This window comes from Cupressus sempervirens, chromosome 1 (assembly GCF_028749045.1).
Source record: "Cupressus sempervirens isolate cs-2001-9-10 chromosome 1, ASM2874904v1, whole genome shotgun sequence".
NCBI classification, from domain to species: domain Eukaryota; kingdom Viridiplantae; phylum Streptophyta; class Pinopsida; order Cupressales; family Cupressaceae; genus Cupressus; species Cupressus sempervirens.
The window spans coordinates 555,232,864-555,377,042 of NC_143118.1; the positions used below are offsets into that span (position 1 = coordinate 555,232,864).

Here is a 144,179-nt window from a genome sequence, read left to right on the forward strand (position 1 = left end):
TCTGCTTTCTTTTTGGAAGATCTTCTTATGAATACAATAGTGGATGTCTTGGTAGGTTTGGTAATGATTACCTTACCCTTCTTCTTCAATGGCTCCTCTTCCTCTGATTCTTCTTCCTTTGATTCTTCATCCTCATCTTTGCCCTCAGTCAATAGGAGAGTGGAACTTGTTTCCAACTTGGTAATCCTCTTCTTTCCCTTGCTAACTGCCTAAGGGAGCCTAATCTCTAGTTCTATCCTAGCCTTAGCCTCATCATATGTGCCAAAGTAAGCAACCTTGGGATCCATTGGCTCATTTATTAGTGCCTCAATTATGTCCTTTATTTCATCAATGTTGACCTCATATCCTAGAGGTTTTACCCATGCAATTCGAGGCCTAACTTATTGAATGTACACCTTGTTACTATCCACCATAAAACAAACATCATCTTTATAGTCCTCAACTAGTTTCTTGGGGATTAAGAATCTGTTATTCATTTTCTCCTTGAATGCATCAAAATAATTGTCCATGATACTAGTATAATTTTCTCCCATTTCAGAAATGTATTCATTTATCTGATAAAGTACTCACACATCTTTCCTCCAAACAATAGTACCTTTTGATGGAAATAATTTCTGAACATAGAAGAATAAACAAGTCAAAAGTGAGCCAAACTTACATGGATTTTTCTTTGAGGTCCTTGTGCTCTCCATGTTTTTGTTGAACTGATTCAACAGTAACTCAACAAGGTCAAGAGAAAGGTCATTCTTGACTACCTTGTAAGCCAAGTCAAAGACACACTGTTCAATTTGCTTAAACTATAGATTTTGTGTGTAATGACATGACTATTGAATAGTGACACTACTTAGGTTCATCCCCCTTCCATCCCACTCAGCTAGGGTTTTCTTCTCTAGTTCAACTCGACCTAGGGTTTTAGTCGTTTAAGCTTTTGCCAACATGGGGAGACCGATGATCCTATGGATCATCTTCTTTGTGATAAAAATTGGTTGCTCTAGTCACAATTGACTGCTATGCACATGACTAAGGATAAACCTAACCCATGTCACTTGGAAATCTCATGGCATGTGAGGAATATGAGTTAAACCTTTAGCCTCAAGATGTTGATGCTCAAGTTTCAACACACCATCAATGCATAACTCCTTTAAACATTCATCCATTTCTAGTGTGCCAATATCCTAAATTGCACATTTGAAATCAGAATGGATATCATTAATCAACAGTACCTTAGGAGGGATTTGAGACTGTGCTCCACTCAGATCTAGGGTTTTCACAACGATAGGTGTTAACGTGAAATCTGGTGCTTTCCATTCTACACCATGACCCAACATGTTTGAACGTTGTTTTTCTTTGATGTTGGTAGCTATCATCTTCACTCGATCGAGTTTGATAGAATTCAAAAACTTTTGGTAATAATTCACTCAAATCACTTGAATACTCTTGAAGATTGTTCCATGCAAATAGCTCTTGAAAATTCATGGTAAAAATGACTTCAATTTCATTCCTCTTATAAAAATTTTACCATAAATGCCTGGTACAAATGTTAACTCAAATTGATAGACTGTCATCCACTTTACTTGCATTAAATACTCGATGGAGTCTTCTATGACTCAGTAACCACATAAGACTTAGTTACTCCCCACCTCACTCAATAGAGTCTGTAACCTAACCTCACTCAGTAAGGAAGGTAACTCAGTAGTAATAGGTACTTCTTACTTGGTGATCCTTTGCATCTTGAATACTAATATAGATCTTTTTTCTTGTCAACTAGAACTAAAATTAGATGTCTTCTTTAGTTGCCTAGTTCCAGTTCTCCTCTGAGAAATCAAGTGGAAATGGTGGAGTCATCCAATTCTTGAGTGACTTGATCATCATTGCTCAAACTTGCATTCTCGATAGACTTTAGAACCCATTGTTGTCTCATTTTCTTTTTGATGTTATCAGCTTTTGCTTTCTTTTCATCTTCAATTCTTCCAGTATTCATACAGTTCTTGGCAAGATGACCAATATCTATACAAATGAAACATCTTTTGGTAGTATCTCTTTTCCTCATGTGATGCTTTACACAATTCATTCCAATGTGTCCAAATTCTCCATAGTAATGACATCTACACCAAGTCTTATAGTCCCAGCCAAATATAGCTTTTATACTTTGTACTGCTAGATTTGATATCTTGGTTTTGAATTCTAATGACTTGTGCCCATGCTTCTTATATTTGTGACATTTGCCTTCATTTTCTCTATGACCATGTTGATTACAATTGTAGCATTTCCATTGAATTTTTCTTTCCCATTTCTCTAACATTTGTTTGATATATGACCTACCTTACCATAGTGACTACAAGTAGGTTTATTCTTTTGAGCTCCTTGCTTGGATGTTTCACCTTCTTCTATATATCCAATTCCTGCTTTCCCTTTTTCTCTGAAGTGACTTTGCTCATTCAACTGATTTATGTCTGCTTGGGATTTCATCATCCTTTCATTGGTTTTTCTTTCAATATTTAGATCATTCTGCAATCTTTCATTCTCTGATCTTAGATTCATGATTTCTTCATTTACATTGGTGAGCTGATCAATGAAGTTTGCTTGTTGAAGGGATAGGTGTTGAATTTAATTGGTTATTCCTTCTATATCTTCTCTTATCTTTTTTTTATCTTACATGACTTCACACAATCTTATTGACTAAATTTCTTACTCTCTTCTTAGTTTTCTTACTTCTTCTTGAAGAGTATTATTCTCTTCCAATAGTTCGTTGATTGCTTCATTGGCTTCATCTAAGTTTCTTGAATGGATGTCTTCATTCTTTCTTAAATGTAGAGTGAATCATTCATTAGGATTTCAAGATCTTTTCTTCTTTTCAGGGATTGAGAGAGTTATTTTTCTTTCTTTCTTGAGTTGTCCAATAGCCAGTTCCAAATCTAGCTTCTCATTTTCAATAACCTTGTCAAATCTAAATACCTCCATTGCCTTTGATCTTTTCTCAAGCTATTAAACTTTTCACTGAGAACCACAATCCTCTGATACCAATTGTTGGAAATATTATGACAGGCTAGGTTACTGAGAGGGGAGGGGTGAATCAATAACCATTAAAACTTTTATCCTTGGTTAGCAATTAATCCTTATGTATATTCTGATATAATTGCATGCACGAGGAACTAAAAAAACATGAAAGCATACACAACAATTTAACATAAGATTTGGTGACCCAGAAACCTTCCAAATAGAAAGTAAAACGATGATATCCACAAGCTTTAGTACTGCAGTATAAGTTTGCCCTGTTAAGGCTTACAATGATCACTTCTAATGATCTACCCTATTAGGAGCAATAAGGACTACTAGGTCCACCTTACAAAATGATTTACAAACATACAATGAAGCCTGCACTTGGTAAAGAGATTTACATAGGACTATTAGATCTACCTTGTTAAAGGATTTAACCAATCCACCTGTTAGGATGCAGTAGTAGCTGATCTCTAATTTACAACTTGGTTTGTTGAATGAGACTCCTTTGAGTATACAAATCACCTTACTGTGATAGGTATATCTTTGTTGCTCCTTATACTATTGTAGCCTTTGTAATTCGCTCTTTTACTCTTCTCTGATGATTACACTACTTCTCTATGATGATTTTTATGTGACACAATACATTACATATATATCAATCCAATTACATAATTACATTGTCAGCCACAATACAAGTTTTCACAAATATTACAAAGTCGACTAAAGTGTAGAAACTCAGGTCCTGAAGACTGACTCAGTGAGGTTCTAATACTCAACATCCAATGTCAATGCTCAACATCATCATGCACTTGATAGACATATAATTTCAATCCATACTGATCACTTCCAAGTAGTCTTGAACTTAGTCTGCATTGGTGACTCAATGAATACTACGAAACTTAGCATATAAATAGAATCACTTAATCCACACTTCATAGCTCAGTTAATTCTATCACTTTGAGCTTGGTATAAATTGAGTCTCTTGGTTAACACTAGACTCACATTACATCAACTACAAACTTGGTAAGCATTGCACAACTCAGTTTGCATTGGTAAACTCAACATATACTGAGATGCTCGATTTACATTTTTTATCATCAACTCTATAGTAATTGCTCAATGCAAACTGAAATCTGTCCAAATGACTTGGTAGCAATTGTAGAACTTGATAACAACTAAAATGCTTGGTTAACACTATTAACTGTACAATGTGCTTGGTATAAGCTTACAATCTCAATAAGTTTATGTCACTAATAACAAACATGACTAGAATTGGTTATTGCTATTAGTATATCCAAGATATTAGAGCCTTGGGGGGTGTTGAATCAATAAACCAACTTCAAACACAAATCACAACTTATCAAACTGATTATCCAAAAACCAAACTCGTCACCTATTCTTTCATCCATACATCCATTCATGTTAACTTATGAAACTTAATCATAAAGAAAATCAAAGAAGCATCCACACAAGTAACATAATAACACAAATAATTTTATCATGTAAATCCTTGGTCAAAGGGAAACACCATGAAAGGAATCAATACTCACAAGTATTTTGCACTAATCTATAATGTTCCTAGTTAAGACCTTAGCCTTATTAGGAGACTAAAATAATCTTTAGTTAAATAAACTCTATTAGGAGTCACCTGGTCAAGAGATTTATCTCTAGGACTGTTAGGAGCTTTACCCTATTAGGATTAACCTGGTCAACAGATTTACCTCTAGGCCTATTAGGAGCTTTACACTATTAGGAATAACCTTATGAAATAATTTTATATCCAAATAATAAGCCACTTGGTTAAAGGAATTAATTTCAGATCCTATTAAAGATCCTAATCACCCTATTAAAAGTGACTTTGTTAGAGCATTTGAACTTGTCAACCTATAAGGATTAATAAAGTAGAATGATCTAGAAATAACATTTCACAATTTTTTTAAAAATCCTCTATAGTTCACTATCTACATCTTCTAATAGCTAATTAGCTACCAGCCTCATCACACAACCCTTGTGGATCACAACTCTTCACCTATACTTACAAAACAATGTTCTACCATATACATATATTTTTCATCATTAGGTAACCCTAACCCTAATTTTTTTCCTATGGAAATCTAATAACATTTGACCAAAATTTATTACATAACCTAATCCATCATTATCTATTACCACATGATGGACATCTTCCATTATGCATAAATCTAACATCACACATATGTCATTTTCACCTTTTCCAATGAACAAAAATAGTTCCAACAAATTCCATCACAATATTTAATGTATAGCCAATTATTCAAATCTCTTTTCTTCCACATCATTTCCATATCATCATATATCTAACTAGCTTGAAATATCAACCAAAAATATCCTATATATTACCAGTCAACATCAAACTTACATATTCAACATGTTCTTCATTTTTCTTCCTAAACTCTAGTCAATCGATCCAAATTATGCCTTCCTATGAACCAAATTGAACATAACTTTGAAATTGATCCAAAACCTAGTAAACTTTATAAATCCTAAATTTCATCACTTGAACCAACATAGATTTGTTAAACCAATCAAATCATTCACCAACTATTATAAATTGAATAACCAAATAAGAAATTTTCACTTTAATAATTCTTAACTCACTCAATATTGATGTGCAATAAGTAAAATAAAAAATCAACATATCAATTATGCACAATTACTCATCATACAAACCAACTCCACACTTGATTTGTCATCTTCACAGTTAAAGATTAACTTCCTAATAAATAATTCAACACAAACAATCAAGTTGTCATCAATGATAACATAATAAATGACTTAATCATCATCAAACATATTCTTCAAGTCGTCATCAAACTCTTCTATTAAATCTTGAAGACATCTACATAAGTTATGCAACAATTACAGTGTTGAAATCTTTAAGGTATTGGAGGAAAGACCAATGCAAGATCCTATTCAAACACCTATTTAGATTGATGAACCTAGAGTGAAGATTAAAGGAAGATGTTATAAATGCAACAAGTATGGACACATGAATAAAAATTACAAAGGTAACATTTATACTAATCCTTATATTGGTTATTGTTTTAATTGTTGGATTTATGGGTATAATTCACAAGAATATAAATCTAAATCAAAGCAGAGGACAAATGTGAGATCTAATCCTAGATATAATGCTAGAAGACACATTGGAAATAATAATGTCATACCATTTTGAGTTAAATGTTATAAGTGCAACAACTTTGGACATATTGAAAGATATTTCAAGTTGCAAGTAAATCAAGGTGGACCAAGGTCTAGAAGTTTAGTTGTTACATGTTATAAATGCAATAATCTAGGGAGTACAACTAGATACTATATATTTAATCATTTTTCCAACAACAGAACACCCAATATCATAATGAACAATTTTGATAAAATAATAACTAAAGGATCTAACAAGAAAGAGTATAAGAACATAAATGATACTTTTGTAAAAAAAGAAATGATTGGAATGAGAAGATATGGAAAGAGAAGAATCAAAATAGTTCATTTGGTAAGGAGGAATCTATCCTCTTAATACCAAGCACTAAACCGTCTACATTGTCTTGAGTTGGTCAAGTATGGCCTTGGGGTGGGCACTTGCAGTAAAATATATTGCCTCTAAATTAAAAAATTTAGGACATACAAGCATATAATAAGGAGAATCAAGGTTGGGAGACATGATATCTTTGATTGCAGACCTTGATGAGTTTATTTGATACATCACTGTGGATTTTCATAGTTATTGTCTTTGTAACAACTTTTTTAGAATGTGACCTAATGCATTAATAGTAGGAGAAATTTGGGTTAATTTAATGGATAAATTGGACTCAGTATTCAAAATTTGAGTATTTGGAGATCAAGCATATTGTAAAGAGTGTGATTGAAGTGTTTAAGCAAGTGTTTTCCAAATATTTCAAGAAAATCTATTTTGATGACAAAAGGTATTTAATATTGTCTTACAAGCTTTTTTTGGGGTCAATTTTAGTTGGTTAAGGATGGATTCATTATAGATTTTTCATGTTAAGGAAAGAGACATATATCATGTCAAGAAATACCCTTTCAAATTCATGGAGGATGATGTGATGGGTGCATTTTCCAAAACCCCAACAAAGTGTTACATGTGGAGGATATAAAATTATTTCCATTGTAATAATGAGACAATTGACAATACAAATATTTGGACTGATCTAAAGGATGTGTTGAATGAGGATACAACTTTCAAGACTAAATTTAACCATCGGGAAACCCTAAATATAGTGCATATTATAGATTCTCAAGAATTTGATGAGCTATAATAGTGTTAAGTCATATTCATGATCAATATTTATGGATGGGAAATCAACCAATTACAATTATTAAATATCTTATTCACTTAGAGATTTGATATGATAATGCAAGCATAATAGCCATGATAAAAAATACTACTAAGAAGGAAGTTGAGAAGAACACTAGTTCCAAGTAGAACAAGCGATCCATGACCCTCAAAGACATTAGGAAGAAGGATGTTAGACTAATTTCCAAGATAATGGGATACAAAATGCACTATAGTAGAAAACATAATTTAATTTTAGCTAGAATTATTCATAAAACATACAATATGGTCATATAACATGAGAACTTTAATGTTTGTAAAACCATTATATAAATTATTGACGATGTTAAAAGAATCAAACATGACAAGTCACATGTATTTAGATTTGGATGGAAAGAAGATATACCTACTACACTCCAAATTACACAATATTACATAATGCAAGATAATAACCAAATAAATAGTTATTTATTATGTTGTTTAAGGAATTTTAGAGGGAGATGAAATAGAGAGATATAATTACAAAGAAAATAGTAGATAAATATGATGAGACTATGTGTTACATGGTTGAAATGGATTGCACATGCATGGAAATGGTAGAGCCTAGAGTGTAATGGATCCCACAAATGGGATTTGAGGTAGACCCCTTATTGTTTATAAACATGTTGAAGCCATCATTGCATCAAAAAAAAGACCCACACACTGAGTGATGGGGAAAATATGAGAAGAAATATGATAAAGTAAGGTAAGAACACATGAGAGGTTCAACGAAAAGAAAGATAGAGACAATTATCAATAAAAAAAAAATTAAAAAGGAAGGAATCATAAAATACCCAATGACATCACTAAGGAAGGAGAAAAAAGTAGTAAAGAAAGATAACATAGAAGCCTCTACACTTGCAAGGATAGTAGAGGAATAAGGTTGAAGAGAAATCACTAGAGGTTTCAGATTCACCATTGGGAGTGGTCCATGTGTTTGAGGTTTCCCCTACACCTCAAAAAACCACCAAAAGATCTAAAAGGATAAAAATACTAGGGAAGATCGAGAAAGTGAAGAAAGAGGAAAATCCTTTTGGTACACCATCAATAAGGCCTTCTAGGACTCCAAAACCCAAGGTTAAGGCTAAGGGACCTTGTCCTAAGAAGACAAATGTGATTGAGTTTACACTTAGGAAGCAAACATAGATAAAATCATAGACATAATAAAAGAAAGGTGAGAATAAAAGAAAATGGAAACTTGACATGAAGAAGATTATTGAGAGATTAGAGAAAGAAGGATTGATAAGTCGATTAAAAAAATACTATGATGGGTATGATTCTAATGACCAAAATATTTGAGAGGATTCAATGTTCACTTAGCTATTGAACTTCAAGAGTAACCTCATTAAGCTTTAGAGTAGTATACCTAATGATATCTTTGAGATGCATGACATACGAAGAAAAGGAAAATTAGAATAAGATCAAATAATAAGGGAAAAAAATTACATGATCTATTTTCTTTGATTACATAAGACAAAATGTATAGAATAGTAAATAAGGATAAATATAAGATGATTAAAATGACAATCATTAAGTTGATGGTAGGAAGGTCTAAAGAGATTGGAGAAGAAACTAAGAGAGTGATCTCTCAAGTTTTGATGAATATTGAATACAAGGGTGTACTTGTTAGAAATGGTGGGGGGGGGTTGAATCAGTATTCTACAAACTTTAGCCCAAAACTTGACATTATTAATTGTATATGAAAGCAAACTAATTATACTGAATAGTAAAGATAACCATGCAATAAGAGAACTCATAATATAGTATTTTTTTAATTAGGGAAACCCTGGCCAATGGAAAACCTCAATGGGAATAGTACCCACAAAATTATCCACTAATCAAAGGTATCGATTCAAAGATATTAACCTTGTTAAGAGTCTATTACATGCATAGTATCTCGGTCCTTGTTAGAGGACTTAGGCGTTGTTAGAAGCCTCAACCCTATTAGGATTTGTTACATACAAATATACAATGTATGCAAGGATATATGCAAGGAAAGCACACTGTCCTAACATGCAATATACAATGAAGTTCTTCAAAACAAGAGATAATTACAAAACCTCTTTACAATGCTAATATCTTTAATATCTAATCTTTGCCTCTGTTGCTCATCACAAAACTTGAAATTCTTTGATTATACATCAGAATTTTCATCACATAAAGTTTGAATAGTCTTCATTAGAAGCACACTTAACTTCACATTACAAATTCTCCTTTATACCTTTGTAATTCACAAAATGCTATCCAGTCAACCTTCCAAGATTTCACACACTTAACAAAATATATTATTAACTATTGCCTCTTAGGGTTAACATCTAGGATATCATCCCTAATTAGTCAAGTAATTATTTTGTAAATAAAATAATTCCTTAACTTACAATAAACCATTTTCTATTATACTCTATTATGTATGTATACTACCACAACTAGTAAAACTATTACATCTTCTTTCATACTAACTTGCACACTTGAACACATCATCCTAACATCTTGTTCTATTTGTACCTAATTGTGCACATGCCAATAATGCTTCTATCAACTATGCACATCAAAATTGTATCTGCTCTACCAAATAAACTAACTAATACTTAGACAATTTTCTAAGTACGAATGCTTTAACTTCATATTCAAAGTTTTCCTTCTTCATACTGAAGATGTGTTTCCATAGATAACAACATTCAATATCTACCTTAGCCAAATTTCCAATAGTACCAAAACCTTCACCTCAAGAAAAAGGTATTACCATGAAAGAACAAACAATAACACCTTTTTAGTATAGTAAAGGTGATTCTAATAATCTAAATCAGTTCTTTAGCACTGTCCAACAACCATATATCTTCATTTTTGGAGTTCCAATTACTCTAGATGCATCTGAGGAAGAATAAGATAAGAATGCCTTCATGATGCAGGAGCATCTTGGGTGTAAGAGCAATCTTGCATCACCCAAAAATATTTTCTTTTCAGTCTTTTCTATTTTAATAAGGAGTAGTAGACAGGGAGGTTACTATTTACAGGAACTTGCTATTTTTAGTAAGTTTGTCATACAAACTTAGAATGTTCTCATTTTCTACAAGAAGGTTCATTTTAAAGTTATAAGGCTACCATAAAAATATCATTGCTCGAGCTTAAGTATCAAAGAAGTTATTGCATATTTTTGGTGGAAAAATTTGCAAAAAATCTTCAGGCTCACTGTTGGAGGCCTTAGAGTGCCCAGATGAGGTCCAAAAACTCGATAGAAGGGCATTTGTGCTAATTTGAAACTGTAGATCAGGAGCTAGCATTTCCAAAAAGTGGTTATAATAGTCAATCAGAGCAACGGTTTGAGAGTTATGGCCTTCCAAAGTTGGGCTGCCCAAAATATCTAAAATAATTGTCAGAGATGTATCTAGCTAACTCTATATGTTTTGTTAAGGTCTGTCGGCCCTATGTATTAAGCTTCAATGTCTAGAACCTTCCCAGGTGGCATAAAATTGCCTATTTAAGAAAGGCTCAAACATTATCTAGAATAGCTTTGGGTGATAGTTCGTAGCTTGTCTTGCAAATTATTGTAATGAAGGCACCCATGTGGGTTAGCATATTGTACTTGTGAATTTTGTAATTCTGCATTTGTGGTGCAAATAAGAAGTCCACATTTTATTCTTACATTTATTGTTGTTTCTTTATTTCTATTATGATTTTATGGTCTTAAGGGGAGCACCCTTCATCAAGTGGTATCAGAGCTAAAGTTCTTGAGTGTGTAGACAGATCATCGATTGTGAGGCAATCCACACCAGGACTATGGTTTGGACTAAGCATGTAGACAAATCACCATTTGTGAGGTAGTTTGCACTAGGGTTTTAGCGAAAGCATGAACATGCCTCCACAAAGATAGCATGGTAGAAGAGTTGTAGGTGTTACACCTAAGAGTTTTCGAGCCCTTTAAAGACAAATGCGAGCATTGGAAGAACAAATACGTAGAGGAATGAATCTTCTTATAAGAGATGAAAGTGAGGATGAGGGTGAAGTAGAAGAAAATTTTGAAGCAGAGGCAATTCTAACCCCAGAGGAAGAGAGGCTTTTTAGGGCCATCTCCAAGATTAGAAAAAGACCTAATTTTGAGGTTCCCACATTTTTGGGAAATCTTAACCCAAAGGAGCTAATCGATTGGATCAATGAACTGGAGGAGTACTTTGAGTATGAAGATATTGAGGATCCTGATAGGGTCAAGTTTGTTAAGGTGAAACTAAAGGGACATGCAAAGATCTAGTGGCAAGAGGTTCAGCTAGAGCAAAGTAAAAAGGGAAAGGAAAAAATCACTAGATGGGATCGGATGATAGCTAAATTTAAGTGACAATTCATTCTCATGGATTATGAGCTTGATCTATTGAATAAGATGCAAGGGTTGAAGCAAGCAAGAAAATCTATTCAAGAGTATACTGAAGAGTTCTATCGAGTTCTCTTTAGAATCGGTCATGCAAAAGTTGGTAAGGAGAAAGTCGCTCATTATCTTAATGGGTTAAGGCCAAGCATTCAGGATGAGCAAAGTCTAGTTCAAATGAATAGTATTGAGGAGGCATATCATTTTTCCCTAAAAGTTAAAGAGAAACTGAGCAAGAAGTTTGACAACAAAACTATCAAGGGTACATTGATTCAAATTTGGGCATGGGAGCATATCATTGTAATACAACCCATTTCTATTAGGTTCAACTATCCTAGGAAAACTTACACAAACTTATATGCATTTATCCACTCTCAACCTAAGATGGGACTTATAGAGAACTAAAGATATGTACTAGACATTTTGGATCCATTGATATGGAGGCCATACTTGGAGTGTGAGGCATGAGATGATGAGATGAAATTGGGTTACTACTTTGAGAGAAGATGATTGATCAGGAGGAATTCCCATATTCTAGCAGAAGGTTAGTTGGTCATGTTCTATGACAGTTTGGATGTATCTAGGTGATACCCCAAGAAGTTATAGAGTTTGCATGTGCTCCCTAGGAGGGAAAGGATTAAGGGTATATGACATCATATGATATCTTAAGATAGGAGTTCCTATAAATGTAATTCTAGACATAGACTATGAGGAGGAATATTATGGATCTAGGCATGATTGATGAGTACAAGAGATATCTACATGACCATCCAATTCAGAGGAGCTCTTCTCTAAATGAACCACCACCACTAGATTTGAGTAACATGAGAGGATAGAGTAGGAGATAGCATGGTGGAGGTGACTAAGTACTAGCTCTAAATGGGGAGGTGTAAATGATATGGTGATTATGGTGATAGAGGAGGAGATGGGAGAGGAAAGAAGAGAGAAAGGACCAAAGGAGGCATGAATAGTCCTAATGTACAAAGACAAACTCCTCTTCCACAGAGAGAAAGAGAAGTAGTGAGATCAATACCTTCTTAGGGAAAATGTCATAAAGAGAGGGAGAGGATGTAAGGATGGAAAGGGATGAGTCAAAGAGGCTGACCCATGATGCAAATATGTTTGAAATACCTTAAGACATGGATAGTGGAGGGGGTGATCCCTATATTCAACAACATGACCAGGAGGACAAGTTTAACATTTAGAGTATACTGGCTAAGTTTGTGACCACATAGATTCAAGTGGATATAGTACCATAGTTAGAGTGGAGGATTGCAAGTCTTGAGCAATAAATTGTAGAGGTAATCAAAGAGAGACACTACAATCAAGAGAATAGGAGAGTTTGAGGTCCTATTAGAGGATTTGGAGAGTACACAAATAGTCATTTGGATTAAGGTTAACCTAATAGCCATTTGTAAATCCTTTAACAGAGTGACATTCCAATTGAATGGTCTAAAGTCCTCTAACAAGGCTCACTCCTAACAGTGTGATTGAAATCCTTTAATAGGGTCACATTTAATAGTCTGTATTGTAACCTTTAACAGGGTTGGCCTTTCACAAGGCATCACTTCAGAAGAGTGAAAAAGGGTAGCATGTTACTAGTGGTTTTTTCCAAATTGGGTTTCCACATAAATCATTGTATCAAATGTGTTGCTAAATCTAATGTGTTTCATATTTACATTTCTACAAATTGATTTGACAGTAACCTACAAGTTTTAAGTGATTGCATAATCTTATGGATGCATGCATGATGATAAATGTTTTATGGGTTCACTAAGCTGTGAAAAGTTTTATTTATACATCTGGACCTTGGATAACTGATTCACCCCCTACCAATTATTCTAAAGTAATACAACAAAGGGAACTAATATGACTCAAGGAGAGTCAATGTCACCTTTGATGGAGGAGGAGTCACCTGCAATAGAAACTAGAAATGTTGAACAACTAATAAATGTCCCACTATTCACACATGATGAAATACAAACTACTGAATTAAGAGTCAAGTCATCTATGGATATGACTCAACAACATACTAATGAGACCATCAGGGTTTTCATTGTTACTATTGAATCATCTCTAGAGGAAGACAAAGGTGAGAAGGAGAATTCACCTAAACTAGTACAAGTACTAGATGAAAAGCACCTAGAGGAAAAGCCTCCAGAGTTGGAGCAAGAACATGAGTCACCATAGAAGGGAGGTGAGAAACTCGTAGAAGAAGAAGAGAAACAAGCAAAAGAAGGTGGTATTGTAGTTATGGCAACATCATCAAGATCAAGAGTTTCTAAGAGCAAGACACATGGATGAATAGGAAGAAAGAGATAACCAAATATGTAAAGAATAATAGATGGTGAATACACAAGAAAGAAAAGATGGAAAATTAGATATATGTTGACATCTTCATTATATTCATCATCATCTTCAAGCTTACAAGATGAAGGAGAGTTCTATGAGAAAGATGCATGCATAGCTGAAGAGAAACAAACACTAGATGTCATCATAGTAGAAAAGAAGTCAATGATCAAGGATATGGATCAAGATGAAATAAATGAATATAGATAGCAATTAAAGAGACAAGGAAAGCTTAAGAAGCAACAAAGAGAAAGAATATTGGTAATAACCAGAGATATTATTATGACATTAGTCATAGATGCATCATATGATCCTAATACAAATCTCATCAACCAACTCACTTCCTTGGTTGATGATAAATAAGGCAATGTTGAAGACATAGTGAAGAAAAACATGGATGTTAGGATGACAAAAAAACTAACAAATCTGGTAGAACTCAAGAAGGCCACTCTACAAGAGGTTTAGGAAAAAATAATAGAAACACCATAAGCCTCTACATCGGTCATGTTAAAGACATCTTATCCAAGTGCACTCTCACATGACTTAGAGAAAAACTTACAACAAGCTCAATAAGAGCTTCAAGCACTAAACAGTACCTACAACATACTCACTAGTTCAGCAACTAGCTATCTATCTAAGACTCAATGGACATCACAACTAATTCATCAGATCAAGACAAATCAAGAGAAAAGAGAAATTAGATTTAAGGAAGTGCAATGCCTATTGTCACCTATGACAGGCATCATACAAGCACATATTATTGATGCAGATACACTAATCACCAAAGCACCAATCAACTCTTGAATAAATTTAAAATGATATTGGTAGATATATAGAGAGAGATAATGTCACTCACTACCTTGAAGGCATCTTGGGATTCCCATCTTGCTAGCACTGAGGGTCAATACAAAGATGTATTTGATAGCCTGTAGAATCCTTTGTCATTGATGAAAAAAGGGGGAGACATTTATTGAAAAGAAAAAGGGGGTGACATGTAAAGAAGGGGAGATGACTTGAACTAAACTACATGAAGAGATGTGAAGGAGAGATAAAATGAGATAAAATGAATGCAAAAAGGCAAGAGATAAGAAAAGGAAGAGAAAAAGGAACGAATATAGTTGAACAGATAGATAAGACAATATGTAAACAAGGAAGTGTAGTGTGTTAGAATATATAGTCCACTAATAAAACTAAGAGGTGGGGGGGGGAGTGAATCAGTTATCCAACTATTATCACAATTATGAACCTTAAATAAACTTAACCATATGATTAATATAAATTGAAACCACAACAAGATACTCATACACAATAACACTACATATGTTAATTAAGGAAACCCTAGATCAAAAGGAAATAGGGATGGTACCTAGAAGATAATGTACTAATATAAATATTCCTTGTTAGAGGATGGACCCTGTTAGGATTCTATGAATACATTAAGTACATATGAATCCCTATTAGGAGACTTCTAATCCCTATTAGGAAATTCCAACCTTGTTAGGAGTTGTGCCAACCATGTTAGGAGTTGTGGAAGATAGTTGGACCCATTGCCCAAACAAACAAGGACAAGATCAATGAACCCACTATCCAAATGATCTTTGTATTTTTCTCTATCCTATCAACCAAACTTCTACTTCTTATGATCTTGTAACCAGATCACAAATCTTGCACCCAATAATCCCTTAGATCACTTACACACATTCAATAAGCACTCTACTTCTTTTTGTACTTTGCACTTCTTGCAACAATGGATACACTTTACAAACAAGGAAATAATCTTTCCTTTATACCATATCTTCATAATAATTCCTTGAGTCAGCCTTGAGGCTTTCCTAATTAATTATAATAAGATAATTAATTAATTACAATTACAATAGCACTATCAACTCACAGTCTATACAAAACTTCACACATGCAATACTAGGGCTTGCGCACTCATTGACATCATTAGGTGACTGTCCTTTGTCACTAACTAACACACATCTTCTCACTACATCTCAAATTTAATCTAGCTAAAAAACATTAGGAACTGCTTTCCCAATACGGTGTCTCTAAACTACTCTCTATAAATCAGGTACATCTTCCCTACGTCTTTGATTTAGACTCTATACACTTAACCACATCATCAGGACACTGATCCAAACATGTTCATAACCATGGATTACCAAACAATAAAACCATTATTTGTACCATTAAGATCTATGTCTACTACTCAGCCATTCTTTACAAAAAACATGCGAAGTTGACATCAATGACAAACACAATCATGAATGCAACATGTCAATACTCTCCAATGCTTAGGATACTCCCCAAATGTAGTATCATTAGCATTCATGCTAACAATCTCTCACTTTGGCATTGATGGCAACATAGATGAAAAAATCATCTAAGTTCCAAGAATACCAAACCATGTTCTGTTGTTGTTGCTGAGCAACATCAATTGTCCACATGCTAAAAAAGAATCTCAACACAACAAGTGCATATTCTTGGTTCTTATACATCAATTGTTTACTTCACACTAAATAATTCACAATACATTAGGTGCATATTCTTGTTGGAATTCTTTAGAATAATTGAGAGGCGGGGGGTGAATTAGTTATCCAAGGTCTAGATGTACTATTAAAACTTTTCACATCTTAGTGAACCTATAAAACATTTATCATCATGCATGCATCCATAAGATTATGCAACGACTTAAAACTTGTAAGTTACTGTCAAATCAATTTGCAGAAATGTAAACATTAAACATAACAAATTCAATCAACACATTTGACACAATGATTTATGTGGAAACCCAATTTGGGAAAAACCACCAATAACATGCTACTCTTTTTCACTCTTCTGAAGTGATGCCTTGTGAAAGGCCACCCCTATCAAAGGTTACAATGCACATTGTTAAATGTGACCTGGTTAAAGGATTTACCCTAAACTGATACAAATATTAGAGAGTGACAGTAAGGCTTGATCTAATAGCAACTTACAACTCCATTTGTAGATTTCAAATCTTTATTCCAATTCTCAATTCTACTTGGCTTTCACACACTTCATCTTGGATAGCTTGTTCACCCTTCAAGCATCCATACCCTTAAGCCTTCTTGCTTAACATGCCAATGTAAACTCTTCACTTAGGTCACCAAATGAAGCAACACCCTAGACTCTTTGTCTTCCTTAGGTTCTTGCACATGACAACCTTTGCTTTTGACTAGCCATCCCTATAAATAGAGAATCAAGATTTTTTTTTGTTCATTCTCTATCGGTCAATTTAGGGTTTGGAAAAATTAGGTAAGATTCAATGAATCTACCCCTTATTTCATTTCATCCATTTCTAGAAACTTCTCCTTCAATCCTCTTTGAATTTGCCTCAAAATAGTTTACCATGGATTTTGTGCCACCAGCTCATCAATCTTATCTTCCACATGGTTCACACAATCCAAGAAAACAAACTTGTTAGCTCAAATCTATTGAATTCACAATCTTTCAAATAATGCTAACACTCGGCATTAACTTGCTTTTGATGCTCGACACAAACTGTGTTGCTCGACATCCTCTTTAAAATCACTTGGCACGAACTAAAGTTTATTGGTGCTCGACATCAACTAAACTTTGCTTGGCATCAACTATTTTACTTGGCACACACTAAAATAGATTTTCACTCAACTCCAACTAATTTTTTGCTCGGCTTGCACTAACTTTTCTTGGCACTTATTGTCCACTTGGTCAAGCTTTGTAGACAAAATTTTTTATACTTGTTCTTCTGAACTTGCTTAGTGTAACAAACCTTTGCAACCTTAAGTAGATTATCAATGCATTATGTTATCATTGTCTTAGTTGATTCTTTTACTTCTTTTCATATCACAACTTGACCTTTCCTCTAGGTGTTGTTATTACATCTTTTGATCAAATCCTCTTCATCACTCAGATGAGTGATAGTACATGAATCATGTAAGAAGTTGGCTTACCAGCAAATAGCAAGTTTGACATTAGTGATAAAATAATAGTTGAAACACATTTATCATACTTGTATCAATCTATTTTCAATAATCTCTCTTTTCAACTATCTCCCTCTTTAGCATCGATGGCAAACCAAACTGACTAGGTTAAAATAGTAAGACCAAAAATAATTCCTTGTATTGAAACCTTTCCCTCTATCAACAATTTTCATCTTCTAAATATGCTACAAAACTCTATTGTGTCATTCTTATGACTCCCTCTGAATTACTTCTTATATCTCCCTCTACATTATCTTCCTCTTACTAGGTAGATGAAATTAGCATTATCATTTTTAGTAGTTCAAAATTTCTCCCTCATACTGTGTGTTAGGATTTCTCTCTCTTTGTTCCTTTTCCTATATATATCACCCTTTTTAGTTGTATATCTCCCATTGTTTGTATGTCTCCCTCTTTAACAATAATGCCAAAGACTTTGTCATCTTAATATGCAAATATGAACTTCTCCAGTTTCTCCCTTTGTCACCTTTCTTGTGACTAATTTGTAGTTCTAGCTCATTGATTACTTTAGGCAGCTCCTAGAGTAAGATCCACTGCATCAATTTGTAACATATGTCAATCAGCTTGTTTGATGCAGGGCACTCCTTTTGTTACTTAGATAGCCTTTGATAGGGGTATCACCCCTAGTTTACCTCTTAGATACTCATGAGCATCCTTAGGTAATGCCTTTGTCAAGATATCAACAATTTGTTCTTTTGTGTTAACATATTCCATCTTCACCTCTTTATCTTGAACTAATTCTCTCAAGTAACGATACTTGATTGCAATGTACTTAGTCGTGTGTGCATTACATGATTTTTTAATATATTTATAACACTTGTATTATCACAATAAAGTATCACTAGTTCAGTAATTTCTTCAGTAGTTGTTTGATCCTTATAATGTTTGTACAATTTACAACAACAACAACATATTTAGCTTCAGCAGCAGATTGTGAGGTGTGGTTTTGTTTCTTGCTAGTTCATGTAACCAACCTCTTGGCTAAGAAAAATGCTTCTCTACTAGTGCTCTTTCTGTCATCAATGTTTCTAGCCCAATCAACATTAGTATAGGCTCTTAATTCAAATTTCTCATTTTTCTTATACTATAGACCATATTCCTCTGTTCCTTTTAGATATCTCATTATTCCCCTTACAACCATCAAAATGATTCTCCCTAGGATTAACAGAGAAACTTGCAACTATCTTTATAGATAAAGCAATATTAGGTCTACTATGTACTATATATTGCAATTTTCCAATCATAGACCTGTATAATGTTTGATTCAATCAGTTGAATCATCATTTTTTGACAACTTATGTCCTGTCACCATAAGTGTACTTACTAATTTGGAATCCTCCAATCCAAATGTTTTCGGTATCTCCTTGACATACTTTGACTAAGTGATGTATATAACATGTTTCATTTGGTGTACTTGTAAACTTGCAAAGAACTTTATCTCTCCAAATGTAGACACCTCAAATTCCTTCTTCATTTCATTTGTAAAGGTCTTACATAAAATATCTTGTCCTCCAAATATGATATCATCAACAAAAATTTTAGATAAAAAAATACCTTTGCCTTTCTTTATCTTCATGTACAGATCATTGTTGTCATTAGTCCTTTCAAATGCAATCTTCACAAGATAGTTATGAAGTCTCTCATACCATGCTCTTGGTGCTTGCTTCAAACTGTATAAAGCTTTGTGTAATCTATATACCATGTTTTTATTGTTAACATCAACAAATCCTTCTAGTTGTTCTATATAAACTTCTTCCTCTAGTATACCATTCAGAAATGCAGATTTAACATCCATTTAATAAACTTGTAAACCTTTATATGCAGAATAAGCAAGTAGGGTTCTTACTTCTTCCAATCTAGCAACACGAGAAAATGTTTCTCCATAGCCAATTCCTTCTTCTTATGTATATCCTTTACAAACTAATCTTTCCTTGTTCCTTGTGACTTCACCATTTTCATCTAACTTGTTTCTATATACCCACTTGGTGCCAATCACATTTTTGTCTTCTAGTCTAGGAACTAGAGTCTATATTTTGTTTTTCTCAATTTGTTCAATCTCTTCTTCTATGGCTTTTCTCTAGTCCACATCTTTTAAGGCATATTTCACTATTTTGGGTTCCTTCATGCTCAACAAACATGTATCATTTCTTAATTTGTTCCTTGTCATTGGTCTAACATCTTTATCTCCAATGATTTGTGTAGTAGGACGATGTCTCTTAACATATTTAGACAATCTTGGTTTAGCTCTGGTTTCTTCATTTTTCTTTCAACTACTGAATCACCATGTACATCTCTATTAGGTATTTCAGCATTTCTTTCATGTACACTAATCTCAAAATAATAATGTGCCTCAACTTCATTTTGTAACTTGGAACCTAAATGTAGCTCGATTCTTGAATGCAACTTGACATTCATAATATGTGACTCGATAGTCACTAAAACTTGTTTTTGGTTTGTAGCTTGATTAGCAACATCTTCTTTAGCAGGCATACCTTCATAAAAATATACAAATGATTTGTATTCTTCTAGTTCTTTCATAGGTTCAAGCTCGTATACTTCTGTATATTCATCAAATTTTACATTTGCACTTTCCACAACTTTGTTAGTGTTATAATTTAAACATGTATAAGCTTTACTTCTTGTGGAATAACTAAGGAATATACCTTCTTCACTTTTTGCATATAGTTTACCATTCCTAAAATCTTTGAGAATATAGCATTTGCTTCCAAATACCTTAAAATATTTTACATTGGGTGTGTATCCATATCACAGTTCAAAAGGTGTTGAATGAGTACCTTTCTTGTCTTGTACATAGTTCAAGATATAGACATATATACTTACAGCTTCTCTCCAGTATTTCAAAGAAACATTTTTCTCCATCATGAGTGTCCTAGCATAGTCCATTATAGACATGTTCCTCCTTTCAACAATTCTATTTTGTGGAGGGGTTCTAGGAGCAGACGTTTGTCTTTTGATTCCTCTATCATTACAGAACATCTCAAACTCATTTGATGAAAATTCTCCTCCTTTGCTAGATTTCAAACACTTCATATTCCTCTTTTCAGCAATTCTATTTTGTGGAGGGGTTCTAGGAGTAGACATTTGTCTTTGATTCCTCTGTCATTACAGAACATCTCAAACTCATTTGATGTAAATTCTCCTCCTCTGCTAGATCTCAAATGTTTCATAATTCTCCTCCTCTGCTAGATCTCAAACATTTCATAAATTCTCCTCCTCATTTGTTTCTTTTTCAACTCTTTCTAAGTACCACTTAAACATTTGGAAAGCATCAGATTTCTATTTTAGAAACATAATTGTCATCATTCTAGAATAATCATCAACAAGCAACATAATATACTTGTATCCTTTGTAGCTTTGCACTTCAATTGGTCCACACAAGTCAATATGAACAATATCTAGTATTCCTTTAGAGGTATGAGTTTTACTCGTAAAACTTGACTTTGTCATCTTGCCTAACTGACATTGTTTGCACATTATATTGTCAGGCTTCTTCAACTTAGGAAAACCTCTAACTCTTCTCATGTTATTGATACTAACCAAGTTATCAAAATGAACATGACATAACCTCCTGTGCCATAGCCACACATGATCAAATTCTACAACTAAACAAGTAGCATCCTTTATATCAAGATAGAATAGATTACTCCTAGTTTGATCACCCTTTCCAATCAGTTTTCCATGAGTACCATATATCTTAGCAATCTTGTTTTCAAAATGAACATTACATCTTGAATTATTTAGTTGTGACACACTCAATAGATTATAGTTAAGTCCTTCATCATAGTAAGCAATTGTCACATAAAATCTTTTTTGTGAGTTTGATAGAACCTTTTCCTTTTATCAAACATGGTGCATCATTACCAAATCTTACATTATTTCCATCATAACAATTTAAGGTAATGAACTTACTTTTATCTCTAGTCATGTGATGTAAGCATCCACTGTCAATGATCCATCTCTCATTCTTGTTTGCAAAAGACACAAGTGCAGTTGCCTCATCTTCATCAAATTCATCCTTCATTGCAACATACACCACTTCATCATCATGTTCATTAGATTCATCTCTTATTTCCTCTTCAGCAATGTATCAAGACTTCTTGTCTTTGTCTTTGTAATCCTTGTTATCTTCATCTCTTCTACTTTTGTGCTTGTCACCACCTCTATAGTTCTTCTTCTCTGGACATCTAGTAGCAATATGACCAACCTCATTGCAATTGAAATAAATGATAGGTAATTTACCTTTAAACTTGCCTTTACCTCTGTAAATCTTCTTACCAATAGTGCTTCAAGTTGATCTACATCCTCCTCATCTGTATCACTATCATTGGACACACATTTTATCTTTTTCTTCTTCTTCTCATCAGGTTCCTTTAATGACAGCTTAGCTTTGAAAGAAAATTCAATATTTTTAGGTTTGTAGTTATCAAAGTTAGATAGCTCAAAAGCAGTGAGCCTACTTACCAAACCTTCAAGAGTTAGATCATTCCCTTGGACACATCTTAGTTCTTGTATTGGAAAAACTCTAATAACATAGATGGGTACCAGTGTTCTTAAAACTTTTCTTAGTACAGTATCATCATCAATTTTACTAGTAGCTCCCCTTATAGCATTAACAACATCTTTTATCCTAGAGTAGTATTGAGCAATATTCTCACCTTCTTGCATTCTCATATCATCAAACTTACCTCTGAGACTTTTAGCTTGGGCTCTTAAAACATTATTGTCTCCTCCATAGATAGTGTGTAGAGCATCCCACATTTTCTTTACACTACAAAGACTTTTGATATCATCAAATTCAACATAGCTTAGGGTAGAGGCAATCTCCAACATTGCTTGGTTGTGTTCTTTCTTCTTTTTCAGATCCTCAACAATTAGGGCTCTAGTAGGATCAACATGCTTAGTAGTCATTGTAGACTATGCATGATCTCCAAGTCCTCCAAGGTGTAGTTTCATTAGACTTTTCCACATAGGAAAGTCATCTCTATTAAGCTTGGGTACTTCTATTTTTGACATCTTGATCTTTGTGCTTCTAGTAACTTCAAACTAGTCCTCTTAAGCAAATGGATCTGATACTAATTGTTAGAATTATTTAGAATAATTGAGAGGGGAGAGGGTGAATTAGTTATCCAAGGTCCAAATGTACAATTAAAACTTTTCATAACTTAGTGAACTCATAAAACATTTATCATCATGCATGCATCCATACGATTATGCAATGACTTAAAATTTGTAGGTTACTGTCAAATCAATTTGCAGAAATGTAAACATGAAACATAATAGGTTCAATCAACACATTTGACACAATGATTTACCTGGGAACTAAATTTGGAAAAAACCACCAGTAACATACTACTCTTTTTCACTCTTCTAAAGTGATGCTCTGTGAAAGGCCAACCCTATTAAAGGTTACAATGCACATTGTTAAATGTGACCCGATTAAAGGATTTCAATCACCCTATTAGGAGTGAACCTTGTTAGGGGACTTTAGACTATTCACTTGGAATGTCACCCAATTAAAGGATTTACAAATGACTATTAGGTCAACTTAATCCAAAGGATTTACCCTATACTGGTACAATTATTAGAGAGTAACGATAAGGCTTGATCTGATAACAACTTACAACTCCATTTGCAAATTTTAGATGTTTATTTTAGTCCTCCATTCTGCTTGGCTTTTACACACTTCAGCTCTGATAGCTGGTTCACCCTTCAAGAATCCATACCTTAAGCCTTCTTACTTAACACACCAATGCAAACTCTTCACTTAGGTCACTGAATGAAGCAATACCCTAGACTCTTTGTTTTCCTTAGGTTCTCGCACATGACAACCTTTGCTTTTGACCAACCATTCCTGTAAATAGAGAGTTAAGATATTTTTTCATTCATTCTCTATCGTCTAATTTAGGGTTTGGACATATTAGGTAAGATTCAATGAATCTACCCCTTATTTCATTTCATCCCTTTCTAGAAACTTCTCCTTCAATCCTCTTTGAATTTGCCTCAAAATGGTGTACCATGGATTCTATACCACCAACTCATCAATCTTATCTTCCACATGGTACACACAATACAAGAAAATAAACTTGTCACCTTAGATCTATCAAATTCACAATCTTTCAAATAATGCTGACACTTAGCACTAACTTGCTTCTGATGCTCAACATCCTCTCTAAAATCACTTGACACAAACTAAAGTTTACTGGTGCTCAACATCAACTAAAATTTACTCGGCATCAACTATTTTACTTGGCATACACTAAAATAAACATTTACTCAACTCCAACTAATTTTCCGCTCGGCTTGCACTAACTTTGGTCGACACCTATTATCCACTCGGTTAAGCTTTGTAGACAAACTTTGTTATACTTGTTCTTCTGAACTTTCTTAGTGTAACAAACCTTTGCAACCTTAAGTAGATTATCAAAACATTATGTTGTCACTATCTTAGCTTATTCTTGTACTCCTTTTCATATCATTACTCAACCTTTCCTCTAGGTGCTAGTGTTAAATTGTTTGATCAAATCCTCATCATCAATCAAATCAGTGATAGTACATGAATCATGTAAGCAGTTGTCTTACTAGAAAATAGCAAGTTTGACATCAATGAAAAAATAATGATTGAAACATATTTATCATACTTGTATCAATATGTTTTCAATAATCTCTCTTTTCAACAACTCTTGCTTCCTTTCATGAATCTTTCTATATCTCTCTAAAGAGATATCTCTCCTTCATTGCTTAGGAGTTCTTCTCCCCCATAACTTAGGAGAAATTTTTATTGCCATATTATCCCCCATTGACATCAATGTCAAAGTTCTCAATCTCAATTTTATACCAATTGTTAAATATTGATTGCTAATATGTTCCACCAAGTCTTCAACCAGCTCAAGTGTCCAAAGAAATTGTTCAATACCAAATACCAAGAGTCCTCAATGACTCAAATCATCACAGATACTCCCCCATATGGGAAGCATCGGCATTTAGTTTATGATAACAATAGTGCTCTATACCACTAGATTGATACACTCTCTGCATCATCTACTCAAAAGTAGGCAAGGGCATAACCCCAAGCATACCCATCAAGCACTCAAATGTATCTTTAGAAAAAGGATTTGTAAAGATATCTCCAATCTTATCTTTAGTACTCACATACTCCAATCTAATCTCCCTTTATGATGCTTTCTCTCTCAACACCTAATACTTAATAGATATACGCTTAGTCTTAGAATGCAATACAAGATTCATAAAAAAACTCACTATACTTGTGTTATCAAAGTAAATGATAATAGGTTCTTCAAACTCAATTCTGATATCCTTTAGCATCTGTTTCATCCACATAACTTGATTACAGCTATTTTTTGTTGCAACATACTCTCCCTCAATAGTACTCTGTGAAATACAACCTTGCATCTTGCTTAACCAAGAAACCAATCTTCCTCCAAGAAAGAATGGTCCACGACTGGTGCTCTTTCTATCATCCATATTGTCTACCCAGTCTGCATTAGTATATGCACATGGAGTGAAATCACTTGATTTATCATACCAAATTCCATAGTCAGATGTTCCTTTCAGATATCTAAATATTCTCTTCACTGCTGCAAAATAATATTCCTTAAGATTAGCTTGAAATCTAGCTACAATCCCAACTATATTTGATATATCCGATCTGGTGTGAGTCAGATACTACAAACCTCCAATCATGGATCTATACTTCTTCTTCTCTACTGCAGGTGTCATATCTTTGTTAGATAACTTGTGACCAGTTATCATAGGTGTACCAATAGGTTTACAAATTTCCAATCCAAACCTTTTCAAAAAATCATTCAAGTACTGAGCTTGTGAAATAAAAATACCATCACTATTCTATACAATCTACAATCCTAGGAAAAACTTCATTTCTCCTATCATGCTCACTTCAAACTCATTCTTCATCTCTTCATCAAACTTATCACTTGCTTCATCATTACCTCCAAAAATGATGTCATCAAAAAATATTACAATAATTAGCAAACCATTTTCAACTTCTTTCAAATACAAGTTATTGTCTGCCATACCTTTAGCAAATCCACGCTTTGCCAAATAACTATCCAACCGTGCATACTAGGTTCTAGGTGCTTGCTTCAGGCCATATAGAGCTTTCTTTAGTCTACATACCATATCTTTTTCTTCTGATAAAGGAAAACCTTCAGGCTACTCAATATATACCTCTTATTCAAGTTCTCCATTCAGAAAGGTTGATTTAACATCCATCTGATAAACCTTGAACTTCTTATTTTCTCCATAAGCCAAGAAAATTCTTATTGCTTCCATTCTAGTTACAGGTGCATGTGTTTACTCATAGTCTATGCCTTCTTGTTGTGAATATCCCTTACATACAAGTCTAGCCTTGTTCCTCACAACTTCTCCTTGCTCATTCATCTTGTTTCTAAATACCCATTTGGTTCCTATCACATTCTTGTCTTTAGGTCTAGGAACTAACTCCCATGTATCATTCTTCACAATATGATCTAATTATTCCTTCATTGCTTGAATCTAATGATCATTTTTATATGCTTCATCTGTGCTCTTAGGTTCAACTTGAGATATCAAACATATCTCCTCATTTACTATGTTCCTTGTCATCACACCTTTGTCTTTGTTTCCAATTATCTTCTTAGGAGGGTGATTCTTTGTTAGATTCCTGCTAGAGGTAGGAGTTGACATCTTAACTCTTATCCCTTCTCTTGGTTTAGATCTATGCTCTCCTCTTTGCTCAATAGCTAGCACATCATTATGTAAATCATTATTAGTCTCAAAGAAAACTTCAACATTCTGTCTAAAAATTTTAAAATTATCTTCTTCATCTGACTTATAATCTACCATATTTTCTTGAGTTCCAAACTTTGCCTCAATTCTTACATTTGCATATTCAACTATTGTCTTAGTTCTATAGTTGAAACATCTGTGTGCCTTTCTTTTCAATGAATAACCAAGGAACATACCTTCATCGCTTTTGGATCAAACTTACCAATGTCATCATCTCTCTTAATGTAACATCTTCTCCCAAATATTTTGAAATACTTAACTGATGGTGAATGAACAAACAATAGTTCATAAGGTGTCTTGTTCATACCTTTCTGATATGTACTTTGTTAAGAGTGTATACTATTGTATTGATTACTTCTCTCCAAAATTTCTTAGAAATATCATTCTCAAACAACATCACTCTTGCTGCTTTTGCTACTAACTTATTTCTTCTTTCAGCAATCCCATTTTGCTTAGGTATTCTAGGTGAAGATAAGTACCTTTTGATTCCATTCCCTTCACAAAATGTGTTAAACTCTCTAGAGGTGAATACTCCTCCTCTATCAGATCTCAAACACTTTATCTGAATAATAGATTCATTCTCAACTCTATTCTTAACTATCTTAAACTTCTCTAAAGCTTCAAATTTCTCTTTAAGAAATGCTACCCACATCACTCTAGTGCAATCCTCAACAAAAATCATAAAATACCTTTCACCATAGAATCATCTTGTTTTATAGGGACCACTCAAATGTGTGTGAATGATCTCTAGCTTCTCTATGGTAGTGAACTTCTTGCTAGGAAAAGATACTTTCTTCTACTTAGCCAAAATACATTCCTTACACACAACATTAGTAGGCTTTGTAATCTTAGGCAAGTCTCTAACTGCAAAAGAGCTACTAACCTTCACAATATTATCAAAGTTTATGTGACATAATCTTCTATGCCACAACCAACTGTTATCCACTTTAGCTACCAAACATGTCATTTCAGTAGGACTCAACTAAAAAAAACATTACCTCTGGATCTAGTGCCAGTCCCAATTAGCTTACCATCTTTGTCTTTGATAATGCAAGTCTTCTCAGTGAATTGTAACTAATAATCCTTGTCCACCAACTATCCAACACTCAACAAGTTATGCTTCAATCCATCAACAAAATAAGCATCATCAGTTTTAATTTTACCATCAAGAGTAATGGATCCAATTCATGTTATATGATAGGTTGCATTGTTACCAACTCTAACAATACCTCCATCACGATTCTTGAACTTAACAAACTTATTCATATCACTAGTCATGTGATGTGGACAACCACTATCAATTATCTAATTAGATATCTTTTCCACTTGGGAAATTAGAGTTCTTTCTTCTTTATTTTCTCTATCAAGATCATCTTCCTTGATAGCCAAAAATCCCAATTCATCATCACTTTCACTTTGACCTTTCTCATCAAATTCTTCATCTTCATTTGCATACAAACAATTTATATCTCTATCTCTTCTAGGTTTAAAGTTTCCCTTATACCTTTTCTCTCTATTAGGATATTTAGATGAATAATGACCAAATTCATCACAAGTCCAACATTTAAAGATTTTATTACCATCTTTTTCTCTTCTTACAACAAGGGCTGTTCCTTTCTCAATATTCTTGTCTTCATTAGATCTATCGCTGCCAAGAAAATATCCACGTGTGCTTGCACTCCTTGTCACATTAGGTGAAATGTTCAAGGCACTGAAATTTATTTTGACTCTTGTTAGATCTCCAGATTGTCTCAGATCTACTTCTATAGATTCCAATCTTCCAAGCAACATTTCCTTTGTGAAATCCTTAGTGCAGGACATTGCTAGCCGAATCATCTTAGCTACTTTCTTGAATGGTGGTGTCAAAATTTTCAAGATCTTCCATATAACTTCATCATATTCCTTGGTTCCACCACAAGATTGAATTCCTACAACAATTTTTGATATTCTGCCAATATAACTTCTTATAGATTCATCTTCCATCATTTTAGCATCTTGAAATGCACATCTCCAATTCTGTAATCTCATTATCTTTGCATGATCATCACCTCCAAAAGTAGATTCTAATGCTTTCCAAATTTCATAAGATGTTTCAAGTGACTTTACTTGACTGTATTCATTCTGTGGAAGAGATGTTAGTAGAGTTGCTCTTGCTCTCATGTACACAATGGATCTCTTTCAACTTCATTGTATCCTTCTAGCTTTTCTTCTTCAATGATTATTTTCTTAATCTTTGTCAAGATCCAATATTTTAGACTCATGCACAACAGATGAGTGTTCATCTTCTCCTTCCAACTATCATAATTGGCCCCATCAAATTTAGGACTATCCTTTCTAAAAATATTTTCCATTGATCTCCCAAAGTTGTTAAGCTTATCCTTCAAGGACCTGATGCTCTAATACCAATTGTTAGAATATATAGTTCACTGATATAACTGAGAGGGGGGGGGTGAATTAGTTATCCAACTATTATCACAATTATCAACCTTAAAGAAACTTAATCATATGAGTAATATAAACCAAAACCACATAAAGATACTCATATTTAATAGCACTAAATATGTTAACTAAGGAAACCCTTGATCAAAGGGAAAACCTCAGTGGAGATGGTACCCACAAGATGATGTACTAACATAAATATTCCTTGTTAGAGGATGGACCCTATTTGCAGTTTTGGAGTCTATGATTACATTCAGTACATATGAGTCCCTGTTAGGAGACATTGCATTCCTATTAGGAGATTCCAAACCTTTTAGGAGTTGTGCCAACCCTCTTTAGAGTTGTGGAAGATAGCTGGACACACTTCCCAAATAACTTCAAGGGAAAGATCAATGAACCCACTATCCAAATGATCTATGTATTGTTCCTTGCAAAATAATATAATTGTACTATATTTCTCCTTCCTCTTTCTTTCTCCTATCAACCAAACATCTACTTCTTCTGATCTTGTAACTAGATCACAAATCTCATATCCAATAATCCCTTGGATCACTTACACACATTCAATAAGTACTCTGCTTCTTTTTGTACTTCACACTTCTTGCAACAATGGATACACTTTACAAACAAGGAAAGTATTTCTTTTATACCATATGTTCATAATAATTCCTTGAGTTGGCCTTGAGTCTTTCCCAATTAATTATAATAAGATAATTAATTTATTATAATTACTATAGCACTGTCGACCCACAGTCTATACAAAAATTCACATGTGCGATACTAGGGCTTGTGTACTCTCTTACATCAGCTCACTGCCCTCTATTACTGACTAACCGCACATCTTCTCCCTACATCTCAGATGTAGTCTAGCAAACAAATATCAAGAACTGCTTTTCTAATACTCTATCTTTGGACCACTCTTAGTAAATTAGGTACATCTTCCGTATGTCTTTGACTCGGACTCTATGCACTAAGTTACATCATCAGGACACTGATCCAAACATGTCTGTAACTACACATTACCAGACAATCAAACCATTGTGCATACCATTAAGATCTCTGTCTACTACTCAACCAGTCTTTACAAAACCATGCTATGTTGACATCACTGAAAAACACAGACATGAATGCAACATGTCAATACTTTCTAATGCTTAGAATACTCCCCAGATGTAGTATCATTAGCATTCATGCTAACACAATGTTAGGGGGAGATCCAACACACAAAGTCTAAGTCCACTTACTGACGCAATAGTCTTGACTAGTATAGGTGAAAGGAAACTAATAGAGTATTGGAAGAAATAAAAGATAGTTTTACCATTAATGACAAAGGGGGAGATTTTTTATCCCAGAAGTTCGATTGGCATGAAGATTGTGAAATATGAAGGATGTTGTCATTGATTAATAACATGACGAAGGAAGAATATGTCTCAAGGTATTATGGTCACTAGTAGAAAAGAAAACTAGTATGCACATATATAATACACCACCACCAATAGACAAGAACAAAAGGTAGTTGATCCAAATCATCGATAAAGTGAGTCACCATAGATGTGACAAGAAAGAGAAATGGTCATATTGGATGTGACAAAAGCAAGAGAAAAATGATAGAAGTAGGCAAGGAAGAAGGCTATATATTAGTAATAGATGGACACGCAATAATACTAGTCTAGACCCTAGGAGTAGGGGTTACAAGCTTCTTGTGAGTAGACCAAAATACAATTCAATTTTTGAATTTGAAATTGAGCAAGATAATTTTGTCATAGGTATCTATGCCCTGACATTGTAGACTGAATATAAGCACGCAAAATACAAAAGAAATTTGTTGTTGCTAGAGTGTGAAGTACAGAAGAGTAAAATGAGAAAAAAAGAGAGGAGAGTTGCTCAAAGTGCAAGATAGCGAGAGACGAATTTGTAGAGAAAGAGGATATAGTGAGAAGCCGATTAGAACAACCAAGGGAAAAGGTGAAACTAAACAAATCACCAAGTTAGCGAGGATATTGGTGCATCTTTGAGGATACATAATAGAGATCTATAAGGCAAGCTAGTGCCATATTTTAGATCTTCTACATTAGATTTATTTCTTTCCATTGCATCTATTTGTAAGCCTTTAATAGGGAAAGCTTCATTTGAAAGCTTTTGTAAAAGTCCTCTAACAAGTTGTCTATCAAAAGGAGACTTGTAAATCTAGTAACCAAGTAGCTCTTACAGGCTTGAGTAACCCTAATAGGTTACATACATTCCTAACAAGATGCATTTTCAGAAGAAACACTAGTAGCTCCTAATTAGGCAACCCTTTACATGCATTATAAGGGTAATCGATTATATTATCCCCACTGTGGTTTTCATCGTCAAATCGAGGGTTTCTATGTATAAATCATTGTGTCATCTTGATGAATACTTCTATGTGTGAATTTACTTTCTTCTACTTCATTGCATTTATATTGGTATTAGTTGTTAAGGGATTTGTATTCAATTTATACGTGGTGGTTAAGGGAATAACTAATTTTAGAGTTGGTACTGATCACCCCCCTCTCAGTACTAGTTAGAACCAACATAATGTACATATTTGAAATGTTACTAAAATAATGGATCTAAAATGCTTAATGTAAATGGAACATAACAAAATGATTGTTGGAACAATTGATTAATTGTGTATTGTCTTTGATGTTACAAAAAATGTCATATCATTACTAGTTAGTGCATGCCAAGCTCACTTAGGCATTAAAGATGGTTTTTTGTGTCTATTGAATCATCCAAAGTTTGCCTAGTTCAGAAGGTAGTGTCTACTGAGTTCACTTGGGCATCAAAGGAAAGTCTGTGGAAGATGAGTGTTAACCGAGCTCACTCAGTTAATGAAGGAAATGTTGGGTGGAACTAGTGTTAACTGAGCTCACTCGGTTACAAAGGAACTTAGAAAGTATGCAGTGTTAACCATGTTCACTTGGTTAATACAGAAAAATCATTTCTGAGTTAGTGTCTACTGAGCAAGGTCAGCTAACAAAGAATTTTCTTGTTTTGGCATATTGTGTTTAATTGATTTATTTGTTGGTTCTAATCGAATGAGAAGATGAATATTAATTATTCTAAGTTGTATTTTAGCTGACTTGATAATATGAAAGATATAAATATAAAGTCAAGTTGAAGATTAGAAGTGTGAATGCATGAAAGACATTTGAAGATCTAATGATGCTAAGAGGCAGCGAATTAGAAAGATAAGCAGAATATCCTCATGGAGCCAAAAATATATATTTGATCACAAAGGATCAAGTATAAGCCAGAATTGAGATCTGTAATCACCAATTTAGTTGCATCCAAATCAGGTCATATCATTGTTACTCTCTAACCATTGTAGCAGTAATCTAAGTCTCTTAATAGAGTTGGCTTAACAACTATTTGTAAATCCTCTAACAAGGTGGTGTTTCTATGGAAGTGTCTAAAGACCTCTAACAAGGCCACTCCTAATAGAGTGATTAAATCCTCTAATAAGGTCACACTTAATAATGTGTTTTGTAACCTTTAACAGGGTTGGCTCCTAACAAGGCTCACTTCAAAAGAGCAAAAATTAGTAACTAGTTGCAATTGGTGGTTTTTCCAAATTGGGTTTCCATGTTAAATCTTGGTGTCAAATGTGTTCATGTTATTTTCCTTATGTGTTTTCCACTAAGTTAAAGTAATAAATAATCATAGATAACATCTTAAGATTTTCATGTTAAGTGTTTGCCAAGCATTCTCAATATTTACCGAGTTACAACATTTTAGTATTTGTCAAGCATCAACAAAATTAAACTTTCATAGAATTACGTCATGGCAAGGACTTATGAGATTACATCTAGCAACTATTAGTGATTTAGGTTGTATGTATCTTGATATTGAATACAAGACTCCTTCTAGAACATTATCAATTGAAGATATTGTTGAAAAGAAGAATCATAACATCATGATGATTGATATTGCATCTGCTCTTAGTTATGTTGAATTTGATGAAGTAAAAGACTACAAAGCAACTTATGCAATGTGGACCAAACTGAAAGACATCTATGGAGGAGATGACAATGCAAGAAGAGCCAAAGCAAAAAGTCTCAGAAGTCAATTTGATCAGATGAAAATGAGAAAAGATGAGAACATTGAAAAATATGTGGAAAGAATCAAAGCAAGTGTGAATGCAATCAAAACATATGGAGGAGAAATTGATGACAAAATAGTTGTAAGCAAGGTACTCAGAACCCTTCTTCCTATTTATGCAATTAGAGTGTCAATTATTCAAGAGATGAGATGTGATCCAAATAGCAACATAACTTTGGATGTTTTGGTTGGAAGATTGACAACTTTTGAGTTGGATAACTATGACAACTATGTTCCTAGTTCCGGAGTTATTGAGTTTGCATTTGAAGCCAAACTCTCACTCAAGAAAGAGTAAGAAATCAAAGGCCAATCAATCAAGAAGTGAAGGAGAAATAGGAGGAAGTTTTGATGGTGATCTTGAAATTGTTGAAGCCCTATTTGCAAAGAAATATTTCGAAAGGCAGAGGAAAATACAAAGGTAAGATTCCTCTAATCTACTTTTCTTGTGAAGAAGTTGGTTACATTGCTACTAGGTGCCCAATCAGAGACAACAAGGATGAAAAGAAAAGTAATAAGTACAAAGGCAAGAAGGAATTCAAAAACTACAAGGACTATAAGAACTACAAGGACAAATGTAAGAAATCTTGTTTTATGGCTAAAGAATCTGATAGCAGTGAAGATGAAATGGTATATATTATTGTAAAAGATGAATATGATGATGGAGATAAGATCACACTTACCTCTCCTGTTAGCAAAAATGATACATGGATTATTGACAGTGGCTACTCACATCATATGACTGGAGACAAAACACAGTTTGAGCACATGGAATATTATGATGGTGGTTGTGTAAGATTTAGAAACAATGAACCTTGTTGCATAAAAGGAAAAGAATGTATTTCTTTAACCAATGAACTTATATGTGATAATGCTTATTGGGTTGAAGGACTAAAGCATAATCTACTGAGTGTGGCACAATTGAATAACATTGGATTCAAGGTAGAATTTATGAATGGGAAGCCCAAACTACTGGATGAAAAATGAAATCTGCTTGGATTTGGCAAATAAACAAAAAGTAATCTATTTTATGTTGATCTTAGTGAAAGTTTATGTTTTATTGCTCAAGTAGAAGAAAGTTGGTTATGGCACAAAATATTATGTCATGTAAACTTTGATAATCTGATTAAGATAAGAAAACATAAAAGAGTAAGAGATATTCCTAGCTTTAAGAAACCTAATATGGGTATATGCAAAATTTGCCAAATTGGTAAGATGGGAAAGACTAGCGTCAAAAGCAAGAACTATCATTATGAAGAAGCCTTAGAGCTTGTGCATACAAACTTATGTGGACCTATTGGAATAGAAAGTTATAGTGGAGAAATTTTTTTCATTCTTTTTGTTGATGATTATTCTAGAATGATGATTGTAATGTATCTAAAAGAAAAATCATAATTTTTTCAAAAAATTCAAGTGGTATTTGGCAAGAGTAGAAAAAGAAATTGAAATGTTTAAGATCAGATAGAGGTGGTGAATTCATCTCCAATGAATTTTGTATTGAAAAATGAATTAAAAGATAAGTACAACCCCTAGTACACCAGAGCAGAATGATATAGTTGAAAGAAGGAATAGATCCATTATGGATTGTGCAAGAACATTGATGATAGAAAAGAATGTTGCAATCAAATACTGGAAGGAAGGTATTAGCATTGTAGTTCATACCTTGAATAGAGTACAACTGGAGAAAGACTTAAATCAAACTCCTTATTAACTATGGTATAGCTACAAACCTAATGTAAGTTACCTGAAAGTATTTGGTAGCAAATGTTATATCTTGAAAGAATCTAGCAAAGGAAAATTTGATGTCAAAAGTGATGAAGGCATATTCCTAGGATATTCCTATAGAACTAAAGCATACAAGTGTTTGAACCCATAAAATCATAAAAAGTGCACATGTGAGGATTGATGAGTTTGCAGAAAGGAGTGAATAAGAAAGTAACAAAGAGCTTGAGGATTATAGAAGATTTGTTTACTTTGAACCTGATATCCTACCAAATTTATCTGAAAGAAAGGAGGTTTCACCTCCCGAGTCCCCAAAATCTCCAACAGCTACCGAGTTGTAGACAGTGCAACTCGAGTCATAGTCTAAAGGACCCGAGTCACAGTCAGAAGCTACTGAGCTAGAGCAAACTGAGTCTAATGGACTCTAGTCACAAATAATTTGACCCGAGCTTAATACTAAAATTCATGATGAAATCAGTGAAATTCATTCCAAATCCAAAGAACCTATGTTAGCAAGATATGTCAAAAGGCATCATGCACCTAATTAGATCATTGGAGACAAATCAGATGGGACAATGACAAGAAGCAAATTAAAAGGTACATGTTTACTTGTTGAATTTGAACCTAGAAATGTTAAAGATGCTTTGGAGAATGAAAGTTGGTTTGAAGTAATGAATGAAGAAATAGAACAGATAGAGAAGAACAAAACTTGGACTCTTGTTCCTAGACCCAAGGATAAAAATGTAATTGGCACAAACTGAGTGTTCAGAAATTAAGCTAAATGAAGATGGAAAAGTTTCCAAAAACAAAGCAAGGTTGGTATGTAAAGGCTATTCTCAAGAAGAAGATATTGATTATGGTGAAAATTTTTCTCTTGATGCAAGATTAGAAGGTGTTAGAACTTTACTAGCATATGCAGCTCACAAAGGATTTAAAGTTTATCAAATGGATGTAATATCTGCATTCTTGAATGAAATTCTTGACGAGGAAGTCTACATTGAACAACCTAAAGGTTTTGTAGATCCTAGCAAAAAGGACATGGTCTGTAAATTATACAAGGCATTATATGGACTCAAGCAAGCTCCCAAAGCTTGGTATGAAAGACTTCATAACTACTTAATACAGATTGGCTTTTAAAGAACAAATGATAACAATAGTTCGTATATCAAAGAAGGACCAGATAAGAAGATTGTATTGGTAGAAATATTTGTTGATGATACTTTATTCACATGAATGATGACTTGTGCAAAGCATTTTCAGAAGAAATGAGTAGAGAATTTGAGATGTCTATGTTTGGTGAGATAAAATTATTTGTTGGATTATAGATTCAATAGAAGAAAGATGGTATCTACATTACTCAATCTAAATATACCAAGGAGATATCAAAGAAATTTGGAGTAGAAGATTCAAGACCAGTTGGAACCCTTATGTCTACTAGACATAAGCTTTTAGAAAATGATGATTCCAAAGAGGTAGATCAGACCACATACATATCAATGATTGGAAAATTGCAGTATGTAGTACACACAAGGTCTAATATTGCATTAGCAGTCGGTATGGTGGCAAAATTCTCAACAAATCCCAAATAAAATCACATAATGGAAGTCAAAAGAATCATGAGATATCTGAAAGGTACTAAAGAATATGGTTTATGGTACAAAATAGGAGGCAATTTGGACTTAAAAGCATTCACAGATTTTAATTGGGTAGGAAGTATTGATTACAGAAAAAGCACTAGTGGTGGAGCATTCTTTCTTGGTAAAAGACTAGTGTCTTGGACACTCAGTCCATAGCAAAGGCATAATATGTGGCAACAACAGTTAATTGTTCTAATATTATTTGGTTCAAACAACTATTAACAGGTATGAAGATAGAAATAAATGATCTAGTAGTCATATATTCTGATAACACCGGTACAATCAATATATCAAAGAATCTAGTGATGCATACCAAAACAAAGCACATTGCCATAAAATATCATTTCTTAAGGGAATTGGTGCAAGATAAAGAAGTCAGATTGGAATATGTAAATACTAAATAACAAATTGTAGACATATTCACCAAGCCATTACCTAAGGATGCATTTATGTATTTAAGAGGTAAGCTAGGGGTCATTCCCCTATCTAAAGCTCTCTAAATGAAGTTTAGTGATGCATCAACCAGAGCATTATTGAAGATCAATAAGTTGGTGCAATATTGACAAAGGCATATTGCAAATGAATTAGTACTTGAGGTACATTGATATTAACTGATTATTGTCTTTGGCATGAGATGCCAAAGAGGGAGAAGTTTGTCGTCATATCTCATAGAATTTTTTGTGGAGTTTTTTGTTGTCATATCTCATAGAAAGAGTTGTCAAATAGGGAGAATGTACTTGGCAGAAGTTATAGCATAAAGAAGCTTTCTAACAGAGGGAGAAATTGAAGGCAGAAAGAGTTCACACAAACAAAGGGAGTTCTCATGGATGAGAATCAGAATGAAACTAATGATATGTTCCTTACTTTATTCTTGCTTAAAAAATTTCATTGTGTTATGACATGTTGTGTTGCTATCAATGCCAAAGAGGGGGATTGTTGGAATAATTGATTAACTGTCTATTGTCTTTGATGTTACACAAAATGTCATATCATTACTAGTAAGTGCATGCTAGGCTCACTCAGGCATTGAAGATAGTTTTCTATGTCTACCAAACTATCTAGAGTTTGCCTAGTTCAGAAGGCAGTGTCTATTGAGTTCACTCGAGCATCAAAGGAAGTCTGCAGAAGATGAGTGTTAACCAAGCTCACTCGGTTACCAAAGGAACTTAATAAGTATGCAGTGTTAACCAAGTTCACTGGGTTAACATAGGGAAATTATTTCTAAGTTAGTGTCTATCGAGTAGGGTCAACTAACAAAGGATTTTCTTGTTTTGGCATATTGTGTTTAATTGATTTATCTGTTGGTTCTATCCGGCCGAGAAGATGAATATTAATTATTCTAAGTTGTATTTTAGCCGACTTGATAATATGAAAGATATAAATATAAAGTCAAGTTGAGGATTAGAAGTGTGAATGCATGGAAGACATTTGAAGATCTAATGATGCTAAGGGATAGTGAATCATAAGGAGAAGAAAAATATCCTTGTGGAGTCAAAAAGATATATTCAATCAAGAAGGATCAAGTATAAGCTAGAATTGAGATTTGTAATCAGCAACTCAATTGCATCCAAATTAGGTCATATCATTATTACTCTCTAACCATTGTAGCAGTGATCTAAATCTCTTAATAGAGTTGGCTTAACAACTATTTGTAAATCCTCTAACAAGGTGCATTTCTATGGAAGTGTCTAAAGACCTCTAACAAGGCCACTCTTAACAGGGTGATTAAATCCTCTAATAGGGTCACACCTAACAGTGTTTTTTGTAACCTTCAATAGGGTTGACTCCTAATAGGGCTCACTTTAGAAGAGTGAAAATCAGTAACTAGTTGCAATTGGTGGTTTTTCCCAAATTGGGTTTCCACGTTAAATCTTGGTGTCAAATGTGTTCATGCTATTTTTCTTATGTTTTTGTCACTCAGTTAAAGTAATAAATAATCACAGATAACATCTTAAGATTTTCATGTTAAGTGTTTGTCGAGCATTCTCAATATTTATCGAGTTACATCATTTTAGTATTTGTCGAGCATCAACAGAATTAAACTTTCACAGAGTTGTGTTGTATTGACATCTAAGGGATCTGAGATTTATTTTTGTGGTAACTAATTCACCCCTCCCCTCTTAGTTACTCCTCTTATATTTCCAACAATGATGACATGTATAAATGATAATAATGTGACTATGAGTAATGGTAATAATAAACTAATAAGCATACTTAAACATGAGATTACTAGATGAAATTCAATTATTTTTATTTATGTCTAAATTTTTTAATCATAGTAATAACAAAATGTTTCATCCTAAAATACCTAGAGAAAGAATTACCAAATATAAAAGAATGAACCCATAATCTTTAAAATCAGCTTCAAATGCAAATGATTTTAACACATAAATGTCAAAGGCAAACTAACAGGTAAAATGCAACTATAAATGTAACATTGGAATGTATCATATCCATTGATGCAAAAGCATCTTGAATTGTGAACACATGATTATTTTTATCATCAACGAGCTCTTTATTGTTATAAGAAAATACACGATCATGGTATAACTAAACTAGGATGATCTGAGTACTTCTTGTAGAAGATAAAATGTATTGTTAATTAACATTAATAAAGCTAAACATTCAACAACAAAAAACTAACATTAACACTTATATTAGATTAAAATAAAATATAAAAAATGGAAATGAAACCAAAGTAAACACTCCAAAAGACTTCTTGATGTTGAGATGTATTCCAAAGATGGGATGTGTGCTCAAAGTGATTCTCAAGCTTCAAATGATTCAAGAGGATGCACTTGTTTCAAGGATGGAAGATGCGTGCTTTTTTAAACTATGGAGTTGTGGAGAGAGTTTGGCATTATGAGGGTATGATTGACGATTATCTCTCTCAAAATAGCATGGCAACAATAGAATAAAAAGTTGGTGGAAATGGACAATCAAGATGCCAAATTGAGAGATTATTATGAGTGGCAAAAATGCAAGGGAATGAGAGTGCATGGATCATGCTTGCTCAAATGTATAGCCTTGTGACAAATGTCACAACATATGTGAGATGATTAGGGTTTTGGAGGGAATGTGACTATTTTGGGCAATGTGAAGGGGACAAAGGCGTAAGAGGGAGTTAGAGTGTGTAAGAGGAATGTGAAGGATGTGTAAGGGTATTTAAGATTGACATTAATACATGTGGTTATGGATATAAGAGGATGTGATGAGAGTTAACTTAGGTTTAGGTTAGGATTTCTTAACCTTCATGCTTAAGGTTGTGCAAATAATTAGGGTGAGATTAGGCTTGGATTAGGAAGTGATTAGGAGGCAAGTGTGGATGTTAGGAAAATGCAAGTGGGCCACTTAACCAACTAGGTTTAATTAGTTAATCAAGTATGCTTAGTATGTGTGAATGGGTTGGGTTGAGTCTGAGCTAAGGGGTTAGGATTGGGTTAAGAGTTAGGTTAGGGTTGAGGATTGATTAAGTGGTATTATTTAATCAAAAGGGGAAATTAGAGTTAAATACAATAGGTATTGTGCAATTATTTAATTTAATAGAAGAAGAGGAATTTAATAATAATCAAACTATTGGCTATCATTTTATTTATTAATTAGACTATAGTCAGTTAATTAAATTAATTAACTAGAGGATAACATAAATTAACTAAATATTAAATACTTAACTAATAATGCCTTTATAAGATGACTAAATAAGATTACTTAATTATATAATCATATATAGATATTTATAAATATAATTGAAGACAACAAGGAATATGCGATAACAAACATAGATTAGTCTTTATTCAATTGGAAATTAAAGTACATTGAGTTATCAACATGCCTTCACACATCCCAAGAAAAACATGTCTAATTACTTAGAAAATATTTGGTCAAGTACCTTGAATCCTTCAACTATCTTCTTTGACACTACCATTACTGGTGCTTTAAGAGATCAATTACAATTCAATATATAGGTCATATGACATAGAGGTTGACCCAAAAAGAGTTACATTCTCCAAAAACATTAAACATATTACCACAAATAGGACATATCCTAAGTCATATAGAGCTCATTATAGAAATCATGTAAGAGTTGGTGATCTAAGATTTAGGTTTTCACGCAAGCTACAAATATAGACGTGTGCACCATGAATCATCGCATATCAATATTTTTTGTCACAAGATCATATTCCATGAAAAGGTCAAGAAACTAGCAAGAACACAATAACTTAATAAAAATTGCCATAATTTGAGAAATAATTGACCACATAAGATATGATTATGAGAAATGATCCATATCTAGGCCCTAAATAAGTCACTAATTGTACAAGATGTAATAAAAATAACTGATGGGCCATTTGACTAATTACTCAATTGACAAACTGAAAAACTAGAATAAACTAAAACAAGAATGTTTATGGTTGATGTAAGATTTATAATTACCCAAGATGCTCCTATATCAGACCTATTTAGCTTCCATTGGATTAAATCTAATTCAAAAACTCTTTCCTCCCCATTTTTTAACAAAGCAAAATTCACTTTGGCTTGATTGAGTTCCATTTCAAATTCATCTCCCCATCTTCCACTATATTGAGTTAGGAAAAACAAATTGTTATATTTGTCTTCAATATAGTAGATATTTTTGACAGTCCTAAAACCTTTAGTAACCCTTTTACCAAATTTTCTTCTTTTTGATAATACAACCATCACTTTTGAACATAACTTCATAAAATTTCTTGCAGATTTGACTAACACTTAATAAATTATGTTTTAAACCTTCAACATAGTAAGCATGTTTTTTCTATGTTTACTATCATTTGAAATGGTTCTAATACCTTTGATTTGTGCACTTCTCTTGCAAATTTGATCTCTCCTTCATCATATATTCAAACTTGATGAATCTTCTCTTATCTCTTGACATATGATTTGAACATCCATAACCTATAATCCATGCTCCTATAATAACTGTAGCATGCAATGCAATCTCCTATATATCTTGTGTAATTGCTACAAAAAAGGATTCCTTAGTTGGTTCATTACAAATCCTCTTCATTCTAAAGAACAATATTATTCCATGGGACAAAATCTCTTTTTACCTTTACCTTTAAAATTAATTTTCTAAACTTAAAATCACCTCTCTTTTGATTGCCTTTTCTATCTCCATCTTTCAATTCACTAAGATGTTCCACATACTTGCAATCAATGGCAAAATTTCTATGCTTCAATTATTAAGAACTTGAGAGGCAACTTATCTTTATATTGATTGATACCTCACTCCAATATTCTTGAAAGATATGCTTTAGCATCCTCTAACAACTTTTATGTCTTTGAATCAACATCTTTAGTACCTCTAAATGCAATCCCTCTTTTCTCTTTCAACTTCTACAATATGAAATGTAGAATGTAACCCAATAATTTGATCAATAAGATACTAACTTGTATAATTTATATCCCTTATTGAACAACCCATTAGTATGAAATCATTTGATAGGGTTAATAAGATATTGTTTATGACATCTATGTCTTCTAAATGTCTATTGACATCTTTGATTCTACCAAGAATATCTTAAGTTGACGTTATCAAAATTTAACTTTCTTGAATTAATTAAGAGGATCTCTATTACAAATAAGCATATTAGTCTCAACTTTAGATATTCTAACTTCATGTGCTTCACAAAGAAAGATTAAGCTTATTCATAAGATAGTTTACATTATTTTCTTTAATCTCAATAAGAATGACTATGTCCTTAGCAAACTAGACACATGACAATTCATCTCTCTTGCCTAATAAAACACTTTTTAACTTGAATTAAAAAATAAATCTCTAAGATATAAAATTGATTCAAATGGCTAACTATACATTTAATATTTAATATAAATAAAAAATAAATAAATTTGTATATAACACACTTTATAAAAAATATAATTATATTGATTGAAACAAAATTTCTCTACAAAATAATACAAAAGTTTGGAAAACCAGTGAGAACATTGTATAAAATATTCCAAGAAAAGCCTAAATGTGTATTCCCGTTACGACCAAAACAGTACAGGGGCTTCCTGAAATTCTGTTTGGGAAATTAGTAAGGCTGAACAAGCTCAACGGAGAGTGCGTTGTTATGAAATTTGGAATGAATTAATTGAGACGAACATATGGGTTAAAGTTCCATAACTAATACAGAGCGTTATTCGTTCCCAAAAACAAAATGCAGTTAGTGAGGACGAGGGGGAATTTAAAGCAATCGCTATTCAACGGAGGGAGATTTTATATGAATAACCACCAAAGTAATCATACATTATTTGTTTGAATTTCAATCTAAAATGCTGTTCTTTTCTTACAGCTTCAAGTCTCGATCGCAGTTCTTTATTGTTTTTATATATTGCGTTTGTAGGTTACACTGGTATTTCAAGCACCTGTTCAGCTAGTCGAGGATTTTCTGTATATAATGTTAAATTTGCGACACCAACTAGAGCATCGGCTCCCTTTGTGTTGCAACCTCGCGTGGTGATTTATGATGGAGTTTGCCATCTTTGCAACAGAGGTAACACAACTTTCCTGCTAAACCCATCTTGATTCGTTTGCTCTCCTTGTTCACATTATAAATTGTACGCATTAGTTCAACAAATAGTTAAATAAAAAACTTGAGAAAAACATTTTAAGTTTTATAGCCTGCCTTCTCTGTGATTTCAATTGCGCCGTGGAAATATAAAATTATCAACAAATAACATCTTTTGATATTGTCAAAAGTACGAGGACGACAACAAATGAAAAAGATTGTTTATGGTCATGGCCAATTTGATATTTATTTTTTTCCCTTTGGTATCTGATTTTTGGTTTTGGGTTGGGAGGAAAAAGAGGGTGTTAGGATATAATGCTATGTTGTCCAAGTGTTAAGCTAATATGATATAGAAGGGAAATGGGATGTGAAGGTGGAGGTTTGTGTACAGTTAAAGCTTCTAACGCCTGGTGGATTGCATTTTGGATGGAGCACATAGGACTGCAGTGGGTGATTAAAGTAGACAAGTACAAGAAGATACGGTTCTGTGCTGTTCAATCCAAGGCTGCAGAGCCATACTTGATAGCTTGCGGACTGGATCAGAAAGATGTCTTGCGGCGATTTTTGTTTGTAGAGGGACCTGGTTTATGCCATCAGGCATCAACAGGTATGTGCACTGGCTAAACATCCCCATCATTGTTTTATTGGTTCCAATTAAGGGCAGTGCACTGTTGTTTCATTTATTCACCTACATAGATGTGTCTTTCCCCTATATTAGAGATTATGAGAAACGAAATAACATGCGAAAATTCAAAAAGGTCCATTCGAAGGATTGCTTGCATTAGGTCCAGTACATCCAAGGGTTCATGTAGAGAAAGACAAGGTTAGGGATGCTATAATATCAATGCTTGCATTAGGTCCAGTACTACAATGTAAGTACACAATTCATGAAAGATGTTCCAGTGCTCAGACAAGCTCTATTCATATAGATATTGGACTATGATTTCAATTTATGGTTTCGTAAGCATATTATAAGTTATTTCACTTCTTAGTATTTCAGTCTTTTGGTTTTCTGTAATGATTTGTAATACTAACGAATCAAAATGGAAGAAACTTGTTGATGCGAGTTTTGTATCACTTACAGAACATATTAGTAATTGAACATCTGATACGGAGTAACAAACATACAATTCCTCTCTTGAAAAGCTATTGCTCAGGGGATATGAGAATAACTCCAATGTTCCTTACTCTTGTGGATACTCGCTTAGTTTTATTGATGTGATTCGCTGGTAATCATGTAGGTGACCTTACGCTATTTATTTGAGGATGACTTTTACTTTGGTGGGATGATGGAGATGATGATGAGTTTGTGAAATATGCAAGTGGCAGATAATGTTGATGGTGGTGATGATGTAGGAAGTGTTTGCCAATGATGATGTTGATGGAAAAGCGATGGTGGTGGAGGTTGAATGGGTGTGTTCTGTTACTTGACTTCTCTAACTTCCTTCTCTAAGCTTCGACTATCCAACTACTCACTATTCTACTCCTACTCCTACAAATGGAAGGTTAGCAAATGGACGGGGACCGAACCTAATGAGAGCTGACCAGTGGCCTCACTTCCACAGGTGCAATGATTCAAAGGAATAATAAACTAGTTTACCACACAACGCTTCCCAACCAGCCACTAGGATGCTAGTGGTCTAGTATTGATCCCTATCAAACATCTACTAATGCTACCATGCAACTATCCATCTACTTTAATTTCACTTAAACAATTTGAAATGAAATTTACTTCAACAACTTGAAAGGAAATCTAACTATGTGGAAGTAGAAAACATGCAATAACACCCAATGTTCTTAATCACCATGCAAGCCACAACAATGAAAAAGAGAGCAATTTTGGTATTATCTTCACAACAATCTCTCCAACACTTTACAAATGAGAGCAAATGGCCTTTTATAGGGGCCAAAAATACAATGCACGGTGGAGATCAAAACAAGATCAACGATCCAGATTGGATCCTCAAAACCTTAATTAGGGTTGCCACCCCATTGGCCAATGAGAAGTTGCCACCTCGTCAATAGACAAATGAAAAAGTGCAAAAAGTGGCAACCAATGAGAAGGCACCAAAATGGTGGCCAATCATAAATAGACACTTGTTCTATTCTAGAAGAAAGAGAAATTTGCCACTTGGGCTTACATCAAATGATCTTCTAATATAACTCTTCCCTTTTCTTTCATTTTCTTAGTTAAGGCAATGAACTTAGCTAGCCTTTCATTAACTTCTTCCATAGGAGGACAAGGTGTGTGCTTTGTCCTGAGTTCCGTTGACTTCACCATGCTGCTCGCTGCTTGTATTATCTTTTCGTGATCCTTCTCATATTACTTTCCAAATCCAATAAAAGCACTGGGAGAGGAAAGGGTGCCCAAATGCTTTTTCTTGATAGCAACCTTTCCTAACTCATCCAACTTCGATCCAAAATTTGTCTCGTTGACATCCTCTCTCTGATGTCCTCAAAATCAAGTGCCACCCCAACGTCGCTCATCATGGTTGAAATAGAATTGTCAACACTTGGGCTATGCCGTTCAATCTCATTATGTATTTCATTAAGTGATCTAAATGTGGTAGTCAATGCTACAAACCAAGATTCAACTATACTCAACCCTCTCTCATCAACCAACCTGGCCCTCTGCAAATATGCCTCTGGTAGCCCAATGAATGCCTGTAGCCTAGGAATAGCCAAATCTTTGATGGGAAGGAAATCTTTCCACTCCTCTTCAAATAATTTGAATCTGTCTCGAACAACCACTAATGACTGGAATGTTGAGATGATGGTAAGAAATTTCGCCCATCTTGGATTGTATCATGGATCCAATCCCTGACTTCATGTAGCTGAGCTGATATCTCTTCTGAATTGCTCCCGCTATCTTGAGGAAGGGCTGCCTGGTGCAACTGTTGGATGGGCTGGCAATCTCTCCAATATTTGTTCTCGGCCTCCAACTTTACTATTCTTTCATTTGCCTTCCTCAACCTTTCTCTAATTGATGCTATACCTTCCTGGACCTCCTCATACTCCATATCATTAGTATTCCTTCCCAAGTTATGTTCCACTATCTCATATTCCTAGGTCACAATCTCATCTTCTGCTTTGTTGACTGTTGGAATAGCAATCTGAACCTTTTGGTGACCATCACTGTTGCTCCTGATTACCCTTGCCACCATTTTTGCCATTTGTTTTTGGTTCTCGCTATCACCCTTTTCCATTAACCCTTGGATGTCCTCAACTATATGGGCAGTTACCACCTCGCCTCTTGGCATAAGCATTTGCCTTAACCATTTTGGTGCAGTGCATCTCCCCAACTCTGGATTCGGTTTGACTAACAAAGCATCACCAACGGCCTCGGGTGCATGGCTTGTTGCCTCAATGTCGATTGGCCCATCTTCTTCTCTACTAGTTTCTGCCATATCATTTCCTTGTTGGTTCTCTGAGAGAGGGGAGTACTCGGTGCTCTCACTATAGCCACTTGATTCTGAATCAAAGCTCACCTCCACTGCGGCCCCTTTATCACTTGAATTGACCTCTTGGCTTCTAGCCTCAATTATACTCTCTCTTGGCTTCTAGCCTCCAAAACTTTCTTCTTGCCATTTCTAACCATTTCCTGTTACTGGCTACTTCCTTCATTCCTTTGTCCGACTGATTCTGCTTTTCTTTCCTTTGGCATCATCATCTCATAGGTAAGGGGAATCCTTTGCCTTTGTAGCTTCCTTAGTCTTTCATTATACCACGACTTAGTATGTAAATCTACTACCCTTGTAACTGCCTCCAAGGAAGGATCTTGATGGTCATCCCAATCCACTGGATTCAATTTTGTTCCTTCTACTGTATCATAGTCTTCTCTAAGCACATTTCCATCATCCTCTAGTTGATTCGGAATATCAAGACCTCTCCATTTGATAGCTCTCATCATGTTCACCGACAGCCTTGAGAAAGCTAGCTTTCTCACATGAAAGTCATCTTTGGCATTGGCCCAAAAGTCTTCTATGGTGGGAACATACTTGAATTCATTTCCATGAGATACCTTGATAAAACCATTAGGATGAAATCTTTGCCTTGCTTTGTACCATCCTAGATGATACCATTCCAATTCCTTCTCCGCAGCTTCAAAGGAGGCCCAATTTGGGCAACTATCATTGCCAATTATGATTGAGAATGTAATGCCTGTTTTCCCTTCATTTCTCATCATTCTATCATAGTGCTCAAGTTGCCTAGCCAATTCCATTAAAACTACCTTGTCGGGTGGGTATCTTGGAAGCTTCTTGGGACAAACTATACTTCTTGCCACTCTAATGTATGTAAATTGAGGAAATTGGATGAACCAACTTCCATACTTCTTAATTCTTGCTTCTGCTTTCGGTGAAAGTCTCTTAGCAGGTGTCCCTTGTAATACCCTTACTGTCTTCATGGCGAAGACATCACAAAATATTTTGTAATCCTTGTTGTTATGCAAATGGAGCTGCAGATAGCATTCATGTATCAAATATTGCCCCGGCCCACTACCAACTTCTTCTAAGGCTTTTAGTCTCGGACTCTTGTACAATCTAGCAATTAGGTAGAACAGATAGGAGCCCATGTAGAATTGCCTTTGGTTTTGTATGGTTCTGAGTTGCAATTCTAAGTTCTTGCCTATGATCTTAGCCAAATCAAATCTTCTTTTCCCCTTTTCAATCTCATCAATGAAGAAGTACATCCAGTTTTCAAATTGCATCCCTTGAGCTAGGCCCATGATCCGGGTGAGAAGAACAACGAGATTACCATATTCTAGTTTGAAATTTGCCATTGTGAACCTTGATGATCTGCTAACACCTTTCTTTCCTTCGTGAATCCAATTCTTCTTTAGATGTGTGAAATAGGCCTCTTGGTTATCTTGAAATGATTTGGTTGCTTGATCCGTCATCACAACCGTCATGCCTTTGTACTAAGGAATGTTGAATGTTTCTTCAATTGCTTGTTTGCCGATGTTGGCCAACACTCTTTTCCCTTCATCAAAAATGATGGATTTATTGTTTAGATCAAATCTGAATGCACATTCCATAATCAATTCCGGACACGGCAATGTAGGAGGGAAAGCTGCCGCATGTAAAATTCCACTTTTGTATATCCTCTTTGCCAAGGGGGATTGTCCTTACTTTAGTCTTTCCTTCATCCGTATCATGTCTACTGTACCAATATTGGTGTCAGTTATTCTCTTCATTTTCGAGAAGAAGGGTGTTTTGGGCATCATATCCTCTTTGCCTTTCTTAGTGTTTGTCCGCTTGGATTCTTACTTGCACTAACATCATCCATAATCGTCGCCCTATAACGGGATGGTAGAGTGGTGGACCAGAAGGCAAGTAGAACCAAGGGAAGAAATCCTTAGACTAGAACGAAAGAAGGATGTCAGCTGAAGGACTGCTTGCAACTCTAAATGATGAAAATTCACCTTAACCAATAATCGTACGACGACTTTTCGGAATTAGGACTAGACCTCAAGAACTTCAAATCCTTTGCAAATCAGAAATTTAAACATCTAAAGCTATCCACCACTTGTCCACAAAGCAAAAATCAGACTTTCTCATGTATCCTTTCTCCCAACAAAAATCGCCTAAGTCTGATTTTTTAAAGTGCAGTCCTAAATGGAGAAAATCAGGCCTTCACATAAATTGCCCATGGCACACAAATCAGATCTGCCCTAGCAGAAATCGCCAAACAATGGAGGAAATCTGCCCTTTGCAAAGTCTTCTAACAATGAGAATTCTGTCCCAAGAGAAAAATCTCCAAGGAGTGGAGGAAATCTGCCTTGAAACTAAATTGTCAAACACCTAAAATCTGCTCCTCAATGAAATTTGCCAAAGCAATGGAGAGGAAAAATGAAAAGTGAGGAAGGAGTGGGAGAAAGGCCTTCTCTTATACCCAACTTCTCACTCCCTCTAAGTCAGCTGACGTGGTCTTGGAGGAGAGAAAAATAAAAATAAAATCCAAGTCAAGGCCCACAATTAAATACTTAGCTTAAATTTAATTTTGCCTAAAGGAAAATTGCACTTTTAAATTGCCACTTAGCTCCAAATTGCAAAAAGAAATTAAATGGTGCCTTGGAGATGTTAAATATTTCCATTTAATGAAGATTTAATAATTAATACGTCATTAAAATTGGATTTTGGCCAACCAAAAGCCATTTTTCAATATTAAATTACCAACTTCTTTAAAGGCAAAAGTTTTCAAGGCAATTTTAATCTATTAAAGCCAAATTTTTGCAATTCTCTCCAAATCGATTTTGCTATGCCATTTAAATTTTTTTGATAAAAAATAAAATTGCCTCTAGAGTCAAAAATCGATTTTTGGAATTTAGCCCCATTTTTACAAAATTAAAATTTTCACCAAAGCAAAATTTGAGATTTTCCAAAACTCAAGTCTAACAAAATTTTCCTTTTGAAAGATTGTTCAAATTTTCACCATTATATCTGGATTTTCAAAAGAAAACGTCTAAGCACAAATTTACAATTTTATCCTGCCAAATATTGTTCTTTAAAATTTTCTCCGGCCTAAGGATGAAATTGGTGGCTCTGGAAAATCAAGTTGAAACCGGGTGAAAATAAGCTAAGCCTCTCCCACATTTGGCCCAAAGGTGCCAAGGTGTGAAATTTTCAAAATTCAAAATTTTTTTGGACAACCCAAAAATTTGCCGAGGCGATAAAAAATGGGGGTCCCCAAAGAATTTGGGGCGATGGTGTGAGAACCTCACAACAAAACTCTTAGGCATCCAGAGAAATTTTTACGAACTAAAAGATTCGATTATGTTTGTTGATAATTATCTCCATTTTAAAATAACTAGGATTTGTTCCATAATTGGATAGTCAAATTACTAAATATTTGTTGAAAAAGTTCAGCAATTCTTGATTTTTAACCATCTTGCTTGCTGTACATAAATTCAATCCTTGGTGTATACCAAGCAACACCATAGTTGAGAACAAAGCATTAACTACCTTAATATGTCTACTTTTAAAAAATTGTCTTAATTCTTTTTGCAGAAATCCTACAAAATAGCCGAGTGTTTATTAAAATAATATTGTTATATTGATACAATAGTCATCTTAGTATTTAGAAGCTTCCTTCTGTCTTTCCTGTTTAGTTAGTTTTAAGAAGTTTCTTTTTTGTCTTTCGTGTTTCTATTCTTGATCCTTTCTGTTATGAAAAGATCATCATTTTGTATTCTTTATTTAGCGAGTCTTTATTTATTTTTGGTTAATATTGCATTTCAATCAATTATCATTTCATGGTATGAGAGTCCACAGGTTTGTTTTTGGCAAATACTCAAAATTCGTGAAGTCATACTGTGAATTTTTTTTCTAAAAGATTTAAACGATTTTAATGAAAATTTATGAGATATGCTTCAAATTCGTTTGAAATTCTTAGAAGATTTTACATATTTTTTCATAAAATCAAAGTCTTTTTTGAATTCAAGTTTTTATAAATATAAATGAAGGGTTTTTCTGTATGACAAATTTTTCCACACAAATTTGTGGTTTCTTGGAGTTAAACTAGAGCCCAAAAATCAATGAAGATAACCAGCAATAAGAAAGATATAAAGACTGAAACAAAGACACTAGAAATATCTTGGGAAAACCCTTCGAGAATGAAGGGAAAAACCCAGCCACACAACACAAATATATCTTTATTGATAATGAAAAGTTCAATTGTACAATATCCTTTGGTAGCTACGAATATATAACAATAGGAGAGACTCTTCACATTATAACCGAAGGTCTCTTAAGATTCCCATAACTCCTATAATTAATTATAACTCTTCAAATATTCACACCTCAATGCATGTGAATAATAGATGTCATTTACATTTAATATTACAAATTAAACTTAAGTGTCCTTTTCAGTTGAACGTAATAATAATGGTAATAACATTCATATTTCTATAAATAAAGATCTCTATTGCAGCTACCATCTTCAACACTCCCTCTTAGCCAAAGAGAGATCTTTAACTAAACAATCACACAAGACTGCAACCAAAATGTTAATGATGAAATCTCATCCCATATATCCTATAAGATTCATGAAAACCTATAACAATCAATCACCTTCATGGAATTGCTCAACATGAAACCCTGTAACAATTAATCACATTCATGGAATCGCTCAACATGAAACCTTGTAACAATTACTAATATTAATGGAATCACTCAACATGAAAAGATTTGCAAGACTCACAGCTAAGCCTTTTATTCACGGACTCTCTCAACGTGAACTGTCATGGAATTTCTCAACATAACATCCAACTCTCATCACGAAATCTCTCACCATGATGACATCATGGATTCTCTCAACATGATGTTTACTATCGCATAGTGAAAGAGTTATCATAGCTGATCTTACAATCTCATTTATAGCTGATTCTACAATCTCATTTATTCACACAAGAATAGAAATATGAATAACAAAATAACACTTAGTTCCATTTAAGTCAATTTTACAAATACCATAAGCATCACAAGCATATATAACAATGAAGGGAATTCCATAAGCACTCCCTCTTAATAATGAAGCCTCCCTTTGAAGCTCAACATCTCCCTCTAAAGCTCAACATCTCCCTCTGGAGCTATAATCCTTATCTTGAAGCAAGAGAGATTAAAATCAACTATCAATGCTAAAAATAATCTCTTTCAGAAATATAACCATAAATACTCATCTTTTGTGGTCTAATCTCAATAAACACACATACAAAAGGAGATTCAGAATAATGCCTATTAAAGCTAATATAAATCTCATACTATTATAAAAATATAATATCAACATCACAATAATACTTATCTCTTCAATTCCATGCAATACTTATCTCTGCAACCTCATGCAATACTATCTCACAACAAAGTCCCACTTTGTAGCTGAAGAATGCAATCACATCTGAAACTCTTTTGTAGGAAGAATCTCAAATTCTACAATACCAATAACTTACAAATAAACAATCATATTAATAACATGCATTCAATGATTGAAACATCCTCTCAACAAAAAACAAATATAACTTTGAGTATCATAAGAAGATAGCTAAAGAAACCTCCCTCAAAAAATCATAAGCTCCCTTTGAGTGTTATATTTGAAGTAGAGCTAGTCTCATCTGTTAAAACTAGAGCTCAGAAAACCATGATGATAACCAGCAATAAGAAAGAGGGAAAACTGAAACAAAGAACACCAAAAATATCCTGGGAAAACCCTTCGAGAATGAAGGGAAAAAACCCAACCACACAACATAAATTGTATCTTTATTGATAATGAAATGTTTTTGTGTACAATATCATTTGCTTGATGCAAATATATAACAATAGGAGAGACTCTTCACATTATAAGTGAAGGTCTATTGAGATTCCCATAACTCCTATGATTAATTATAACTTTTCGAATATTCATGCCTCAATGCATGTGAATGACACATGTCATTTACATTTAATATTACAAATTAAACATAAGTGTCCTTTTCAGCTGAATGTAACAATAATGATAATAATGTTCATATTTTCAGAGATAAAGTTCTCTATCGCAACTACCATCTTCAACACTCCCTCTTAGCCAGAGAGAGATCTTTAGTTGAACAATCACACAAGACTGCAATCAAAATGTTAATAATAAAATCTCATCCCATATATCCTATAAGATTCATAAAAACCTATAACAATCAATCATATTCATGGAATCACTCAACATGAAACTCTGTAACAATTACTTATATTCATGGAATCACTCAACATGAAAAGATTTGTAAGACTCACAGCTAAGCCTTTAATCACATACTCTCTCAACGTGAACTGTCATGGAATCTCTCAACATGACATCCAACTCCCATCACAAAATCTCTCAACATGATGATATCATTGCCTCTCTCAACATGATGATGTTCACTATTGCATAGTGAAAGAGTTACCATAGCCGATCTTACAATCTCATTTATTTACCCAAGAATAAAAATGAACATTATAAAAACAAGACTTAGTTCCATTTAAGTCTCAAATTTTACAAATACCATAGGCATCACAAGCATATATGAGAGTGAAGGGGATTTCATAAACACTCCCTCTTAATTATGAAGCTTCCTTTTGAAGTGAAAAAAACTCCCTCTAAAGCTCAGCATCTCCATTTGAAGCTATAATTCTTATCTTGTTGCATCCTGCAACCAAGAGAGATTGTTAAAATCAACTATCAATGCTAAACATAATCTCTTTTCAAGCAATATAACCATAAATACTCATCTCTTTGTGGTCTAATCTCAATACACAAAGAGGTTCAGAATGATGCCTCAATAGATAGTGTAAATCTCATAGCATCAATACATTTATATAATATAAACATCACAGTAATACTTATCTCTTCAACTCCATGCAATACCTATCTCTGTAACCTCAAGCAATACCATTTAACAACAAAGTCCCACTTTGTAGCTGAAGAATGCAATCGATTTGACACAATCTTGCATGGGATAATGTCCAATATGCACCCATGATGGCCATGTATAAGGTCAAGCTTTCCTAAACCATCCAACAAATTGTTGATCCTCTTCCAAAAACCAGAGTGAAATTTACCTACTGAAATCTTCAGAATACAATTTCTTGCAATAGAGAAATTTTGGATGTCAAAAAGTAAATCCTATTAATCTTTTAACAAAAATAAATTCTACTATGAGGTCGAGAAATCACTTCCGTTTAGTTCTAAACTTCTTGACCAAAAGAAATCTTTAAAAAATAGATGGAAATTAAAAGAAAATAGAGGAGAAATCCTTTACCTAGATCTCAAAGTAAATAAAGTATTCTCACTTATGATTGAAGTCTCCAACCAGTCAATCAATAAGTCTAACATTTCACTTATCAAAAATGTCTGTCTCACACACTTCCAAAAGAATTGATTACAAACATAAAGAATCACATAGTCTGCTCAACAATCACACACAGATCGTATACAAATAAATAGAACAAAATGACGGAGTCTCGGCACTCATAAAATCCCATTACACCGAGCATATAATCGCACTTTTGAAGAATCACAATACATATCAAATATCGTACATACGCTGAAGAATTACAAATATACCATAAGCTAATGAATGTAGCTCAATAGAAAATGATCACCTCTAAGAAATGAAGAATTGTATCTTGCAACAGCTATACATGAAGAAAATAGTAACTAATAGTAGTAATGAACCGTTAGTGAAGAGAACCGATGCCAATGCATCATGAGTGACAATGTAAAAACTTCAACTGTTATCATATGTGTTCATTATTAGCAAAACACCGTCAGCAACACAAGAAGTTACACAGTGCCAAGAATATTAAAGAGACACTGACAAAAGCTTAAAAAAAAAAAAGCATAATTCATGAAGTTACTTGGGATAGGAAATTACGCCTTCATAATAATGAACATCAACGTGAACATGAAAACTGTTGATAACAAAATACAAACCACCAACACATACAAAGGTATTAGTTGACAGTAATCACTGCCAGCAAAGCATAACATGTTCCCTGTGCCAAATCAGCACACACAAGACACACAGATATAGAATGAGTGATACTCTTCAACCGTAGCTTATATAGTTCGATAACAAGAAGGAAATAGAACAATGCACAGCAATAAGAAGACTTCAACAGCTCAGGCCTTAAAGATAGAAGGCTCGTATAAATTAAAGAACATCTACAAGAACCAGAGACTGTTGATACTTTATGCTGAAAAGAGGGCCCGACGGTTACAAGATAAATTAAAACAAATGTTACCAGGACCGATTGAAACTATGACTTGCCTTCTTGCTCTAACTGAAATAAGATGAGGTTGCACAATTGATTCCATTGCCTGGAAGAATCGATGAAACATATTGAAGAAAGATGAATGCACACACTGAGAAACCAACAAGCCACAACCATAGAAAATATGGGCTGGAAGAGAACAAGGCTTGATTAGAGGTTGTCATAAAACTATAAAAATCATGCAAATTACAATAATCTAAAACAAAACATAACATCCAAATGTTCCGATCAAGAACACTAGATAAAGTTGCATGGAAAGAGAAAAGAATTTCCACGATGATGCTATAGCCACCCCATTGCTCAAAAATGTCAAAAATGCCATGCCCAATATGAATTAAAGATTTGGCATAAGGGACATAAAACACACAAAATATAAGCTTGCAATATCCAAAGAAGTTCGCCACAAATCATTACCATGAGACAACCTGGCTCTCATACCATGTTAAAACTATAGCCCAGAAAACCATGATGATAACCAGCAATAAGAGAGAGGGAAAACTGAAACAAAGAACGCCAAAATTATCCTGGGAAAACCCTTTGAGAATGAAGAGAAAAAACCCAGCCACACAACATAAATTGTATCTTTATTGATAATGGAATGTTTGAGTGTACAATATCATTTGTTTGAGGCAAATATATAACAATAGGAGAGACTCTTCACATTATAACCGAAGGTCTCTTGAGATTCCCATAACTCCTATAATTAAATATAACTCTTCGAATATTCATGCCTCAATGCATGTGAATGACACATGTCATTTACATTTAATATTACAAATTAAACATAAGTGTCCTTTTCAGTTGAATGTAACAATAATGGTAATAACGTTCATATTTCCAGAGATAAAGATCTCTATTGCAGCTACCATCTTCAACATCATCGCGCATGACCCATATTCAACAAAACCGGTCCATGCTAATGACCTGAGTCCTGAATGGAATAAGACTAGTGTTTTGATCGAATTTAGAGATTTCCTCTACACCAACATTGTGCCATGGGTATTTGATATTCCTGCCATCACCACATGTTCCTGGACCTACTCCTGCTCCAGCAGCAACATGATGCCACATAAGAAAAGTAACATGACTAGAATCCAGCCAAATTAGTTCGGTGACAAGGATATAATCACAAAGACATTTCCAAGCCAGCACACATTGATATAAAAAATGATGGATACAATAAGAGGAAGAAAATAACGCTCAAGAGAAGATGTTGCCTCGCGAGCATTGAAGAAGACGTGTCAAGAAAGAATGATCACCGAAGACAAAATTCCAATACTCTCAATAACCAAGGCGCGCAAAAAAAAAGGAGAGCGATTTTGAACAGTCACGACAATAACGTAGAAGAGTGATATGAACATCAAACTCATAAAAGAATAAGTAATGCGTAATGCCTGAATGGAAACTGATAACAATAAAAGAAAAAAAACGTAAGTCCAAACTTATAAATACTGTAAGAAACTTATCTGATAGTACGGAATGAAAGATATAGATACTATAGGAAGAGTCACAGATGTGACACGATGCCTTTATTCATGAGAAATATAAGGCAGATATGAGCGATTCACATTACACGAGCCGCATGATTCCAACTGCCGCTGAAGAATAAAAATACCTTAGCAAGAGACAACGAGTCATTTAGACACATGATGATAACTAAAACTTGGGTCAATAATTCCTGAACAAGAGCATTGTCGTGAATAGAGAGGTGACTCTTGGGTTGATAATTCCTGAATGCCAAGTCATAATCAATTACTGCTACCACATTACCATAAACAAAGAACATATATACACGACACGTGAAACCTCAATACAAACTGATGGGAAACATACAAGAAGCAGAGATACATATAGCACAGGAAGAAACGTCGATTGAATATTAAAAGGAATACCAATAACTTCCTTGACATGGCACGACTCAAAAGAAGTAGAATAAATCACATGAACAATCAAAGAAACCTCTAAAGAATAAACTGAAAGATTGAAAGCATTATTATATGCATAAAATCAAGACGTGATAATTTCAATTCTCCTCGAAGCTTTACAAATACGAAGAAAAGATATAACCAGAACTGAGATAGGGACAACTTCTCTATAAAAAATCACAAAATAGCCAAATAAAATTGAGATGGAAGCAACTAGAACCAACACACATTGGAGATATAGCTTTATTGTTGTTATTAACTTGGCTCTGGTGCAATGTTAAAACTAGAGCCTAGAAATCAATGAAGATAACCAGTAATAAGAAAGATATAAAGATTGAAACAAAGACACTAGAAATATCTTGGGAAAAACCTTTGAGGATGAAGGGGAAAACCCAGCCACACAACACAAATATAACTTTATCGATAATGAAAAATTCAAGTGTACAATATCCTTTGGTAGCTACGAATATATAACAATAGGAGAGACTCTTCACATTATAATTGAAGGTCTCTTGAGATTCCCATAACTCCTATAATTAATTATAACTCTTCAAATGTTCATGCCTTAATGCATGTGAATGACACATGTCATTTACATTTAATATTATAAATTAAACTTAAGTGTCCTTTTTAGCTGAACGTAATAATAATGGTAATAATGTTCATATTTCTAGAGATAAAGATCCCTATCGCAGCTACCATCTTCAACACTTGGTGGCTTTTTTAGAACAAAAATTGTGGCTTCTGCAGATTTCTTTTTAGATCTGCAATGTTTTCAATTGATTTTTTGAATAAAAAATCATGTCTTGTTTTTGGTGCAAAGGAAGTTTTTTTGTTCATGCGATGGGTTCTTGCAGTGCTACAGTACTATACGATAATGGGCTTTGTGTAGGGTTTTGCATAGTTTTTTTCTCAAAATTCATGATAATGATAATGGGCTTTGTGACTAGTGGAGAGTTTTGCACATATTTTCTCAAAATTCGTGATTTTTCTGATGTAAAAGTGTTTTGCTTGATTTTTTTCAAAAATTACTATTTCTTTCTTGTAGATTTGCTTGTTTTTTAACGATTTTTGAAAATCATGGGTTTTTACTATTTTTCCCACAAAACAAAGGTTTTTAACGATTTTTCCACAAAATTGTGGCTTCCAGTCTTTGACAAAATGTTTTGATAATTTTTTATTAAAAATTGTGGTTTTTGGTTGAGTTTTGTGGGTTGCACATTGGTGTTTAGGGCAGACATTGTTCCTACAAATGTATGGCATTTGTGTTTTTAATATTTTTTTTTTTTTGTAAAATCATGTGTGATCTTAGCATTGCATCGAGTGTTTGTTGATTTTTTCACAAAATCATGGTGCTATTTTATAGCAGCTTCTTTTGACTTTTGACAATTTTTGGCACAATTATGGTTTTAAAGTTTTTTGAAGTTGATTACAGTTTCCATGTCTCTAGATGATGCGTGGGATGGTTTGTCTGCCCACCATTAGGTTAAAAGGTACTCAACTTGTTCTTGTTCTTGTTCTTTGTCATATGAGGAAGTTCTATAGAAACGGGTTGACTGATTAAAAGTTCAACCAGGGAGGGTCTCAGTAGGAGGATATGTCATAGAGAGTTCTAAAGAGGAGTAAGGCTTCTATGCTTATAGGGCCAAATGACTTGCAGATTGTGTCATGTTTTCTGTAGAGAAGTTAAAAGGATGAACATTAAGAGAAGGTATTAAAATAATATTGTAATATTGATATATTGGTCATCTTGGTATTTAGAAACTTCCTGTTATGTCTTTTGCCTTTTGTTGGTTTTAGGAAGTTTTCTTTCTGTTTTTTGTGTTTCTATTGTGATTGTTTGTGTTATGGACAGATTGTTTTGTACTCTTTATTTAAGGAACCTTTGTCGTCCTTGTTAATATTGAAATCAATCAAATATCATTTCAATATTGTCCACAACAGAACTAAGTTTTGAAATAGGTAAGCTTGATACTTGAACATCCCTGCAGTTTCATAGGTCTATTAGGGTGGGAGCCCCATGTTGTTCAGCCTTAAGGAAATATCTGATGGTGGTAACAAAGCACGAGACTGAGTTTAAGTCTTAGGTGCATTTTACATGACTGTAACCCCCAGTCATGACATCTCAGCCAAGGTGCTTTCCTCTATTTAAGCAAAAACACTAACTTAGAAAATATTTATTAAATGCCAGAGAGTTTTCTCTTCATACATGCAATCAATCTAATACATTATTTCACCTGATTTTTCTTAAGATTTTGAGACATCATTTTGGACCTTGGCCATTTTATTTACATCACTCCATTACTGGAGACCTTATCAGTAAAGTCACCATGGTTATACAGCTAATAGATATTGCCAATGACATAGTCTCTTGGACACATTACTGCACTTAATTTAAATCCTTTGTTAACAACAGGGATATTTGTTAGTTACAAATTCATTGTTTGCAAACTCAGATTCAGAGTACTCAGCAAGGCCAAAATTTTCGATTTGGTAAGAACTCAGCAAAACTTTACAACTTAAAAATATACTATAAATTTATGAAAAACATAATTTTCTTGCAAAGTTCAATTGCAAAACCACAAGGAAATGTGTTAACTGCTCCACTATAAATGTATTATACCATACAGTGCTACAGTAATCATTCAATATTCATGGATAACTATAGATCATAAATAACATAACATGAGCAACTCGGAAATATGGCATAAATAATATAGTGCAACATATGGCCGAAAGATAAATCTTTTCATTGCATAGTATCCCAGTACAATCCACACATGTAATGTTTTGACCTTCATACAAATAATGCTTGATAGTTAGCTAAGTTTGCCAACTGTCAGCAACTGACACTGTTTTCGAACAAGTGGTGTTTATACTACCCAATTTACTAGCTAAAGTTTTATTTGATTACTGATCGCACAATTGCTGTCTACATCATCATCATCCCCCCTTCAACACCCCCCACCACACAAAAAAAAAGTCATCTCTGGACATCTCAGCCAAGGTGCTTTCCTTTATTTAAGGAAAAACACTAACTTAGAAAATATTTACTAAATGCCAGAGTTTTCTCTTCATACATGCAATTAATCTAATACATTATTTCACCTGATTTTTCTAAAGATTTTGAGACATCGTTTTGGACCTTGGCCATTTTATTTACATCACTCCATTACTGGAGATCTTATCTGTAAAGTCACCATGGTTATACTGCTAATAGATATTGCCAATGACATTGTCTCTTGGACACATTACTGCACATAATTTAAATCCTTTATTATCAACAGGGATATTTGTTAGTTACAAATTCCTTGTTTGCAAACTCAGACTCAGAGTACTCAGCAAGGTCAATATTTTCGATTTGGTTAGAACTCAGCAAAACTTTACAATTTAAAAATATACTATAAATCTATAAAAAAAATAATTTTCTTGCAAAGTTCAATTACAAAATGTATCAAACAAGTCTGTAAACCACGAGGAAATGATGCAGGAGCATCTTGCATGGGAAAATTATTGAAAAAAAAAAGTCTGGAGGAGAGAGAAAGTGACGAAAATTAGAGGAGAATTTTTTTTAAAAAAAAAAGTGAAAAAAAAGGAGAAAAGAAAGGAGAAAAGGATTTTTATTTTTGAGGTGCATAGGTGGCATAATAGAAAAAAAATAAAAATAAATGGTTGTCATTCCATTTATCGAGGTGTGTGAGAAGAATTCTAGAAAGTTATGAATATTGTAGAAAGTTGTGGATATTGTAGAAGGTTATGGAAGTTGTAGAAGGTTGTGGAAGAATTCTAGAAGGTTGTGGATAAGTCATGTATTGGGTGGTAAGTGCCTATTTAAGCAAGGCATATGAGCATTTCTAATCAAGCTTGACAAGGAGAAGCTCGAGAAGGAGAAGCTCAAGGAGAAGCTTGAGAAGTGGAAGCTTGGGAAGTGGAAGCTTGAGAAGGAGAAGCTCGGGAAGTAGAAGCTTTGGAAGGAAAGCTTGGAAAGGTGAAAGTTGTGGAAGGTGAAACTTGGAAAGCTTGGAAGGCTTCAAGGTGTGAAAGAGGAGGAGGAAGTGAAGAGTGAGTTTTCCTGAGTATGTGAACAGAGCGCCGAATGTGAGGCAGTTTACAACAGGATTGTGATGGATTTGTGAGTGTGTAAACAGAGTGCCGAACGTGAGGCAGTTTACACTTGGATCTTGGATTAGGTTTGTGAGAAGAGCTAGTGACTGCGGTTTAGAAACAAGGAGGTTGCTTGGTGGCTTGCGAGAACAAGTTGAGATCTCAGAGGTTTCTACCAGAGTGTGGATCTGGGCTAGCTTGGGTTTGGATTGGATCTTGAGAGATCTTGTTGCATTCTTTGTCATGAGTTGGTAAGGGTGGTGTGGCCCTTTGTCAGTGGTATCAGAGCGTACCTTCATCAGTGGTATTAGAGCCGTCCTTCATCAAGTGGTATCAAAGTAGGAGTTTCTGAGTGTACAAGCAGATCACCGAAGTGTGAGGCAGTTTGTACCAGGACCTTGGTTGGGTGAAGTTTATCAAAGCAGGAGTTCCTGAGTGTACAAGCAGATCGTTGAAGTGTGAGGCAGTTTGTACTAGGACCTTGGTTGGGTGAAGTTTATCAAAGTAGGAGTTCCTGAGTGTACAAGCAGATCGCTGAAGTGTGACGTAGTTTGTACTAGGACCTTCGTTGGGTGAAGTTTATTAGAGTGAGGGTTTCTAAGTGTGTAAACAGATCACCGAAGCTGAGGCAGTTTGCACTAGGACCTTGGGAGGACATACAGATTGATCGATTCATGCGGAGATGGAAGACTGAACTTGTTGAGGCATGATCGTAGAGAGCTTGTGGATTGCAAATCCGTTGTCCTAGACTTGTGATGTGGTTCTTGATTGTTCGTGCGAGGTGGCAGGTTGCGATCTGACTTGCAAACAATTTGGTTGTCACAAGGAGTGTGGGAAGGATTTGTTGCAGAGGGTTTACGAAGATCTTGGGAGATGGCTTCGAGAGGATTGGACCCTAAGATGATTGCCAAAATCCATGATATAGTGGAGAGGAATTTTTCTAAGATGATTTCTCGGTTGGATGCTAGATTGGCTAATCAAGCTAAGAAGGTCAAGGTGGAAGAGGTTGGTTTTGTTGATCAGTTTGTGAAGTCTGATGCAGAACCTACAGAGCAACTAGAGGTTGTTGCTGAAGATATTCCTAATGTTGTTGATGTTGGGACAGAGGTTGGTTTTCATGATCAATTGGTTAAGTCTGACATGGAGATTGTGGAGCACTCGGTCGTGGATGATCTGATTGTTGTTGGAGGTGAGTTATGTATTGCAGAGCATCTTGTTGTGAGCAATGAGGTTGCTGGTGTTGAGAGTTTGGCATGTGTTGATGGAAATCTACATGTGGCTATTGATGTGGGGTTTGTTGCTATTGGTGTGGATTCACTAGTTGTTGATGTGAATGAGGGTTTGTTGATGAAGAATTATGTTCAGTTTGTTCTTGGGAGTGAGCATGCTAATTGAATGGTTGAGATTTTGGTGTTTGATAGAGTAATGTAGATGTGGAAGATTTGCATGGTGGTTTTCTTGTCCCTGTTGAGGTGGAAACCTTTGGTGAAGATGAAGATGGTGGTAGATCTTTTTTTTTTGGTGTCAAAGTGTGGGACACACTTTTCTATCTATCGGGGGAGTCTGATGCAAGAGCATCTTGCATGGGAAAATTATTGAAAAAAAAATTGAAAAAAAAAAGTCTGGAGGAGAGAGAAAGTGACGAAAATCAGAGGAGAAATTTTAAAAAAAAAGGAGAAAAGAAAAGAAAAAAGGATTTTTATTTTTGAGGTGCATAGGTGGCATAATAGAAAAAAATAAAAAATAAATGGTTGTCATTCCATTTATCGAGGTGTGTGAGAAGAATTCTAGAAAGTTATGAATATTGTAGAAAGTTGTGGATATTGTAGAAGGTTATGGAAGTTGTAGAAGGTTGTGGAGGAATTCTAAAAGGTTGTGGATAAGTCATGTATTGGGTGGTAAGTGCCTATTTAAGCAAGGCATATGAGCATTTCTAATCAAGCTTGAGAAAGAGAAGCTCGAGAAGGAGAAGCTCAAGGAGAAGCTTGAGAAGTGGAAGCTTGGGAAGTGGAAGCTTGAGAAGGAGAAGCTCGAGAAGTAGAAGCTTTGGAAGGAAAGCTTGGAAAGGTGAAAGTTGTGGAAGGTGAAGCTTGGAAAGCTTGGAAGGCTTTAAGGTGTGAAAGAGAAGGAGGAAGTGAAAAGTGAGTTTTCCTGAGTCTGTGAACAGAGCGCCGAATGTGAGGCAGTTTACAGCAGGATTGTGATGGAGTTTGTGAGTGTGTAGATAGAGCGCCGAACGTGAGGCAGTTTACACTTGGATCTTGGATTAGGTTTGTGAGAAGAGCTAGTGACTGTGGTTTAGAAACAAGGAGGTTGCTTGGTGGCTTGCAAGAACAAGTTGAGATCTCAGAGGTTTCTACCAGAGTGTGGATCTGGGCTAGCTTGGGTTTGGATTGGATCTTGAGAGATCTTGTTGCATTCTTTGTCATGAGTTGGTAAGGGTGGTGTGGCCCTTTGTCAGTGGTATCAGAGCGTACCTTCATCAGTGGTATTAGAGCTGTCCTTCATCAGGAAATGTATTAGCTGCCCAACTATAAATGTATTGTACCATACAGTGCTACAGTAATCATTCAATATTCATGGATAACTATAGATCATAAATAACATAACATGAGCAACTCAGAAATATGGCATAAATAATATAGTGCAACATATGGCTGAAAGATAGATCTTTTCATTGCATGGTATCCTCGTACAATCCACACATGTACAGTTTTGACCTTCATACAAATAATGCTCGATAGTTAGCTAAGTTTGCCAACTGTCAGCAATTGACACTGTTTTCGGACGAGTGTTGTTTATACTACCCAATTATTTGAATACTAATCGCATAATTGCCGTAATGTTGTCTTCTGGACGATAAAAAGCAAGATGGGGAAAAACATAAAGAAAATCTATTGGGATGTGTGAGAAGACATCCTTGGCGTGCTCGAGGGTGTGGCACGTAGAAGTTGCTGCCAAAGGATCCTTAGGTCCTTGTTTGCTACCATTTGCTTTTCTAATGTAGCCTTCACTACTCTCAAGGCATCCATTAGATCCTTCTGGGAGGTTGCTAGTTGTAACGCCCCGCCAAGGGATCCAAAAGAATTAACCTAAAATTCTTTGCTGAGTTTGCCAAACAATTTTTTTTTTTTTAAAACAAGAAAGATAATCATTCATATCAAGTAGCAAAAGCAATAACATCGAACACCTAGTAGCGGAAGCAATAATATACAATCAACTAAAGCATACATTATAGGTTACATTCCTTAAGGATCCCAAGATGTTTGAGTCACATTTGATTCAATTAATACTAAGTCTAACCACTACCACATCCACATGAAAGAATAAATAGAAAGTCCAATGTTCGTATTACACATTTGTTCCGAATGCCTCTTGGCAATTAAATTCGGAATGCTCAATCATCCACTGTACATGACACAGGGTATGAAAGACTTAAAAGTTAAAATAATATACATATGTAAAAATAAAGATACATCATCCTCATCGAATCCATGATACTAGTGCAATAAAGTAAATGAAACCAATAACATACATGATACATCCACCCATCAATAATGATATAACAACCATCGTAAAAGATAACCATAAATCATAACACATAAATATCTAAGTGCATGGTTCCTCCCAACCGTCAATAGCATCATTAGACCATCGTGGGCCCTTGCCATCCCCCGCGCATAACATCCGAAGTCACCGAAGAGATCATCAGTATTAACATAGTAGGAATGTCACTCCTAAGACATACTACAACATATGCATAAAGATTTCTAACATGCTACAACATATGCATAAAGAAATCTAACATGCAAGAATAAAGCATAAGATGATCCTACAAAGTAGATAACATCATCTATCACATGCTAATCATCAATATAAAGAAACATACCAGTAAATAACATCTATTATAAGATCCAAGAACAGAATGAAGATAAATGCCAACAAGGAATGCATCAGCCACGGTGTCTCAGATGGATCTCAAATGGTAAGAGTGAAAAAAGCACTACCACCCGACCGCGTGGAACCTAAATGGCCCACTCCCACTGCGCTGAGGAGATAGTCTCAAGTCCCAAACAGGCTATCAATCACATAGCACAAATGCTCTCTAAGTCCAGGAATCCTAAAAGTATACTAACTCAAGGTTCCATCACGCAAGTCGACATCTACTCCCAGAGGCACAACAAAGACATGTAGGAAACTTACTATGCAAGCGGGAAAGTGTCATCGCACGGATCACGCTAGAGTTACCCTAGTAGTTTCTCAATAGATCTGGGCCCCCTAGTGATCCCTATGCTGCCACTAGTATCCTCTCATACTGACGAGGCATACTACGGAATGCAAGGTCACAATCAAGCGTTCTCTCTACTCCCATCCTAGTCTGTACTGACACTCGAGGCATGGGCGAGAACATACAATTATCTTATTAGGTTCATTTAATCCCCATTTAGTGTAAATGTTTTCACTTATTAAAACAACTTACAATGAGTTACCTTGGCAGCCACTTAGGGCCCCGGCCCCCATTGCAAGCCACTTCCCGACACTACAAGTAGATAACTTACCCTAAGCTCATGGAATCATAAATCTCAAAATCACCACAGTCCTATACAAGCGACTGGAAAAATACCAAAAGATAATCCACAATAAAAGCATCAAATCTCCATGAGCAAAAGAAAAGCATCCATAGATAATCATGACCACAACAGTTCTCTATTGGCAATTGAAGGTATCACTGATAATCACAATAGTCATTGGTTCTTAACAAGCAACCAAAAAGTATTCTCAAAGTAATACTGGTCGAAGACTCCAAAAATGGTCAAGTCCAAAACATGTAACAACATGACAACATCAAGAATAAATCAACACTTCAGTCCCATCATGGCGACTGGAAAGTAGTCCAAGTATAACTGATCGATGACTCAAAAATGGTTAAGTCAAGTGTCTCATGTACATACATCTCAGCTTCACACAGGAAGACTGATGCGCATCAACGAACAGTGAATACAAACATCTCATAGAGCACACCATCACATTACCATGGTTGGGTTTTAAAAAAGATCGAGATCAAATCAGCATGACATCACAATCATATAACCCCCGAGCCTCTGGTAACAACCTAAGACAGGTCAACACTAGGACAGACCCCAAAACCTTAAAACACATATAGCATAGAGAAACAAGATACAAACACATGTTTTGGTTTGCTTTTGCAATCACATGATTAAGCCATATATGAGGTTTCCAAAAGTATATTTCAAGAGTATAAGATTCTTCTACAAGTCAACCCATTTATTTCTTTGAATAAAGCATAGAATTATCCTTCCATTATTTTAAAACAATTCTATAAAATAATCATAAGATAATTATTTACTTATTTAAATCATTGAATTAGTTCCCATTGACTTTTAGATAAAATCATTTGCATTATTTCACTAAAAATCAATATTACTAATAATTCCAAGAAGCGTCTCCCATTATTCAAATAATAAAAATAATACTTATCAACTTTCAAATAATTAGTTTACAATTTCCTTAAAACACTTCAAGGACAATCATTTATTTAAAATAATCCTCATTGATTTTAAGTAAAATCAATCTCATTAATAATTCAATTATTTAATTCCACTTATTAATATCTCTTTTCTTTTAATTTGCCCTCATTTAAAATCCATTTACTCAAATTGACTAATAATTAATTACACTTCTTCTACTATTAACTAATCTTAATTAAATTAAATTAAATTAGATTAGTTAATAAATCATACAAAACTAATGCATAATAATAAGATTCTACTTTTATTTGAACCCTGTAACATCAGGATTCTTTACAACTACAAAATCAGCTGAATTTTAATATTCTAATTATCTGTTGAAAATACATCTAAACTAATACTGAAGTTAATCTAAATTCTAAATCTATTCAAATTCATTCTAATGTTTGAAAATACTGAAATTTAACCTTGATCTAGATTATTGTAAGAAAAACTGCAAACTATCATACTAAAAAGATTCAAATTATGATACATCTATTTACAGAGAAAGAATATTTCAGTTATATATATATATATATATATTGCATAAAAAAAATAAAGAAACTTAAATAAAACAAGATATGTACTAATTTACTTGTGAGACTTATCCAATTAATTGGCCAAGCTCTGACTTTGGTGAGAGAAGAAGCATTAACGTAGGCTTAACCTTCCAACCGCGGACCCTTTTACTTATCCCCACAAGTTCTAAATAAATAGAACGACCCTCTCTACCTTGAGGTCAGGCTCGGGATGTTCATCGATCCAGTCATCAGAGTACTCAGGTGGGTTGAGGTCCCAACAACTATTCGATTGAATAGCTGAAGTATCAGGACAACAACGCGATCATTTTGCTGTGGCATGTTTGCCCTTTTATCGCCCTGGCCAGTGATTTCAGAGGTGGGTTTTTATAACCCGATCTCCACCGCTCGGCTTGACAATTAATTATCAAAGTGGATTTACAAGAGCTTTTCAGATTATTTTGTATAATATCAATTACTAATATCAATTGAGCATCACCTAGATCCAATGAGTGCTAAGTGTTCCATTTATTCTCATGAGAGATGGATTCATGTTGAATCACTACTCATGAAACATGGGTCATCGAGTTTGACTCAAAATCACACAGTTAAATCCTGATATTCACATCACAATTTGACTAGCTGTGGAAATCATGTCCTACTTATCAATTGATGAGCTTAAGGGGCTTTCTAATGAATGGTTCATAAGGCACAACACTTGGTGAAGGTTTTGCAAATGGGGTTGCAAGCTTTGGGTTTAACTATGGAGGAAACTTTGTAGTTAAGCACGCTCAGGCTGGAGTAGTACTGGGATGGGTGACCTCCCGGGAAGTCCCGGTGCTTCACCCCTGTGAGCATCACCTAGATCCAATGAGTGCTAAGTGTTCCATTTATTCTCATGAGAGATGGATTCATGTTGAATCACTACTCATGAAACATGGGTCATCGAGTTTGACTCAAAATCACACAGTTAAATCCTGATATTCACATCACAGTCTTTCTTGTTTTTTTCTTTTTGTCAGATTCATCTACACCTCACACCATCAACAGATCTTTTGATTGGTGATTCCTCGGTGCCTGAATTTGTTACATCTTATACTTTTTCATAAGATTATGACTCTGCATGCTCAGAATTTCTTTGGTATTCAAGTTGATCATTATTACTGATTCTGATTGATTGGGACAGAACATTTCATGACACAGATCAACAGATTCATGACACGGTTGACAATGGTATAGTTTTACAATCAAGAACATGCTTGAATGAAGTGGTAAGAACAAACAAAAATAAGATGAGAACAAAAGTCTTACTACTTCCTTTATCGACAACATCATAAGTATCAACTAGTTTTATTATTATTCACAGGTACAAGCTCTCTGTTGGTATTTTCTAATATGATGTGCACAAGATAACAGCAGGACCCTACTCAGTGCACCCAACTCTTACATTTAATATCAACTCGACCCAGAAATGACTGAGAAAAACATGAATGAAAGAGTTAAGAAGATTTAACATATCCTTACTTGGCTAGGGATTCAATGTGCTCTGTTTTTTAAAAACTCTTAAATCAACCCGCAAATTTCACTGCTCAGTGATATGCAAGTAAGATCTCGTTTCTGCTCAGCAATATGATATCGTACTAGGAAGAAATTAAGGTTGCAGGTGATACGTTTTTCAGAAAAAACGATGGTTCTTAACCAGAATAAATGTATATGCCGCAAAGGAATCTTAGCCGGATAGAACAGGATTCAAAGCAAAAATTAAAGAACAACTCGGGTTGCAGGATATAGAGGCTCTGAGACTATGGCAGAATCATATACAGACAGAAATTTTTGTTGCTGCCTGAAAAGGACAAGGACCACATATAAATTGATGTTGCACGGCTTTACAACTTCTGCCGTTACAAGATTACAAAGCGATTTGAATTTCCATCGATTGGAATATGAATCGTTGGAACAAAAGGTGGAAAAAAAGGTTTTATTAATATAATTTAATGTTATATTTTTATTTTGGTTAAAATATAATTAAGTATATACAAGGGGACATTATTGTATTATAGATCTAATATAATAGTGCCACTTTGCAAATATTTAATTATGATTTTAATCAAAATAATGATATATTATTAAATGATATTACTATTAAATAAAGGTAAGAATTTTCTTATTTAGTTTTTTAAAAATCTTCTATTATTTTTAGCTCATGTAACTTCCCACTTTGATATTTGTTGTCAAGCTTTAACAATCCTGCCATGGCGACTTTTGATCAAACCTGATATTCCTGACAACTAGGTCATATGATCATTCCATTTCTGTATGACCTCATTTCGTAATGCTTCCCCTCCTTCTCGAGTCTTTATCCTGCAACCTTCAAAAACAATCATTCTCGCCAAAACATCAATTTCATAATTCATAATTTGTTAAATAATATCGTTAAGAATTTCATCATAAATTATAACTGACTGTACAACGGCTAAAATATTTTCATGATCATAACGGCTAGAAACTATATTCACTTCACATGAACACAACGGCTAAAAACTATATTCACTTCACATGAACACAACGGCTATAAACTATATATTCATTTAGTTCTTTAAATCGATGCAACGCCTTAAGATAACTGCTAATTTCACATGAACATTAATAAATAAAACAATGGCTATAACTACCATGATGGAACAACGACTAACTTCACTTGAACTTGAAAATTTATTCTAATTCAATGGCTAATTTTAACTAAAAGAAATTAGGGCAAAAATTGGGATGTAACAAACCCAAACCCGAATCAATTTCCAAATCTTGATTATAAATGTCTTAGATCTATGTTGGTTTAGTTTTTAATTCATTCCATGATTTGATAAATTATTTTTGTAAAGTTTAAGCACAAAGAACTCCTGGTTATGGAAAATGGACGAATGACTGTCATTGAATAAAACAGTTCCAGTACGGGGGCCATAGCTCCCTAATGAACCGTTGGATTGAGCCGAATTTGAAATATGTTGGAGAGGGCCCAAGTTGCGCCAGATCTGACCAGAGCGATTGAATAAATTTGGTCTAGATAAAAAGTTATGAATGTCTGAGTTTGGGTCTATGTAAGGGGCAGCGACATGGCAGTTTGTGATGAATTTTCTTCATAAGTGAAACTAGGGTTTCCTAATGTTTCTTTGCAACCAAATAAAAATTAACATACATAGCTAGATTCCAATTTCAAGATTGAAGATTCGTTCATGGAGTATATTCAGACACATATAACAGACACGATGAAGACAAGAAGAGAAAGAGTGCAAATGGAATATGTGAAAATCACGAGTGCACCTAGATACTGATGCTAATTTGCTATGCCTCAGAAGTCTATAGAAAAATCCCTTCCTTCTCCAACATTCGCCATTCCTCTAAGAATCAAACCAATTGAAACCCCCAAGTGACTAGAAGTGCTTGTAGAAGCATATGAGCATGTAGAAGCATATGAGCTTCTCGAATGCATGCAAGCTTGTCCACACACACTAGGAGAGCCTCTATTTAAAGCCCTTTAAGATGCATCTAGAATGTGTCTAGAAAGAACTAAGAGATAAGCATGACAACTAAGCATGTAATTTCCATGACAAGAAGATAGACATGATGAGGTCTCTAGAATGTTGTAGACACCATGTGCTCATATAATGTGCTAACTCCTAAGTGTAGACAACACATGCATAATTAGAGTGCAAACTCTTGTGTTGTCAACATGACAACTCCCAAGAGCTCGCATACTCCTATGTGAATAAATATAATGCACATTAATTTATTTAATATTTGCTTTATTTATTTTTATTAATTTATTAATTTTAAATCTCATGCACTCACTTTAATAAATCCACTTGTTTTATCTTAATATATTTTATTCACATGCATGCATCATGCAATCTAGAATCTTTTAATAATTTTAATATCTTTTCCACTTTTAAATTTATTTTTGAAACTTTAATTGATAAAATATTTACTAACTTAAATAATAATAATATTATTTAACATTTATTTAAAAATGAACTCTAAATATATTATTATTAAATTAAATAAATATTATCACGTTCCAAATTTAAACTTATAACTTTCATCTCCAAATTTAATTATTTAATTTAATTAATTTCCCAATTAATTAAATAAAATAAATATTAAAATATCATATTAATTTTCCATTAAATTAAACCATTAATTAAATCTTTTAATTAGGCTTAATTAATAAAAAATACACCAAAGACTCATAAAATAAATATGAAAAACCCATCATAGCAAAACACATACAAAATCAAACCAAAAGAGTTAATATCACGAATTACGTCATTCGACGTATTCGGAAGGTACACAACTTAGATACTTGTCCTAATTTTCAATTAGGACAAATGGCTTAAAGGGTTGGGATTTGGAATTGAGAATTTATCTCCCCTCTCTTACCATTGAGATAATACGATAGGGTACGCTCATCCTGGCAATTTAAGGAAGTCGATACCCGGTACTTGCAACCTGCATAAAATCCACGCATGTACAAGCACAATATATATACTAAGCTAAACAGGTAATGGCAAGAAGTGGTGCATCGTGTAGATCCCCACTAGCAGGTGACTACGACTCCCTTCCTTAACCACATTAGAAACGCCATACAGAAAGGAAACAAACACACACACCATACACATGCAAGTATGGGGTAAGTATCCATAAGAAAACACACACATAATAAACCATCTATCTAATCATCATCAATAACTGAAATCACTTGAATAATCATCATGCATACATGAACTATAAAGTACCAAGTAATCTCATCATATAATAAACTGAATCTGAAACAATATCTGATAATCTCAAAACAATGCCACTATTAATCATCAACATAAAACTAGCTCTAAAAGAGTTCAACAATGATAACAAAATGCGACCTAGGGGCAGGCATTACACTAGTTGTCAATGTTCCTCCTTTCCTGCACAAACTACCTTTTCTTGTGCCAACTCATTTTCTAGCTCCCCAACTCTCCTCTGCAAGGCTGCCTCCTGCTGTATTGCTATAGTGTGTCCCTCTTTTGCCTTCAGAGCTGTGGATATCATCCACTATAGTTTTAGGAATGTTTCTTGGAAAGTCTGCTCAATGTTGGAGAGGGTAGTCATCATCCTTGTGTGCCTTGTGAGGGTGTGCGACATGCTTCATATCTCTAACATCTCTAGTGTCTTCATCTCGGGCCATTTCTATAGTATAAGGCATTCTATGAATTCCCTTTCTCACTCGTGTGTCATGAATCTGAGTAGCACTTCCCTTGCCATGGAAATTGGCCCCATGTCTAACTCTCGAGAGCGTTCGGCCATACCCTATTTGGTTACCCTCATGGCCTGTAATCATGTTAGAAATTACCATCCGAGGCTCCAAATCTTGTAACTTCCTCCTGGGAAGGGTTGGTCCAATGCTCTCTTCCCTCTTCGATTTCAACAATCTCTAGATGTGCCTGTGTTATCAATGGTATTTCCCCACTCTCCCCTTTAGCATGTTGCCCCATCCATAATGTGGGGGAGGATGGTAGGATGTTATCCACCTCCATCTAGAATTTAGCTAGTGGGTGAGGGCGGTAGGATGCTATCCACCTCCATCTAGAATTTAGCCAATATGTTATCCGCCTCTACATCCATATCTCCTCCCTTCTAATTCATTACTACTATCCTAGTGATTTCTGCCTCCTGTACCATTGGGTTCATATCTCCTCCCTCCTAATTTGTTCCTATCATGTTGGGGACTGCTTTCAGTGTTGTTGTTTCTCGTACTGAGGTGGTGACTATAGTGGTTGCAGTGACTACTCTAGTCAGAGGTTTTGAGGTGGTAGAGGTGACTACTCCAGTTGGAGGTGTAGGGGTGACCATCAGTGCAATAGGGAGGCTTCTCTCTACACCTTGTGAGGTGGTGATGCAAATGGTGTGGGCCTCATCTTTGTGTGTTCTCAAATCCACCAATTTTTTCTACGGTACCTGTTCTATTGGGACTAAATGAGCCATGGATGAAAGTTGGGGTGGAGTAAATGCTATCTTCTATAATTTCTTTGTACTCGAACCTAGAACCATAGGTGACCTTTCTGGCACATTTGCCTAAGGTATGACCTCTTCCTCTTGTGTTGCCACCTTCTTCCATAATGCGTCCATCGGCACAGCTTCCACTTGTACTACCACTTGCTTCCATACAAACTACATCTATAATACCCCATGGACATCCCCATGTGTCGCCTCTTGTATGGTCTCGTCTCTCTTTATGGATGGTTCCTTTGGCACACTATTCCTAGTAGGGGTCCTTCCGGTACAAGTACAAACTCCAGCTCTTTCGATGTTCCCCCAACTAATTCTTGTGTGCTGCCTCTCGTGCCTCTTGTACCTTGTTACGGTCCCTTCCACAAGGTCCCATGCAGAAATGCTCATCCTCATCCTCATAATTGTCACCCTTTGAAGAGGAAAGTGCCCGTGTCTCTTCCGCTGCCATTTCTTCCTCTCCCTCCTTGGAGCTGCAATCCTCTTCCCATCCTTAGTGCTTAGTGTAAGCACCCGCCTAACCCTTTTCTTGAGTGGTTCGAAGTTGCTTTGAGTTTAAGTGTCCAAATTGAATTATTAATGCATGACAAGCTTGTAAGGGTCAACTCAGCTGGTTGAAACAAATTTTCTCATGTGTTTTGGGGCTACTTGGGTGCACAACGCCTCTAAGAATAGGGCAATGGCATGGTGCAACATGTAAAAGGTTTTATGCTTAAGCTGGAAAATATCCCTGATGCGTCTAGACAATAATTGCTCTAATTATAAACCCTACCATTATTTAGGCCATTCATCAACCTTAACATCCATATAGCAATATTCGATGCCCTACTAGCTCGTGTAAGCTTGCTTTTTAGCAAGTCCAATAATCCTATTTAAGGGAAAGTTATAAAGGATTTCTTTACCCCCCTGCTATTATTGTTACTCCGTAGGCTGTCCAATTGCTTCTTCATGAGGTCCTACCTGCATATATGCTCAACTAACTATTACTTATCTTTTGCAGACATCTTTGAAGAGAGTTCGGTTGCTGAATGCCCTTTGTTTGGTATGCTGAATACCTTTTTGAACTCTTTGGGTGAATAAGATATCACCATTGTTTGATCAAAATATCTAATGGTGGACTTTTGTGCATTTTGGTCGTATCCAAAAACAATAGTTGGTAAAACAAACTCAAAATCCCTCAAATTGAAATGGGCATAAAGATTATTTTATCTACCTCTACTTTCTTGAACGAATTCTTCAAAGGGTGGTTGTCTAGAGTGCTTTCCCACAAGACCTTGCACTCCCTTCTTGTGACACTTTCAAAACATAGGTTTCTCAGTTGGAACTTGTTCATCTTTATCTTTCTATACCTTCCCTTGGGTCTTCTTTTTGCTCAAAGTTTCCATATCCCCTAATAACGTTTTTTTTTGTTATGGTTCCAACTTTATATTGAATGTTGTAACTATCCTTTTTAGGGTTGCCATAACTTCCTCTCATCATGTTGCTTTCTTGCCAGCACTTCCCCTTGTCGCATGTTACCTTGTTCCTCCTTGGTTGGACTTGTACGACGCATTGAACATAAAATCCAAGTTCATTTGACTAGATGAAGGCTAGATGAACTTAGCTACGGAGTGAAATGAAGTAGTAAATTTTTTGGTCAAATGAACAAGGGGAATGCAAGGTGCAAAGGGAAAGTAACCCCATAGCAAATTTGTTTAATTCTCACATGAGAGAGCAGATAGAGGAATCCATTGGTAGATTCTTTTTTTTTGATGACATTCCATTTTATGTAGCTTGATCTCCTTATTATAAGGAGATGATGCAGATGGTAGTGAAGGGGGGAGAACCATCATTTGTGCCACCAGGTGACCACAAATTGAGGACTATAATCTTGGATAATGAGCATGCTAAGAGCAATGCATCGATGGAGACCATTAGGGCATGTTGGGAGGAGTCTGGATGCAACATTATCATGGATGGGTGGACGAACATTAGGCATCATCCACTCATCAATGTCATAGTTACATGCTTAGAGGGTCCATTCTTTCTTAGGGTGATTGATTGTTTGGGGCATTGAAAGGATGCTGATTTTTAGTTTGAGATCCTTCGGGTAGGTTAAGGAGATTGGGCCATGTAACGTGGTCCAAGTAGTGATAGATGCTACACGTGTGCAAAGCTGGAGGGAGGCTTGTTGAGGCAACATATAGACATATTTGGTGGACTTCATGTTATGTGCATGCCATGAACAATGCACTAAGGGCCCGTTTGGTAGTAGGAATTGGACTGGAATACGAAAATCTAAATACCTGCATTCGTAAATTAGGCGTTTGTTTGTAAAATGCAAAAATGTAAGTAGAATTTGTGTCTTTTAATTTTACCCCAAAATATGCATAATGCCCTTCCTAAAAAAGGTGGAATTAGAATAGCTTATTCCTATTCCTCTTTTTTATAAGCTCAATTTGATAGGTTGTCAGGTCTGTGACATTGCCTTGCATTTATTCCATGGCATTTCTGGATGGCCAAGAGAAGTTATCTTTGTTTTTCTGAAAACAGTTCGGCGAGAGTTCGAATCGACTGGTAGTATGATAAATTCCACATCTGTATGATAAATTCCACAACATCTGAGTTACATAGTTGAGATTGACTAGGCAACCACAATAAATGTAATTCACTGGTCTCTTCTGCATTTTTTCCCGCCTCGTTGTCTGCTTGTTGCTCGTTTCCCCAATTGAGTGAAGTTGCTGCTAAAACCTCAATTTGAGTTGGTTTTTAAACTAAAATAATAGGGTTTCATTACAAAATAAATAATGTGTTTTAGCTTGTGTATTTTGGGTCTTGATAGTTGAGGCACTCAAAGTGATAGCGAGCAAAATGAAGATATCTAAATGGGATTTCAGTTTGGATCCTTGCAACAATGACGATACAAACTAGTGTACTCTTTCTGACACAGCTGGCCTGCTTGGGGTCAAGTGCAGCTCCGTTTTTGACCAAAATACCACTTGCCATGTCGTTGAGCTGTATGAAATCGTTTATTTTCCCTCTCGGTTTTGAAATTGTCTCTTTTGCCTCTTGGTTTTGAAATCGTCTCTTTTGCCTCTCGATTTTGAAATCGTCTCTTTTCCCTCATTTATGGAATGCAGAATAATGTTGTATGAAGATGATAAATCTGATTGTATCCATTGAAAAACAAACATGAGGGTCCTATGAAATTTTGGATTCCAGGTCAACCAAATAGGACCAAGTGATACTCCATAAATTATTTTAAGAATGCGCAAATTCCAAAAGTGAACTTATTCCAGCATAGCTGATTGCTTCATTCGATAATTCTTGCAATCAAATGGGCCCTAAAGGACATGAGGAAGATTGACTAGATTAAGGGAGTGGTCAACAATGCTAGAGATGTATAGATGTATATCTGCAACCACCATACTTCACTTGTAGTCTTTAGGAGCTTCGGAAGGAGTTCTTGAAACCTATTGAGACCAAATATGCATCCTATTCCATTCTTTTGGAGAGAATGCTTGAGTTGTAGAAGCCATTGCAACTCGTGGTTATGACGAATGAGTGGAATTGATGGGATGGGTCCAAGACAAAATAGGGAAGTAGGTTGAAGGATATAATAAAGAGTGATGTATTTTGGAGTGAACAAAATACATAGTCTCTATCATCAAGCTTGTTTTTTGGTCATCAAATATGGGGATGGGGATGCACCTACACTTGGAGAGGTGTACGAGTGCATTGATTTTATGCTTGGAGAGATGAAGGAAGTTGTGCGAGAGGAAAACCCCACTTTAGCCTTCCACAATGAGCACAGTCGGCCTATTATTTAGCATAGATGGGTTAGCCTAAACACTCCCTTACACATGGCTGCTTATGCATTCAATCCAAAGTCGTACATGCCTAGGCCTGATAGAGTTACACCACTTCAGGATGATGAGGTGATTTATATAATGCTACTCATTGTGTGGGTAGGGTAGGCGGGCAATTGGAACTAAATCTTGCTTGCCTTATAAATCTTTTCATAACTAGCATCTTGTATTTGCTAATACTTTGAATTTTTTATTTTTTAGGTAAAAGAAGGGTTCTTCAAATGCATTGATAGGATGTGTGAATCTGAGACTACTGGGAAGGTTTGCATTGAGTGGATTGAGTCGCTACTCTTAGGGGTTATAACGGAGCGGCAAAGGCGGATATAAAAACTATGGCACAGGAGGATATGATTTTGTGGTGGTTTGCTCATGGATCAAAATCTTTGACTACTACACAAGCCATTCGTTTGTAAACTTAGGTACGTAGTTCCTCAGCTTTAGAACCTATTTAAACTTTTAATTTTTAATTTTTTAAGCCCTTAGGGAATGTAAGAGTTTTTCATTTTTCAATTTTTCCACATTGGTCATTTGTTTGCTATCTCAGTTTTGTAGTTCCTTGGCTTTTGAGAGCAACTTGTCTACTTATATCTTCATCCACTCTCATAAGAGGAACAAACTTACCTCTGAGAGAGCAAAGAAGCTTGTGGTTGTACATAATGTCTTATGTATCAATAACTAGAGGACATGTGTGTACGAGGAGAGCCCAACAATACGATTGGAATGTAGAGCCAAAGCAGCCATCACAAATTCACGAGGATGTGGATACTTCAGATGTATGGCTAGTTGGTGTTTCTTTTGTGGCTGTCGTTCTTGGAGAGTCTGATAGTTCTCATGCTGATGAGTTTCATGATCTCCCGGGGGATGATTAAAGGCATACTTGCCTTCACTGCACTTGGCATTTTGATTTTGTATACTTGTAGTTTGTACTTGTTTCGATATCATGGCACGTGATATGCAATGTAATCATTGTTATGCCATATGATCAAATACTCATACTATTGGTATTTATTATATAATAGAACTATTTTCTTTGCTGATTTGACTATTTAAAATTTTACTGGTCAATTTTTTACTCTTTTACATCTCTATATCTTATATTATTATACTTTTTTTGTAACTAGCATTTGAAGTACCATATGTATAGTATATAGTATATACTACCCCCTTGTCCCTTGTTGTCATCCCCCCACTATCCCAAATTGAGGCCCCTCTATCCCGCTTCCCCAAAAACTTGGGTCCCTATTCTGACACCTCCATCCCCCAGGGCAATGTAACTATGGGTTTTCTCTCTCCTACGACATCAATACACTACAATTTTCTTGTTCTTAGTACAATATGTTCTATCTCTTGTACGACATTAGTACATTTCAACTTGCATGCCGTTCGTATGATATTGACCATATGCCATATGATATCATTGTCTTCCTCCACCATACGTATTCCCTGTCACTTTACGACTGCCTCTCTTACTAGGCTTTCCTTGCGCACAGTTCATACGATGTATGGTATGCTCTTCCTGTTGCTTGGACCATACAACTACTTCTACTTTCTTCCTTGGCCTTTGTGCCATTAACTTTTTTCTTCCACCTTCATGTGTTTGTGTATTGAAGTCCTTGGGCTTCCCTCCATTTATTGAGTCTCGTGAGATTAGGGTTTCCATGTATCACCTTTCTTTTATAATGAAGACTGTTGGTTTTAGTTTGCTATAATCCTCATTTTTTAATCTTTCTCCTCCCTTTCTATCTTTACTTTTCTTTCATTCAAATTGCATTGACTTTAGTTCATTTGATTTTTCTGAATTTCAATATTTTCAAAGGGTCGTACCTTTTAATTTTTCTGATTTTTGTAGTCTCCCTCTTGGTGGTACTACTTTAGTGTGTTTCCCTTATAGTTTTTTAAAGTACCCTTTCTTTATGGCTTTTTTGCATTTTACTTCTGTGTAACATGCCATTTTCCCTAAGCCAAATGAATAACCATATTGTAAAGTAAATTTAGCTTTTCATAAGAGAATAACATAAAGGTAGTTACATTCATTACTTCACTTGAAAGGGACAACTATCAACTGCTTAATTTTATGAGTTCACATTAAAGGAAACTACTATAACATCCATTTATAATTACTTTCCAAGTCTATTAACAAGCATCAGAAACAGTGTAAAGGATATATTAACTATTTAATCAATAGCCTACTGAATTATGAAAATGAAGTATACAAAGGAACACATATCATACATGCAACAGAAGATAGTCACTGTGTTGAGCAAGCCTCGACATCTGGTGAAGAGGAGAAGCATTGACATGGGCTTAACCTCCCAACCGAGGACCTTAACCTATCCCCACACAATCTCAATTGATAAAGGCCCTCCCTGCCCCAGGGTTAGGCTTGGGGCATCATGGTCTTGCCACCCAAGCATTCTGTTGTTAGAGTGTCGGCTAGGTAGTAGACAAGGTAGTGGAAATCCTCCAACAACCTCCCCTCTGTCAGCTAGCACTTTGACCTTTAGTGATTGTTGTGACAAGCATGCCACTAACCTACCTTGGCCAAGGATTTCAGTGGGCTGCTATTTGTGCCTGATCACTCACCGCTCGACTTGACAACAAGAATTATATATTGGATAACCATGAGCTGACTCAGTAATACTTATACAATTTAATGTTTTAATCACTTTCATTTATTCTTATAGGGATATTTCTTCTCCCACCCATTATTTACTTGACCCTTTTGGTCTTGGGTGCATCCTAGGAAATCCCGAGATCGTGTACAAATCAAGTAGCTGATTGAGTATTCAGTGTTCTTTAACATCTCGAGCTCATGGTTTTCGATGGTATACTCTTGCTTGGCTAGTCGTTCAATCCTTGACTGAGATGGTTAGAACCCATACCTGATGGCCTGTTGATGGACTTTATGGTGCCCCAATCCTTATATCCCATTTAGCAATGCTTTCCCCCCTTCGTCCTCTCCTGCATCGAAGAAGAATTTTCCCACGATAATAACATATTCCTCAAATTTAAATCAAGGTAACTATAACCAAAAAGCTATTTCATAATTATCACAACGGTAACCACCATTTCCACTACACAACTAATTTTGTAAAATAATAAATATTCTTTTACAAATAAAAATTGTAATGAACAACTAACAAATCATCTTTACATGAACAATAAAATGATCAAACATAATTTCCATTGCACATGATAGTGACATTCAACTGTTTAACCAATCCAATTGACATTCACATGAAATATATACTGCCTATATGATTATTTTAAATGGACAAAAATTTGGGATGTAACAGTTTGTCCTTTCAATTTTAGGCTTTTTTGAAGTTCATTATTTTCCTCACTTCGTTATCTTTTACGCTTTTTTCCTCATTGTGGTGGACCTTAACTTCAGACGCATATTGCCACATGCACGTGTTGGGAGGTGTTTTGTAACATTTGTTCTTGCAGAAAGTGGGTACTCTAGGTCAAATGTTTTGTCCACTAGAGGTGTGGGTCCCACTCCTTCATAGCTTCCATCAATGTACCTACCTCCTTACTCTTGGTACTTATGGAGCATTCAAAATTCTTTGATCTTAACTTTAAATAACTCACCAAAGAGAGATTTTCGCCATTTCTCAAGCAGTGGAATGCCCATTCATGAGAGAAATTTCTCTATTTCATAGCAGGCAATATGAGAGAACGAAATAGCAGTTTTTTGCTAAATCGCAGGTAGCCAGAAGTAAGGTTGTGAAATGGCGACTTCGCAATCTCGATCAAAAGGAGCCAAAAAATGGCAATTTTTTGCTAGATCACCGAGGCTGGAAATACAGGATGCGAAATGACGAAAGTCTCTAACAATGAAATATGGAGTTTCATTTTTCGCCACTTCGCAAGCATGTGTTCTTAATTGATTATTGAGCGGACAAGACAAATTAAAAGAATGTTTTCAATGATGTATGAGGAATAAATAAGAAAGGACAGTTGCAAATTTCAAGATTTAGCATGTGCGAAATGTCTTTGAGAGGCATTTGGAATTAAATGAGCTTTAAATGTGTACTCTATATGATGCTTGAAGATGACTAAATTAACATCATACAATCCTTTTTGTCTTTTATGACTATTAGAGAAAATGTGGTTGCCTGCTAACAATGATGCGAGGAATGGAAATTCCCAACCTGTAATGCAGCTGAATTTATCAGATGCACATGAAGACCAGCTTGATATAACGAATAGCTTGCATGCAGCGGCCTGGGAATTGCGCAAAAGTTATGCCAGATACTAGAGTGATTGTGTGGAGATTGAAAAGGAAGAGGACAAGGCTGAATTGCAAGAGATGGTCAATGTATTGGGAGGAGAAAATTGTGAAGGCAAGAATTAGATGGATCTTCTATGAGCACTTAGGATGATTTAAATAGTGTGTTAATATTTTGGTCTTTTTTTTATTGTAATTAAATGTGTTTTAAGTTGCATTAGTTTTTAGTTAGCTATAGTTATGAAAAGGTCTGAAGCTTTGTGGCACCCTTTCATTTACTATAAGAAAAGGTACCAAGACCTTATAGGAGATAGAGATATAGTAAAAGATCAGAAGATACAAGATAGATGATTTTGCAGTTTTGATAGGCATATGAAATTGAATCACGAGTCAATTGGACTTCCTTTTTCGAAATTAATATAAAATACTCTACTTTTCCATTCCAACTTGGAAAATTTTATGTCTAGGTACTTGCATCAGAATTGTCCTCTAGGATTTCTTACTACTGTCTGATAGATTGAACACGGTATATAATCTTGATCATCAAAATTGCATACGAAAACTGTCTATGCAGTCTTTGTCTGAATTGGTCTTCCTTGTTGAAGTTAAATTCAATTAGACTAGGGCTTGTGCTTTAAGTTCTCCTTCCAGTAGTTGATGGTTTATGAACACTGTCTCCTAAGAGTTTGATGATAATAAACTAGAGTAAGCTTGACTGTATTTTCCTACAGTTAGATGAGGGACTGGTCTTAAAGTGTTTGTTTCATTGGAGTTGATATACTTTTGAATTTTGGCAAGTTTATTGCCTCATTCATCTGCAGTTCATCCAACATTAATATTCATACATACATTCAGTTTGCTTTAAAGAATTTCAAAGCATTCAAATTTGAAGTTTTGATTTGTTGTAATAATTTCTTGCCATCTTGAGAAGCATCAGTAAGTTTACTTCAAAGCTATTTGCTATAAAAAGCCTCTAGTTGATTGGTTGTGGAAGAGGAATAGGTTTAAGGTCCTACAAAGCCTGAAGTGAAGGAGAGTTGGATCATAGTTGATCACTCTTGTTCATTGGCCAAGTCTAATTGGAGACCAGAATTGAGGAGGCAAGCTCATAGGATTTCCAATCTGTTGATTTGGGTACCAATAGGTACCATACAACTTCCTTTTTATCCATGGTTGGGGGTCTTGCTGGGTTTGGTACTACCCTTCATAATGCATTTGACTTGGGTCGGACGACTCTTCTTGTCCTTGGTGCACTTCTCAATGAGTTGATCCACATACCCATCTCTTTCGGAGATAAATAGGTCATCCGTCTTTATTACCATCTTCAAGCGTGGTCCAAGGGTGGCGCCATACTCCTCTAGGTCAATTTCTTCCTCCATGACCTCACACTTGATTGCTTGTTCCTTTTTGCATTGTTCTTCACCTTCTTAATCAATGTCATAGGCCATAACTTCTCTTCTCCCTTCGTAGGGCACCTTCCATCCTGATATCTATTTATTCTTACCCATAGTACCAAATGTCCGAACAATGCATTTGTGAGGTGCTTGTGCACTCTAGGTTTCACAATGCCCTCCACATGCTTCCCTGCAAGTCGTTCCTCGAGAGCCATCATCAGCTTGGCTCGATCCAGGTGAATAGGCAAGATGAATTGTTGCCGCCTTTTGTTATGTTTTCCGCCATGATTAACAATAAACATAATAAGAGGATTGACTGTTATAAACTGCTTATGATGTAATTACAATCACGACTAGGATTTAATCATATGTAATGGTAAAATAACCAAGTGCTAATAAGTATCCATTGCCAAGACAAACTTATTACTCATAATAATCATATTGGTTATCATGAGTAACCATTATAAATCATGAATTACTAATCACCTATGGATCAATATTGACACCCGATCATGGATTATAATGATGTCATCTTTGATTATGATACTGAAACACATTAGTGTATGGATATATCCATACATGATGTAATATTTGGATGATTAGATCGTTATAGCAGGTATGCATATATGCATATATTAATGATGCCAATCATGGATGTGCCCATGTATACATATATATCAACGTCTTCAACATGTATCAATGATCTCAACATATGTCAATGAATTCAACATGGTGCTTATGTATGATGTGGCCATGTATATGTGCATGTATGCATATGCATGGGTATGTATGTGCATATGTATATGTATGTGTGAGCATATGTACATGTATGTATGTATGTGTATTGGTGCACATGTATGTGGATACATCATAAATGAGTGCATTATGGTAATGTTTTGTACGAATGCAAATGCAATGATGACAACTAACTACTATGCAAGATGGATATACATGACAAGGTATGATTACTTTTCCTTGCCTTATTTATACGTATGTTCTTTAGATCTAAAACATGGGATATCACAACATATCCCAGCATGTTGATTGTTACAGTGTGTGCTTCCTCTCCTAGTAGATTTTTAACTTGGACCCATTTATTGGTTCCTTAATCTGTTTGTCGTTCAAGGTGGTAAGTTTCACAACTCCATTGTTTCCCACCTCTCTTACTTTGTAGGGCCTGAGCCAACGGAACTTGAACTTGTCGGGCTTGATTTCATTACAATTGTTATATGTCAAAATTAACTGTCTTGGATGGAAATTCATTCAGCGGAGGTGTTTTTCATGCTAGAATTTTGTCTATTGTTGAGCTACTTCTGTAGCCCATTGTATTGTCACCCGATGTTCATCCAATTTTAATAGGTTAAGGAGTCGTTCTTTCAGATTTATGTGTCTCCCAATTGGTTTTCTACTTCCACTGTTAGGCTTGGTATGGTATATTCAATGGGTACCACAAAATCCTGCCCATACATGAGTTAGAAGGGTTTGTGCTCTGTAGTCATTTTGTAGGTGGTTTGGAATGCCTAGAGTGTGGCTGAAAGTCTTTCTTCCAATTCCGTATTCCACTCCACAAGTCTTATACAAGATTGACACGAACACTTTATTTGTAGATTCAACTTGTTTGTTGGCTTGAGGGTAGTACGGGCTGAATAAGTTATGGAATATCCGAAATTCTACTATCATGCTCCAAATTACCCAGTTAACAAAATGCACCCCTTAGTCACTCATGATCGATATAGGTATACCGAGTCGTGTTTACTGGGAGTGCCCTAGTACCTACTTTGTCAATTACTCAGTGGCTATCACTATATACTTGCATTTTCGTGCAATACTTACCTTGAAGAGCCCAACAAAGTCTAGGACCCTTTTAAACAACTCCTGGGCTTGTGAGGGAAATAATAGAATGAAATCTCTCTTTAATGACTTGCTCGCCTTCTGGCAAGTGTCACATCCAAGAACTCACTCTCGGGCATCGGTGTGCAAGGTTGGCTACCATGGTTCTGCGAGCAATACCTTCCATGTAGTGGTGTCAAGTCCAATGTGTCCTTCCCTGCTAACCCTTCATGAGCCTCCTTCAGTAAACTTGTGATGTCTTCCTTTGTGACACACCTAAGCAACATGTATTCAAGTCCCATCTTGTACAACAACCTACAGACGAGTTGGAATGTTTTACTTTTCATCATGAGCTTTCTCCTTTGACTTAGTGGCATTTCCTAGGAAAACATAGAAGTGGACAAATATTGGCCAATGTGCTCATACTAGGAAGGCAAGAGTGTTATCCAAAATAGATGAGCATCAGGAAACTCTTCGTTCACCCCTTTGACAGGCTCTCCTGATTTTTTTCTAGACAATTGGGCTGGAATAACATGACTTCTTTCCAAATGTATGATGATTGTGAATGTGAATTCCTTGAGTAGGAGTAGCCACCGACTTCTCTTTCTTGTATCATGGGCTTGTTTACCGAGTAAATCAATGCCTGGCGATCCACGCAGAATGTGAAGGTGTTGCATGGAGATAGTGTTCAAATTTCTGGACCACATATACCATGCCCAAGGCCTCCCATTCCATCGTATTGTAGTTCCTTTCAGCCCTTGGCAACAATCTGCTCACAAAGTATAGTGGGTGGTCCAACCCTTGTGTTGGCTTGTGCTAGCATGACACTGATGGCATAGTTCAAGGCGTATACACATACGTGGAATTACTTCTTCCAGTTCGGATATGCCAAAATAGGTGCTTTTACCAATCTAGACTTGATTCTTTGAATGCTACTTCTTGTTAAGTTCCCCAGGTGAATGGTTCACTAGTTCCAATTAGCTTGTTCAGTGGGAATCAAATCTCTTAAAATCTTCTCATAAATCGCCAGTAATAGCCAACATGTCCTAAGGACTTCACTCCCATCATATCCTCCAGGCTTTCCATCTCAATGATTACCTTTACTTTATTAGGGCATGTCTTCAATCCTTGCAGACTATATGCCCAAGTAACTTACCTTGTGGCACCATGAATTGCCACTTCTTTGGGTCGAGTGCAAGCCATGCCCTCTGACATTGTGTCGCGCCCTCCAACATTCTTGCAATGCTATGAAGTGGATTTCCTTTTGGCTATATATGGACTAATCATCCAAGTAAGCTTTGAAATTGCTGACTGAAATCTTATAAAAACATGGAGTATGATTCTCTTAAAGGTGGTGGGGGCATTGCATTCCTGAAGGGCATACTGTTGTATACATACACTCGTCTTCCATGACAAATAGTCTTCACTTTATCTTGTGCGATACTAATTTGATTGTAGCTAGAAAACCTGTCCATGAACAAGTACATCTTGTGCCTTGCCACCTTTTCCAATATGCTATCACTAAAAGGAATGGGGAAGGAATCCTTGGATCATCACGACATTAAGACATCTGAAGTTCTACAAAAATCCAGATCTGCTTGGCTTCCTTCTTTCGGGATATAACAATGGGCAACACCTAGTCACTTGTCTATACCTTGAAAATGATTATGGTGTCAAGCATCTACTCAATTTCTTCCTGAACTTTCACCACATAGTTGTTGTTCATGCGGTACAATCTCTTCGTATGGGGCACGCTTCCATTACTAAGGGAATTCCTTGAATGCACAACTTTGGTGGTAATGCCCTTGAGATCCTTATATGTCCATGCAACACGTCCTTTATTCAAGGAATATCGTGAATGCCACTGTCTTTAGTATAGGGTCCTAGTCATCCTTGAAAAGGATTACCTTTAGGTCATCCTCCTTCCCCAAGTTCACCTTTTCTATGCTCAGTTTTTCATATTTTACTGCCTTGTCCCTTTTAAAACTAGTGGGTTGAGATATCATTTGCTCTTGCCATACCTTCCTTGTATTCATCGTACTCTAGAGTATAAGTGTCCTTTTCCTCTATAACCTCTAAAATCTCCAACATGTTAAAGCTAGGGTGGAAAACTTCATAGTCCTCCATTTGGTAGTGGAACAATCCATTTTAAGGGAACTAGTTTCATCCTCTAAACAATTCCATAGTCTTAGTATCCCTTCGTCATTGAGTTCCATCCCTCCTTCCATGTCAAACTCTTCCCCTTCTGACTTGGAGTTTGTTGCTAGTTCTTGGCTTATGGCATAGTTCTATAGGTCAATGGCATATTTTCTTTCATCACTCTCAATAGAGGGCTTGTTCTCTTTCCAATTGTGATTGGTCTTTGCTGTAATGAGCCATCCCCTGCCAAGGAGGACATCATTCCCCTTCTTTTCCATTGAAATGACCACAAAGTTGAGGAAGAATTGTTTGGTCCCAATAATTATCTTCTAAGCCATAAGTGTTCCAATTGGTTTAATGCCATGCTGGTCAATGCCTACCAAATGGAAGGTTGGCGGCTAGAGCGTTGGCTTGCCTAGGGCCTTCCATGTCTCTTATAGCAATACATTTACGTCAGATCCACCATCTACAATAGTGTTGGTCAGCATATGCCCCATGATTTCCATCTCAACTACTGTGGGAGTCCTCCCGACGACAATTGCCAACAATATTGCATTCGTGGTAGCATTTGTGGAGGTACTCTTTGCGGAGTGTTATTTCTTTGCCTCATCCATCCGATCATTGTCAGTGGGCTTGCCATTCTCTTCACTTACATTGATATCACTTGTATTGTTGATTGCCACCTTTAGTTTTGGTAATGTTTCTAGTATGGTTGTCACTCGTATTGGTACAGTAGCTTGCAACATTTGTTGTATGATGTTTGCTTCAAATGTTGGACATAGGGGGTCATTGGCATTTCCATGTGATAGTCTCTGTTCTTCTTTTGTTGCTCATTCAACATCCATTTGGGCTTTCGTTAATCTTTCTCTCAGTATGCGGGTTGGGGTATGAGGCTTTTTTGCATGGAGCCTTGTGATTGCTAGAATCTCCTCTTTAGGGTGTGTGACATCTATCATATTCATCCCTTTCCTTTGTGACAATCATCTCTTTAGGGTGTGTGACATCTATCATATTCATCCCTTTCCTTTGGGACAATCAACATCCTCGTGGCTGCTTGGACCACACCACTTGGACAACATGCTTCTGCCGCCTTGCCCATATGATAGTCCTGTGCAAAGTGGCCCCACTTATTGCATCTTTGGCATTGTATCATGGGCTGCCCCTTTGCATTGTGTTGGGTGCAGCTCCTTGGTGTGTAAGTATTGCTATTATTGTTGCTTATGGTACCCACTCGACAAGGCATTCTATTATGGTTTTTATGGTACCCACCTGATGAGGCATTGGAATTTGTTAGTCCTGGTGGTGTTGTGGGTGAAGTTGCTTGTTCTTCTTGGGTGAAGAGCACTTGAGTGCTCCTTGCCGTTAGTTTGTATCAACACTCCTTAATGGAGTATCCCAGTACTTAGTAAATGTCATAGACAGATTTCTTGGGACAATTGGCCTCAATATGCTTCGCTTTTATATTCAATGTACCACAGTTCCTTGCCTTCCATTTCCTTTTCTACTCACATCTCTTTTATCATCCTCATCATATCCTTTGGAAGTGCTTGTATATTCTGGGATTCCCCCTCATTGTCACCATTCGTACTATCATCATCGTTGATATTCTTCTTCCTTCTAGATGTCTTATTCTCTCTCTCTCAATATCCATCACTTGGTTACAAGCCTCTGTATGGGAGGATGAAGGTACCACCCTTCATTTTTTTTCCGAATGGACGAAGTTAGTCCGTCGATCAAGCACCTTTTCTCTAAGCCATTTGCTGGCTAGTTGCCTAACTTGCCAATGAGTCCTTCAGCCTACAATGGTAGGCTCGCACTATCCCATCTTTTCCCTTGGTGGGTATTATAAATTTCCTTTACGACTTTGTCAACATCACGAAGCAATTTGAATTCAACTTAAAACACTTGTTTCAGATTATCCCAAGCTCTTCTAGAGCCTGCTGACAAGTCTATGTACTAGTTAATTGCCACTCCTCATAAGGTATTCGAGAAGGCCTTCAACTAGTAGTTCTATAAATTTTGATCGTTCACCTCCCATATGGTCATGCATGTTTTACAGTGGTGGGCCGGTCCTCTCGATCTGTCCCCACCAAATTTGGGAAGTTTTTGCTTCTTAGGTGTGTTCATCACTTTTCTCATATGGTCGACACCCTATGTGTTGTTAAAATTAGGTGGGTTAGTTATTCCTTCACGTCCTTGTGTTTCTTGTGCACCTTCGACCAAACATGAGTCCTCTTCCCTTTCACCTTTGTTGTACATCCCTTGGTTACCTCCCCCATAGTACTGATATTCCCTTATCCCCGGGGTTTCTGGTTTTGCTCCCCTATTCTCGGCTCTTTTGATCTAACAAGATTTACAATGCCCCACAAGGTACTCTCAAACAAGTCAACTACCTCTCCCTCAAGAATCCTTTCCTCGCTATTGTCTTCCTTGGAGTGTATAGATGATTCGGTTGGTACCAAGTTACCCTCCCAATTGTCTACTTCAAACCCCTTTTGTACCCAGGTAATGCCTAGGAGTGGTAGTTCTCTTGCTATCTCTTCCCATGTGTGCCTCGTGGGTTGTATTCCACCTTCAATGTCCGTATAAGTGCTACTCTGGTTGTGAGCACTGAGGGATTTTTCCACTAGTTTTGTAGTTGTCATCGCTTCTCAATTTGTTCTTGAATCTACATGGGCCTCCTTATGATAATTTCTACATCCTTTTCTATTTGTACCTTTCCCCTTGTACGTCGACTTCTATCCTTATTTGGTAGAATATTAATTATTGGAGTAGTCGGAGGTGCTGCACCTACTTGTGTCAGGTGGTTCCTCCTCCCTCCGGTTTCTCTCTACATACCATTGTATTTGTTGCTTGCAATGTTCCCTCTCTCTTGCCTCACATTGTTCTTGGAATTCCAACAATGTATGAGCCAATGATTTTGGAAGACTATCCAGAAGATCATACATAGGGGTGCTCATTGAGAGTTCGACACACACCGTGTCAACGGTGACCACTCTCTCCCAAGCCTCCCACTACATGTACTCATCAACCAAAACATCCCATGCCTAAATAAATTCCTATATTAATTGGTCTTTTTGGGTCACTTTGTTATTGTTGTCAATGTTGTTGTTAGCTACCACTACTTGCTGGTTGAATGTACAATCTATTATTCTGCCATCTCAACAAGTTTTGTCAAATGTGTTCGAGACTATTTCACTCAGGGTAATCTAAGGATTGCTTATTGGGATTTGCAAAAGGTTCATTTGTAGGTTTGTGTCTCCTCAATCTGAATACTAATTCGTGACTTTGTAACCTACCGCCTACACATAAAAAGAGGGAATTGTTGGGTTGATGTAGGTTTACCTAGCTCAAACCTTGATTTTGGAATTAATTATGAAATTGAATTGATATATGCGTGAATTGAAAGTGTGTTGTAATGTAGCAAATGCTAGATGTGAAAATGAAGTATAAGAATTTTGTACCTTGTTGACGCAACTCTCTTTTAATGTGATCACAAGTGTTGATGCAATAACATGACAAAACCTAAAAGGAAATCAAATATAAACACATGCTTGCATGGAGGTTGTTGTAGCTTGCCACAATGCTGGAGTTGAAGAATGTGGTTGGGTGAAATGTCGTGAGGAGTGCTTAAACTTGAGTGCTTGAGCTTAATGTTGAATGAGATGAGTGGATGTGGATGCAAATGAGGGAGTGTAAACCTTCTTTTATGCCTCTCCCCATGAAATGCATTCATAAGTTTGAAGAAGGTCATCATGAAAGAGGATTTCTCACTCTTGCAAGGTAGCCATTAGATGATTGGAACTTGAGCCCCTTTTATTGGGGAAAGATTGCCTCGAGCAACCTTGTCTTGGATCAAGGTCACCCTAGGGGACCTTGTCCTAGGTCAAGGATGCTCTAGGCATGCTTGACCTCTTGACTTAGATGAGGTCAAGCATCAAGAGTTCAAGATGTAGTGGAGATGTTTTTTTTTTGAGTGAGTTTTGAGAAGAACTGAAAATGATCCATCATGAGAGGTCGGAAACATCAAATGAGGCCTAGACAAGCATGAAATTGTATAGGGTTACAATCTATGATGCTACAACAGATATATATTTATTAAGTAATTCATATTAAACATATCACAAATATATTATGTAAAAAAAGAAAATCATATAAAATTAAAAACAAATATAAGTGGAGCTCCGTAGAATACTATTAATTGGAGTGGATTAAAGGTCAATTACTTCTTGTCATTTATCTGAAACATTGTAGATGTGGATGTCAGAGGACATAGTTAATACATGAAGAAGAGTTGTAGACACGGGGCTGAAGTGAGCACAGTCAAAGAACTCCATGAAACAAACGAATCATGCTTTTTGTATGTTGTGTAATGTTCCCATTTTTAGCAGGTTCCTGCAGTTGGCCAGGTCAGTTCACTATCGCAACCCTCATGAGCTGACAGTAGGATTTGAGGGTCTTAGTCGTGTGGTTATAGGCTTTCCAACAGCCTATGGTGTGTTTTGGCTCCGTTTGAGGGACTTACTATTTATAGTAAGTCAATCTGTTGGTTCTGATGAGCTAAGTTGAGTCAGAGGAGTTGGAGGATGCTTTCAGTTTTTATTTCAAGCTTCCAGTTTGGGCTCCAAGAATCTTGGAGGGAGCGTCTATTTATAGTAAGTCACCCCATTAGGTTCATTCATCGACTTTCATCATCAGAATCACTTTGGTGTTGTCAGATTTTGATGCTAATGCTTCTTCTGTTGTTTTCGCAAGACGGGTGAATTATTATTATTATTCATCTAAATACGCTGAGGTTGCTATTTTTGTTAGTGTTGTTGGTTGGTCACCTTAGTATCATAGCTCGTTGGAACGGGGACGAAAAGTTTTATATCATGGGAACAAGAAACAATGGCCTTACATGTCAGAATTTGAAGTTATGGTGGAAAAGGTCATTTTTGGAGCCAAAAGCAATTAATAAATTAGTTTATAATGACACTTTATTATGTTTTAATGTTGTGTCTAGGAAGCTTCTTAAGTGGAGTTCATTTGGGAAACTTTCTGCCATTTGGAGATTATAAATATGAGCCCATTTGATGAGTAAAACATCCAATTGATTATTTTCTTTTGTTGCTTGCGAAGAGTTTCTGAGTTTGCCGATTTCTTTGCCCTTGCTGAAGTATAAGGGTTTGGAATTAAGAAGTGCTTGGTAATTCACAGCTGAGGTATTGTCAATTAATTTTGAGAATTGTCTTAATTAAATTATAGTATTTCCCGACTGTTATGTACTGTACTTGGGAATTGCATTGTGGTTGGAGAATTTGTGATTTGGAACACTATTATTGTCTACTGTTTGGTGTGGTTATAAGAGGAATGTATTGTGGCTGTCGTCCCTGTATTTGGCAGCAATTTTTCCTTGTATTTGGCAGCGATTTTAGACTTTGTGGAAGGCTGCAATCAATTATTGGAGGGCAGCAATCAGGTTTTAGAGCACTTGCGATTATAAGCAAGGAGTACGTATTTATGAACCTATGAGTAAATTGGATTATTTCTTGAGAGCTGCGATTCATATTTCATTTGTTAGAAGTCAATTTTCAGGTTCATTATTGCATGCTTGTAAATTTCCAGTAGTCAATGTTTAAATTGGATATTAGTAGCATTGCCATCAATTATAGAATTATTTTTGAATTGTTTAGTGATGTTCATTTGTTCAAGTTGATAAAGACTTAATCAATTAAAATTGTGAGCAGCTGGCTGTGAATTTAAAGCATTATTTATTGAGTGATAATAATTTGCCTGCCAAATGTTTGACAAAATATCAAACTGTTGATTAGCAAAAGCAAATTGATGTTTGTTAAGGATATAGCCGGATAGGGGTTATTACACGTTGATTGGGAGGATAGAAGGGGACTAGGAGATGGAACTGTATTGAAGAAGACTGTTGACAAAGACTTCAAGGTTGAAGAAGGGTGGTTGGACATCAAATTAACCAGCAAACCCTATCATGGGAAAGCTTAAAAGGAGAGGAGGTAATCAAACTGTTACAGTCCCCTCCATGAATCTTTCATATAATTGGTTTAACTGCTTAATTAGAGATGAGATGTTAATGTTGAAATATGTTTTTTAAGCATATTGATGAATATTGATGCACACTGTTGAATACTAATGTGTATTGATGAAAATTGATGGATCATGCTACCATTAAATGTTTATTATATTTATACCAGAATGTAAGGAGATTATGTCTAACTACTTTGTGTGTCAAGTGAATGCAAGAGGATGGATCATCCTCGAAGAAGAGAGGGAGAGTATTATCAGGGAGAGGGGATGCAGATGCAAGGAAAGGTCAAAATAACTATCTAAGATTGGAACCTAGAGATAAATAACTGTTAGTTGTATGGTCACTTAGAGTTGTAGGGTCAGGTGATGGTTGTTAGATGCTTGTTGGCAGTGGTGGGGATGGGAGACCCTTAACTTGTTTATCTTTTCAATTAAATTATTCTGATCAATATTGTTAATAACATCTTTCTTTGTGTAAATGAGAATTGGGTCAATTATTTCAGTAATTGGATAAATTCTATTGATTTTGTAAGTAACAACCTCCCAATTACCTGACTCTGTGTGTGTCTACGTATATATATGTAGTAAATAATACCATATGCGTATGTGTGTGTACACACACATACACACACATACATATACATATATACGCACACATACACATACTACTTTGTGAAATCCTGTGAACAAATGTATGTATGCATATACACATGTACACATATTCACATACATTGGACTGTGTAATTATGCATCTAGCACATAGAAACACGCGTATAAGTATACATACTTGTAAATGAAGTATGATTCAATTCCAAATTCAAACTATGTGGCTATAAGCCAAAACGCTTAATCAACTTGGAAGTTGGTAGAGAACTAACTCCTTGCCACCGAATCTTGCAAGGAGAAGTTTCAATGTATCGTGTTGAAAGGAATAAAATAATTATCTTGAGGCGTTTTTCAGCTCTTTTAGCTCTCCCAACTTATTTCTTGAGCTTATGCGTTTTATGTTTTAAATTCTTCAAAAATTATTGTTACACATCTTTGCTATCACTGTTAGAAGCCAGTAATTACAAAGGTTGTATTGATCCTCAAGGATTCTCTCCTTTGATTAGCTTATAAATCTCCAACTTAAAGAGGTCATATGTCTGTAATATAAAATAGAAGGAGCACTGGTTAATCCATCTCATTTGCATCATTGATCTAAAGGAATCATCTTCGATCTATTGATTAGCCAAGCAAACCCTTTCTCAATTTAAATTTTGTTATGAATGCTAATCGTTTGAAATTTGAATGTTTGTTTATTTATGTGTCCAATTACTTTTGCATGAAACATATCATTAATAGTAAATGTCAATTGATTAAATCTGCATTATGAATGAGATGAAAAAGAAAATAATCTGCATTTTAGAAATGCAAAGTCAGTCATAAATAGTCATAGTGTCATTCAATTGAATCTGCATATGCAAAAGATGTTATCGATAATCAATGTCATTTGATTGAATCTGCACACGAGCAGTGCAAATTTTATCATATTGGTCAGTGCTTCTTGATTGAATTTGTCGATGACCACTGCATAGAACCTACAATCTTGATTATCTGGAATCAACAACTTGATTGACCGTAGGGGAAAATATATCCTCAAGATTGAACGTCTTCTGTTGCACTATGAATCATATGACCAATAAACCAATGGTTCATAATACATATTACATAACAATTAATGCTGCAATTGGGTTCAGACTAAGCATACATTGTAACTTACAATTGGGTTCAAATTACCATACATTGTAACTTTCATCAGCAAGATACAAATGGTATAAACTGGATATCCATCAAATATCTTTGCATTTCATTGTCAAAATCACCGAACTGAAACTAACTGAAACTAACATTGAAGAATAAAAATCATGCATACATTAAAAGACGTAAGAACACAAGAAAGACACCATAGCTTTAATGCTTCACTTGTATTAACTCCAAACGTCATTTACACTGATTTCTGTTCATCGAATCCTATTACTATTTCTGCATTCTTACAGCTACTAGCTACCAACTACTAACTTTACAAAGGAGAAAGGCATTGCCTTTTATACAAAATGTTTTCAAGATTAACTGTGGAGATTAACTCAAGACCAAGGGCTTAGATTTGTCTTCTAGAAACATCAGGACGTTTTAAATATAATATCTTCTACCTACTCCACTAGAAGACGTAATAGCTGTACCTAACTCCACTATAGGACAGAAATGATACCCTTCCCAAGGTGTCACAAGAGAATAAGACGAGAGGTAAAGGAAATTTAATTTAACTTTTCAATATTACATCTGATTTGACTTTGAAAATTTCCTATTCCTTTTACAATAAAATACATTTTGAATATATCTCAAAATATTTCAATCTTCCATGACTTTCTTCAGGTGGATCCATTCATATTTCTAGGAACTCTGAAAATGTTCCTTGAGCTTTTTTCACAGTTCTGTCCTTGTAGTTGTACTTTGTCTTAGTGACCTTGTAGCCTTCAATATTGAGAGTTGCCAAACAACCGACACTCTTCGTTCCATCCAAAGACATCCATCCTGCAATAAAGACATCATTCCATAATTCATTATGGCATTTGCATTGACCTCCTCTCTAATGTTGGACTTAGATGACATCATAAGTCCATCAGATTGCAATCAAACATCATTATGACCTTAGATTTCTTCATCAATCATGAAACATGGACCGTATGTATGCAGTTGGATTAGTGTCAAAACATCATTTCAGACCTTGGATCAACTATAAGTCATTAGTGGAACAATGGCTTGGATGGTGATAAAAGGAGTCGATTGGAACATTTTTTGTCTTTGGATTGGCATTGCTTGCTCATCACGGATTAGATCAGGATTTGGGATTCTAAGATTAAAATTTGTGTTTCTGATTTTAGAAATCTGAATCAGGAATTAGAAGTCTACCTTTAGGATTGGGAACTGGAAATGAAATGATGGGTGCAGCAGCGAGTCTTAGATTTGAATTTCAGATTTTAGGGTTCTGGAAAGGAATTCTGATTGTGAAATCCTTGGAATTGAAACTTACACTTGGAAATCTGATTTAGGAAGTGGATGTCAGAAATGGCAATGAAATTCTTGGACACTGGAATTGGACTCTAAGAATGGCGGGTGTAAGACAAGTCCTTGGAATAGAATTCTGATTTGGAGAATCGGATTTGGAATTCTGGATTTTAGTATCAAACTTCTGGATTTTGTAACATCCCCTTTTTCCGGGTCTTAGCTAACAACTAGCAAATCAATGAAATACAGTTACTACTTCACATTCATGAGAAGGCAGTTATAACAATTATCTTACATGTTCATCCAGAAGAGATTAACATTACAATCAATTTAACTCAAATATCATAACTAACAATTGAAGGCATCATTAATAAATCTAAATAGATGGTCTAAGTTTTCCATACCCTAAATTCCAAAGCTGGAATTCGCCTAGGGCAGCATCTACAAAACCCAGGTTAGTCTACATATACCACTTAAGGCACAATAGTTATACCATTATATCGTAATGACAAATACCATTTAGGGCATTAAATACCATTGTATCATCCATTTTCTTTCCTATTGATAATTATGTCAAAAACATATAGTTAGAAGATACGTTCATTTTCGTTATTCACATAAAAGGACAGTTATAACATCCATCAAGTAGGCCTATCTCTATCTCAAGCATACATATACATTTCATGTTAAATTGGAAGATCAACTGATCTAACTGTTTACCAATTACATTGAAGAGGAAAAACTGATTCAACGATATTAATCAATCTAACATATCTTCAACTTGTAATTTCAAAAATCATAAAGTGAAATATCTATTACTAGAAGATATTGAATGTAGAATCATATCTCTGTCTTGTGCAAGCCTTGGCATCTGGTGGAGAGGAGAGGCATTGTCAGAGGCTTAACCTCCCAACTACGGACCCTTAAATATCCCCACACAATCTCATCCGAGAAAGACCCTCCCTACCCAGGAATAGACATGGAACACCTTGTCAACCCACTGAGCATCCTGGTACTAGAGTATCAATCCCACCACTCGACTAGGTATCAAGATCTAAACATTGGACTACCATGAGTTGACTCAATATTAAGTATATAGTTTAATTATTCATTTACTTCCATTTACTGACATTCATTTGTTCTTGTAGGGATACTTCTCCTCTTCAACCATTCGTGCCTGACCTTCCTAGTCCAGGGTGTATCTTGGGAGGTCTTAATGTATACAATTCATTTTGGTATAGTAATCATAATTCCTTACTCAAGTCTGATTTGTATCTCAATGGCATATAGATTATACCACTGTATAAGTCAGATCTAATGAGTAATATCAGGACAAATTCTCTCTCTCTCTCTCTCTCTCTCTCTATATATATATATATATATATATATATTTATATTTGTTGTACATAGTACACATGTGGCAGTGATTACTAAGCAAAAATAATATAAGTGAAAGAATGATAGTTGATTGGGTCTTTACATTCTGAATGACATCCATCACCCGATATACACAAAATATAATATGAAAAGAAAAGAAAATTGCTTCTATGCTCTCTAAATCATTATTCAAGGCCTTTGGATAATGCCAGTGTTTCTAATCCATGAATCGTGAATGCAAGACATCAGTATGATCATTCATTTACAACAGTATGTCTGAAAGAAAAGGCTAAATGCATGTAAAAGTGAAATATGGTGGATGGTAGCATGACCTGAGAATTGATATTCATGTTGGTGATCGCAGCATGTCACCAAGAGCTTCAGTCACAAACTTGCTTTCTGAACTATGAGCAATTGCTGATTATTTGCAGTTCAGGATGCCGTAATGCAACAAAAATGGTGATAAATCAATGTCGCATAAGTTTCACTGATCAATTTTCAGAGTTCTTATGATTATGAAAAGAGATAGGTGCATGAAAGAGGAAGGACACTTTGGTAGTAGAATGCTCGCCTATAACACTGCTCGTTCCCTCCATTACAAGAAGGGGAGTCGTGTAGCATGGTTGTCTATCGATCATTAGTAACTCATAAATCTTTAAATGATTTTTTAAAAGAAGATTATAGCCGATATGGAGGTGGCAATATCTCAATGTCATGGAATCAATGAGAGACATATAACTATAATTACTCAAGGTTGATATATATACAAAATATAATTATATATTGGCATTATGTTAATTGACATCACCTATGATTGTATGTACACCTATGCCTATGTATATATACATGTGTGTGTAATTTAAAATCAGTTGGTTCTTTTTTTCCTTTCAATATATTATTTATACACACATATGTACTTATATATGGCCATACATGTAGGTGCAATTATAGGCGTTAAAATACCATGGTGTCAATAAATAGATTCACATACTGACGACAATTAATGCCACAACAAAAATTTAAAAGAAGGTAACATCTCCCTTTACAATAATTATTTAAATGTTTACTTGCTTTAAGAACTGACTAGGTAGCTCATGGTCGACCAACGTACGCTCTTGCTTGTCTAGCCATTTTTCCTTAATCATAGTGGTTCATGACTCGTACCTATTTTCCCAGTGATGGTGGTGTCCCCCCCCCATGCCCAATTCCTTTTTGGCAATGCTTTCCCTCCCTTTGACGTGTTATTGCAAGGAAAGGAAATTCCCCAAAGTTGTATCATATTCCTCAATAAAATCACAATTTCCATAACTAGTTATTATACATAAACCAACACAACGGCTAACCACCATATCGCTTCCCATGAATTCATAATGAATAACCCTTTTCCAAGTTTTCAAGATAATGATATAATAACATCATTATAGTTAACTAACATGTCATATTTACATGAATCGTAACTAATTTTACCTGTCAACTGACATCACATGAAACCTCAACGGCTATGAACAATTTTAAATTGAGCCAAAAATTGGGATGCAACAGATGTGCACTCTTGGACTTGTATTTGAGAGGGGAAATCAGATTTTGGAAGAGGAAGGTGCACATGATGACAAGTTCTGGATTTTGGATTTGGAAGTTGGATTTCCGGTTTTGGACTCACATTCTAGGAATTGGGAATGAAAAACAGATTTTGTGTTCTTGAAATTGGATTCGGAACTACTGACTTTCTGACTTTGGGATTTCGACTTTCGAATGGGAATGGAAAGATGGTGGGTGGAGTTTTGTACATATTTCCTTGGACCTTGCTTGATTCCTCTATAGTTTGAGTGATAAAACATCCATTTTCAATTTTGCAAAACTTACTCCATACTTTCCTTTTCATTTCCTTTATTTTGTCTCGATACATTTCATGGTGCAAAGTTGCCAAATCCTTGTTGAAGGCCTATTTTCTCATTACTTCATTGATTGCAATGGTGTCCTAATAACTTTCTATCATTATGATTCATCTCCTATCCAATCCTAGACATACAACAAAGTTACCACTAACCTAATCTCTGCTTATGCAAGGTGTATTCCTGTTTTTCTAAATGCAGAGATAGAATGCAGAACTCAAACAAAAACACCACAAACACAGAGTGACAGACCCAACCTAATCTAAGGATGCAAAAGAGAAGAGTGTGTGCAGGGCACAACAATTCCTTTAGAAATGCATCCACATATTTTTGAAACTATGGGAAGTCTATCAAGGCTAGTTATTTATTTGGAATCATTCTAGTGGTTGTAAATATCTAGCAACCATGCCATGCCTCCATCTTAATTCTTTCTACCAATACAATCTGAAAAGTATGGGTCAATATATTTCTTGAGTTACTATTCAATTTCCATGATTGTGCAATTATTGAGTAGCCTTTGTTGGCAATCTATGATAGCTTCATGATCTTTAATACTGTCCATTCTTGATATGAAATCTTATTTACTATAGACCATGCCGGGCAATGAGAGGGGGTCCTATCTTGAAGGAACAATTCTTTATTTGGTTTTCAATTAGTTGCCTAGCACCTAAGGCCAACTCTACCATACTCAGATTAGACAGTAATAATTTGTTTTGCTGAAGATTGTAGCTGCCATAGAGATCTTTATCTTTGGGCGTTATTGCCCTTATAGTCACCTTCAGTTGAAAAGGACATTTATGATAAATTATAATAAAGACACGTGTCATACAACATGCATTAAGACATGGAAATACGAAGAGTTGTATTTGAAAATAAAAAGTTATGTTTTGAAATTTGAAGAGACCTTCGGTTGGAATGTGAAGTCTCTCCTTATGTTATATATATCGCATCAAGCAAAAGGTATTGTACACTTGAATAATTTTTATTATCAATAAAGTGATCTTTTATTGTGTTGCTGGGTTTTTCCCTTCATTTGGAAGGGGTTTCCCAGGTAATCTTGTGCGTCTCTTGTATTTGTTTTGCTCTGCTTTATTTCTGTTTATCGCTTATTTTTGGACAAAACTTAACATGGTATTGAATCCAGGTTAATAACAACTATGGAAGTATGTTCAAATATGTAGCTTCAACAGAAATATTCGATTCTAAGTGCAATTTGATTAGGAGTTGATTCTTGTCTTTAGTAGAGACTCTTTTGGGAATTTGTTATTTTTCAAGCCATTGTGTCTGTTAGGAGAGATTGGATAAAATGTCACGGCATCAATATGTCACCAATAAATATCTAATTTGTGCCAGATTGTGATTTCCATTCCTTGGTTTGATCACTTTTTTTAGTATTATATCTGTTATGTATCTTGGGAGCCATTTTAGTTCTATCTACTATGTTTTACCTTTTTGTGGCCTTAAAAGTCAAATAAAATGATGCATCAACCTCTTACCTCAACCGTCTCCACCAAGACTTAATCTGCAAGTATTGTCAATCAGTATGCTTGATTGAAGTTATTCATCTATGTGGATGTTATGACATTATGATTTCATTCCTCTTGACCTTTTTTTCTTGTTTCAAATGGCTTGTGTTATTAACCCGTGTGGATGCATGGCCAAAAATTGCTGATGGTTCATTATGTAACCATGTGCGTCTCTTTGTATTCCATAAAAAAAAAACTAAAGCCAACAATTTTAAATCTCTGGAATTCGAAAGATCTTCTAAAACATTTTGTAATTTTGTGACTGGGGGTGAAAGCTTATCAAATGTTTTGCAGCAATTGAGGCATTTGCTATAAGATGTAAGGGATGGATTGAAAAGGCTGGAGTGCTTGGAATCTCATTGATCGATTTCATCTCCCATAGCAAGCGGATGTTCACATGATGACTCTGCCCCTAACCTTGAACTAACTCTCAAGCGCGACCCATCTTAGCTCCATACAGTGCAACATGGGTAGTCCTTTAGTCAAATTTGCGCAAGTGAAGGTTGGATTGGTCTTAGAGAGTGGATGGAGACTCTGTTCATGTATTGCAACTTTTTGATGAGAAGCACAACTTATGAATTGCGTATGATTCAAGATAACTTGTCAAGTTTAATTTCCGTTTTATCGGATGACTGTTAGTATGCTTCTAGTAGTCTTTTCATTTACTGGAAATTCTTTCAAACATTTCTTGTCATAAAAATCAAAGTATCTTGCGGTGATATACGTTAATGGTTTTATTGTCTTTTTGTATTGACGAGGTTCGAATTGGAGAAGAAAGCCTTTGCATATAGAGACATACTGTAAATGCATTCCTGCTTAAGGGCAGTGACAATGTTGTAGGAATATGAGGGATAAGTGTTAGAAGGTGGGAACGACTCTGCATGAACCCGCAGACAATTTTTTCCTGCCGAATACAAATTAGCTTTTCTTTGTGTTTTCCATACAACCTTCAAAAAAGGTGTTTCATCTCATATTGGTTGTTGTCATTTGGTCAAGGGTTGGGGAGCTTTAGTAACAGGCGACGACCTGAAGAGGAGCCTTTCTTAATTTGGTTGAATCCATGGCTTGGATATTATTCGAACAAACAATCACAGCTATGCTTACGTGAACTCTCAACCAGCCAATGAAATTTCTCTAGCCAAACTTTTCAGCCTGTATTATGGATTGTGATTGGACTTCGTTGCATTGTGAATAGGCTTTGGATGCTGCAAAAATGGTAATTGATTCTGTGACAACAACAAATCGGTTACATTGCAGGATCAAACATGTGTGGAAGAAAGAATGGATTAAAGATCTTCTTTCAAGGCAGAAAAAGTATGGCTTTTGATTGACTAGGAGTAGACATCAATCATAAAGGATCTATTCCTTGGGTGTTTGCATGTTATGCTTGTAATGTTCAAACAATCAAAGATAAGTCTTTCATTTTCTTGAATCCTTATTTCATCATTGGAAATATTGTACAACATTGATCTCTATATATTTTATGGAAGGTTACCTCTATTGGTTGTAGGATGCAACAAGAAGTTATGTGATGAGGTGATGTTATGAACTTGATGATATTTCTTCATTCATATTTGCATTCAGAGGGAGCTTTTGATTCAGAGGTTGATATTTAGCCTCAGAGGGAGTTTGCATCACTGCTGAGAGGGGGTCTTTGTAGGGTATTTCAATCATTGTATGCATGTTGTTAATGAGTTTACTTGTCTATGATAAGTTATTAATACTGTTATATGATAAGTTATTAATACTGTAGGATATTAACACTCTTGATGGAAATGAGTCTCAGCTGTGATTTTCCTTGTTAATTATGGATTCTTATTTATGTATAATAAATTTAAGTTATAAGGTCAACCTGGTAACTCTTTCACTTATGAGAGATTCATAGTGAGCATCATGTAGAGATAGTCCATGATCTAATCACTTTGAGAGATTTTGTGATGGTAGTTGGAAGTCATGTTGATAGAGTCCACGATTATCATGTTGAGAGAGTCCGTGATAAAATGTTGGTTGTAAACCTTACTGACTTGTCATGTTGAGAGATTCCATGATAACATCACATTGAGTGAGTGCATGATGAAAGGTGATTGTGATTTTTGCAAGTTGGTCATGTTGAGAGATTCCATGACAATGTCACATTGAGTGGGTTCGTGATAAAAGTTGAATGTGATTTTTGCAGATTTTTCATTTTGAGTGATTCCATGGTTATTAGTTATGAATAAACATTTCCACCTATCATATTGAGTGATTCCATGATTAATAACAATGAGTAAATTGTTCTCTTATTGTCATGTTGAGGGATTCCATGACAACATCACATTGAGAGAATCTATGATGAACGCTAGTTGTGTTTCTTGTAGGGTTTTCATGTTGAGTGATTCCATGATCTATGTGATTAGATTTTATCATTAACATTTTGGTTGCAGCCTTGTGTGACTGTTTAGCTAAAGATCTCTTGTTTGCTAAGAGGGAGTGATGAAGATTGTAGCTGTAATAGAGATCTTTATCTCTGAGCATTATTACCATTATAGTCATCTTCAGCTGAAAAGGACATTTATGATACATTGTAATAAAGATGTATCATACAACATGCGTTAAGGCATGGAAATACAAAGAGTTGATTTGAAAAATAAAAAGTTATGTTTTGGAATTTGAAGAGACCTTTGGTTGGAATGTGAAGAGTCTCTCCTTATGTTATATATACCACATCAAGCGATAGGCATTTTACACTTGAATACTTTTTATTATCAATAAAGTGATCTTTTGTCCTGTTGCTGGGGTTTTCCCTTCATTTGGAAGGGTTTTCCTAGGGTAATATTGTGTGTCTTGTATCTATTTTGCTCTCCTTTATTGCTGTTTATCACTTATTTCTGGACATGACTTAACATGTTTCACACACATTTTCTAGCTCAAGTGGGTGGAAATGAAACTATTAGTAGCATTAAGGTTAATTAGAAGGTTTTGTTCTTTACCATATTTGATACTTCTATTGTTTTGGTTTGATCCTCAACTGGTCATTGTTCCATTTTTGTATGTATTCTATGATTTGACCAAGAGCTTCCATCCTCAAATCCTGTTGGGTTCCTCGACAGATTTTCCCTTCTAGTATAATCACATACATACTAGGGTCCTTCACAATTATAAGAGGCAATAGGGTTGGTGAAGTTCTGTTGGCTGCTTGGTCCATTTGCATTCTCTATTTAGGTTGGATTGCTTGGATATTCAGAAGTTTGATTTGTTTGGGTTGACTCCCTTTTGGAATCTTGGCAGATTCTTCTTTGAGTTTTGCCAGATCTATACAAAGACTTCCAACCTCCCCAGCCATTCAAATGTGACTTGGAATTTGAATTTATAGGTTGCTTTGATATTGCCCATTCTTTTTGGGCTCCTTGGTAGGAATCTAGTTTTTCCTTTTTTCTTTCTTTCAAAGCAAGACTTCCTTGTTTCTTCCTCAGAAGTCTTATGGGTGGCATTGAACAAAGTTCCTAGTTCATTGTTCCACGTCCCCCTTTTCATTTCTTGGGACAATGCATTGATATATCAATTCACTTTGGTTTGATCATCTCGGATATAGCCCACATTTTTCAACAATCTCAAAAAATTGGAGTTTTATTCCATCATGGTCATTTTCATGCATTGTTGTTTTAAGGAGTGGAATTTAATTAAATTGAATTATGTACTAGGAATTAGTTAGATGTTAATTTTGGAATTGCTTAAGTTAGAATTCCTAGGTCAAGGTTTCACGATCAATAATCAATACACCTTCTTGATGGTTTCACCTTAAGTTAGCTTCATCTGTGAGGTAATAAGTAACAAGTGGATCCCTCTCATTGCATGTTCTCGTTTGAAGAATAAAACACCTCCTTATGCTTATAGCTAGGTTTCTGTCTTAGTTCTATATTTTGGCTATTAACATTGGTGGTGTGATTTTCTTGAGCTCATGTGCAAATAACTTAGACCTTTCAAGTGTTCCTCAATTTCGGGTTGTGGGTTATAGGTGCATTCTTGGCCTCTCTTGGGTTTGCCTTAGTCCTTACATGTTCATGTCTGGATGGTAATTGGTTTCTCAATTTTTGCAAGATGCAAAGTACATCAGCAATGGTTTTCTGAAAATATATATGTTTAAATGCATGTGTATACTGTCATCAATTTCAAGACTCTGTAAGCCATCCATTATCTGCACATGTAATTACTCGGCCATTACTTCCCTCTACTAGATCGATCCTTGCTTTGTACTCAGTAAATCTGCATTCATGAATATCTTCTGATTAGCCTTTATACTCCATGGTAACCAAGGAAAAGAACTCAGGATTCATTCAATTGGTCCATTAGTCTCTCAGCTTTTGAACCCTAGTGTTTTAATACTTGAATATAATAACCTATTAGAAGCTAATAGGAAATTTAGTTTTTTGTGAATCTTAATTAATGCTATTAAAAAACCAGAGTAATTGAATGGATCGGAGCTATATTGAGCTTCTCATGGAGTTACTTTCTTGTTACTTGGAGTGCAGATTGCATTGAGAAGTCAAACTATGCGTTAATTCATACTAATTTAGGTGTTTAAGCCAGGAAACCTAAGCTTATTGATCCTACAGAATGAAAGGACTCACAGGAGGTGAGAATCGTTAGTCAGTGCAACTCTACTCTGACATGTTAAAATACCAACCCTTCAGGATGTGGGGACTGTTTGATTGTTGTAAGAACCCTTAAGTGATTTAACCCATACTCTGCTCCAATTCTGTTAAAAAAATTGCACATTGTCTCTGAGACATTTTGACAAACAGTTTGCATGCAAGGAGTTTATGTTTTGGTTGGACTGGTATTTTACCATAATAGCATTGAACAACACAAGGAAAGCACTCAAAGCAGCATGAATCGCATATGCAAGAAATATGTCCTTTGGCGGCAGTATAATAATTCAAAATTCTTTCTAGCAGATCAAAATGAATAGAATGGAATAAATATCAATCAACTTCTGACCTTTTAAATTGCAGCTCAGCTTTGAGAAATGTATCAAGTATAATATGCACAGCAAGCTTCACCAAACTACTGGACTGTCTTCAAAACCTAAAGGTCCACTTGTCTGCAGTGGAGGTTTTACTCAAAATATTAGAGTGGAGCTTTTCAGTGCACAGGTCCTCTGGACAATTCCAAATACCCAAGAGGCAAATGAGGAATGCAAGTGTGGTTGTCTTACCTTTTTCAGCACAGAGACATGTCTTCATAGGAGGAGCTTGTACCAAAATAAAGCACACCAAATTGAGACCAGATATCATATCATCTGATAGCTATGCCGAACTTTAACACATTAATAAATAGCTTGCACCTGTGTCTTATATAAAATGTGGTTATATAGAGGAGCCCACAAGTGTCTTCTTCAAACTTGAAGGAAATCCAATATTGGTGAACACAGACCTTCAAGATAGCAGGCAAGATATAAGCTACACAAACTTTAATTGAAAAACCAATGTGAACTTTAGGAAGGTCTGCTAAAATACAGACGGGGTCTGATTACCATATTTATTAAAATATTTGATTACTATTTGTGCTTAGAAATATTCAACAGAATCAATAAACCTTGCTGCAAATATTAATTTGCCGATGACTAAACTATGCAAGCACAAACCTTTAAATTTCCACGGCAAATATTTTACTTCTCTATATTTGAGCCTTACTATAATCAACTGAGACTTTGTCATTAAAATATTCATAGTATAATCTGAGAATATAAATTCTCAGACAGACATTATTATTATCTCGGACATTATAACTTATATGCAGATTTGTCACTAACAAAATCTTCTCAATTTTGGCCCAAATGGAGACTCTGTATCAAATGCATTGCCAACCCCTCCATTTATGATAATTTGGTGAAATTTTTGGAATTTCCCCCATAGTGAGCTTTTGCAATAAGCTGGATGACTTATAAAGGGACATCATAATATTTTATTATTTTTATTTAAGTCAATTATTAATTAAATCAATTAAATAAAGTCATCCCTTATAATATTTAATTTATTTGGATAGGTATAATATAATTGATTCAATTAATCTATTCCAGCCAAAATTGGGGACATTACAATTGTCTTGCAGCTAGCACACCATTGGATCTCACTCAATTTTGGTGGCAAGTTCATGTATAGTTCTTAGGGTTTCCCACCACCATTTATGGATGCCACTAAGCACACATGATTGGGGCCCACCATTAGTGTCAAGGTTAGAATTAACCAATGGTGCTACAAATCTTGGACATCTCCTAGAGCACCTGCACCAGGTTGCAAAAGTCGGAGGATTCAAAGTTTTCAAACGCAACTAATAGTTGGCACATCACCAAGAACACATCACTTCTGACATCCTTAGAGGATTGTGGAAACTTGACATGCTATTTATGAAATCATTAGTTAACTACTTTACTGAAATAATGGATGGGAGATGGTAGAGAGTGACTCACTTGGATTCTTGGAGTCAATAGTGCAAGGCTACTCCAACAGAAGCAGAAGGGCTTCAAGTTGACGCATGAATCGTAAAATCAATAATGAGATCAGCAATTGAGGCTCTTCTTACTGGTAGGAACCTCACAACCAAGAAAATACAAGTGGAGAATTCGAAGGGCATGAATATCAATCACAAGGACAATGATCTCGTTTTGAAATTGAAGGCCATGTTGTAGTAGCAATATATTGTACAAAGAAATTTGCAACAATCCTAGGAAAACCTGAATATTCAATTGGGAAACCTGTATTTCCTCAATTAATTTATCTAATGATGGGTAAACAACCTACACTAAACAATTGAGCTTTAATCTTAAGCTTTGTAGATCACAAATTCAGTCAACTTTATGCTACACAACTTCCACAATGACTCGTATATTTGTTGTCTTAGGTTTTAAGCACATAGAACTAATGAGTGATAAAACTCCTGCATGCTATATTCACCAGAACATTACTGACTTATAATGGTTGTGGCAATTTAAACAATTGGATATCAAAACTACATAGTGATTGGCCTTGCTAATATTGGGTGTGAAATTTTATATCATTCAAGCATAGCCTTTAATTTGACAAAATTCGTATACATGCAACAGCATTAGCTCCATTATAATTGCATTTCAATGACTTAAGAACTCCACTGTTGCCTCTATCCATGTATTGTATTGATCTCTATATAAACAATCGCTTGAAGAGTTATCTGCACTTGAAAACACTCGCTGATAGGTAATTTACTGCTGGAAATTTCTGAGTTGGAGATATTAATCTGAAGTGCTTCTATCACTGGTCTAACAATCATTAGCTTGGATATTCTAGAGGAGCTCATAGCATTTCCTATCATTGGGCCATCTTCTGCAGCTTCTAAGACTCAAGTTAAATCCCAAGATAAGTTGAAAATCAATAAGTAATCCTTGATCTTAAATAACGGAATCTCGACAGAAGCTTTCAAGCATAAAACTCTGTAGAGGGGAGAGTGTAGGATATCACCTATATCTTGTTTTAGTTATTCATTTCTGGGGTCAGCCATAAGTAAGGTCTGCTTTTTAACCCAATCAGCCTAACAGTGAGCCCTTGCCTCAGGAGGTGCCGATAATATGTCAGAAGGTTTGAGTAATTCCGACAGTTGGCCAGTGTGGTTCTCTTTCCTGACCAAATCCCATTGTAGTAATGTTGTTCATTCTAGTACAGGTTTATACGTCATATGCACATGACAATCACATACATATATACACATACAAGACACATCCAGATCCAAGTGCCCTCATACAATTTAGGATGCTTTTCTCATTCACGATCCCAAGATTTTATGACCAAGGAAGCTTATTGCTACTCACAACAAGGCACCCCACAAGCTACACGATATGTGATCTCTTTAGGCTAAACAGTTGATGACTCGACCCACCTACACTGTAAGTAGTTATTGTACTCTTCCCTCTGCTGTGTTTGGCTGAACTGTTCCCACCAAGGCCTCTTCACTGATCGGCACATTTTACTGCAAAGGCTTTCATGTTATGGGCTTCATCAATTCACACATTTAGATTATAACATAGACAAAACTCATGATGACATGGGCAATACACACACAAGACATTATCACAACTAAGCACACACAGATCATGTCAGTCTTCACAACATGGTTTACTGATATATGTGCACAAGACTAACCCATGGATGGATGCAATTGCCTAAAGGCATGACACCAATCCCAGTGGCACACTATACCTTTCCATAATTCCTTAATCAATCCTTTTCTTTGAATTGCTTTTTCCTGCAGAAATATTTCATATGTGAGTTTTCACTCTGCATTAGCAGCCTTTGCTTTTGACTTCTGTCAGCATTTTAAAAGTCATTGATACTCTGCCCCTCCAGATTTCATTGGTCAATGGAGCAGCTTCCTCAATTTTATCTAAATCATTCCTATTTGGGTGTCTCTGGCCATGCAATTTCTTCGCCTCATCTGATTGGCCACATGTGCCAGTGGTGTACATTATAGTTAAGGTTCTTGAGTTTTCCCAGACAGCAAAAGGCCTTCATTCTTTGGATTTATTTACTTGGCATTAATCTTTCTTTTATTATAGCTGCTTCAGATTTCGTTGACTTCCAATGCTTGTGAATACTTGGCCTTTCTTGAGTGTTTCTTGCAATGCTTGGCATCCTTATACACTACACCCCCTTCCAAGGTCTCCCCAACCTGCCTAAACATCATCAAGTGACACTTACTGGATTTTGTGAGCCAATGTGAACTGCCATTGACATTGGGTTGACCTGTCGAGATCACTCAGTGTCTTCACTATCAGATTACCTGTCAGGGCATGCTCATGAATCATTACCATTTAAATCAGAATGTAAAGAACTTCATATACTAAATCTATTTTTATGTGGCAGCTTCCTTAACCCAACTTCCTGCACACATCATGATTTTTGTTTTCCTTCCAACAATCCACGTGGCGCTGATTTGGAAGTAATTGTTAAGTATACAGAATCTAGATTAGCAAGAATCATAATTTAATTAGGAAATTTATATTATCGCGCTCTTTATAGGCAAAGCTATATTCATGTCACCTACATAGGTTCAAACATCTATAGTTTTCATTTGTCAGCATTTATCTGTTTTCAAAACATAGTCTTCTGTATGTCATATACATACACACAAAGCTTTCCAGGTTAAGTCTTGTCCTTTACAAAACTGGGAAACAATGGGGCATTACACTTGATATAAAAAATCTCACCTTAATATCTGCTATATAGTTAGTGCCATCTAGTGGTCTGGTATGCATTAGTGTTTACGCGGAAACACCATCGTCTTTCCTACAAATTGTGCAATTTTATAATAATGTATGTTTGATTTTTCAGGTTCGAAATCAAATCAAAAGTCTATTTTGAAAATCAACTGATAATACTCTTTTATTTAGAGTGAGCTTTGTATTGGATGTTTAAATGTTTAGTGTTTTTATTACTAAGTTGTTTAAAGATGCTTTTCATTGTTCAATTGTGAATGTTTTGCTGATTTGATTGTCTGCTTGTGTTACAATATTGTTTACATAGAGCTGACGGGAAAGCTAGGAAAAAATGGTAATTTAATTCTTTGGAAAAGATTTATGCATCACACACTTTCATTAAGCTTTACCTGAAAGGGAGAACCATGAATGCTTTTGTGGTACTATGTATTTTTTGACAAACATTGTGCCTTAACTGCCAAAAAGAGTCCACTCATTTTTATTTCTTGAACTTCTCCAGCGGCACTGAAAGTCTTGTCGTATATGCCATTACCATATTCTATTCTCAGCTCTTTCCTTATTATTCCATCTCCATTAAGGGATGCTGTCTATGACTATGTTGCAAAGCACCGCTATGATTGGTTTGGTAAATCAGTGGAGTGCATCATACCAGATAGTGAAGTGCTTGACCGATTCATAGATAGAGATGAAATGTTGGAGAGGCAAAACAAGAGTTGAAATGTTGGAGGCAAAAAACTATTTAAGGACTGGAATAGAGAAGAACTTTACATAATCAAGTATGTGGAAAGGATTTCTTATATCTGCTTGAGTTTGTCAAAGGAGGATCAGGATTGGGTTACTCCTGAGAGCATTCAGAATTGCACCTTTTTCATTTCCTCATTTGAATTCAATTTCATTGATATTGAACATTTCTTCTCTATCACATCATAAATTGAAAGTGTCTTAAGATATTGAAGACGAGGACTTTTTAAAGACGTTGATAGGATTATTGATTTGAAATCTAGCCTCAAGAGTTGGTTCAATTGCTATGTTTTATACATTAAATCAGGCAATTCTCCTGACTTTTGTATATAATTTAAGAGGAAAGATTCTCAACTAGTTTCGCATTCTCGATAATTTGTAGAATGGAAAAGTGCTACTTACAGTTGAAGAAAATGTACACGAAGCACACTTCTTTCACTCAAAAAAGGATACCAGTAAATTGGGCAATGATCTGTATATGGCTATATGTTTTTGCTTGAAAGTGTTATGTTTTATTTACATCTGTAAGCCAGGAACACAAAATAACTGAGAAAAGGACCAAATGTGCAAGATAAGATAATGCGGAGCAGATCTAAACAGCTTGGCTGCATAATCATTTTCTCAAAACTTCCTTCAATTAAAACAAGCAAGCATTTTCAACCAAGGATAATCAAACCAAGCCAACGTTAAATCTCAGCTCCCGAATGTCACCAAAGCAGATTAATTATTACAATCCCAAGTTTAAGTGGACAAAAAGGGAATGAGGCTTAATCTCAGATTTAAAAACTTGTCCTCAAAAACTGCCCTTTCCCACTCTAGTTTTCTTTGCCCCTGTTATAATATTTTTCTCTAATTTTTTAAAATTCTGATCATCTTCCATTTTAGGCTTAAGCCTTCCATTCTCTTAACTTTGACTTTCTTGAATACCCATATAATTTAAGAAGTCACCATTAACTTGAAGCCTTTAATCTCAGTACGAAGTATATCTTTTGGCTATGATGAGAGCTTGTGCAGTACATTATAGGCAAGTTCCAGATTCAAAGCTTAACTTATTTGTGTACTTAACTTCAAAGTTAATATTAATCAGTAAACTTCATCAATGTTCTTGTTTTCAAAGTTAACTATCATATCTTCAGATACTCAATAATTATTAAATCATATAAAAAAACTGCAGTCTTTCAAGTACTCCCTCACCTTGAAATAAAAATACAATATTATTTAATTTATTCATGATTTTTTAACTTCAAATTTATTTGATTTTTAAATTTGTTTTTTAATGTATTATGTATATGGGCACAACTTTATTTATTTATTTAAGAGTTATTTCATTTTATCTTCATAATTTATTAAGAGCTATATTCTAGGTATTTATAAAAAACACTTTTGCATGCGACTTCAAATATCTTTTATAAAATGTCACCATTCTTTATTGAACTCATTCTTTTGTTTCATTTTTACTTTGAAAAGTATAGTAGATATTCTATATTTACATAGTGCTTTCAATAGTACATTTATATGTACTAATGCTGATTATAGTGTTTTTTCTTTCACTTTATGTCATCAAATGCTTTCCTTCTTATCACCTCTTTAAATTACACCTCAATATAATAATTAATGTTTGGACTCTTTTGAATCAAAACAAAAAGAGGTTGGATGATATGGATTATAGCTAGAGTCACAACAATTTGGAATATTGAGTACAAGTAGAATAAAAACATTTCCAATTGTTTTAAGCGTGTTAGATGCTCAAAAGTAAAAATTAAATAATTTTTTTAAAGCTATAATACATTTTTTCCTTCAAATGTTTTATTTTGGAAGATTTTGTATCTATGAGTATGTTTTTTCTATAACATGTTACTTATATAAAACATTTTTTTTTTTTTTTTTTTGAAAATAGAAATTTCCTTAAATATGAAGAATATTTTTTAAATTTTGACTAGCCTAGACAAGTTCAATAATTTTTACAAGTAAAAGATAGCCTAGGTTGGCTCCAACTTCTGATCTTTTTCAAGCTCAAGTGGATCCTCTTGCTTTAGTGGGTGTTAAAACTCTCTAATTAAACTTTCACTTGGAATAATAGATAGAGTAGAGAGGAGGCAATTTTTGAATGGTTAGATGGGTTTCTTGTCTCTTGTTCTTGGGTAGGCGGTGGCTTGGTTACTAGTTCTTAAATTCTTGTTTGAAGAGGTCTTGATAACTAGTCAATTGAGTTTTATGCTTCTTTTGTCATTCCAAAGAATCCTCCTCTTAAAGTTCAACTTATGTGGCTGTCTTCAAGACTCTTTGTTGCATGACTTAGTGCCTAAGTGGTGGAGAGGAGGCCCTCCTTATGGAAACACTATGTATTTCTTTGTTAAAAAACTTCAATATATCAAGTATCGCCTTGAGAGATGGAATACATTCTATTTCGGTAAATTTAAGTTTAGGAAGAAGAATGCTCTTGAACTCTTGATATGATTATTTTTTGAATTTGGGATAATGGATCCTTAGACACTCTTAGAAAATCTAAATCCTAGACCATGTGAAATGTGGAGGAATGGGAGCTTTAGGAGGAGATTTATTGAAATGGAAGGCTAAGACTGATTGGCCCCAAGAAGGGGATAGGAAAACTTTTTTCTTTCATCATTTTGTTCAAGCTCATCATAATAAGGGGTGCATTTCTTGTCTAGTAACCTCAGAAGGACTTCAAATTTCTTCTCTATTGGCTATGTTTTGTGAGGCTCATCTGTTTTACTTTTCTTTTTTTGATGAAGATTCCCCTCCTATTGCAAAGGAGAATTTGATCCTTTTATGCATTGCCTCTCTAGTCACCAATGTGATGAATGTTCTCTCATTCGTCCACATTTGCTGCCTGAGTTAGAAAAGTTGTACTTGGGACGAACAAAGGTAAAGCTCCAAGCTCATATGACTTTCCTATTGATTCTTTTTTTGAGTTTTGAGATATTATTAGTGCATATATGTTGGAGTTTGTAATGAAATCTCTTCATCGTAAGCAAATGCTTCTAGACTTGAATTCTACATTCCCAAAAAGGAGGAGTTGATAAGCTCATTTTTTATTTGACTTATTGCTGTTTGTAATGTGGTGTATAAGATTATACTAAATTGATTCTAGAGAGGCTCAAAACTTGTCTTCTTGTGGTGATCCTTGAGGAATAAGAGAGTTTTGTGGTTGGTAAACAAATTTTGGATAGGGTGGCCATGGTGGCTTTTGAATTTTTTCACTCTATGGCAACTTCAGAGGAGAGATATATTCTCATTAAATTGGACATGGCCAAGGCTTACGCCAAAGCCAAATGGAGTTTTATTTTGAAAATACTTAGCCTTTGGTTTTAGTCCAGATTGGATGAGTTGGACTATGAGTTGTGTTGCTTCTTTGTCTTTCTTAATTATTGTGAATTGGGAACTTCCAGAGTCCTTTGGTGCTTCTAGAGGCCTTCGTTAAGGGGATTCTCTTCCCCTTACGTGTTTATTATTCATGGGTGGTAATGGGCCAATGGTTTGCCTCAACTCTCACATCTCCAATTTATGGATGACATTACTCATATGGGTTTGGCTTGTTGTTGGGAAGTTGAATCTCTTAGGCAACCCTTGGATATTTACCTTGCTGCTTTAGGTCAGAAAGTTAATGAGCATAAATCCTCCATTTTTTTCTTTAATCCTCCTTAAGCCACTTAGAGGCATAATAATGAGATTCAACGATTTTAGATTGGGTCCCTTCCCTTTGATAATGTGGGCATTCCCCTTACTGTTGGTAGACATCCCATGTTTTATGGTAACCCCTACTCAGAGGTTGTCAATAATCAAAGTTTAACAACTATTATCATGCAAATAATTTAATTAATTTTAAATAATGATGTATGTTTTATAACGCTTCTTTCAATCAACACATTTTAACCTTGATTCCTTATTTCCCTTCCTATACCCATCCTAAGGAGAGCGTGGATTTACTTGTAGTAGGGTGCTTGATAAAAGAACTTGGCTAACACATTCTATTTACATTACATCACAAATTAAATATATTTTATAAAATAATTATAATTCTACTTAAAATTTACTTCATATAATAAATTATAAATATTGTAAATTACATTTTATTTGCATGTGTGTGTGTGTGTGTGTGTGTAATGATATATCTAATTTCCCTCACAATTAATTATATCATAGGATTCATAATTCCCCATGTGCATGGGGTTCCTTGGCTGTATAATAGGGAGTCATAAGACTTACCTCCCACGTAGCACTCTTAATTCATCCAATTTGGCATTGACATTTTTTGCCAACTGTGAATTGGGCTCCGCGATCCAAGTTATCTTTATCCGTGTCAAATCCTATGTTCTGGCCTTCTTTATGTCTGATTTCTATCTATCGAGTGGTGGTGAATTCATGTGATTCCTTTCTGGTGCCTTTGAAGTTTAAGCCTCAGTCCTTCTCATTCATTGCTGTCCTTCTTCCCTTTGAGGAAGGATCCCTAAACCCTAATCCTATTTGGGGTAACTCTTGCTCTCTTCTTCACCTTCTATTTTAGGTTTTTGTGCTTGCTCTTTTATCGACACTATTTGGTGTTCCATTTGGTGCTATCTTCTTAGTTGTAAGCTCCCAATCCCATAGACCTGTGCTGTGCTCTCTTGTTGGAGATTAATATTATCTTATCTTATATTTATACGAGCCATTGGACGTGTCGCTTTCTAATTGATTTTATTAGTTATTATTATTATTATTAATGTTGATTATGTATATAAGTAATATCTCCTAATCATTATAATGTTAATAATTTCTTATTAACATAGATATGTTAGAGAAATGCCTGAGTGGGTTCTTGGTCATAACATAATCAGAGCTATCAAGGAAAACTACAATTCTCATAGAAAATTAAGTGATGAATTCCAAATTAATAATCCTATGCAAACTAAAGGCTTTAAAATTAAGATAGATGATCAAAGATAGAATGTCAAATGGAAGTCTCCACCAATGGGATGGATTAAAGGAAACTTTGACAATGCTACTAAAGGCAATTCTGGCAAAGCTAGTTGTGGAGGGGTGCTGAGGGATGATACTTGTAGAATTGTTGATGCTATTGCTATTCCTATTGGGATTTTTACTAGCCATAAAGCTGAGGCAACAACAACGCTGTATACTATGAGGTTGGTTGTGGAAACTGGTTATCGGAACCTTTGGATGGAAGGAGATTCACTAAATATCATTAATATGCTCAATAACAAGAGCCCATTCACTTGGTCTATTGAGGCCAATTTAACGAAAATAAAAAACTTAATGAAGAAATTTGATAATGTTATATTCTCCCATATTTTTCGAGAGGGAAATTTTGTTGCTGATTGGATTGCTAACCAAGCTGTCTATCGGGAAAGTAAGTTGAGGTGACATGCTGATCTAAGCAAGAGTGTGGAGCTAATGACGATTGTTAATAATGAGAGGACACATGCGAGAGAAGGAAATATTTTCTAAGATTCAAAAATTTATGAAGAAGAGTGGTGGGTTTACGGAGGACAGATTGAGATTCCCAAGGAAGTACCAAAGAGCTATTATGATTTGCGCTTGGCACTTAAGTATAAATAACTCCTCAGTAATATTCAATACTTTACTTCATTTTCTGGGTTGTGCTACTTTGGTTTTCTATAGAGATTTTCAAGTTTTTGAGATGGGCGGGTAACCAAGGAAGCAAGAGCTGAGCAATTGCAGGGCTTGGAAGGCTAAGGCTTCTGTATGGTAAATTTGGCAAAAAGGTAATGTGATGACCTATCTAGAGTGTCTCCATAGTTATAAACCTCATATTATAGAAGTGCTCTTCAAAAGCTGGTTTGAAGAGAGGTTAACTTTGCATGGGGTCACGATGAATTTGACTGAAGATTTTATTACTGAGGTTACAGGGCTTCCAAATGAAGGGTTGAATTTCAATAAGGAGACTAGCATTTGCAATGTAGCCTTCAAGAAATTTCCAAAGACATAAGCTGAAGAGAAGAATCTAGAGAAAAATGGGGATTTCTACAAACTGAAACAAATTAAAGTGATATGGAGGGATGTGTTGTCTTGTATCCGTGAGTATTTTGTTCTTGATGGTAGGGCTAAAAGGGTCTATAAATTTCACTTTGTTTTCCTAAATTATTTTAGGCACAAAGATAGGATTTCCTTTCTATTTTTTTCTGAAATAGTCCCTACTTCTTAGCCTTTATGCACATAGAAAGAAAGAGTCCCGTCCTGTGCTGCATGAAGGTTTAATTTTACTTATTGAAAACTATTGTAAAAGTAAGGCTATAAAGCCCTCTCTGGTCTATGAGAAAAGGAAAGGGACTGGAAGTGAGACCCACCCTAAAAGAATTAAGGTTGAAGAAGGGGCAAGCGTTAACAAAAAGGTTTGAAAACAGGAAAGGACTAAGAAACATGTTGAGGAGATCACAGAGTCTGAGAATTCAGACAATAATGAGAATAAGGATATGGACAATGATGAGAAAATGAAAACGGGGGATTTAAGCTCTAACTTGGATGGGTACTCGGGGAGTAAAAGGGTGTCTACTAGTAAAGATAATGTGGAGGGAAGTCATGATAGAAATACGGGGTAGGATACCCATGGGTAGGAGGATGATAAACTGAGTGATCACCCTTCACATAATGCCAACGAGGAGGAAACGAGAAAGGAGAATGAAGACAAAGACCCTGTTGGTAAGGATAATAGCCAGATTAAAGGGGTGAATGAGGAAAGGACGAAGAATATGGACATAAACATTGATACCCTGATTAATATTGTTACTTCCTTGCAGCCCAGGAATGTGGATGACAAGGGGATGATGCTAAGCTCTCCTTTCTTCACACTACAAAGCTCCAGGTAGAGACTTCTCTTTAGGGTGATTCATGGATGTACAATGAATTAATGGCTCTCAGAAAGAAAATGGGGATAATGCAGAGATATTTGAATGCTGAACGGGCTAAGATTACCCAGTTGGAAGTGCATATCGGTAACATTCTTGATAAGCTAAATGATTACGAATAGGAGCTTCATCAACTAATAAAGAAAAGAGGTCTAAAAATGGAGCAGGTTACTTCCAGTCTTTGTGTTGTGGCGGCCAGTTTGGGAAAGAAAAGCAACACAAAAATTATGTCACCTGGTAATACTGGAGTGGGGAGTCCTAGTGGGCCTAGTAAGAAAACAAGGCAAAGCACAAGGAAAAAGGTTGCCTAGGCTCTTGGGGCTCCTGTTCCTTCGCCTGTTGATATCATCCAGAGTACCACGAAAGCAAGTGAAGAGGTGGTGAATATAATCAAGGAGCTGCTGTAGGTATGGGCTGTGGTTCGGGCGTGTTGGTTTCTGGTCGAGGTGGTTTTGCTGGTTTTTTTTCCTTTTGCTTTCTCGTTTGTTTAAAACTCTAGGTTCCAAGTCCTTGTAAAACCTGGTTGTTTTGTTTGGTTTAAACTCTTGGTTTCAGGTCCTTGTAAAACTTGGTTTGGATGTTTTTTAACTTTAGGTTTTAGGTCCTTGTAAAACCTGGTAGTGCTTTAAATGTTTATCTTTAGTTTTTTGTAAAGGGTTTTGGGCCCCTTCAAAACTTGCTTTTATCGTAATCTAAAACATAGATATGTTAGTTGGTGATTATTACTATTTAATATGGTTTGATATATATATATATATATATATATATATATATATATAATTACTAAAATAGCATGTTTACTAACTACTATTGTTAATTACCATTTATTAATTTAATATTATTTCTTGATTGATTAAATAGCTATATGTATTATTAAGATCTTATTCGGGGGTCTCTAATATTCCACCCTTCCTCAATTTGCTTGCCCTCAAGCAAATATATATTTCCCCTAAGACCGGTAACTTAACTGTCTCTTGTCTTCTAGATTAATCTATAATATAAACTACATCTAACAAATTTGTTCACAAAGTATATACACATTATAAACAACCTTTCCTTAAAGTGATTATTAAGCACTTACAACAATTTATGTTATTAATATTGCCTTGCAATAGGGGTATGATAATCTATTTTCAAAAGCTTTGTAGAGGCTAAAGGGGTTCCTCTATAAAGCTCCATTTATTTCCCAATCCTTTGTTTGCTTCTATAATGTCTTTGCTCTTCCCTTCATCATATCTTACTTTTTTGTCCCACTTTTTGTCTGTCTCTATATTAAGTATTGTTTTTATGTTGGGGTCTGCTCTCTTTTGTCGCATCTATGTTTAGGACTCCATTTCTCCTTACATTCACAACACCACCTCTTTCTCCTTTGATTCTCTTTGTTGACAAGTGTCCCCTCATCCCCAAGGTTCTCGGTACTTGAAACATAAGTTCTCTCTTTAAAGCTCTTCTTTTTCAAAGCATGAGTCTTTGTGGGAATTCTTCTCTTTTGCGGAAATTGTCTCTCATAGGATCCTTCTCTTTTGTAGAGTGTCTTCGTATGGTTGTTTGTTGATCTATTGTTTGAAGAAGACTCTATTTCAATGCTGCTTCAAATGCATGCTCAAGATTTCGCGGTTTGAGTGCACTAAACATTCTTTTAAGTGGTTCCTTTAATCCGTCTATAAATAGATAAGTGAGTCTATCATCATCCATTCTTGTCACTCGTACTGATATTGTATCAAACTCATTAATGTAACTTTCGACTATCCCATATTGTTTACGAGTTAGTCTTTTGAAATCTTGGGGATGTTTTCTATCTAATCTTTTCATAATTTTTTGTAATTCCTTATATGAGGTAATATTGTCATGACACCATGATACCACTATGCTTGTGCTATGCCAACTAGATGGAGTGGTGAATTGGAGTGCATCTTCTTCACTCATGGCGTTGAATGTTAGGTTAAGTGTATAGTGTTTGTAGCCAATCATATGTTGTGATCTTTTCTGATCCATCAAAGTTTGGGACATCCACCTTAGTTGCCTAATGTTTAAGATCTTTATTAACATGTGTCTAGGGTGTTTCCTTTCTCTTATCTTCACAAAATTCCCTAAATGATACTACTGCCCTAATATGAGGTTCTAGTTTGACACATGCTCTTGCTATATTCTCAGTTCAATTCAAGGGTTGTTCTATCCCTTCTTCTTCTCTCAATAACTCTCGCCTGAGTAAGAATGTGGGTTGCAGTACCTCGACCCTAGAAGACTGTTGATAATGCCAGGTATTGGATATTATGTAACTTGTAATAACACTTGTAGATATTTATATGATTAGAGGACTTCCATTATATGATATCATATGGGTATTGGCCTATCAAAATATCAGCACATGATATTCAGAAAATACTTTTTTGATATCATATTAGGTAACATGAGTATTGACCTATTAGAACATCAATCAAACAAATGATATTCACAAAGAACTCTAAGTAATGGCCTATCAAAACATCAACTAAATGATATTCTTCAAGTACTCAACGTGGTAATGGCCTATCAAAATATCAAGGCAAGATGTTCACCAAATACCTAACATATATCTATACAAACAACTTATAGATAGTCAATTTAATGACATCTAGCACTTAGTGGTTGATTTGCAAGATAAAACCTTTCAACATTTACATAATTGTATATCATGATTTAAGTTATTGTAAGATCATCAACTTCCAATACTTTTTTGCAAATACAAGTGATATTCATTTGGAAGTCGTCACTTTCTCATGATGTACACAAGGGGCAATCCCATACACATATGACATCAAAAGTTCACATGAAGTCACCACGAATATTGTCATGTGGTATTGTCATGATGACATCCACCATGGATCATATCAGAAGAATAAGGTTTTCACCTCAGACTCATCTCTCATAGACAATAATGTATTACAAGGAATTTGCACTTGGAAATTCTTCTTCACGAAGCAACACTAACTTTTTGACCTCGTCAAGATTACTAATAAAGTGTAAAAACTCCCTCTAAGTCTGATATCAACTTTTTTGACTTCTTAGTACAAGCTTGTCTCTAATGAAGTGCCACACTCCCTTTGAATCTATTATCATCCTTTTAACCTCAGACAAAAATAACAGTTACATGCAAATATAACCAATATAAGAAAATAATAGATCGCACATAAGAGAACACAAGACACCAATATTTAACGTGGTTCACCCAATCCTTGGGCTACGTCCACCAACAACAAGTCCAATATTATTATTATCTAGTGATTACAACCTGATTACAATTCGTAATCCCTTACAACTCAATAACACCACAAGAACCAATATTTGCATCACACATTATGAAAATCCCTAACCCTAAGCCTTTTTATACAAGTTTTTGGCCGCTTACAAAATTAGGGCTAGAATCATGGGAAAAATAGTAGGCAATGCCTTTTACAATATAAGGTCATTTTTGGCTTCGAGGGCACTGCCCTTGAAAACCCCCATGGGGGCATTGCCCCTCGACCCCACCCTGTACTGCAATAGGGAACACACCTAGGGTGTTGCGCTAGGACCCCCTAGGGGTGCTGCCCCTTGACCCTATTTGGGGGCACTGCCCCCAAATCCCCATAGAAATAATCTAGGGAGAAATCTGCACCAAATAAACCTTTAAGTCTGATTAGGCTCCACATCACAATAATCTCCCACTTGTAGACTGATCAGACTCCACAATAATAACCTCCCACTTGGAAACTGATCAAGCACTGCTAAACTTGTAGCTCCCACTAGAATATATCAAACCACCTTGGACTCTGTTGTTCTTTTATTCTATTTAGTCTAGAAGACCAACCGACGTTGAAGAGGAGTTCAACTTCTCCCTTGTTATTACCTTGGTAAACATATCTGTTGGATTATCATTTGTATGTATCTTCTCTAGCTTTAACTATCCATCATTCAAAATTGACCTAATGAAATTGTACCACAACTGAATGTGTTTTGTCTTTGAATGTAGAGCTGAATTCTTTGCAAGATGAATGACACTCTGACTATTCGTAAACAAATAATTATATCTTTGAGGGTGTCCCAATTCTTCCAAGAAGAATTGAAGCCATATCATCTCCTTGGGTTCCTCTGTAGTAACAACATACTTTGCCTCTGTAGTGGATAAAGCATTAACCTTTTGTAACCTAGAAACCCAGCTCATGGCTGCTTCAACAATAGTAAATACATAACCTGTAGTACTCCACCTGGTATCAATATCCCCTACCAAATCTGAGTCAACATATCCCTGTAAATAAGAAGTAGAGCCCCCAAAATGCAGACACTTGCTGGATGTGCCTCACAAATATTTGAGAATCCGTTTGACTGCATTCCAATGCTCAAGCCTTAGATGAATCATATACTTGCTAACAACTCCCATTGCATGTGCAATATCTGGCCTTGTACGTACCATAACATACATCAAGCTTCCTACAGCTGAAGCATAAGGTACCTTAGACATCTTGTCCTCCTCTTCTTGTGTCTTGGGACGCATCTCCTTAGTCAACTTCAAATGACCACGCAAAGGTGTGCTGACAACTTTAACATTGTCCATAGAGAAAATTTGCAACACCTTCACAATATAATCAGCCTGAGATAATGCCAATTTCCTGTTCTTCCTATCTCTGCAAATCTTCATACCAAGGATTTGTTTTGCTGCCCGCAAATCCTTCATAGAAAATGCATGTGCTAACTGTTCCTTTAATCCCTTAATGTGATCCATGTTAGACCCAACTACAAGCATATCATCAACATATAAACATAAAATAATGTAAATGTCATCACCCAACCTCTTAAAATAAACACAATGATCTGAGTGACACCTGCTATATCAATGCTCATGCATAAACTTGCCAAATTTCATATACCATTGCCGAGGTGCTTGCTTCACGCCATATAAACTTTTCTTCAATCTGCACACCAAGTTCTCCTTACCTTTAACCTCAAATCCTTGTGGTTGTGCCATATATATCTCTTCATCCAAATCACTATAAAGGAAGGTTGTATTGACATCAAGCTGCTCCAAATGCAAATCTTTAGTAACCACAATATTTAAAACAATGCGAATAGAAGTCATTTTAACAATATGATAGAATATCTCATCAGAATAAATGCCCTTTTTCTGTGCAAATCCTTTTACAACTAACCTGAGTTTAAATCTTTTCTTACCTCCATCCTCTTCTTTTACCCTTGTAAACCTATTTATTCTATAAAACGTTTTTACCTATAGGCAACTTGCATAAATCCCATGTCTTATTTTTAAGTAAAGACTCCATTTCTTCTTTCATTGTAGACTTCCACTGAATCTTTGTATCCACCTGCACAACTTCATCATAACATTTAGGTTCACTAGCATCAATAAGTAAAATAGAATACAAAGAAGGAGAAAATCTTGCTAGAGGTCTACTTAGCCATGTTGATCGTCTAACATTCACTGGGGTGTGTGGTATTTTTTGTTGCAGATCATAAGGAATTGCTGGAACATCAGCTTTTGGAGTATCATCCAACACTACATAATCATCTTCTTTCTTCTCATGTTGCTGCAACAGATCTTTGTACAACACTTTCTCATTGAATATGACATCCCTACTTCTTACAATTTTACGATTTTCAAAATCCCAAAACCTATAACCAAATTCATTAATTTCATATCCAACAAATACACATTTCTTTGACTTAGCTTCTAGTTTGGTTCTATTTTCAGAATCTATATGAGCAAATGCTTTGCAACCAAAGGTTTTGAGAAAAGAATAATTCACCTTCTTACCAGTCCATGCTTCCTCTGGAGTACCACAACCCAATGGAGTAGAGAGACCTCTATTAATCAAATATACAACACTATTGATAGTGTCCACCCAAATGTTTAATGGAAACCCTGCATGCAACCTCATGCTTCTTGCATGCTCCATTATAGTCCTCTTTATGAGTTCAACCACTCCATTTTCCTATGGAGTATTTGGAACAATTTTTTGTCTATGAATACCATTAGTGGAGCAATAATCTTCAAATTCATCAATACTCTCAACCATTATCACATCTGGGACATTTTGATTTCTTTCCAATCTCATTTTCAACCGAGCATTTCCATTCTTAAAAGTTTGAAATACATCAGATTTTTGTCTAAGGAAATAAACCCATACTTTTCTAGTTGCAACAACAATAAATGTAAATAATAATGAGAGCCACCAAGGGAAGATACCTGAGACGATCCCTATACATCTGTATGCACAAGCTCTAATCTCTCACTTTTCTTTTCCTTCCCAGTCTTCACAAAACTCTCTTTTATTCTCCATACACACAACTTTCACATAAATCCATATTGACACATTTCAGTCCTGGTAAAACTTGCTTTGAATGAAGTACTTTGATAGCTTTCTTACTCATGTGCCCAAGTCTGTTGTGCCACAACGCTGTCTCAGAATCTACAACAATTATTTGTTCTCCCTACTCAACAACAACAACTGTTCTTGAACTTTCATTTTTCTTTAAAACAATCCAACTAGAAGGAACGATATGACCTGTACAAAGATATAAGGTGCCTACTTTTACACCTTTTGCTACTATAAGGGAACTTTTTGAAACCTTCCAATTTTTATCATTAAAAGTAATTACAAAACCCTCATCACCGAGTTGCCCTACTGAAATTAAATTCCTACTTAGCCTTGGAACATGTCTTACCTCATGTAGTAGCCAATGATTCCCATTCTGCAACTTAATCTTAACTTTTCTCTTTTCAACAATCTGACAAGGTTCATTATCCTCCAAATAAACAAACCCAAATTCCCCTTGGACATATTCAATAAAATAACTTCTATGAGGTGTAGCATGAAATGAAACACTAGAATCTAAAACCCATGAATCATCAATATTTTCTAAAGAAAGAAGCAAACCATCCTCTTCGGATTTGTTACTTACCACATTTGTCTCCTTGTTCCCTTCTGGTTTATCTCCTTCGTTGTTTTCTTGAGTCCAACAATCTTTCTTCTTATGCCTTGTTTTACCACATTACCAACAATCTCTCGGTTCTCTGGATTGAGACCTCTTCCCCTTTGACTTTCCTCTTGATTTCCTATGATTTTTGGAATTATTTCCCCTCTTAGTCATTCTACCTCTACTTGGTGCATTCAAAGCACTTCCTGATGTAGATCCACCTGAGGTTTTCCTACGAGTTTCCTCACTCAAAATAACACCGATCACATGATCATATTTTAAGGTATTAGATTTAGAAACAAAATTACTCACAGCCATTACCAAGCCATTCAAGCTTTCAGGCAAATAACACAAAATCAAGAGAGCCCTAATTTCTTCATCAAAATTAATTTCCACAGAAGATAACTAATTAGTAACAATATTAAACTCATTTAAATGATCTGCAATAGATCCATCTTTTTCCATTTTCATATTAAATAAACGTTTCATGAGAAATACTTTATTTGAAGCGGAGGGCTTTTCATAAATTTTTGCCAAGGTTTCCATCAACTCTTCTGTCGTCTTCGCTTTTGTAATGTTAAATGTCACTGATGGTGCTAGGCATAATTGAATTTTTCCAAGTGTCTTTCTGTCTAAAATTTCTCATTCCTCATTTCTCATACTTCCTTGGTTTTTAGTTTTTCCTTCCAATGGCTTCCATAAATCCTTCTAAGAGAGATAGCCCTCCATTTACATCTTCCATAACTAAAAGTTTTGCCCATTAAACTTGTCAACCCTCAGCTTACCCTCGTTTGCCATCGCTCCCACTCAACCATGAGACTCCCACTTAATTGTGAGACCTTCCTGCAGAGGATCGCTAAAAAAAGACAATGATGGTTTGGCTAAAAAAAGGACGAACATCTGGCTTTGATACCACTTGTTAGAATAAACCTCAGACAAAATTAACAGTTACATGCAAATATAACCAATATTAGAAAATAATAGATGACACATAAGAGAATATAAGACACCAAGATTTAACGTGGTTCACCCAATCCCTGGGCTACATCCACCATTAACAAGTCCAATATTATTATTATCCAATGATTACAACTTGATTGCAATTCATAATCCCTTACAGCTCAATACTGCCGCAAGAACCAATTTTTGCATCACACATTATGAAAATCCCTAACCCTAAGCCTTTTTATACAAGCTTTTTGCCACTTACAAAATTAGGGCTAGAATAATAGAGAAAATAGTAGTTGACGCTTTTTACAATATAAGGTCATTTTTGGATTCGAAAACCCCTGCGAGGGCTTGCCTCTTGACCCCACCCTATATTGTGACATGGAGCGCACTTAGGGCGTTGCCCTAGGACCCCGTAGGGGTGATGCCCCTTGACCTCGTCTTGGGGGTGCTACCCCCAAACCTCCATAGAAATAATCTAGGGAGAAAACCACACCGAATAAACCTCCGAGTCTAATTAGGCTCCACATCACAACAAAGTATCCATCTATCTAGAAATGTTATGCTCTAGATCTTCACATACAACCTTCCAACCTACATACATGGAACTTCATCCCATGAATCATTGTCCTTTGACTACTACAATTTCTTGATCACTAGAGAACCCATCTCGGCATGGTGTACTCCATATAATAAAAATCAAATAAAGCATTTCATCTATCTACTCCCCTTATTATGAAAGTACACCTTGATTCATAGAAACATCAATAAATGTACTAAATTGTGAATTTATCCCTGAGTTTAATTACATCAGACATTCATGTTAATGTGGCTTCTTTCTAAAGCTCCAAGTTCATGTGTCAACCCCTAGTAGATGTGTCAAACTCAAATTGTGAATTTATCCTTGAGTTTAATTACATTAGACATTCATGCTAATGTGGCTTCTTTTTGAAGCTCCAAGTTCATGTGTCAACCCCTAGTAGATGTGTCAAACTCCCCCTGAATGTTATTTCCTTCTCTTCAAAGAAATATTTTCAATCATTAACGCAATCCCATGATTGCAAGCATTAAGCTCTTTTCCTTTAAATGAGTTCAATCTTAAAGTAATATTAAAAAGAGATTACAAATAGTTCATAAAATCAAACTATCCTTGAAGGGAATTGGCAATAATAGAAGCATACATGATTTATTATCCCATAGTTATAGCATGAATCAATAATTAAATTTTATATGCATGAATCAAGCACGAAAAACTTATCTTTTATTTAATAGGTCTTATGTCTTTATAAGTCATGATATTGACCATTTCTTAGACCATGTCCATTGCCAAACAAGGTATTGACTGCCATGCCAATGACATATCTCCGCTCTAAATGAAATGATCAAGAATAGGGTTAAACCCTAGGCAATTTGTCAATAGTTTTCCAATGAGAGAATTCCTCCAAAGGTGGGGGAATCAAGTCTGCCTCAATACTGTACCAGATCTATAAGTAAACCATGCAGTATGATCATAAATGTTGCCTCCAACGTGGATCACTCCATAACCTCAATATGGAAGACACAATAGTTTCTAGTGGTATTGTGGTGTAAATAAATATTTACTATTTACACTTTACTTAAGTTTACTTAGGATAATGCATTTTTCATATTAGTTGTCATGTAGACACCTAGGAGTTTGCACATTCACATGACAACACAGTAGTTTGCACTCCAATTGAACTCATGTTTTCTACTACATCTCTTTACGAGATACACCTTTGTATACTTATCCTCTCATTGTTTCATGCACATTCATACACAATGGAGGATAATCCACTCTTGGTGGACATGTGCTTAGTTGTTATAATTATCTCTTTGCTGACTCCTAGTCACCGTGATTGTCTTTATATACAAGAAACTTCTATGATATATTCGTCTAAAATCTATTATCATTTGATCATTATTGAGATTCTCATTTGATCATCTCTTGTACTTCTAGATCTTGGCGTTGCATTATTGCCTTAGGAAAATTCTTACATGTATAAACATCTAAAGTCTCACTTTTTAGATTATTATATTAACATTGAGTTTTGTTGATCTGCTCTTAGATGTTTGAATGTTGTTTAAGGTAACATTTATAGTATGTATAGCAGAACCTTCCTCATATAACTTAGCTCCAACAATTGCCTAACTGCATGGTTATCAAAGTTGTCTAAGAAGTAGTTTTGTATTTGTCTTCCATTTGAGAATGTGCCATAATTTAAACCAACAAGCATGAACAATGACTCCTCAATGAATATGAATAAAGGAAACACTTGTGCCTCGATATACATCTAGAGATGATCTTCCAAATTATTAGAGGGAAAATGTCCATCTTTTCAAATACTTTTCGAGATTTTGTTCATGAACCATACACATGATAGTTGTTCATTTCTCAAATGTCGTTCTACATGAACTTTTAATTGTAATGTGCAACTTGATAGTCATGGTTTGATTATTCATTCAATTAACATTGTATTACTGTTTTGATTTGATACTCTTCAAACACCACTGAAGGAGAACATTGGATGATTCTAGGTGTTAATAAGTCATTGGCAATAGATTGAATATCTAATTCTTAATATGGCTACACACGACTGCAATCTTAATGACTATGATTCACTTCAACCGAATATGAATCATTATAAGATGCAACCCACAATATAGCCCCCTTTGTATAGAATAATACTACGATGGTTCGATAGGTTTCATATCGAACACAAACTTCCCATTTTCGTTGATTTTCTTCAAGAGTACTTATTGAAAATTTGTAAAATAACATTTCCTCTAGTTCTATGATGTATGTCTGGATTCCATTCAATCTAGATAAATTTCTCTATGACTATATGTCGCAACATCCACCTGATATTCATCAATCTGATATGAATCTTTATTTGTTAAGGTTGAGATTGTGTGGATATAAGATGCAATATTGACACAACTCTTTGAGCTGAAACCTTGTATGCTTGTCCTCAATAGGATTGTTCTTTTGTTTCATCAACTCCCTAGTCAGAAGACTATACACAATCATCAATGAATTAATTTTGGATGCGAAGATCTATTGACACATCATGAAAATTGACCTTTCCTAGATTCCTTCAAGATATAACATTTGCTACCAAATACTTTCAAGTAACTTAGCTTAGGTTTCTAGCCATACCATAGTTCATAAGGAGTTTGATTTGAGTCTTTCTTTAGCTGTACTCTATTTATGGTATACATTGCAGTACTAATTGCTTCCTTCCAATATTTGATTGCAACATTCTTTTCTATCATCAAAGTTCTTGCACAATCCATGATGGATCTATTTCTTCTTTCAACTATACCATTCTGTTGTGGTGTACTAGGGGCTGATACTTGTCTTTTAATTCCTCTTTCAATGCAAAATTCATTGAATTCATTCGAAATGAATTCACCACCTCTGTCTGATCTCAAATATTTCAACTTCTTTCCAGTTTCCTTTTCTACTCTTGCTAGATACCACTTAAACCTTTGAAATGCTTCGGACTTATCTTTCAGATACATTACAATCATCATTCTAGAATAGTCATCAACAAAAACAATAAAGTACTTATCTCCACTGTAGTTTTCAATTCTAATAGGTCCACATAAGTCAGTATGAAGCAGCTCCAAGACTTCTTCAAAATGATAGTTTTTACTTTTGAAAATTGTCTTTCCCATCTTACCAATTTGACAAATTTTGCATAGGCCCATATCAGGTTTCCTTAAGCTAGGAATACCTCTCTTTTGTTTTTGCTTATCTTGATCAAATTATCAAGGTTCATATGACACAACCTTTTATGTCATAACTAGCTTTCTTCTACATGAGCAATGAAATATGAACTTTCACTAAGATCTAGGTAGAATAAGTTACCTTTTGTTTGGTTACTAGACCCAACTAGATTTCCTTTTCCATCTAGTAGTTTGGCTTTCCCATTCATGAATTCTACCTTGAATCTAATGTTATTCAACTGTGCCAAATTGAGTAGATTATGCTTTAGTCCTTCAACCCAATAAGCATTATCACATCCAAGTCCATTGGTTAGTGAGATACAACCTTTTCCCTTTATGCAACATGGTTCATTGTTTACAAATCTCACACTTGCACCATCATAGTGTTCCATATGTTCAAACTTTGTTTTGTCGCTAGTCATATTATGTGAACAACCACTATCAATAATTTATGTATCATTTTTGCTAACATGAGAAATAGGTTCCATTTTATCTTCTTCATCATTAGATTCATCTTTTACAACAATATAGACCATCTCATCATCATCACTACTATTTGAATCTTTAGCCATGAAACAAGATTTCTTACCTTTATCTTTATAGTCGTTGAAGTTCTTGAAATCCTTCTTTCCTTTGAACTTGTTGTGCTTCTTTTCATCTTTGTCTACTTTGTTTGGACACCTTGCAACAATGTGACCAACTTCTTCACAAGAAAAACAAATTAAAGGAATTTTACCTTTATACTTTCCTCTGCCTTTGGGATACCTTCTTGCAAGTAATGCTTTACTAGTTCCAAGATCATTGTCAAAACTATCTTCTTATTCACTTTCAGATTGTTTGCCTTTTGACCTTTTAGCTTTCTTCTTGAGTGACAACTTAGCTTCAAATGCAGACTCAAGATTGCTAGAACTAGGAACATAATTATCATAGTTATCTAGCTCAAATGTTGTCAATCTACACACTACTGCATCCAATGTTATATCATTCTTTTGATTGCACCTCATTTCTTGAAAAACTGATACTTTGATTGCATATATAGGAAGAAGTGTTATGAGAAATGCACTCACCACTATCTCATCTTCAATCTTTCCTCTTGAAGCTTTGATCACACAAACACTAGCTTTGATTTTGTCACTGTACTTTGCAATGTTCTCATCTTCTCTTATCTTTATTTGATCAAATTGTCCTCTAAGACTTTTAGCTTTAGCTCTTCTTACATTATCATCTCCTCCATAGATAGTTTTTAGCTTGATCCACATTTCATAAGCAGTTCCACAGTCTTTGACCTTATCGCATTTGGCATAGTTGACAGATGAAGCAATATCAATCATCATAATGCTACGACTCTTTTTCTCTGCAATTTCTTCAACAATCATAGTTACAACAGGTGTCATATATTTGGTGTCTAGGTACTTTAGGCTTAAATCTCCAATGGTTGCCAAGTGCAGTCTCATGAGTTCTTGCCATGCCTTGAAGTTATCTTTGTTCAACTTAGGAATCTCCCTTCTATAAGACATGATGATCTTTAGCTTAGGTCTTTGAAACCTCTTCTGCAAGCACCAAAAGCTCTGATACCAATTGTTAGAAATATAAGAGGAGTAACTGAGAGGGGAGGGGTGAATCTTTTATCACTAAAATAAATCCCAGATCCCTTAGATGTCGGCACAAAACATAAACACTACTGAAAATATTGTTGCTCGACAAACATATAGGTATTTGGTTACTTCTGATATTATGTTGTAACTCGGTAACCACTGCAAGAACAACTGTAACTCGACAAATTCTTAACATGAAAATCTTAAGATATTATTTGTGGTTAACCTTAACTTAGTTTCATACACATGAAAGAAATAGCATGAACACAAGCGACACCAAGATTTAACACAAAAACCCAGTTTTGAAAAAATCACCAATTGCAACCAGTTATTGTTTTTCACCCTTCTGAAGTGAGCCTGTTAGAAGCCAACCCTATTAAAGGTTACAAAATACATTGTTAGGGGTGACCTTGTTAGAGGATTTAATCACCCTATTAAGAGTGGTCTTGTTAGAGGTCTTTAGACACTTAAATCTAGAAATTCCACCTTGTTAGAGGATTTGCAAATAGCTATTAAAACAACTCTATTAAGAGATTTAGATCACCTCTATAATGGTTAGAGAGTAACAATGATATGATCTTATTTATGATGCAACTGAATTGCTGATTATAGATCTCAATTCTGGCTTGAATACTTGATCCTTCCTGATCGAATGTATCTTTGCATCTCCTCAAAGATATTCTGCTTATCCTTCTAATTCACTTCCTCTTAGCATCTTCTATTCTTCCATTCACTTGCACACATTCAAATTACAACTTGACCTTATATTTATATCTTATGCACTGTCAAGTCGGCTTGAATACAACTTAAAATAATTCACATCTCCTCAGTCGGCTAGAAACAACAAACAAAACTATTGAACTCAATATGCCAAAACAAGAAAATCCTTTGTTAGCCGACCCTACTCGGTAGACACTAACTCAGAACTGATTTTTCTATGTTAGCCAAGTGAACTTGGTTAATACTGCATCTTCACAAAGTTCCTTTAGTAACTGAGTGAGTTCGGTCAACATTAGTTCCATCCAACATTTTCTTTGTTGACCGAGTGAGCTCGGTTAACACTCAACTTATGCAAACTTTTTGTCGACGCCCGAGTGAACTCGGTAGGCACTACCTTTTAAACTTGGTAAACACTAGAATGCTCGGTAGACACAAGAAATTGTCTTCATCACTCGAGTGAGCTTGGCATACACTATCTAGTAAAGATATGCCATTTTGTATAACATCAAAGAAAATACACAATTAACCAATTGTTTTCAACAAGAATACGCCGAACAAGCTAAATAATAATTTTGGGCAACACATAAAATGTGGAAAACTTGAAAATACCTCAAAGTCAGATGTCAAAAAAATCAACAAAATTAAAACCTCTATTCCCTTAGGGACCCAACATCAGAAAAAATCCAATAAGATATCTCTTTTAGGCATACACAAAAAATTTGAGAGCATAACAATGGACAAAATTCAAAACTCTAATGGGAAATCATATAATTGCTCACACTTGTCCAACTAGGTGATGAAATCAAACATACATGTGGGGGAATAATAATTCTCAACCCACTAATCCATTGTGAGAAATTTTCTTTATCAAAATAAAGCGAATAAAAAATGGTAGAGTGCCCTACCTCATACCAAATAAAGGAAAACCCAAAATGAGGAGAATAAAATAAAAACAATGCCAAATCAAGTGAAACAATTGGCACAACGAAGATATCTCAACACAATTCCAACAATTCTCTCGATGCAAGAATTTGATACCCAAAATTTACCCAACAAGCAAAATAATGAATTCTGCAAGACAATTTGGAGTAATTTTAATTTTCTTAAAAAATACCGAGTAAAAAGTAAGTAAAAAAAGCTCAACTTTAAAATATAAAGCACTTCTCCCAAAGTGATTTACAAATAATTTATTTAAATAGCTAAATAAATGATTTGACCTTTTCTCAAATTAAAATGAATCAATTCCCATTATATTGAATCTAACTATGACAAATTGGTTTATAATTAAAATAAGTGTAAAGATCTCTAAATGCACTTAAATCATTATTTAAATTGAATCATTCCGCAACAACTAAAAAAACTCTAAATGCACAAACAATCATTGATCTATCAGAGATGCCATATGAATCTAAAATCTCCATTCTCTTACTAGAGGGATATAATCATAATAATATTGGCACTACTACCTTTTGCATTGATTTCTCACAATAGTTCATCACACTAGTCGACGATATTTCATCAGTTACATGACTAAACACGTCATCGCTAAACAAGCTCAAACTTTATGATGATTGACTAATCAATTGCTTGTCCAACATTGAAAAATGTTGCAAAGCACGTCCTGCAGACATTAGAATAGAAGAACAATGAGAAACATTTGATTGGGCTTGTGTCGATGTCATGTTGTCGACAAACTGAGAAAACATCTGACGTACCTGCCATCACATGCATAACATCCAAATCAGATTTTCTGTCAGATTGTTCGTTGAAAACTATCCATTATACATTAGAATTAGGACGACCTAAATGTTAATTTTGAGAAAGAAAGTCAGGGGCAATAAAACCACAATCTATATGCATGAACATCAGGCGAAGGTGAAAAACCACAATTTCCAACACATATTTGCATTTTTGTTAGAGGTGGATAGGTTTTTAAGATTATAGACCATTGTGGATGTTGGAATTCCAACTTTTATAGGAAAGGGAATGTGCCCAACAAGACAAAAAAACAAAACAACTAATAGACTAGAAGACTGCTAACCAAGACAACTATTAACACCCTTATCAAAAAATTACCAAGAAGTTCTAACCACCAATAAGTTTTTGTTGATATCTAAAAATGGTTGATGGCTGAAACTCCTTGGTGGGTTTTAAACAAGGGTGCTCTTAGCTATTTTGATTAGAAGTCTTTTGGTCTTTTAGCTATTTCAATTTGCTTGCTTGTTGAGGGCATTGCCTTGCCTATAGGAGTCAAATTTTTGATGTCCTCCATAGTCTATAATTTGAAAAACCTATATACATCTTTAACATACATGCAAACATGTGCTGGAAATTATGTTTTTAAGCTCCATCCATCATCCTTGCTTATGAATTGAGGTTTCAACTACCCCTTACTTGCCTCCTCAAAAGTATTGTGTGTGTGTGTGTGTGTGTGTGTGTGTTTGATAGAGGAAGAAAAATAGCCTAAAAAAGTCCATTATTGATCTTTGATATTGAACTAGGGTTGCCTCCTGCATTGCTTGAAACCAAGAGATTGATGCCATAAACATTTGAAATTAGCATTCATCTTCAATGGCTAATATAGATGGTATAAAAAGTTTATCTAGAAAAAATAGGTAGTATAAAATGATAATCAAGGAAACATATAAATACAATTCCTTTAAAAAAATGAATGATAACTAACAAAGAAATGACTGATTCCTAAAGGTTGTGTTACAAGTGTTTAGGGGGAAAAGGGAGACACTTTAATAAGATTGTAGGTCTCCCTATTTCTGAGCCACTAAGTCATTCAAATATGTATGAAAAGGAAAGAGGGAAATTTCCAAATGTGATTCCACTATAGATCTAAATTAGATTAGGTAGGACCTAAAGGAGGAAGGGTGCTAATATTAAATTTAAATTATAAAGAGGAATGCCATACAAAGAAATGTACCTTTTGGCCCTTGATAGGATAATGTGAATATGAAATTGAACCAATTGCTTAAATAATGTAAATCTAGATGCTATGTGAACACAATCAGCCCAATTAAGATATAAAACTAGAGTAAATATATGAAAGTAAATAAAATATGAAAGACCTTGAAATGCATAGAGGTAGATGTACTTTAGCTCCAAAACTAACATATTTGAACCATATCTGGATATCCATTGGTGAATCTTGCAAGAAAACAACGAAAGGAACAAAACCAAGAAATCTTTGCAAAAATGGAGATTGAAGGGCTAGGTAGAGTTCAGAAGATGTTCTATAACCAGGTTGACATAATTCAACGACTTGAAACTGACTACTCTAGAAAACTCCCAAAAGGTAGGTTCCAAATCCGCAAACCTTTCGTTGATATCCCACAAATCAACATAGAAAAGAGAGGTTTTGGGGTTGGGGTTTGATGAGGGATTTCCATGGTCAAGCAATTAACTGTAATTGATAAATGTAAATGTAAATGACTGAAAGACAAGATAAATGTTAGGATTAACCTTGCTTAAAACCCTTGTTTGTAAGGATTTTGTATGTCAATGTATTGTAGATCTTGAACTAGGAATGTAAGATATCTCTACTCTTTACAAAGGATCTACCATAATCCCACAATGGTTTCATGGATATAAAAGTGCATCATTGAAGAAGATGATGAATTCTTCAATGTAGATCCCCTCCCTAGATGACCAACAATAAGCTAGATCTTGAAGAGGAAATGCTCACAAAGGATCCTTCAATGCTAGCTATAAATGTCCTTGCTTAAATGCTTGAATATATCAAATACTTGAAATCCTTGAATGCAAAAGACACAAATTTTCGCTTGAGATCAAGAGGTTGGATTACTTGAGTGCATGAATCAATGAGATATGGAAACAAAGCCCCCAAGTCTCCTTATATATGAGTTTTCAGGCAGGAAAACAATACAAGCCAATGGGAGAGCACAAGAAAACAAATTAACCCCCCAAGGCCTTTCGAGCCCCAAGTTCTAAAACCTTTAGAGACTAGGTCAACCTAGGTCGATCTAATCCAAAATATGTTGACCTAAGTTGACCTAGTCCTAAAGATTAGCTCCGAGAAGCCACAGAGAGAAGGGGAAAATACTAGGAGGAATAAGGTGGAAAGAGGAATAAGAGAGAAAAGGAGATCGAGCATAGGCATATCCATGGTCCGAAGAAGACATTATGAAAAGGGAGCTAAAAGGTCTTAAAAGGTAAGTGCGTCCATTTTAAGGTGATACATTTAGCACCCACTTTAGCGGGAGTATGGGTTTCCTTAAACTCATGATAAAGTATACCAAGAACAAAAGAGAAAACCTTATCGTGATTTGGGAGGAAAATAAATCATCAAGCCCCTAAAAGACTTGAGTCTTTATCACATCTAGAATCATAATAAGAGAGATAAGCACTACAAAAAAGAGTGTAGTTACTTTCCCAATTAGATTTGTGTGCCTTATTGTGAACCGAACAAGAAAAAGAAAAGGGGAAAGGTCTCTGCAGAAGAAAAAGGGGATGGTGTTGATTGGTCCAGCAAGTGTGTGTGGCATGCTAGTCAACCCATCGAAGCTAAACCAAATGGTCCAGCAAGTGTATATGGCATACTAGTTAGTTCATCAAGGGATTCAACTTCAAGGAAACTCCATGTCCCAAAGAGAAAAATCAAAAAGTGACCTAGGAATAGGGATGTGTGTGTCCTTAAGGGATTGAAACAAGATCGATCTTTCTAGACTGTTAGTAGTCAAAAGAAGGGTCAAAAGAAGGATTAGGCCTCCCAAACTGTCAACAATTTAAAGAGAGATCCAAAAATAGACCAAGGAATAGTTCTTGGAAACTATAAGGAAAAAGAGAGAGAGGAGTAAACATGAAATAATAATGCATAGATTTGGGTATACCTTAGAAATCATACCAAGCACTAAAGGTTGAAGTACTCCAAGTTATACACACAATCTATATTTGTATTCCATGGACAAAGGATGAGCGAAGTGTATGTGCCCATGTCAAAGCAATTACAAACACCGTAACATAAGAAATTGCTTTAATGAAAGCATACATACATCAATTGAATAACATTTCAATTATGACATGCCCCCAAGAAGAGAAACATATCAAGGGTAATGAGCACATAACAAAAGAAAGACCACAAAAGGGATCTACTAACTTTGGGGTTAGTAAGATCATATGATAATGTGTAGTATCATCATTCCCCAAAAGAGGTAAAACTATGACACAATGGAGGAAAAGACACAGATGAGCTACAAAGAAGAGTCTTTTTGGGCCAATAACATGGTGTAATGATCCCATCTTTTGGCCTTCACGTTCTCCAAATTCTAAGTGGAGGATAAGAAAAAATTAAATTAATTTCTTATAAAGTCATTAAATAAATTAAAATTAAAAGGTGGCTTTATATTTAATTAATTTAATTAATTATTGTATTACAAAGGAGATGCGTCTAGAGTGTGTATTAATTATTGGAAAGGTGGAAGCCTCTAGAAGCACAATTAATTATTGCAAGAGAGGAGTTTCTAGAGAGTGCATTAATTATTGGAAGGGGGAAGCTTCTAGCACTTGCAATTAATTAATGTTTTAGTTCTTTCTACAAGGGTGAAGGAATAGGATAAATAGGGGTGAGAGTCTCATTGTTTAGCATGAGATTATTGTATCGGGTGATTATGACTTGCATTTGATAAGAGCTTGGATGTGTGAATCACACTCTTTTTTGGCAATAGAAGACGTTCATTCTCTGTTGTAACATTCTAGACGTCATTCCCTTAGGGTTTGGCCTTTGGAATACATCTCTTTGTACTTGATTGCAATATTTTTAGAATTCATATAATTTCAACAGTTGATTCAACTTTTGGGCATTCTTGGGTGTCCATTACAGTAGTATCAGAGCTTCCTTGCAAAGTCTTTCATAAAGTTATAACCGGTGGGTGCCCATTACAGTGGTATCAGAGCTGTTAGTCCTGCCATCCTGTGAAGATCTTATAGATAGCCGGATAGAGGGAAAAGTGTTTGACAAAATGTATATCAATCCAGATCAAGAAAATGTAATATTTAGATTACTGAGTACATTAGAGAAGGGGTGTCGTATGCAACAGGAGCAAAATAGGCGAATGGATATGATGTTGCAACTTATGGCAAAAAGGATGGGCATCAACATTGACGATTTGTATGTTGCTCCAAAGCAGAAGGTAGTTGATTCTTCAAATGGGATCGAGACACCACCAGGCTATGCTATTGGTGATAGTCAGGAGTCCACATATGAAGATTTGTCAGGGGATGGCGATGCAACAATGTTGGGATTAGAAGAATGCGAGGATAATGTCATATCAGCAACCATTTCTGTGTCCGTTGAAACATCCAACAAGGAGTTTAGTAGTATGCATGCAGTTGTAGATATGTGCTTTGATGATCATTGTACACCTATTATTGCTAATGAGGTGAGTAATATAGTGACATAGTTATATTATACTATTGATCAACAAAGTGTTGATGTTCACTTCTGCAATAGTACTATGTTCAACATGGATGCCACATTGTCTTATGATAATTTGATGTTTGCAATCGATATTGATCACTCTCCTGAGTGGAGTTGGGCTTTGTTTTCACCATCTACAAAGATTTGATTTTGTGTTGCAGCAATTGGGAAGAAGAGATTTCATAGATCTTCTATCGAGCCGCCTTCTGGTGACATCCAAACTTATACTTCATCAGCACAAGTTTTGGGAGCTAACTTGCAGGACATGTGGTTGGTCCTAATTATGTTCATTTTTAGTTTGTTTAATGTCCATATGGATATCACATATTACTTCAATTGGGATCCAGGTGGAGGTTGGCGTTCATTATGTTACTTAATTGCTTGAGGACAAGCAATTTCAAGGAGGGCGGATTTGTAATGATCCCATCTTTTGGCCTTCACGTTCTCCAAAGTCTAAGTGGAGGATAAGAAAAAATTAAATTAATTTCTTATAAAGTCATTAAATAAATTAAAATTAAAAGGTGGCTTTATATTTAATTAATTTAATTAATTATTGTATTACAAAGGAGATGCGTCTAGAGTGTGTATTAATTATTGGAAAGGTGGAAGCCTCTAGAAGCACAATTAATTATTGCAAGAGAGGAGTTTCTAGAGAGTGCATTAATTATTGGAAGGGGGAAGCTTCTAGCACTTGCAATTAATTAATGTTTTAGTTCTTTCTACAAGGGTGAAGGAATAGGATAAATAGGGGTGAGAGTCTCATTGTTTAGCATGAGATTATTGTATCGGGTGATTATGACTTGCATTTGATAAGAGCTTGGATGTGTGAATCACACTCTTTTTTGGCAATAGAAGACGTTCATTCTCTGTTGTAACATTCTAGACGTCATTCCCTTAGGGTTTGGCCTTTGGAATACATCTCTTTGTACTTGATTGCAATATTTTTAGAATTAATATAATTTCAACAGTTGATTCAGCTTTTGGGCATTCTTGGGTGTCCATTACAGTAGTATCAGAGCTTCCTTGCAAAGTCTTTCATAAAGTTATAACCGGTGGGTGCCCATTACACATGGAGACCAAAAATAATTGGTACTACCATATCATAAGTAGCCAAGAAGACTATGTAAGAGCACTGGTATGAATAATAGTACAAGCACAACATCACATGTAAAATAATAATAAAAGAAAATAGATACAAATAGAAGAATGTTTACGACAGGGAAATTACTTTGTCCTCTTGATCTCAACGAAGAAACAAGTATCATCTAAAGAAATCAAAAGACAAAAACATATAAAAAACACATCATGGGGAAAAACACAACACAAGACCACAAAGACTACTATTATGAATGAAGTCCACATCAAGTGTTCCATGTGCCCCCCCATTTTTGTTCAAAATGATGACCAATGAGAGGAACAACTTCCATTATAGAAGGAATCACAATAAGTTCTAAGAAAGGACTTTTGGATTTACTATGCTCATTACTAGGAGTCCTTGTAAGTTGTGAAGAAAGCATGTTAGGCAAATCACTATCCACATCAATTAATTCTTCATCACTACTAACATGTTCATCACCTAAAGTATCTTCCATATCTATATTAATAGAATCTAAAATACAAACAAAATCATTTTGTTTATCCAAATACACAATGTTACATTTTTTTAGCTTCCTCCAAAAACTAATGCATGGTTTGATCAAAGGAAGGCAAGGGTTGAGAAGAAGATGTAGACTAAGAAGCAAGAGAATGAGCTTTATCTTGATGAGTCTTGTGATGCCGACAAGCATGTTAATTACGAATAGTCTTATGAGATATAGTAGGAGGATTAGGATAAACTACTATAGGTTCCAAAGAAAGAACATCGATAGGTTCAAGTATAATAGCTGAGGGAAAAAGGTCAAAAGTAGGAGTAGATGGAGTTGGTAAAACAAGCATAGGTAAACAACCCTTAAGAAGAGTAAGTTCCATGATCTTGGATACTTTATGTTGTTGATAGTTTCTATAGAGATGACTAGGACAAATAGGTGGTTTCTGGGGACTAGATGGCCAATAAAAATCAATCTCAGCACAATCTCTAAGACTTGATGGTTTACAAAGAGAATAATTAATAGTAATAATGTTTCCATCATGAGGAAATTTAAGGCATTTGTGAATAGGAGAAGCTACAACTTGCATGGAAGAAATCAATGAAATGCCAAGCTTAACTTGAAATTGGCTAGAAGTAGGAGTAATGAAAAAATTAGTAAAAATAGTTTTCCCTAATAAAGCAACAATTAAAGTGATAGAATCTTGAGGATGATAAAGAAAACCATTACAATTTTGAATCCATACAAGAGTAGTATTGTAATTATCTCTATGCTGACCTTTGTTAAAAAGACGTTCTTCGATGATAACATTCACAAAAGAGGAAGGATCAACCAAAGTACCACACAAAGGAATATGAGCAACTCTAGTAGTGATGTAAAGAGGTCCATTAGGTGCCTTAAACATATCAGACTAACTAAAGGTAGTAATAGGTGCTTGTTCAAGTTTGGGTGGAGAAGAAATCAAAGGTTTAGGTGCTAATTCAACATGATTAATATCCGCTTCTTGTATCTTCTTGTCATAATTAATATGGTGATCAAAACAAGGTTGATTAATAACATTTGTTAAGTGAGAAGGTAAATGATTAGTGTAAATCAACAAATTCTAATTAGGTGGTATGGTAGATTTATTTGTGTTATTAACTTGAGCATCAACAAATATAGCCTTAGAATCAATAAGGTCTCAAATAGCATTCTTCAAAGCATAACACTTTTGAGTCTCATGACCTGGTTGATAATGATATTGATAGAAAGCATTTGAATCAAAATACTTAGGCAATAGTGTACTAGGATCAATAGGATAAATAAGAGGAAGATTAAGAATACAAGCATGAATCAACTTACTCATCACCTCATACAAAGGCATAGATACTGGAGTATATCGTCTCTTAGGATGAAATACAAAGGAAAAAGTAGTCATACCTCTGGATGTAGTAGCCACTTGATCATCAACTGTATTTGTAGACTTGATTTTGATGAAATTGTTAGGTTTAGAAAACTTGTTTGAATTTTCGGTGTCATCACTCTTATTACTAGAAACATGAGGCATTAGAGCAAAGATGTCGAGTTGATTCACTTGTAACTGGTAATGATGAAGCACTACATATAAATGTGAAAAGGAGGTATACTCAGTAAGAATTTTTTTATCCCTAATGTCTTTTTGTAAACTATAAATAAATATGCATTGAATATCATGATAAGAAATCCAAGCATACAAATGTTTAAACCTACAAATAAATCTAGTAATTTTCTCTTTAACATTTTGCTTATAATGCATTAAAGAAGTTAAAAAAATTTGTGGACCAATATTATTCCAAAATTGTTGAACGAAAGCATTAGAAATAGTTTGAAAAGAATCAATGGAATAAGGAGGTAGAGAGAAATACCATTGCAACACTCTATCCCTAAAAGTAGGCAAGAAAAAATTAGCCATAAGCTTATAGTCTTGAGAAAAAATACTACATATAGTCTACATGGTTTTAACATTAATTATAAGATCTCCCTTACCATTATAAGTCTCAAGACAAGGCACCTCAACATGTTATAGGATAAAAATACAAAGGATATACAAGAAATGGGGATTATCAACATCACATGTAGGAATATTATACTTATAGTGAGTTTATTGAGCAAGTTGTTATTGTAAAGCAGTAACGGTTTGAACCAATGTACTAATGGTAGGATTAGAAGAAACACTAGCAGGCATAGGTATGCTAGATGGATTATGAATGTTATAAGAAGCATAAGGAATATGTAAGGATGTTGGTGGAGGGTGAGATGCAATGGGTAAAAGGTTTGCATAAGTAAAATGAACCACATTATATGAAAGTAACGAAGAAGGAATGGAAGTAGGAGGAACACTCACGAGAAGTAAAAGGCTAGGAAGACCAACACTTAAAGGAGTGGACACTTTTGTAGAAGTAGTCATAAGAGGTGAAGCATATGTAGGTATGCTAGAAAGAGTGGTAGGAATCAAGATGGAAGGTTCACCGATTGTGGAAGGAGGAGGATATCCTAACACTTGAGCACATTCCGTCAAAGACTTATCATGTGTATTAATAAGGTGAGATATGCCATGCACTATAGAAAGATTATTGTCATAATTGTTAACTAGCTTCTTAAGAGCTTCAATAGTAGCAACACTATTGAGATTCTAATTTTCTTGAGCAAGCCAATTTTCCAATTTGTCAAATTCACTAGAAAGCACATCAACTTGTGAAGGAGGAACTCGTAACGCATTGTAATAATCATAGAATGAGTGAGAAGAGTTACGCTCCATTAAAGAATTAATATCATGAGCGAAGATGTGATTTTGATCATGAGTCCTAGAAAAGAAAAGAGGAACCATGATCAAATGAGCCCATGAGTCTATGACTTTGCCTAACATGAATGTTATAGGTTGGACTTCATGTAATTAAGCTCATAAAAGAAATCATAAAAGAAAACCCTAATGAGATCTAACCATGCAAATGTAATAGAGGGAGAGATCTAACCACACACAAGATAGCCAAATCTATGAGAAAAAGAAAGGGGTTCACCAAAAGAAAGGTAAATAAACAAAGAGGAGAGATTGTCAAAAGAGGAATATCTATTTTCAGGAAAAAAAAGGGTAAGAAGAACGAGTTCACCAAAGAAGATGGGAAAGAAGAAAGATAAAGATATCTAACTCCAAACTCAAAAAGAGGGGACACATTGGGTTCACCAAAATGTTTTGGGGGAAAAGGGAGGCACTTTAATAGGATTGTAGGCCTCCCTATTTGCAGGCCAGTAAGCCATTCAAACATTTATGAAAGGAAAAAGAGGTAAATTTACAAATATGATTCCACTTATGATCCAAATTAGATTATTTAGGACTCAAAGGAGGAAGGGTGCTCATACTAAATTATAACTATAAAGAGAAATGCAATATAAGGAAATGTACTCTTTGGCCCTTGATAGGATAATATGAATGTGATATAGAACCAATTACATAAATAATGTAAATCTAGATGCTATGTGAACACAATTAGCCCAATTAAGATATAGATCTAGGGTAAAAATATGAAAGGAAATAAAATATGAAAGACTTGCTTTGAAATGAGTAGAGGACGATGTACTTTAGCTCCAAAAATCAAAGATATGAGTTGTATTTGAATATCCATCCACAAATCTCAGAAATAAAATGATGAAAGGAACAAAAACCATAAATCTCCCCAAAAATGGAGGCTAAAGGATTAGGTTGACTTGGGAAGACATCTTGCAATGAGGTTGGTGTAGCCTGACAATGTGAAACTGGCTTCTTTAGAAAACTTCCGAAAAGTAGGTTCTAGATTTGCAAACCTTTTGGTAATATCCTGTAAATCAACACATAAAAGAGAGGTTTTGGGGTTGGGGTTTAATGAGGGCTTGCCTAATTCAAGCCCTAGGTTAAGGAATTAATTGTAATTGAGAAATGTAAATGTAAATGAGTGAAAGACAAAATAAATTTTAAGATTCACCTTGCTTGAAACCCTTGTTTGTAAGCAGTTTGTATGTAAATGTACTGTATATCTTGAACTAGGAATATAAGATATCTCCACTCTTTGCAATGAATCTACCATAATACCATCACGGTGTCATGAATATAAAAGTGCATCAATTAAGAAGATGATAAATGCTTCAATGTAGATCTCCTCCCTTGATGGCCAACAATAAGATAGATCTTGAAGAGGAAATGCTCACAAATGATCCGTCAATGCTAAATAGAAATCTCCTTGCTTAAATTCTTAGAAATATTGAATACTTTAACTCCTTTAATGCAAAAGGAAGAAATTTTCACTTGAGAGAAAGAGCTCGAATTTCTTGAGTGCATTAATGAATGAGATATGAAAATAAAGCCCCTGAGTCTCCTTATATATGAGCTTTTCGGAGGAAAAAAAATACAAGCCAATGAGAAAGTGCAAGAAAAAAATTAAAAACCCTCGAGGCCTTTTGGGCCTCAATCCCCAAAACCTTCAAGGACAAGACTCAACCTAGTTGCTGAGATCAAGCCTACAAAGCTATAGAGAGAAGGGGTAGATACTAGGAGGAATAAGGTGGAAAGAGGAAGAAGAGGAGATAAAAAGAGATCAAGCATGCATATCCATGGTCCAAAGAAGGCATTATGAGGAGGGAGCTAAAAGGTCTTAAAAGGAAAGTGCACCCATTTTAAGATGGTATAACAAGACCATATAGTCAATAAGCATCCTCCATAAACAATATTTCTTAAGCACAATAACAATACGAAAAGA

The 144,179-nt window shown here is 35.2% G+C and overlaps 1 protein-coding gene across 2 annotated transcripts; it reads left to right on the forward strand.

Moving 5' to 3' along the window:
- The first annotated feature begins 42,808 nt into the window (after positions 1-42,808).
- Positions 42,809-111,029, forward strand: LOC149578651 (Putative thiol-disulfide oxidoreductase DCC). 2 transcript variants are annotated; one of them, XR_016356671.1, is made up of 5 exons: positions 42,809-43,107; positions 43,215-43,364; positions 43,819-43,986; positions 92,554-92,723; positions 110,320-111,029. XR_016356671.1 is itself a non-coding variant. In XM_089802978.1 (4 exons), the coding sequence occupies exons 1-4, from the start codon at positions 43,029-43,031 to the stop codon at positions 110,535-110,537; spliced, it is 615 nt and encodes a 204-aa protein (XP_089659104.1). In that variant the 5' UTR covers positions 42,809-43,028; the 3' UTR covers positions 110,538-111,029. The 2 variants fall into 2 exon arrangements, 1 of the variants encoding a protein (XP_089659104.1); XM_089802978.1 differs by lacking the exon at positions 92,554-92,723.
- The last annotated feature ends 33,150 nt before the right edge of the window (positions 111,030-144,179 follow it).

Bases quoted from the DNA above. Each gene is read 5' to 3' on its own strand.
- LOC149578651 (XM_089802978.1), top strand. From the start codon at position 43,029: ATGCAGTTAGTGAGGACGAGGGGGAATTTAAAGCAATCGCTATTCAAC. The intron at 43,108-43,214 runs GTAATCATACAT...TTGCGTTTGTAG, and splicing joins TTATATGAATAACCACCAAA to GTTACACTGGTATTTCAAGC. The intron at 43,987-110,319 runs GTATGTGCACTG...GAACTTCTCCAG, and splicing joins ATGCCATCAGGCATCAACAG to CGGCACTGAAAGTCTTGTCG.